Raw genomic sequence first — 144179 nt, 5'->3', positions numbered from 1 at the left:
GTACTTGTCCTAAAAAGCATTTCTGCATATGTGGGGTATTTTCCCTTCTACTAATTGCCCAGTTTAATGCTAATAGCGCATCCTAATGTTGTATAATATTATACAAAGAGCATAAATCAGCCGTTACCAGATAGGAGTTAGAAGTAGGATTTAGTTCGACTTTTAGTTGTAACAAGTCTGACGTATCTGACGTATCTTTAAAGAGGAGCTGCACCTAAAAAAAAAAATATTAAAAGCCAGCAGCTACTAATATTGCAGCTGCTGACTTTTAGTAAAATCATACTTACCTGTCCCAGGTTGAAGCGATGTCGGGGGCAGATGATGAGCGATCGCTCGTCTCTCTGCTGCCACCGCCACCATCCTCTGTCAGGGAATCGGGAAGTGAAGCATGACGGCTTCACTGCCCAGTTCCCTACTGCACATGCGCGAGTCACGCTGCGTGTCTCTTATGGTCCCCCGCTGTGTCTCTGGGAACTGTGTGTTTCCCAGAACACAACGGGGGGGGCGTCTGCGGGGGTTCTGCGGCGGTCTGGCCGGAAGTGTGTGCAGTTACCTGGATTATCCAGGTAACTGCAACCCCCTCCCCCCCGAAAGGTGCCGATTGTGGCACCGGAGGGGGGGAGGGATCAGAATAGCGGAACTTCCCCTTTAGGGTGAAGAACTGCTTTAAGGTATGCTTTGGTGATCTTAGCACTAGGTTGTAAGAACCTGTCTAACCTGTCTATTATATTTATTCAGAGTCCTACCGATCCCAATTCCTTCGTATTATTTGAGAATAGTACAGAAAAGGGTGACGACATTTATTTGGGGTTCCTCCAGATCACGTATACCCTTACACACATTGCACCTTCTTAAAATTAAGGGAGGCCTTGGGTTTCCCAATTTTGCAACCTACTATAAAGCTGCACATCTTTTCAGCCTTTCTAAATAACACGCAACTCCCATTATCAATTTCTAACTTGTTATGGCTTCAACCCAAAGACAGCTGGGGCTTACGTAACCCCATCACTAAACACTTTATATGCCTTTGGGATAAACTCAAATTTAAAAAACTGCATTTTTTTTTGGGAGCAGTGATTTCAATAATGCTTAAAGTGAAACAATAAAAGTGTAATATTCCTTTAAATTTTGTACCTGGGGGTTGTATATAGTATGCCTGTAAAGGAGCATATGTTTTACGTGCTTAGAACTGTCCCTGCACCAAGTGTTATTTCTGCAGGAAAAAAAGTAATTTAAAAGCACTCGCGGCTATAATGAATTGTTGGCTCCCCGTAACACAGATAACAGTCATTGAAAGTCATTGATAAAAATAAAAAAAGCGTGGGGTTCCCCCAAATTCAATTACCAGGCCCTTCAGGTCTGGTATGGATAATAAGGGGAACCCCGCTTCTAATCTAAAAAAAAATGATGTGGGGTTCCCCCCAAATATCCATACCAGACCCTTCAGGTCTGGTATGGATTTTAAGGGGAACTCCACAGCACATTTTAAAAAAAATGGCGTGGAGTTCCCCCCAAAAATCCATACCAGACCCTTTATTCGAGCACGCAACCTGTCAGGCCGCAGGAAAAGAGGGGGGGACGAGAGAGCACCCCCCTCCTGAATGGTACCAGGCCACATGCCCTCAACATTGGGAGGATGCTTTGGGGGTCTGTGACCGCTCAAAGCACCATGTCCCCATGTTGATGGGGACAAGGGCCTCATCCCCACAACCGTGGCCGGTGGTTCTGGGGGTCTGGGGGTGGGGGCTTATCAGAATCTGGAAGCCCCCTTTAACAAGGGGACCCCCAGATCCCTGCCCCCCGTTTGAAATGGTAAGGGGGTACAAAAGTACCCCTACCATTTCACAAAGAAAGTGTATTAAATGTTAAAACACACACAAACATCGTTGGGAAAAGTCCTTTATTAAAAATAAAAAAATTAAAAAAAAGATTCCAGCAGTGGTAATCCACTCTTGCTATCCAGCGATGGATGATCATCCCTCCGGGGTCCAGCGATGGCTGATCTGATCCAACGATGGGCGATCTCTCCCTCCAGCATAGTGCATCCATCCTCTGTCTCCACCTGAGACACTGCGGGAATCCCTGCAGCCTGACACTTCTTAGCTGAGGAGGACGGGGCCATCCATCACCTGACCACGCCCCCCTCTGATGCAAGGGGAAAGCCGGGCTTCCCCAGTGACGTTCAGGTGACCCTGCCCCCCTCTGATGTAACGGAAACCTGCGGACTTCTCCAACTCCTTGCTCATTTACCCTCCTCCTCTTCTACCTTTTCTCCCCTCTTTTCTCCCCTCTTATTCTAACTTTACAGCTCTCTTTTGAAATGCACATGACCTGTACCCTCAAAATCCATTAATGTATAATTACCATTGATACTGTTAATATTATAGAAGTGATTATATTGTGACATGACTTCTCACCAACTCCTCAGGTTGTGTATTTAAATACATTCCACTTGAAAGATACTTTTATACTTTTATTTAATTGTTAATGTTTGCATTACGTTGTATAGCAAAGAGTTTTTTTTTTTCTCTATTATTCTAAGTGTAATTGACATACCTGTTTATTGCTGTACATTTAATAAAATCTTTTGACAAGGAAACATAATGGAAATGCAATAGTTTGTTTTTAGATGTGTTTGCAAAGCTTAGCACAAGATTGACCTTGCTTATTATCAGAATCAGACTATGTTGTCAGACCCAACGTCATGGAATGTGGTGGATCCTCTGTGCTAAGGACAAACTTGCAGGCAAAATAAAACACAGCTTAGAATCATCAAGCAGGAACTTGGCCAGACATGCAAAATGTTGGGGCAAGTGTCAGACAAGTGTTGTTCTTTGGCTAAGGACCCTTTCACACTGGGGCAGTGCGGGCGTCGGCGGTAAAGCCACTATTTTTTTTAGCAGCGGTATGCGTCTGCTAGCGGGGTGGTTTTAACCCCCACTAGAGGCCAAAAAAGGGTTAAAACCGCCCGAAAAGGGCAGCTGCAGCGGCACTTTGCCGGCGGTGAATACACCGCTCCTTCACCACTCCAAAGATGCGGCTAGCAGGACTTTTTTCAACTGCCAGCGCACACTGGAGTGAAAGGGGCAGGTTTTTTATTTTTAGCGCTGTAGCGCCTGAAAACTGCCCCAGTGTGAAAGGGGCCTTAAAGTATGCAGGGGAATCTAATTGATGGGTAGCAAGAAAAAATGGAAAATCCCCAGGGTTCTTTTTTTTAGCAGCAAAAATAATATTTAAAAAAATGTCAATGTAAAAATGTTTTTATTATAGAAACAAATAAAAACTTTTATACATATACATTTATTGATATATGTTTTTCAATGCTAAAAAGCCCTCCCAGGATTTCCCAATTTTTCTTGCTATACTTTTTGGGGTTTTCACCATCCATAATTCTCTTTGTCCCCATCTACCCATTCTCTAAATAATGGGTAGATTGTCAAGAAAAAAGAAGGGACACTCTGAAGCTGCTAGCCATTTTGGCCCCTTTATACATTAATCAGACTTCATTAAGAGCTGTAATATGAGATTGGTCTTTTACTACTGATAACTTTACAATGCAAGTGGTATTAGTAATGACACTGAGATTTGAGATGACTCTGATAGTAAATGACAACAGGTGGTGCAAGACAAAATCAGCAACAATGCTTGTAGGCACAACTATCGTGATAAAATACTCTGGCCATGTTAAACCATGATAATATACATTTAAATGCTTGAAATTTCCAAGATCCTAGGGGGTTCTCAGGTTTCTCATGTACGTCATTGGAATTGAGCAACATTGACCCATATGTTTTAATGCAAATCCCCTTTTAACCCTTTCACTGCCAGGCCCTGTGCTCCATTTTTATACACTTAGGTGGCCAGACCATTTTTGCAATTTTTTCCTTTGCTTTTTTATTTTTCACTTATAGCTTTCAGAGTTTGTAAAAGACCCCCCCCCCCCCCCCCCCGCCAACCATATATTTTATGAAAGCACATGATCAGTAAAATAAAAATAGGGTGCTACTGATTTTTTAGACCCTGCGATATTTACACAAATGTTTACAAACCAATATATTTGCAAAAAATACACTAAAACCATTATTAACAGATAAAAACACAGCAAATTCGACAAAATTCCTACTAAATATAAAAGCCTAACCTGTATTGAGTTAATAAATAACAAGTATTTGTAACTTTTAAATTTTGCCTTTTTGCAAAATGGTGAAAATTGAACAGACCCAAAAGTGTAAATATCCAAATTTCTCAAAAAATCTGAAGGTTTTCATTTTTCCCTTACAGCTTTCAGAATTTGTGAAAGACCCCCAAAACCATATATTTTCTGAAAGCATATGACCTCTAGAATAAAAAGAAAGTACTACTGATTTTTTAGACCCCGAGGTATTTGCACAAATGTTTATCAAACCAATATATTCTCAAAAACTACACTAAAATCATTTTTAGCAGATAAAAAACACAGCTAATGGGCGCTGGGCTCATACCTTTGTATGAGTTTTTTTTTTCAAGTCACATGATTAGATTATGAGGCTGTAATTGGGATCGAAATTGCAAGGGGGTCAGATCGAGTGAAGGGGGTACTCAGTGCTGGGGGTGAAGAAGGGGGTGAAGGGTATAAGAAAGGAGAGTGAGGGGGGGCAGTTTTAGGTGGAAGAGAGCTGTGGGGGTGGAGAGACTGGGGACAGGGAAGTGGCAGCATGGAGGGGGGGGGGGGCGGTCAAATTTAGGGTTAATAACTCTGATCAGCGGATATTCGCTGATCAGAATTATGGAATTGTTCAGCAGAGTCTTCTAAACAATTCTGCTATAAGTTTATGGTCATTGAAGTGACTGTGAGCTTATAGGAGAGGGAGAAAAGATGTCTGTATGGCATACAGACTTGGCCATCTGGGGGCAGTGTTGTAGGTCCGTACGCTGGCACATACGAACCTGGCAGCGAAAGGGTTAAAATGAGGGCACAATGGAGACACAGCAATAAACACAGCAGTTGTGACCAATCAAAAAAGCTGGTTTGAGTTCAGCATTAACTTCGAATTTCCAACTAGCAAGCAAGTCGCTGGATTTGCATGTTTTATTCCAGTAATATGCTTTGTGCCAACATATAAAAAAAAATGCTCAGTGCCCAGGAAGATTTATATAAAGTTCCCAGATTCCTAGACTGTTTACCATGCTTCTAAACTTCCTTCCAAGCTTCTACAGGATGTGGGCCACCATTGAACCCTACTAATTAAACCCAGGGGTGTATATGTCTTTGCCATTTTTCTTTAAGCTACAATTTTTCTTTCCATGGAGACTGAATTAACTCTACTCTCATTAGCCAATGTAAAACAACTCGAACAAGTATTATATTTCTAAATCATTTATTTTTTAGTTTATAATTGATTTAATAGTTACTGTATTTATTGGCGTATAAAACACACAGGCGTATAACACGCACATTCATTTTAAGAGGGAAGTTTCAGGAAAAAAAACGTACATTTTAAATATGGAAATTTGAAGCAAAATAAGGGTCAGTGCCCAACTGCAGCCTCACCATTGCCACCAGTACAACCTGATCAAGGCCCATCTGCAGCCTCACAAGTGCCATCAATGCAGCCTCAACAGTCCACATCAATGCAGCTTCACAAGTACCATCAATGGAGCAGCCTCACCATCACCATCAATGCAGCAGCCTCACCATTGCCATCCAAGCAGCAGCCTCACTATTGCCATCAATGCACCAGCCTCACCATTGTCTTCAATGCACCAGCCTCACTATTGCCATCAGTGTAGCCTGATCTGCAGCATAGAGAGGACATGGAGGGGGGCGAGACGAGCGCCGACAGATGACATACAGTGAGAATCTCCTATGATAGACAGAACAGTGATCCATTGGTGGCCCAGGAGAGGGGACTTCCTATTACAGAGGCTGTCAAATAAACAGGAGAATCTCACTGTATGTTATCTGACGGCGCTCATCCCGCCCCCCTCCCTGTGCCCTCCATGGCAGCTAAAACTGAAATATTGGCATATAACACACGCTATTTGCACCCGATTTTCAGGGTGAAAAGGTGCGTATTATATGCCAATAAATACAGTATTTAATACTTTAATATTAAATTAACTGTTTACTGTTATGGTTATGCAATAGAGTTTGTCTGTCAGCTTACCTGTCTCCATGTGTTTATCTATAAAGACCAGCCGACTCTCACCTGACTGCTTTTATAATCTCTCCTCTGGCTCCACCCCAGCTCCTATCAGAGAACTCTATATTAACCTGTTCACTGCTGGCCAACCCTGCTAATCAACCTTTGTGTGTTTGTTTCTGTTAACGACCTTGGCGTGTTCTCAACTATTCTTGTCTGCTCGTGACCCTGACCTTTTGGTGTATTCCCGACTATCCCTGTTTGCCGGTGACTCTGAACCTTTGGCATGAACTCCATTTTCCTTGTCTGCTTATGGCCCCAGACCTTGCCTGTTGCCTACTGCTACTGTGGGTGTGAGCTGGGGGACCCTGGGGTTTGTGACCTGGTGCCAGTTGCAGCCCAGTCCATCCTCACCACTAGAGGCTCTAGTGAACACCTGCTGGCTATTAGACTCCGCGCCCTAGGAAATCATATGCTTTAACCCCGGTGGGTTCCGTCTTGGTGTTCCAGCGGCCCTGCCCTCCATACCACCTTGACTCCCATCCGCAGCTGTCAGCCGTAGGGTCCACTACCTTGTGGTGCACTCCTGATCCCAGTGGTGTGCATCTGTCACCTAGCTCAAGGTGACATTTACATAATATCTTCTCTCCTCTATGTTGATGTTGTGCTCATTATGTAAATTGACGCTGTATATTTTTACATAACACATCTCTTTCTAATGAAGAAATGTTTAACGCTAAAAGGGTTAACATTTGGATTGTCTTTATTACTTGTATATTAATTATAGTTAATCCGCTTAAGCTACTCTTTGCTCATTAAAGCATCCTGAAAAAGCAAAACTCGTTCTGATCATAAAATCTCAGAGGACCTGTCACATTTCTACATCTACCTGGCCTTATATCATAACACAATGTTCTCTATTGGCAACATGTTGAGGAATTGGAACACACTTGAATTTTGCTAAGCTTAAGGCTGGGTTCACACTGGAGCGATGCGGGAACGCCGCGAATCTGCAGCGTTTTCCCGCATCACATGCCTCCCGCCGGCAGTTCACACTGCCCTATGCGGACTGCTGGGAGTGTCAGTGAAATGTTAATGACACCCCCAAATCAGTTTGCATATAGCAGTGCGATCTGCAAACTCGGACAGGAATCGGATCGCATGGTGTGAACACCCATGCGATCCGATTCTGCTGCGGACCAAAAAAAGGGTCCCGTGCGAGTTTGCGGTGAGTGCGATGCGAATTCAGCCATACTATCTGTATGGCTGAACTTGCATCTCACAGAGATCGGATGTGATTTGGACTGCAGTGCGGTGCGAATCACATCCGGTTCTCGCTGCCGCAGCGGTGTGAACCCCATCTTAAAAATGTCTTTTCTCTTCTGTGTATAAGAGATTATCTAATTTGAATTGTTGATCAATCTGAAGTGCTTCTGTGCCTAATTTTTAAGACAAAAAAAAAAGATCTGTACTGTGTTCTGTAAGTGGCATATGTTCAAATAATGCAGTGAACAACACATCCCTTACGAAGGTACCAAAGTGCATTTTTTACATCTTGATTACATATATAATAGCTCCGGCACCCAACATTTACCATGTGGCTTATTGATTGTATACATATGCTTAAAATTATATGATATGTATACATATGTTTAAAATTATTGTAAACTCTCACCTTGTAAAATAACCTATTCAGTTTAAAATAGAAATGAAAGGCATACATGTGTTTGTAGATTAAAAAAACATTGTATACATATTTTTTCCCTTTTTCTCTGTTATCAGCTGCATTAGCCCTTGTACACACGGTCGGACATTCCAACGGAAAATGTTCGATCGCACCATGTTGTCAGATAATCCGACTGTGTGTGGGCTCCATCTGACTGTTTCCGTCGGAATATCCTTATATATATTTAGAGCTGGGCTATAAAACTTTCCGACAACATGATCCGATCGGACATACTCTTATCGTGTGTAGAGAATTCTGATCGGACAAAGTGCCACGCATGCTCAGATCAAATTCCTAGACCAAAGCTATTGGCTACTAGCCTGAAGGAGTCCCGTCGTAACGAAATAACGTCGCCACGTTACGTACGATCGGATTTTCCAACAATTTTGTCCGACTGTGTGTATGCAACACAAGTTTCGGACAAAATCCGTCTGACAAAATCCAACGGATTTTGTTGTCGGAATGTCCAACCGTGTGTACAAGGGCTAAGAGCTAGGGGAGGAGAAACAGCAGCACACTGATTTTCCCAGTAAAAGGCTGTGCGGGGGGACTGCGATATTGCAGAGGGCAAATCGGACACTGACACTTTTTGGGGACCAGTGACACTAATACAGTGATCAGTTTTGGTCTTCCTTAGCGATTTTAAGGTTTTGTACAAATGCATGTAGAGATGAGAATCGAATCCTGTATTAAGGTCTGTGCAACCGGCAAACTAATGCAGGAATTTGACACAGTAACCATAATACACTTCCAGGTCCTGAAACGTAGATCAGGACGGACTATAAGAGAGATTTTGGCTAAGCCAGACCCCTCACTGTAAAGGGTGAAGTCAACCTATCCAATCAGGAGGGGGGACCCCGTGCAGAGTAGACATGTGCGATTAGTTTCATACGAAACAAAAATTTGTAAGAATTTCCAAAAATGAGTACATTCGTACGAATCCGAAATACGAATTTTTATGCATACGAATTCCGTACGAAATACAAAATTTAGTTTACAAATTTCGGATCCAAATTCATAACGAAAATGTGTAATTGTTACGAAAAGTTAATGAACCTAAAAGTTAAAACCCCAGGAAGTCAGCACAGCACAGGGATGGTGGGAGCCCCTCATAATGAGCACAGCACAGTGATGGTGGGAGCCCCTCATAATGAGCACAGCACAGGGATGGTGGGAGCCCCTCATAATGAGCACAGCACAGGGATGGTGGGAGCCCCTCATAATGAGCACAGCACAGGGATGGTTGGGACCCCTCATAATGATAAATTCATCATAACAAAAATTCGTAATTGTTACAAAAAGTTAATAAAACTAAAAGTTAAAACCCCAGGAAGTCAGCTACAGAGATGGAGGAAACCCTATGGGGAATTTCTATGCTTACAAATTTTATATGAAATTTCGTTAACGAATTTCGGAATTTCAGATCCAAATGAACAGAATTGTGACTGGTGTTTTGTTCACCAATCAGAGGAAGTCAGCATAGCACAGGGATAGTGGGAACCCCTCATAATGGACACACAGCAGGTGTACAGACCCGGGAAGTCAGCACAGGGATGGTGGGAACCCTATGGGAACTTCTATACTTACGTATTTTATACGAAATATGAAATTTCGTTAACGAATTTCGGATCCAAATTAACAAAAACATGACTGGTGTTTTGTTCACCAATCAGAGGAAGTCAACACAGCACAGGGATGGTGGGAACCCCTCATAATGATAAATTCATCATAACAAAAATTCGTAATTGTTTCGAAAAGTTAACGAACCTAAAAGTTAAAACCCCAGGAAGTCAGCACAGGGATGGTGGGAACCCTATAGGGAATTTCTATGCTTACGAATTTCATACGAAATTTCTTTAATGAATTTCGGATCCAAATTAACAGAAACATGACTGGTGTTTGGTTCACCAATCAGAGGAAGTCAGCACAGCACAGGGATAGTGGGAACCCCTCATAATGGACACACAGCAGGTGTACAGACCCGGGAAGTCAGCACAGGGATGGTGGGAACCCCTCATAATGAGCACAGCACAGGGATGGTTGGGACCCCTCATAGTGATAAATTCATCATAACAAAAATTTGTAATTGTTACAAAAAGTTAATAAAACTAAAAGTTAAAACCCCAGGAAGTCAGCTACAGAGATGGAGGGAACCCTATGGGGAATTTCTATGCTTACGAATTTTATATGAAATTTCGTTAACGAATTTCGGAATTTCAGATCCAAATTAACAGAATTGTGACTGGTGTTTTGTTCACCAGAGGAAGTCAGCATAGCACAGGGATAGTGGGAACCCCTCATAATGGACACACAGCAGGTGTACAGACCCGGGAAGTCAGCACAGGGATGGTGGGAACCCTATGGGAACTTCTATACTTACGTATTTTATACGAAATATGAAATTTCGTTAACGAATTTCGGATCCAAATTAACGAAAACATGACTGGTGTTTTGTTCACCAATCAGAGGAAGTCAACACAGCACAGGGATGGTGGGAACCCCTCATAATGATAAATTCATCATAACAAAAATTCGTAATTGTTTCGAAAAGTTAACGAACCTAAAAGTTAAAACCCCAGGAAGTCAGGACAGGGATGGTGGGAACCCTATAGGGAATTTCTATGCTTACGAATTTCATACGAAATTTCTTTAACGAATTTCGGATCCAAATTAACAGAAACATGACTGGTGTTTTGTTCACCAATCAGAGGAAGTCAGCACAGCACAGGGATGGTGGGAACCCCTCATAATGATAAATTCATCATAACGAACTTTCGTTATTTTAACGAAAAGTTTACGGATCTAACGGAAATGTGTATTTCGCACGAATCTGAATTGAATTTCGTACAATAAATATGTTTTTTTTTTTTTCGTACGGAATGAAACGGAACACAACAAAACAAATTTTTTGACAGTGCCCGTGTCTAGTGCAGAGAGGGGAAGCACATCTCCACCGAGGGAATTATGGGGCTAAGATAAGTAAAATGGGGGGGGGGGCTGGGGGGCCAGTCACTGCCAGAAGTTTTTTCACCGTAACCCCTTTAAGTTCAGGTTTAGTGGATATTAGGCGGGATTCTATTAACCCCTTCTGGCAATTCAAACCTGGGTAGTTTCACTCATAAAAGGAGCCATCATTTTCAGTATGGTTTTTATAAAGTTTATCACCCCGTTTTGAAGCTAAAATTGCTTTAAATGCTTTGAGAAAGCTGCTGGAAGCTTGATTAAAAACTTTGAAAATGCTTTGTAGAAGCTTGCCGTACACACTGATCTTATGCGTGCTCATGGGTAGACAGCTTTAAAGTGCTATGAGCTCATCTTCTGGTAAGTTATATTTCCCTGCAAGGTATAATAATGCATTTACCTTTTGCTAAGAAATGAAGCTAGGACTCTGCCCACTGGTACTGCCAATTAGAATAGGATAGGCTTTAATACGTTTCCTGGTGTTGAACCTCCTGGGTTTTGTTTGTAGAAGCCCCTCCCCTAATGCTGCGTACACAAAAGGTAATCAGGGCCGTCTTTAATATTGATTGGACCCTGGGCAAAAAAATTCTTAGGGCCCCCCTCCCCCCCATGCAATTTCACTCTCCACCTTCTCTGAGCCCTTGTACACACGGTCGGAGAATCTGTCGGAATGAGTCTTATCGGACCGTGTCATCAGATAATCCGACTGTGTGTGGTATGCATCGGACTGATTCCGTCCGAATCTCCGTCCGACCCAATTTTCCAACATGTTGGAAAGATTTCCCGACCAACTGGGCCGGTCGGACCTAATCCGATCATGTGTAGAGCATTTTCATCGGACCAAGTGCCACGCATGCTCAGAACAAATTCCTACATCAAAGCTATTGGCTACTAGCCTGAATGTAGTCCCATCGTAACGAAATTACGTCATCACGTTCTGAAAGATCGGATTTTTCGTCAACTTGGCCCGACCGTGTGTATGCAACAGTTTCAGACACAATCCGTCGGACTAAATCCGACGGGAAAAATCTGACGGATTTGGTTGGCAAAATCTCCGACCGTGTGTACAGGGACTTAGACATACAATAAATAGCAGCTAGACTTAAAATCAGTTTACTGTATCAGATCAGGCAGCGATTGCTATTGGTTGCCAGAGGTTACAGCATATCATTACTGCTTACTGACTGGTTGCTAGAGGTTACAGCACTCCTTAGCCCCTGTACACACGGTCGGAGATTTGCCAACCAAATCCGTCGGATTTTGCCCATCGGATTTAGTCCGACGGATTGTGTCCGAAACTGTTGCATACACGCGGTCGGGCCAAGTTGGCGAAAAATCCGATCTTTCAGAACGTGATGACGTAATTTAGTTACGATGGGACTACATTCAGGCTAGTAGCCAATAGCTTTGATGTAGGAATTTGATCTGAGCATGCGTGGCACTTGATCCGATCAAAATGCTATACACATGATCGGATTAGGTCCGACCGACCCAGTTGGTCGGGAAATATTTCCAACATGTTGGAAAATTGGGTCGGACAGAGATTAAGACGGAATCAGTCCGATGCATACCACACACAGTCGGATTATCTGACGACACGGTCCGATAAGACGCATTCCGACAGATTCTCCGACCGTGTGTACAGGGGCTTAAGGCTCACTGATTAGTTGGTAGAGGTTACAGCATATTTTTGCTTGTTGATTGGCTGCTAGAGATTGCTGTACAGTAATACTGCTCACTGGTTGCTATAGGTTACAGCACATCTTCTCCTCACTGCAGGGGGGCATGATATACCTATGAATGCTGCCTTTATTTACATATCAATACAGTTGGCCTCAGCTATTTACATATGCATGCCACTGCTATTTACATATGAATGCCAGTATTTACATGTAAACAGAGGTCTGCAGGTGAGTCATCTGTACACAACAATAGGGCAGAGCTGGGTAGCATTAGTAGTAGCACAGGACTAAAACTTCAAGGGACAAGGGAATGTAAACTGGGATAGTTGGCAAGTATGAGGCAGCTGCTTTGGGCCCCACAACAATGACAGGGCCCAGGGCAGCTTCCCCTTTTGCCCGGCCTTAAAGACGGCCCTGAAGGTAATAGCTGTGGTGGATGAGCTGATGGTGGAAGTAAAACAGTGTTAGTTAGAAGCAGGATAGGCTTCTTTGAAGAGAAGGGTTTTCAGGGATCGTCTAAAGATGGATAGATTAGGGGACAGTTGGACAGATTGGGGTAGGGAGTTTCAAAGGATGGGAGAAGCTCTGGAGAAATCCTGGAGGCGAGCTTGCTAAAAAAATGTATAATACTCTTTGACCTCATTCCAATCATTTTTGTCCAGGCAACATAACTATTTACACATAACCTTTTTTTCTATGTAGTGTTTGTACAAATTAAGTTCAAATCATGTATAAATAAATGTTGTTTATCAATAATTTTGCTCTTTCTGTAAGAAAAAGTATATTACATTTTTCAGGTCAAGTCACCTCAGAAGGAGTAATAACTTGCAAAGTTTCACGATTTCTCCTCTCAGTATTTTCAGCTCATTAACTTTCCGTAGAGTTAAAAAACCAAACCACTACCGTGCTCAGGGTTAAAAACCAGAAGCCTCAAGCACACATTTGTGACAGCAAATTAACAAACCAAGATATATATATATATATATATATATAAATATATATATATATATATATATATATATATATATATATATATATATATTGTGCTGCATTAATCGAAAACACATATAAAAAATATGTGATACAATTATCGCAGGACTAAGTATAATAAAAAATATGCTAAGTCCAAAATAATCAAAGGGGTGTCCAACAAAGGAATAAAGTGTAAATCTTCTTGATAATCTCTCCAAAGTGCTGCAAAAACAAATCGTGCTCCCCAAACCGCTGTGATCAAGCTGCTTACCGGATGTGTATGAGCACAAATTCTAATCATAATTTCTAATAATAAGTATAATCCTCACACAGGCATGTCGTCCCACTAAGGGTTAATGGCTACGCAGGCCAGATAAATCTGCGGGAACGCTGCTCAGATTCCACATCAATATCTTCAAATAATCTCACACCGTGATCAGTTACATGAAAGAAGAACGTAAGCTCTATAGTGTAAAACCCTACAGGGTATAGTAATTAAAAAACGAAATGTAAACTCACATAGATGTTCTTACATGACAGCATGTAAAACCCTCAAGTGCTCCTGTGTACTGATCACTCTACATATTATCAATAGAATTAACCTTCCTTCCTTCTGTCTTTCCTTCCTTCCTTTGTTCCTTCCTTTGTTCCTTCCTTTCGTCCTTCCTTCCTTCCCTTCTTCCTTCCCTCCTTTCTTCCTTCCTTCTGTCCTTCCTTCCTTCCTTCCTTTCTTCCTTCCTTCTGTCCTTCCTTCCTTTCATCCTTCCTTTCATCCTTCCTTCCTTTCGTCCTTCCTTCCTTCCCTTCTTCCTTCCCTCCTTTCTTCCTTCCTTCTGTCCTTCCTTCATTCCTTCCCTCCTTTCTTCCTTCCTTCTGTCCTTCCTTCCTTTCATCCTTCCTTCCTTCCTTCTTTCCCTCCTTCCTTCTGTCCTTCCTTCCTTCCTTTAGTCCGTCCTTCCTTCCTTCCTTCCTTCCTTCCTTCCTTCCTTCCTTCCTTCCTTCCTTCTTTCCCTCCTTCCTTCTGTCCTTCCTTCCTTCCTTCCTTCCTTCCTTCCTTCCTTCCTTCCTTCCTTCCGTCCTTCCTTCCTTCCTTCCTTCCTTCCTTTCATCCTTCTTTTCGTCCTTCCCTCCTTCCTTTCTTTCCTTTCTTCCGCCCTTCCTTACTTCCTTCCTTCCTTCAGTCCTTCCTTCCTTCTTTCCTTCCATCCTTCCTTAATTCCTTCCTTCCTTTCTTCCTTCCTTCCTTCCTTCCATCCTTCCTTCCGTTCTTCCCTCCTTCCTTCCCTCTGTCCTTCCTTCCCTCCTTCCTTCCCTCCTTCCGTCCTTCCTTACTTTCTTCCTTCCTTCAGTTCTTCCTTTCTTATTTCCTTCCATCCTTTCTTGCTTCCGTCCTTCCTTCCTTCCTTCCATCCTTCCTTCCTTCCATGTTTTTTGTTCTTTTAACCCTGATGTACTCATTGGCTACTGCCAAAGATTATATTTTAGACAAATTCCTAAATGTGTTAACCGCTTCAGGACCGCCATCTGCATATATACTGCGGCAGGGCTGTGTAAAATCATGTGTCTGTATGTGATTTTGTGTACGCGATCTAGGGGGCATGCGCGTGACGCTTCTGCTGTGATTGGACACAGCAGGAGTCCATCAGCAGGTCCGGCGACCGCGATGGTCGCCGGGACCCTGACGCTCATTCGGAGGAAAGGCAGACCGCTGTTCTGTAAGGGAGTAAAAGAGAGATCTTGTGTTTTAGCTAGGCTGAAACACTGATCTCTCTTTTCGCCCAGTGCATCCACTCCCCCCACAGTTAAAAAGCATTCCCTAGGAAACAGGTAATCCCTTGATTGCCCCTGCTGTTAACCCCTTCATTGACAGTGTCATTTATACAGTGACAGTGCATTTTTTTATTGGGTATATTTTATAGCAGAAAGTAAAAAATATTGTGTTTTTTTTTTCAAAATTGTTGGTCTTTTTTTGTTTATAGCGCAAAAAATAAAAACCGCAGAGGTGATCAAATACCACCAAAAGAAAGCTCTATTAGTGGGGGAAAAAAGGACATCCATTTTATCTGGAGAAACCTCAGAACATTATTTATACTATACTATACTATTTATACTATAACTAATGTCTCAGCCTACCCTGAGTGTCGTATTTCATATAAAGTCCCCTTGTCCTCTATGTCCCCTATTTTTTCCCTCTTGTGTATCATTTTATCTGGATACAGAGCTGCATGACAAAAAATGGCCTGGTCAGGAAGGGGGTAAAAGTGGTTCATTCGATTAATTAGCATATTACACAGACCAGGGCTGGACTTACCATTGGGCTTGACTGGGCTCAAGCCCATTGGCCCCACCCAATAGGCCCTGCCGAGATACATAGCCGAGTGTACTCGGCTCGGCTCACAGTCACGCCCAGTCCCGACCTATGATGGACATAATACAGGGACTGGGCGTGACTTTTTAGCCGAGCGAGTACACTTGGCTACTCTTGGCTCCGCTCGGGACTGCAAGAGGACCCGAGAGCCGCCGAGAGGACCCGAGAGCCACTGAAATACACAGGACTCTGTATCTCGGCTGCGCCATTTTTAAACTTCAAGACTGCAATGACAAGGCTGCAAATGACACTGGACAAGGCTGCAGATGGATGGGCAAGGCTGCAGATGGATGGGCAAGGCTGCAGATGGATGGGCAAGGCTGCAGATGAACACTGATAAGGCTGCATTGATAGGCATTTAAATGTAAGTTTTTTCCTTAAACTTCCTTAAACTTCCCTCCTAAAAGTTTCTTTCCTTAAAATTCCCTCTTAAACTTGGGGTGCGTGTTATACGCCGATAAATGCGGTAATGTATACAAGGTAGGGCCCGAAAGTGGATCAAGCCCAGGGGCCCTCACCACCCTGAGTCCTGCCCTGACACAGACTAATAATAAGCTTATGATTATTAGCTATAGTGGCAATTTAAGAGCACTCTGTAATTAACAAGCCAATTCGTTTTATGTGAACCACATGGCACATTGGTGCATCAGACTGAAACTTTATTCAAAAATAGAATTGGCGCAAAAAAAAAAAAATTGCAAGAAATCATTACCTACCTAATTTTTTTTTATACAGGATATCATTTATCCCACTTAGTATGTCAGTATTAACATTTTAATAGCCTAGGTCTACTAAACATTCACATATTAAAACTTTCTGAAGTGCTCTGTGACCAATAAAGGGGCCTCGTTTGGACATGTTTCTTTACAGTAAATGCTTTTAGTTTTTAAGCGCAGAGCTGAACCTAGACCAGGAATGGTCACACTGTATTTTTATTTGCATTGTAAGTTACCCATGTAGATTTATTGGCTGCTAATATCGTATAATGTGGCTATTTTGGCATTGGATTTGTATTTGAAAAAAGAACTTGAGAAAGCTCAAGCAGAATAATAAAAGTGGAACTGAATTTGTAACTAATTTGCTTTAAAGAAACCATTCCCTTCTATTATATATATCTTAACCACTTTCAGACCGGACCATTTTGCTGGTCAATGACCAGAGGTCTTTTTACAATTTGGCACTGCGCTGCTTTAACTGGTAATTGCGCGGTCATGCAATGTTGTACCCAAACAAAATTTGCGTCCTTTTATTCGCACAAATAGAGCTTTCTTTTGATGGTATTTGATTGCCTCTGCGATTTTTATTTTTTGCGATATAAACGTAAAAAGACCGCAAATTTTGAAAAAAAATGATATTTTCTACTTTTTTTTTTTTACACAAAGTTGTCACTAAATGATATATTGCTCACACATGCTATGGGCGTATGTGAAATGACACCCCAAAATAAATTCTGCTGCTTCTCCTGAGTACGGGGATACCACATATGTGGGACTTTTTGAGAGCCTAGCCGCGTACGGGGCCCCGAAACCAAGCACCGCCTTCAGGCTTTCTAAGGGCGTAAATTTTTGATTTCACTTCTCACTACCTATTACAGTTTTGAAGGCCATAAAATGCCAAGATGGCACAAAACCCCCACAAATGACCCCATTTTAGAAAGTAGACACCCCAAGCTATTTGCTGAGAGGCATGTTGAGTCCATGTAATATTTTATATTTTGCCACAAGTTGCGGGAAAATTACAAACTTTAATTTTTTTTAATTTTGTTTTCACAAAGTTGTCACTAAATGATATATTGCTCACGCATGCCATGGGCATATGTGAAATGACACCCCAAAATAAATTCTGCTGCTTCTCCTGAGTACGGGGATACCACATGTGTGGGATTTTTTGGGAGCCTAGCCGCATACGGGGCCCGAAAGCCAAGAACCACCTTCAGGTTTTCTAAGGGCGTAAATATTTGACTTCACTCCTCACTACCTATTACAGTTTTGAAGGCCATAAAATGCCAAGATGGCACAAAACCCCCACAAATGACCCCATTTTAGAAAGTAGACACCCCAAGCTATTTGCTGAGAGGCATGTTGAGTCCATGGAATATTTTATATTTTGCCACAAGCTGCGGGAAAATTACAAACTTTTTTTTTTTTTTTTTTTTCACAAAGTTGTCACTAAATGATATATTGCTCATGCATGCCATGGGCATATGTGAAATGACACCCCAAAATAAATTCTGCTGCTTCTCCTGAGTACGGGGATACCACATATGTGGGACTTTTTGGGAGCCTAGCCGCGTACGGGGCCCGAAAACCAAGCACCGCCTTCAGGCTTTCTAAGGGCGTTACAGTTTTGAAGGCCATAAAATGCCAAGATGGCACAAACCCCCCCAAATGACCCCATTTTGGAAAGTAGACACCCCTAAATTTAGGGGTACACTAGTGAGACTAGGTAATAAATCGCGGGTGCCCTGAAACTATAAAAAAATAACTAACCAACCAGCGTCACCTGTAACAGTTATATGGTGATCACTGGTGAAAGGGTTAACTAGGGGGCAATCAGGGGGTTTCATGCGGTAGTATATGGGGGTCCCTGGCGCTATAAAAAGCTGCGGCGAACCTAAATACCTACCTGCCTAACTAGCGTCACCTGTGACACTAATACAGCGATCAGAAAAACGATCGCTTATTAGGCTGGGTTCACACTGGATCGATGCAGGAACGCCACGAATCCGCGGCGGGTTCCCGCATCGCATGCCTCCCGGCGGCAGTTCACACTGCCCTATGCGAACTGCTGGGAGTGTCAGTGAAATGTTAATGACACCCCCAGATCAGTTCGCATATCGCAGTGCGATCTGCAAACTCAGATCGCATGGTGTGAACACCCATGCGATCCGATTCTGCTGCGGACCAAAAAAAGGGTCCCGTGCGAGTTTGCGGCGGGTGCGGCGTGTGCGACGCGAATTCAGCCATACTATCTGTATGGCTGAACTCGAATCGCACAGAGATCGGATGTGATTTGCACTGCAGTGCGGTGCGAATCACATCCGTTCTCATAAACTGCTGCAATGTGAACCCAGCCTTAGTGATACTGGCGACGGGGGGTGATCACGGGGTTAAACCTTTATTGGGGGGGTTAGGGGGGTACCTTAGAACTAAAGGGGGCTAACCCTAACTGCCCTAACAGTTATTACAGTCACAAATGACACCCGCCGGGTGATCAGGGGGTTAAACCTTTATTAGGTAATAAATGGCGGGTGCCCTGAAACTATAAAAAAATAACTAACCAACCAGCGTCACCTGTAACAGTTATATGGTGATCACTGGTGAAAGGGTTAACTAGGGGGCAATCAGGGGGCTTTATGCGGTAGTATATGGGGGTCCCTGGCGCTATAAAAAGCTGCGGCGAACCTAAATACCTACCTGCCTAACTAGCGTCACCTGTGACACTAATACAGCGATCAGAAAAATGATCGCTTATTAGGCTGGGTTCACACTGGAGCGATGCGGGAACGCCACGAATCCGCGGCGGGTTCCCGCATCGCATGCCTCCTGGCGGCAGTTCACACTGCCCTATGCGAACTGCTGGGAGTGTCAGTGAAATGTTAATGACACCCCCAGATCAGTTCGCATATCGCAGTGCGATCTGCAAACTCAGATCGCATGGTGTGAACACCCATGCGATCCGATTCTGCTGCGGACCAAAAAAAGGGTCCCGTGCGAATTTGCGGCGGGTGCGGCGGGTGCGACGCAAATTCAGCCATACTATCTGTATGGCTGAACTCGAATCGCACAGAGATCGGATGTGATTTGCACTGCAGTGCGGTGCGAATCACATCCGTTCTCATAAACCGCTGCAATGTGAACCCAGCCTTAGTGACAGGGGGTGATCACGGGGTAAACCTTTATTGGGGGGGTTAGGGGGGTACATTAGAACTAAAGGGGGCTAACCCTAACTGCCCTAACAGTTATTACAGTCACAAATGACACCAATGCAAAAAAAAAATAAAAAATGCAATTGGTGTCAATGTGACTGGGGGGGCAGGGGTAATTGGGGGGGTGATCGGGGGGTGAAGGGGGGGTGTGAGTGTGCCTGGCATGTTCTACTGTGAAGTGTCATGTTGGTGCAACTCACCGATCCTCTCTCCTCGGTGCCGGAACGAAAAATACCGACACAGAGGAGAGATTACATCACTTCCTCTCCTGTGTTTACATTACAGGAGAGGAAGTGATGTCACGGAGCATTTCCATTCGTCGGGAGCGATCGCGAGGGGTGGCCATGAATGAATGGCCGTCCCCTCATCCCGGATCGCTCCCGAATGAATACCGACCGCCGCAGGCACCGGGGGGGGGCCCGATCGGGCCCCCCACCCGCGGGAAGGCAGGGACGTACAGGTACGCCCATATGCCTGCCCGTGCCATTCTGTCGACGTACATCGTCGTGCTTCGGTCGGCAAGTGGTTAAATGCAAACCTGCAATGATTTTTTTTTTTTTTAGATGCAATGTGCTTTTGAGCTTGCGTACAAACACAGTTCACCCTCCCTCCTTCTACGTCACCTTTTATGGGGGGGGGGTATGAAGTGGAATGCTATCAGGTTTAACTTGAGTGATAACTCTGAATCTAATGGGGCTACTGACATCATATGATCCAACACTCCCAGAAACATTTTAAGGCCTTTGGAATTCTGCAAAAGTGAGACATTTTTGGGTAAATAACGTGCATAAAACGTGCATAAAATAGGTTACATGCACATATAACTTGTGTAAATCTTGTTATTGAAATTAATGTTCTTTTAAAAATAAACCTGTGTTTTCTTTATGCAGAGCAAAGTAGCGTGTTCACTTTATTTCCCCAATCCCCACAGCTTTTCTTACCTTCCTTTGCATTTTCTGCTGCTCCATTATCCATTCAAAGCCACAAAACAGCCCTGTGTAAGCTCAAATCAGATGTTTGAGTTAGTCCTGTAGTGTAGGGGGGCACATGGGCAATTAATGCTCTAAATGTGTCCATGAGCCAACATATGGTAAGCGCCAGATAGAGTGGCACACAGGAGGACTGAACTTCTTAAGAGACCCTAAGGCTAAATCAGGCATAGCCGGAGTACAGTATCTTTCCTTTCCTACATCTGCCCTTCCTGTGCCCCAATCACTGTTCCCTGCAAAGATTTATATTCAGCAGAGCAGACCTCTTGCTTACTGGGCACTTAAACCCCCCTCCTGTCCAGACCAAGCATCGGCTTTCAGCACTGATGCACTTTGATTGACAATTGCGTGGTCATGCTAAACTGTACCCAAATGATATGATTTCTTTTGGTGGTATTTGATCACCTCTGCGGTTTTTATTTTTTGTTAAAAAAATGCAAAAAGACCACATTTTTAAAACAATTTATATATATATATATATACATATATATATATATATATATATATATATATATATATATATATTGTGGCAACACGCAGGTAAAATCACCTGGTTGTATCCAGGATGGGAAATATGTGTGCCCTAGATTCAGGCTTTACGCAGACTTGTACAATTAGAGGGGAAGAGTTAATGAGCCCAGCTGAAGTAAGTGGGCTCATTAAGACCTCTACAAAAAACCCCAGCATGCTTAGGGAGATGCTCCATCCTGGAACCAGTTTTGTGTTGTATAGACTGGGGAGTGTGATATCTGTTCTGTGCGGTGAGTTAACGTCTGTGTGGCAAACCTCTACAACAGAGACAGGGACTGGTGCAGCACAAGGCTGCACTCAGTTGTTAGACAGGGAATCTAAGTGTGTAGTTAGAGGTCCAGCTGACCAGGATTTATTTTCATGTTTTATTTTTGTTTGGCTGTTATATGTATCACTGCATGTAGCATAAATAAACCGCATCTTTTGTTTTTTGCACCTACAACGCTGTCTGCTGTGCCTGATTTTGTGTTGTGAACCCATCCAGGGGGTCACACACACCCGCTGCCAAGCTAACCCCTCACAGTTGGTGGAGAATGCGGGCAGTTTTTTTTCAATTTTTTTAAAGGCCAGCATGGAGGAGATACTGAGACAGCTGGCTCTAGCAAATGCAAATCAGCAGCAAACAAATGCGGCTTTACAAAAGAGCCTTGCAGCCCAGCAGAAAGCTCACCTGCAGAGTCTGGAAGCTCAGCAACAAGCACAGCAGCAATCTGAAGCCCGCTTTATAGACCTGTTGCAGAAGCAAGAGCAGAGTTTTCAACAGAAAATAGAGACATTAATACAGCAACGTCCGCAGACCAATGAAGCAAGTGGTTACAATAATACCGCATCCTTTGGTGTGAGCCGTTTATTGACAAAAATGACTGGAGAGGATGATCCGGAGGTGTTTTTGACCACTTTTGAAAGGACTGCTGAAAGGGAAAAGTGGCCTAAGGAGCAATGGGCTGGACTGGTGGCCCCTCTGTTAACTGGGGAATCGCAGAAAGCTTATTATGACCTAGAGCCTGACCAAGCAAAAGACTATGTGGTGCTAAAAACAGAAATATTGGCACGGCTGGGTGTCACCCTGGCCGTCCGGGCTCAGCGTGTGCATAATTGGACTTTTCAGGTTGGAAAACCCCCCAGGTCTCAAATGTATGATCTCATTCACCTGAGCAGGAAGTGGCTGCAGCCAGAGACTTTGACCGCACCAAACATTGTGGAACGTGTTGTTATGGATCGTTTCCTGAGAGCTCTTCCTACTGCCATCCAAAAATGGGTAAGCCATGGAGACCCAGAAAATGCAGATAAACTTGTGGATCTGGTTGAGAGGTACTTGGCTACAGAGAACCTGACCACCTCTTCCAGGGACTCACGGACTTTCCACCCTAAGACCAGATCATTCCCAGTGGCGGGTAAGATGACTCCAAGGGGTGAGGGTGGAGAGAGTAAGAGGGTGGGAGTTCTACCTAAGGTCTGGCGGGAGCAGCCCAGGAAGCCCATGCTGCAAGAGACAGCGAAAAAGATTATTTGCTACCGCTGCCGGCAAGAGGGACATATTGCAGCCAATTGCCCCGTTGTGGATGAGCCTATGCAATGTGACTTTATAAGGGAGAGACGTCAGTCGCTGTTTGCGACAGTTGCATGCACTGCCATTCGGGGACCTGAGAAACATTTATGTAAAATGTGTATTAATGGTAGAAATGTTGATGTGTTTCTGGATTCAGGTAGCCTGGTAACATTGATAAAAGCTGAATTAGTTACTACAGAGGTCTCTGGGAAGAACAGGGTGGCTGTTATTTGTGTGCATGGGGACACCCGAGAGTATCCTGTAACTTCAGTGTTTTTTGAGACCCCCAAAGGTAACCTCTCTCATCAGGTGGGGTTAGTGTCTCACTTACCACATGATGCTATTGTGGGAAGGGATTTTCCAAAATTCTGGGAACTCTGGGATTGTCCTGAGCCCCCCACTGGTGCCCCTATAAACCAGAAAGATGACCAGAATTCCTCTGGGAGTGGTGAGGACTCTCCTGAATTTCCCTTGTCGGTATTGGCGGGGGAAACTCGAGAAACTGGGGAGGAGCCAACACCCTCAGATGAAAACATGCCGTCTGTGGAGTTTTCGGATCTTGAGGTTCACAGGGAAAATTTTGCCACAGAACAGTTAAAAGACCCCACCCTAATAAAGGCACGGGAAAATGTGGTGAAAATAGATGGCGAGTTAGTGAACCCAGATAAGAATTGCCCTTATCCTTACTTCACTATGGAAAGGGACCTGCTGTATCGAGTAGCTCAAAGGGCAGAAGAAACCATTGAGCAACTTGTAGTGCCCAAACCTTACAGGAAGTTGGTGTTAGAATTGGCTCATGGGCACATTCTGGGAGGTCATCTGGGGACAGAGAAAACCAGAGAGAGGGTATTGCAGAGATTCTATTGGCCTGGGGTCATGAAGGAAATAGAAAATTATTGTTCCTCCTGCCCTGTGTGTCAGAAGTCGGCACCTATGCCACATTTCCGTAACCCGCTGGTACCTCTTCCTATCATTGAGGTCCCCTTTGAAAGGATCGCAATGGATTTGGTAGGTCCGATAATGAAGTCCGCCAGGGGGCATCAGTACATTTTGGTTATATTGGACTATGCCACCCGTTATCCGGAAGCAATTCCTCTCCGAAACACCTCGGCCAAAACCATAGCCAAAGAGCTATCTCTTGTTTTTAGCCGTGTGGGTATTTGTAAGGAACTGCTTACGGACCAAGGTACACCCTTTATGTCCCGGGTTATGAAAGAATTATGCAAATTGTACAAAGTGACGCAATTGCGTACATCTGTGTATCACCCCCAAACAGATGGGTTGGTTGAAAGATTCAACAAAACCCTTAAACAAATGTTAAAGAAGGTGGTGGATAGAGATGGAAAGAATTGGGACTGTCTAATACCCTATCTAATGTTTGCCATTAGGGAGGTACCCCAATCCTCTACGGGTTTCTCACCCTTCGAGTTGCTCTATGGGAGACACCCAAGAGGGCTGCTGGATATCGCCAAGGAAACTTGGGAAAATGAGAGTTCTCCTCACAGGAGCGTGATTGAGCATGTCGCCCTGATGCAAGATAGAATTGCACAGGTAATGCCAATTGTAAAGGAACATTTAACCCAAGCGCAGTTAGCACAGCAGAGAGTGTACAACCGTGGGGCCAAGACCCATACTTTTTCCCAGGGGGATAGGGTCTTGGTGCTAGTCCCTACGGTTGAAAGCAAATTTCTGGCCAAATGGCAAGGTCCATATGAAGTAATTGAAAAAATTAGTGAGGTGAACTACAGGGTTAGACAGCCAGGAAGGCGAAAGCCGGAGCAGATCTATCACGTCAATCTGCTGAAAGCCTGGAGGGATAGGGAATCCCTAGTCGCAGAGACTTTGTCACAAGTACAGCCTGATTGCTTAGTTCCTGAGGTTGGAATAGCAGACACCTTATCGAAACCCCAACAACAGGAGGTTAAAGAGTTTGTACTTCGTGACAAAGAGATTTTCTCTGAGCTTCCAGGACAAACATCTGGCGTAGAGCATGACATTATCACCCCGCCAGGAGAAAGGGTAAAACTAAAACCTTATAGAATACCAGAGGCCCGACGGGAGGCAATACGTGGGGAGGTTCAAAGGATGTTGGAATTGGGTGTGATAGAGGAGTCCCAGAGTGACTGGTCCAGTCCTATTGTACTAGTGCCCAAACCTGATGGGAGCTGGCGGTTTTGTAACGATTTTTGACAATTAAATAAAGTTACAAAATTTGACACCTACCCCATGCCGCGTATAGATGAGTTGATTGACCGGCTGGGAACAGCCCGATATATGACAACTCTTGATCTCACCAAAGGCTATTGGCAAATTCCCCTGGCCGAGTCGGCCAAGGAGAAAACTGCGTTTGTAACCCCAGATGGGGCATTCCAATATAAGAGAATGCCGTTTGGGTTACAGAATGCACCGGCAACATTCCAGCGGAAAATGGATAAGATTCTGAGGCCCCATTAGAAGTATGCTGCAGCTTACTTGGATGATGTGATTATCCATAGCACAGACTGGGTCTCACATTTGCCAAAAGTACAAGCAGTCCTAGACTCTATCCGGGAAGCTGGATTTACGGCCAATCCAAAGAAGTGTACCATTGGACAGGAGGAGGCCAAATATCTTGGGTACACTATTGGGAGGGGGGTGATAAAACCCCAAGTCAATAAAGTCGAGGCCATACAGAGTTGGCCACGTCCCAACAGCAAGAAACAGGTACGAGCCTTTCTGGGAATCGCTGGCTATTATCGACGATTCATTCCCCATTTTGCTTCTCAGGCTGTGCCCCTCACCAACCTGACAAAAGGGAAAGAGTCAGTCATGGTTAAATGGTCCCCAGAGGCTGAAGAAGCATTTCAGTCCTTAAAAACAGCCTTATGTAGCCAGCCAGTGTTGTACTCACCAGACTTCTCTAAGGACTTCGTGGTACAAACTGATGCATCAGACGTTGGGTTAGGAGCAGTGTTATCCCAGGTCTGGAACGGGGAAGAGCACCCAGTCATTTACCTCAGCAGGAAGTTGAAGTCCCATGAGGTAAATTACTCCACGATTGAGAAGGAATGTTTAGCAGTGAAGTGGGCTCTAGATTCCCTTCGGTACTATCTGCTAGGTAGGCACTTTGACCTGATGACTGATCACGCTCCTTTAAAGTGGATGGCTCAGAACAATGAGACCAATAGAAGGGTAAATAGGTCGTTCCTGGCCCTACAGGAATTTAACTTTACAGTTAAGCATCGCCCTGGTGTTAAAATGGGGAATGTGGATGCTTTGTCTCGGATACATGCGTGTCTGACTGCTTGTGTTACAACCCCAAGGTTGAAACAAGAGGGGGGGGTATGTGGCAACACGCAGGTAAAATCACCTGGTTGTATCCAGGATGGGAAATATGTGTGCCCTAGATTCAGGCTTTATGCAGACTTGTACAATTAGAGGGGAAGAGTTAATGAGCCCAGCTGAAGTAAGTGGGCTCATTAAGACCTCTACAAAAAACCCCAGCATGCTTAGGGAGATGCTCCATCCTGGAACCAGTTTTGTGTTGTATAGACTGGGGAGTGTGATATCTGTTCTGTGCGGTGAGTTAACGCCTGTGTGGCAAACCTCTACAACAGAGACAGGGACTGGTGCAGCACAAGGCTGCACTCAGTTGTTAGACAGGGAATCTAAGTGTGTAGTTAGAGGTCAAGCTGACCAGGATTTATTTTCATGTTTTATTTTTGTTTGGCTGTTATATGTATCACTGCATGTAGCATAAATAAACCGCATCTTTTGTTTTTTGCACCTACAACGCTGTCTGCTGTGCCTGATTTTGTGTTGTGAACCCATCCAGGGGGTCACACACACCCGCTGCCGAGCTAACCCCTCATAATATATATATATATATATATATATATATATATATATATATATATATATATATAGTTATAAAATTTTAAAACAGGTAATTTTTTTTTATATTTTGATATAAAATTGTTATAAAATTTTAAAACAGGTCATTTTCCTTCTTTATTGAAGTACGCTGATGAGGCGGCACTGATGGGCACCGATAGGTGGCAATGATGGGCACTGATGGGTGGCAATAATGAGCACTGATCGATTACACTGATAGGCAGCACTGCTAGCTGGCACTGATTGGCACCACTGGTGGGCTTTGATAGGTGGCACTTGTGGGCATTGATAGGTGGCACTGGTGGGCACTAACAGGTGGCAATGGCAGATGGCATAGGGGTTAGTGGTGGGCATAGGCATAATTGCTTCTTTCTCTTCAGGACCAGTGTCCCTTTCAGCCAGTGATCAGCTTTTTTTTTTCCTCGTGCTGTCAGCGTGAGGATAAAAATAAAAGATTACTGAGCTTTTGTTTACATCATGTGATCATCTGTCATTGTGTGACTCGGTGATCACAGTTGGTGATCACATATGATGGCCTCCCGGGAAATTCAGGTCTGCGCTGTGGCCGTCATTTGGCTATAGCTCGGGCATCAATTGGTTAAAGTAGTTATAAAGGCAGGAGGTTTTTTATCTTAATGCATTCTATACATTAAAGGGGTTGTAAAGGTAAATGTTTTTTCACCTTAATGCATTCTATGCATTAAGGTGAAAAAACATCTGACAGTGCCGGCTCCCCCGCCCCCCCCCCCCGTTTTACTTACCTCACCCCTTGAAAGTCCCGTGCTCGTCCCCCGACATCCTTTCCACCGTTCAGCCTGGCCGCTGATTGGCTGGAGTGGAGGGATGGAAAGCAGCGCAACCATTAGCTTGCCCTGCTGTCAATCACATCCACTGGCGCGTGGGGCGGGGCCGTGTGATACAGTGAGCGGCTATAGCCGCCGGCTGTATCACGGGAGCGCGCCCGCAGATGCTTCTCACTATGCGAGGGAGTTTGCATGAACGTGAGAAGCACCTGTGGGAGGAAGCAGAGACAGACGCCGAGGGACCCCAGAAGAGCAGGTTCGGGGCCACTCTGTGCAAAACGAGCTGCACAGTGGAGGTAAGTATGACATGTTTGTTATTTTTTTTTTCACTTTACAATCCCTTTAAGATAAAAAAAAAATCCTGTGTGTAGCAGGGCCCCCCAATTACCTACCTGACCTCCTGCTTTTTCCAGCAATGTCCACGATCCCCTCAGCCATCCAGTACACTCCTCCTGATTGGCTGAGACAGAGCAGCGGCGCCATTGGCTCCTGCGGCTGTCAATCAAAGTCAGCCAGCCAGGCTGAGAGGGGAGTAGGGCTAGGTCGGCGCTCTGTGTCTGAATGGATAAACAGAACTCTGAGTCAGCTTGGGTGCCCCCTGTAGCAAGCTGTTGGCTGAGGGGCACTCAAAGGAGGGAGGAGCTAGGAGCAGCAAAGAGGGACCCGAGAAGAGGAGGATGCAGGCTGCTCTGTGCAAATCCAACTGCACAGAGGAGGTAAGTATAACATGTTTGCAATTTTTTTTTTAAAACAAGCCTTTTCAATCACTTTAAAGCGGAGGTCCACCCTAAAGTGGACCTTCCGCTCATCGGAACCCTCCCCCCCTCCGGCGCCACAATTGGCACCTTTCAGGGGGAGGGGGGTGCAGGTACCTGTACAGTACAGGTATCTGCACCCACTTCTGGGATAGCTCTCTGCGGAAAGGGGCGTAGATTACGCCCCTTTCCGAAAGTCCCCCGCTGCCTGCTGGGAAACACACAGATCCCAGAGGCAGCGGGTCCATCCTTATTGCGCAGCGCGACTCGCGCATGCGCAGTAGGGAACCAGGAAATGAAGCCGAAAGGCTCCACTTCCTGATTCCCATACCCAAGATGGCGGCGGCAGCACCCGAGAGACGATCGAGAGATAGGCTTCGGGTGCCGACATCGCGGGCGCGCTGGGCGGGTAAGTGTCACTATTTTAAAAGTCAGCAGCTGCAGTATTTGTAGCTGCTGGCTTTAAAAAAAAAAAAAAACGCGGACTCCCGGCGGACTCCCGCTTTAACTTACGTCTACACAGAGTAATGGTTTTTCTATTTTACTACTAGATGAAGTAACACAAACAGCTATCACGTATTTTGATACCTAGCTTGATAAAGATTACAAAAGTCCCTAAATAAAACAGTGAGTAGATAGAAGCAATGAATAGAGAAAGGAGCTGAGACCTGTACCCAGAGCCAGGGTGAAACCCTACCCCTCCAGAAGAATATTATGGTCTATATTCTCTTCAGGAAAATGCCCCCCCCCCCCCCAATTGGGAAAGCCCATATGTATTGTCCAGCTGATTATATCCTTCTCAGAGTCCTTACCCTGGAAAATGGTTTCCTTCACAGGGGACCATCTAGCAACTGCCCCAGTAGCCAGCTTCTGGCACCAAAATAGTTATACTGTGCATACTAATAACAGGCACTTTCCTACAGTCCTAACACTGATCTGACTTTTCCTGCCCCTATGTGTCAGTGGTAAACCAATAACCAAATAGATAACAAAACACCAAAGGACATATTTGTTATATATTCTGTTCTTCAAAAAAGCTGCAGATGGATACCGGTGGCAAGAAAGCGCCCTGAGGCGATTCAGTTCGCATAGGTAGCGCTATACAAGTCACTCATTCATTCATTCATTCATGTTTTCATTCAGTGTTTTGAAGGTAACTATGGTCAACAAAGCTGCCAATAACTACACTTATATTACAAGTCTAATGCTGCGTACACATGACCGGACTTTCCGGCAGACTAGGTCCAACAGAAACAATCCGTCTGACATTCCAATTGTGTGTGGGATAATCCGATCATTTTTCATTAAAAAAAAAATCTGGCAGACCTAGAAATAGAACATGTTTCAAATCTGTCCGACGGGAAAACTGTTCGTCTGTATGCTGGTCCGACGGACCAAATACGACGCAAGGGAAGCTATTGGCTACTGGCTATTGAACTTCCTTTTCTAGTCCCTTCTTACGTCATCACATTCAAAACAAACGGACTTTCGAACGGACTTAGTCCTTTTCGTGTGTGGACAAGTTTGTTCAGAAGTCCATCGAAACTCAGTCGAAAATCCTTTGGGAAGACCGTCGGACCTTTTCTGCAGGAAAGTCCGGTCGTGTGTAGGCGGCATTAAACATTAAATATCAATGCTTTATTCAGCTCCAGTGCCACTCACAACTCAACCTGTAAATTACCAAACACCAGTGTTGTCACCTTCTTGGACAAACCCATAGGTTATTTTTTAAGGTTTCCTCACCCTCCCTAAGCCAATTCAGAACAAAATATCTCAGATCAAATCTCCCTTTGTAATTTTGAGACCAGCTGGATCAGATATATATGGGGATGGATATCTAGTTGCTTACATCTTCTTGCCAGAGGGTTTTACAATACACTACATATTTACTAATCACTTCTACAAATCATAATTGGATTCCTGTAGATTTTCTTCCACATTGGCAGGGTGCATATTACATTGCATGCCCCACTTGCACCCATAGACTGATTAGATGGCTGTAAATCAGTATTAGTAGTAAGTAGTTATATACAGTTGTTAATGTTGCATATCTAGCTACATAAAAAAAGGTTCAAGATAAAAAAAAAAAACAATATTTGTTTTCTAAACTGAGTGCGGTTAATTGTTACTTGTTTTTGTGTGACAATTGCAGCTTATGAGTCACTGAATTACAGTGCTCAGTAATGAAAATAAATCAAACAAAGGACCTGTCAATATATATAGTCTTTCAAGTTTTCCTTGTCACTCTTTTCTAATGATGTCACAATAACAAAATTGTTAAATCTTTGTTTTAATACATCAACTGGACCTCTAATTAAATGAGAGTAAAAAGCTGTAGAGTGGTTTCTTTATTTTGTTTCATTATATAAAGTGAAAATGGCAATTTTAAAAGGAGCTTTTATACATGTTTACCAAAGAATGATGGATATAAGGAAATATTTATAAAGCAATTTCACATACTAACTTGAAAAACATGTTACGATGAAAACATGGTAAGCAGTACGTAATGTAATAAAATTGCTCTTGTTTAAGTCAATCAGCTGAATATGTATATAAAAAATGAGCCCTCGCGCCACTAGGTAATAAAGTGACTAAAGTGAATATATATCTAAATTAGTGTTCAACGAATAAATAGAAAATATGCAAAAAAATATATAACATGTGAACCATAGAGTGATAAAAAGTGCAAGTGCTAATCAATAGTGCAAAAAATGCAGCGAGACAAAATAGTGAACACAAACTATCAAGTGAGATAAATAAAACAAAAAGTCCTGCGCAAATCGTGCCACTCTTATAAAAATAAAAATATGTATATATATATAAATATATAAAAAATTTGCGCAGGACTTTTTGTTTTATTTAGCTGAATATTTATGTTACTGAAGTCTCCAATACTTATCTCTCCTTCAAGGGTATGATATCCCTCACCAGAGTTGGTCTTTTTTATCCAGCTTCTTCATGGTGCTGGGTTGTAGCCATCTTCATTGGCTTGTATAGCTCAGTATACATTTAAAAAAAACTAGATTGAACCTTCAGAGCTAAACTCCGGGTAGTTCCAAATGTAAAACTGACCCCACCCAGCTAAAGAATGATCTATTGCTTATTTTTTTCATAGTCCTGTACTGTACAAAGCGGGACCAGCAGTGGCTGTGGGTCCTGAATTGTATGTGATGATGTCGGTCAGCAAGAAGACTGGTTATTATAAGTGGAAGAAGTAAATCTGTAATACTTTTGCCTTCCCAACTCCTAGAAAACAATTCATCTTGAGCACACCCGGTTCTAGGAAAGACTATGAAATGCTAGGGTGGGCCGTACCCCTTCCCTCTTCCATTTTAGCTGTGTTGTACAGGTCTCTGAGAGTGCATCCATTGACCCATGATGACCCAGTCTGATGTGGAGTATTGATGTGAGGGGTGGCTCTGATGATCCTATATACTAGCATTCTCTGTTCACTCCTGCAACACCTCTGCATCTGTCAGATGCTTACAAACGAACTGACTTTCTGGCAGACTTGGTTCGGCAAACCGGATCCGTCAGACAATTCGATCGTGTGTGGGCTCCAGCAGACTTTTTTTCCCAAAAGTCAGAAGGACCTAGAAATAAAACATGTTTCAAATCTGTCCGATGGACTAGCCTGGTTCGGAGAAATATCATATTACAAGGTTAACGACACTAAATCGTATATACTAGATCTGGGAGTAAGTAAGGACACCAGTGATCGACTCAAACTAATCCTCCCTTACAGCTGGGCGAAGCTCAGTATAACGTACCTTGGCATCCAACTTACCCCTAGAACGAAGCTTCTATTTGAAGCAAATTATCTTCCACTTCGAACTAAACTTCACACAGACCTGACCAGGCTGGCATCGGTTGAATTCTCATGGTTGGGTAGACTAGCGGCATTTAAAATGCTTCATCTTCCCCAAATATTGTACTTGTTCAGGACTGTCCCGATTCCCATCCCCGCCAAGTATTTCCAATCTCTACAATCTCTCCTCTTAAAATTTGTTTGGCAAGGCAAAAGACCCCGCTGCGCAGGATCCCAACTGACTAAACATTGTACGGCGGGTGGACTAGGATATATTAATTTCCAAGATTATTACTGGGCTTCCATCCTAACACAAGCTAAAGCATGGTTTTCCAACGCACCACCCCCTACCCTATGGGAATCCATTGAACGATCCTCAGTCCCAGGCAAAGACCTGGTACCCTGGCTAATGGCCCTCCCTTTAGGAGGCAAACATACCCGAACCCTATCCCCCCCAATCCTTGCTACATGCCAAACCTGGTCCAAATTAATAAAACTTTCCTCTGATGACCCCGACTGCTCCACTGTACCTATCCCCATTGAAACACTTCAACATCTGATCGAAGAATCCGATTTTAAACGATGGAAAGGTTTAGGAATAAATCACCTAAATGATCTGGTTAGCGAGAATGACATTACACCTTTTCCTAATCTGTGCGCACAATACCAACTTCCCTGCTCTGATATATTTCTATACCTTCGCACTAAACATTGTATTAATTCCCTTAAAAAACGTACCATAACGATTCCCCGCCCAGCTTGGCAGTTCCTTACCTCTCCTCTAAACTTAGTAAGGGCATATCTCTGTTCTATAAACTGTTTAACCACAAATCGACATTTGTCAAATCGACTCCTCTAATCCGCTGGGAGAAAGATCTAGGCCACTCCTTCACTGCAGAAGAATGGGAAAAAGCAGGTAGATCCGTCTACAAAACCACCAGTTGCTCCACCCTCTGGGAGCTAGCATATAAAATAACGTATCGCTGGTACCTGACCCCGGTCAGGATATCCAAATTTGACTCTGCAATTTCTGACCTATGCTGGCGAAATTGTGGAATGAAAGGCAGCTTACTCCATATACTCTGGCACTGTCCAAAAATCTCAGAATACTGGAAAACAGTATACCAACTTATAACTGAGGTGACATTATCTGATGTACCAAAAAAACCTTCTCTTGCCATACTATCTTTATCGCTGAACGGGTTTCCCAACCCAATTAGACACATTATAGCTCACATTTTTCTGGCGGCGAGGCTTAACCTTACCAGGAAATGGAAAGATCCACTTCCCCCCACCCTACAAGAAGTACTACACACAATACAGACACATTTTACTCACGAATCCACTCTGGCACTAACCCATAAGAGCTCATCACAGACTCTCCTCATGTGGAAACCATGGATAAAATGGACCGAATCACCGAGGTTCTCACAAATCTTTGAATAAGGTCAATAGCATAGAGATATCTAGATTCATTAACGGAGCGGGGGGAGGGGGGAACCACCCTACAGGGACACAGAAGTGATCCCTATACGGGGTGTCCAGGGGGGGTGTTCCTCCTGCACTTCTCCCATAGAACAACTTCCAACACGTAATGAAAGTCTATGCTGAGCTTCACTGCGAAACTTGAACCGCATCACGTAATTACTAAGCTCCTTGACACAAGAAGGGTAACAAACAGGCGGTAGTCCTCTTTTTTTTTTTGTACTTCCTAGGGTAACACCATTAGACCCAGGTAACGGCAATATTGCATATGAGCCATGGTATCTGTTTCTTGGTTACCTACTGTTTGGATGTTATTTCTTTTTCTATTTTTATTTTTCTTTATATTTGAACAATGGAACTGTTTATGTTACATGTGCTATGAGACAATCATCTCTGTTCACCTTTTGTTTGTAATGAAAATCTTTAATAAAAATCTATTGAGAAAAAAAAATCTGTCCGATGGACTCAAGTCCGACAGACTAAAAATCGGCAAAACCGTTCGTCTGTGTACTAGTCCGACGGACCAAATACGATGTAAGGGCAGCTATTGGCTACTGGCTATTGAACTTCCTTGTTTAGACCCATTTATGTCATCACGTTCAAAATTAACGGACTTTGAAACGGACTTAGTCCGATCGTGTGCAGCCAAGTCCACTCATTCAGAAAGTCCGTCGGACCTCCGCCGAAAATGGCATCGGGAAGACTGTCAGACCTAGCCCGTTGAAAAGTCCGATCATGTATATGCGGCATAAATTGTAATTTGTGGTAGAGAAGTACACCATGTGAACATTGAATAAGGAATACTGATTGCTTGCATCTCTGTCACACTGCGTGATAAACCATTAGTGACTCATGCACAGTCTTGACATCATGCCCCTTGACTTTTTTGACCAGGCAGGCTAGATCTGGCCTTGCCCTTTGTCAGCTTGAGGGGGAGAAATTTTGATGATTTGGTAGCTACCTACATAGATCTCACGGTCTCCATAAATACAACTTTTAGTCTTAATCCTGTCATTGTGTCTGTTCACTAAGCCTTTCTGATCTGCAAACATCTTACTTCACCAGTCCTCCGAGACTTCTACTGAGATTGAGTGTTTTTAAAGCGGAGGGCCACCCTAAAATAAAAAACATTAACATTGCAAAAAAAAATAAAAAATTGTAAAAAAAAAAAAACATTTTTTTTACTTACCAGGAACCTCTGTTGCTAGGCAATCTTCCTAATCTGCCTCTTCCTATCCAGTGGCACTTCCTCCTCTTTGGTGAGCTGCCCCGTTGCCTTCTGGGACATGTGTGTATCCCAGAAAACAACAGGACCATTCACTCACAAAGAGCTGTGTGACTCGCGCATGCGCAGTAGGAAACAGGCAATGAAGCCGCAAGGCTCAACTGCCTGTTTCCCTTCGTTAAGATGGTGGCACTGGCACCCGATCCGATGGACGTATCGGCCTCAGGAGGCTGAAATCGTGGGCTCGCTGGACAGATGGTGCCCTTATTAAAAGTCAGCAGCTACAGTGTTTGTAGCTGCTGACTTTTAAAAAAACAATTGCGGCTGGAACACTGCTTGAACTCCTAAAAAAACTGAGGATTGAGGTCAAGCCTTAAAGGAAATGAATATGGGTATATATATATATATATATATATATATATATATATATATATATATGAAACCGTGGATTTATTTCTGACGGATGGTGGCTGAAAACCTGTCTTGCATACACATGGTCGCACAAATGTTTTCAGAAATTCCAATCGGCGCTGACGTACAATATGTATGATGGGACTAGAAAAAGGAAGTTCAAAAGCCAGGTCGCCACCCTTTGGGCTCCTTCTGCTAATCTTGTATTAGTAGGAGTTTGGTGAGAGATGATTTGCGATTATTAGCCTCATACTTTTCAGATCGTTACTCCTCTTCAGTTTGTGTTTGTGGGTTTGTATCTGTTTTTCAGTGCGTATAGTCAGTTCGTATCTGTTGCGTTCTTGTCCACTCGTTTCTGATTTTCAGGACGCTCTTCTCAGGCCTTTCTGATTTTCAGTGCATTCTGTTAGTTTGGTCTGACCATCTGGCCGTTTTCTAGCCATGTTGCGGGTACATACTCATCATAGAGTTCATGCTATCCAGGGGCTTGGTGTTGGGGTTTTTACTTTGACCCAGGTCCAGTCCATGAACAGGGCGGGGAGGAGTTCATGAACGAAGAATTGGTTACTCCAGCATGACCAATCCTCGCACATGCCTTTGTTGCGGGAGAGTCGTGAGAATAATCTCTCTACAATACAATCTTAATTGTGGGAGATACACTATATTGTCAAAAAGTATTGGAACACCTGCCTTTACATGCACTTAAACTTTAATGGCATTCCAGTCTTAGTCTGTAGGGTTCAGTATTGAGTTGGCCCACCCTTTGCAGCTATAACACCTTCAAAGCTCCTGGAAAGACTGTCCACAAGGTTTAGGAGTGTTTATGGGAATGTTTGACCATTCTTTTAGAAGCACATTTGTGAGGTCAGGCACTGACCCCACAACATAATCCCCCTCCACCAAATGATTTGGACCAGTGTACAACAGCATTGGTGAAGGGTTATCATTTTTTTTGTTCTCCTCTTTGTGATGTATTTAGTCAGTTTAGTGCAAATTATTCATATATCTTGCTAAATGTTGTTATATTTTTTGTGTGTAATACTTGAAGTAAATTCCTTTGGTGTTTCAGGTGCTTCCCGGGCCCTAGGGTCCCTCTCTTGTGGGGAGTGTCCATGGTCTGTTGGAAATGGTGAAGAGGCTTATTGTATTGGGCATTAGGTTTCATCTTCGCTCCCCCCCCTCCTTTTTCAGGGGAATCCTACTTACAATCTGTGTGTGGTATGTAGTATTTTCGGGTTTTACTTTCATATGTGTTTTGGTGTCATTTTTGTTTTCATGTATGAGGTTTTTTTTTTTATGTTAGGTGTTGGTCTTTCCCAAGTGGAAGGCTTGGTGCAGTTGGAGGTCCCCAGGTTCCGGATTCTAATATTGGTAGTAGTATATTAACGATATATGTTATTACTCAGCTAGATAATGGTATTCAAATGTGTAATTTTTTTAAATGAATATTGATTGATTTTTATAGTTTCACAGAACCTAAAGAATTTGGGACCCATGAAATGCATAGTGACAAATTGTTCATCTCCTCCCTGCCAAAGCCATTCTGGAGTTTTATACTATCAAGTTTAAACAAAGAAGCCAAGTGTTACTGTGTTTGTTAGACATGTGCAAAAGGAAAAAATTTGTTTAGTTTCGTTTAGTTTTAATTCGTTAATTCATTAATTTCGTTTAGTTATATTCGTTAACTTCCTTAAATTCGTTTTCGGATTTCGTTTAGTTTTCTACCGAATTCGAAAAATCGGCCACATTCAAAAATATTTCAACGAAATTCGAAAATATTCGAAATGATTTCAACATGATTCGACATTATTTCAACCACATTCGAAAATATTTCGTGACCCGAATTTAGGGCCATGTATCTCGGGGTCACTTAGTGCTAGAAACTCCAAATTTGGATATGTTGTAGTGCTAGCACTATTGTGTTTGTATACCAAATTTGGGGTTTCTAGCTATAAGTGACCCCGAGATATGTGGCCCCAAAATTGCGTCGCAAAATGTTATTAGTTAATAGAGCAGAGAATGACATTTTGCGACCCGATTTTGGGGCCACTTATCTCGGGGTCACTTATAGCTAGAAACCCCAAATTGCAAACACAATGGTACTAGCACTACGACATATCCAAATTTGAAGTGTCTAGCACCAAGTGACCCCGAGATACATGGCCCTAAAGTCGGGTCACAAAATATTTTCGAATGTGGTTGAAATAATGTTGAATCATGTTGAAATCATTTCGAATGCAGTTGAAATAATGTCGAATCATGTTGAAATAATTTCGAATGCATTCGAAATGATTTCAACATGATTCAACATTATTTCAACCGCATTCGAAAATATTTTGTGACCCGACTTTAGGGCCATGTATATCGGGGTCACTTGGTGCTAGACACTTCAAATTTGGATATGTTGTAGTGCTAGTACCATTGTGTTTGCATACCAAATTTGGGGTTTCTAGCTATAAGTGACCCCGAGATATGTGGCCCCAAAATCGGGTCGCAAAATGTTATTAGTTATTAGAGCAGAGAATGACATTTTGCAACCCGATTTTGGGGCCACATATCTCGGGGTCACTTATAGCTAGAAACCCCAAATTGCAAACACAATGGTACTAGCACTACAACATATCCAAATTTGAAGTGTCTAGCACTAAGTGACCCCGAGATACATGGCCCTAAAGTCGGGTCACAAAATATTTTCGAATGCGGTTGAAATAATGTTGAATCATGTCGAATTCATTCGAATTCATTCGTTATATTTCTTTCGTATAATTGATGCAAAATTCGGCCGAATTTCGATTCGTTACGAAACGAATTGCACAAGCCTAGTGTTTGTTGGGAAGGATAACGATATACTGGGAAACATATGTTGTATATACAGAATTACTATGTACAATTTGTAGAAAAAAAGAAGCTACTGTATATGAAGCATAGTACCTTATATATTTTAATATATTTAATGTAATAAACTGATCGAATTTTACCCATATTGTAAAGTACCATTAGGTGTCTTTAAAGTCTCAGATTCAAGGAACTTTTTTTTTTGTTTAAGGAACTTTTTGCTATTTATTCATAGCAGGTGTTAGTTACTCATAACAATAACTATGGTCTATCTCTATCATTACATTCTTTTTTAAAAAGCTCAGTGTTATCTTTTATTTGCACTATACGCACTGGCATTAATGCTATGGATTTCTTGCTGTGGAATATATTGTATATAAGAATCAACTTAATGAGACATCCAATAGGAATACCCATTAATATTTGTTGTATATCATTTTTTTTCTTGTTTTTTTATTTTTTGTTTTATTCTCTAAATCATTTTGTACAAGTGACATCATGCACACTATTCAGCCACCACAATTTGGATATTTTCAGGGTTGTTTTTTCCTCTATCAAAAATATTATAGAATTAAACAAACCTTTAATAACAATCTTCAATTTGGGTATCGCAAGCTGTTGCTTTTCCAGGCAGAGTGCATTTGGTATCACTCCGCCTGTGACAGGAAGTGACGCTATACAGGAAGCATTGTCTTATGTGGCTCTGCTACGCAACTGCTGGCTTCCTCTACCATCAACTTCATTCACAACACTGCTGCTCTGGGATGCCGGGTCAGGAACCTGTGATCTGGGCTTGCCAACCAGCCATCCCAGAGCAGGAGGTCGTGGGCCACATCAGAAGGCTCCGCGGGCCACTGGTTGGGCACCCCTGATCTAAATCATTCCATTGTAGCTCTGGCTGTTTGTTTAGAGTTGTTTTCCTGCTGGAAGGTGAACCTCTGCCCCAGTTTCAAGTCCTTTGCAGACTCTAACAGGTTTTCTTCTAAGATTGCCCTGTATTTGGCTCCATCGATCTTCCTCAACTCTGACCAGCTTCCCTGTTTCCGCTGAAGAAAAACATCCCCACAACATGACTTTTTTTGACCAAAAAGTAAAATATTGTTCTCATCTGACCAGAACACCTTCTTCTATGTGTTTGCTGTGTCCCCCCACATGGCTTCTCACAAACTGCAAATGGGACTTCTTATGGCTTTATTTCAACAAAGGCTTTCGTCTTTCAACTCTTCCATAAAGTTTAGATTTGTGGAGTATACAATAGTTGTCCTGTGGGCAGATTCTCCCACCTGAGCTGTGGGCCATTCTAACACACAAATATGCTTTGATTTAACCATTCCATTGTTGCTCTGGCTGTATGTTTAGGGTCAATATCCTGCTGGAAGGGGAACTTCTGCCCTAGTCTCAAGTCTTTTGCAGACTCTAAGCCCTTGTACACACGGTCGGAGATTCCGACAACCAAATCCGTTGGAGTAATTCCGACTGATTAATTCCGGAAGAGGTCCGGAAGTGATGTTGCATACACACGGTCGGACTAAGTTGTCGGAAAATCCGATTGTACATAACGTGATGACGTTATTTCGTTAGGACGGGACTACGTTCAGGCTAGTAGCCAATAGCCTTGGTCTAGGAATTTGATCTGAGCATGGGTGGCACTTTGTCCATCGGAGTAGGCTACAGATGATCGGAGTATGTCCGATCGGAGCATTTTGTCGGAAAATTTTACTGGCAAGTTGGAAAAGTTGGTCCGTCGGATATTCCGACGAAAACAGTCCGATGCATAGGAAACATTCCGTTGGAATCTCCAACCGTGTGTGCAAGGGCTAACAGGTTTTCTTTTAAGATTGCCCTGTATTTGGCTCCATACTTCTTCCCATCAACTCTGACCAGCAGGAAAGTTCCTACTAAAGAAAAGCATCCCCACAACATGATGCTGACACCACCATGTTTCACGTTGGGGATGGTGTGTTCAGGGTGATGTGTAGTGTTATTAAACAAAAGATGAAAAACAACGTAGTGTTAATCTACACAATCACAGTAGTGAAAAGAACAATAAAACATATTAAAAAGTGTCCATAATAAAAATCTAAAAAGTGTCCAGCATAAATAAATTCAAACGTCAAAAAATCTGTTGTGAAAATAGTGCAACTCTTCATAAAGTGAAACATTTGGACACCGTATATCCTTCACCAAAGTGCACAAGTGCCAATCCACACCCTTATAAAATGAGGCTCACCAGATTGTAGATTTCAATCACATGTGTGATTTAATCAATTTAAGCTTTATGCAGATGATCAATCCACTCAGATATCCTCAGATTCAAAAAGATGACAGCTCTCTCAACATGTAGAGATACAATCAACACAAAGCCTCCAATAGTGTAAAAACCTCTAGGGTACCAATTTTACTGAATAAGTAATGCGCTTACATCATAACTAAAAACAAGTCACCTTTGGTATATATTAGTTACATACCGGGTGCTCCAACCCTTCGTTGCTCGCACTCACAGATAACACTCTCAGTATCAAAATTCAGTTCCAGTGTAGCCACGCCCCTAACATGTTGCGTTACTTCTGCAGCAGGCAGTTTTTTTTACAACTCCTTTATTTAAAAAGAAATGTCTCATGATGTAAATCCATCTTAGATCACAGTGACGACAATCCGAGAAAAAAAATCTGGAAAAGCTCTGCCTCGATGGGAGGCATCTCGCCACTGCAGCTTTTTTGGGCTGACCCTGCCCCTTCTGACATCATGTGATGTCACATAACGTCAGAGGGGGTGGGGTCACCCATTTAGCAGAAAAGGCACATAGGAGTTTAGTTAAAGGAGTATACAAAATATTTCTAATACAAAAAATGATTTATTAACGATTAAACATAGTCACTAAAAATGTACATACATAGATGTGAAACGTTGGAATATCTAGACCAATGATGGCAAACCTTGGCACCCCAGATATTTTGGAACTACATTTCCCATGATGCTCATGCACTCTGCATTGTAGTTGAGCATCATGGGAAATGTAATTCCAAAGCATCTGGGGTGCCAAGGTTCGCCATCACTGATCTAGACAGTTTTTGATATTGTCACCATATTTGTAAACACATATGAAGTCCTCTTTGCAACCAGTGCATTTTCGGAGTACAATCTTTCTCCTTCTTCAGGGGTGTATGAAGAGGAAAATATATCTATAACATAGTTAAAGAACAGTAAATTTCTGGTAATAAAGAGTTATAATCAAGCAAGTGATTATATAGAGAATTTAACTCGTACAACTTACATAATACTTGGTGGCAAGAAGAATTTCGACATTCCATCATGTAACGTTTAAAAACAAGGGAAAAATATGAGTATGAGCTATGTCTGTAGACTCGCTATTTCAAAGCATATAGGCATCAAAAAACAGTCTCTAATGGACTGAGTGCTGTAAAAAATGACCACAGAGAAAGGGCTGAAAGCTCCTCTCACATTCCACAGCAAAAAAAGGTGGCTAAAGGGATACTGGGGCCCATATGAAAAACCTTGTAATGAAGAACAATTTAAAATGTTACCCCAGATGGGAACAAAGGTGTACTAATATAGACATTTATTTATATAAATATTTCCTCAATCTAATTGACGTGGTGTACCTGAGGGTGGCCAGTGCACACAGCCAAAACTCAAACCCACTGGGTGGCCCCCGCCCTCAGCTATATAACAATTGTCATTGCAAATACCCTGCAGTCGCAGGGTCACCTCCCATAGAGGCAGAGTTTTTCTTTTTTTTTCTCACTCTGTAGGCGCTGTGATGGAAGATGAATGGACATTGTGGGACTTTTTTTAACCACTTCAATACAGGGCACTTTCGCCCCCTTCCTTCCCAGCCCAATTTTCAGCTTTCATTGCTCTAGTGCTTTCAGTGACAATTGCGCGGTCATGCTACACTGTACCCAAATGAAATTTTTATCATTTTGTTCGCACAAATAGAGCTTTATTTTGGTGGTATTTATTCACGACTCCGTTTTTTTTTTTTTGCGATATAAGCGCAAAAAAAGTGGAAATTTGGAAAAAAAACAATATTTTCTTTTTTCTATTTTAAAAGAAATCCAATAACATCAAATTTTGTCATAAATTTAAGCCAATATGTATTCTGCTACATGTTTTTGGTAAAAAAAATTCCGTTAAGTGTATAATAATTGGTTTGTGTGATCACGGACATATGTACGCAAATGATCATGTACATATGTGTGCAGGTGATCACGTACATATGTGTGCAGATAATCATTGGGACATGTGATTTTAGGGGGACATGTTTTTATTATTAGGGACATGTGTTTTTATTATTTGGGGGACATGTATGTTTTGGGGACATGTGTGTTTTGGGGACATAGGTGGGGACATTGTGTTTATACTGTGTGGTGTGTTGTGTGTTTACACTAGACTGGTAATCAGTGAGTAAAAAGCTGTAAAAAACAGCTCATACTCACTGATCCTCAGCTGGCTGCAGCGATCTGCTCTCCTCTCCTCAGCGATGACTTCTGTGTGAGGAGAAGAGGAGCCGATTGCCTAGCAACCGGCTGTTTGTTTATATCACATGACGGCCGTGATTGGACACGGCAGTCATGTGATCAGGAGGGCCAATCACAGAGCCCTCCTACCGATCTGAGATGCGCCGTGTCCGGGTGACACGAGCACATCGGGATTGCGCCGCTGCGCGGGCACGCGCGCGCGCGCGCGATCCCGCTCCTTCTGAAGGACGTTCCTGAACGTCCTATCAGAAGTAGACAGCTCCCACCCTGCCGTATATGTGCATTGGCCGGGTGGGAAGTGGTTAATAAAGCACTTGTCCCAAACTGTCTCCTGTCATTTTTGCTTTTTTGACACATTTTTGGTGACTGTGTAGGTGTACCCCATACTCATTCACATGGGTGGGCAGGATCTGGGGGTCCCCTTGTTAAAGGGGGCTTCCAGATTCTGATAAGCCCCCTGTCCACAGACCCCCACAACCACCGGGCAAGGGTTGTGGGGATGGGGTCCTTGTCCCCATCAACATGAGGACAATGACCCCATCCCCACAACCCTTGCTCTCAGCCAAGTCTATGAGACAGGGGAGTGTGAAGAAGGCGCAGGTAAATATTTAAGGAGAGCTGGGGGTGTGCTACTTTTAAAAGTTTTTTTTTTTTTTACTTTAATGCAGAGAATTAACTTTTTACCTTTGCAACCATTTTACATTTCAACAAACAGACACTTCACAAAAGTCCTTTAATTGAAAACACACCCACACACAATCAAAAATGTACCACCCACTGATATGAGAAACATTCCTGCCACTACATAAATATACATATAACATATGGCATCCTACATAATGTAATATCATTACCCGTGTATGATCACTTCTATTGTTTTCAATTTAGGGTAATTGGATCATTATAAGCCAGGTAGAGTTGCTAATCAGATTCAAATGATGAGAAAATTTAATTTGGCAAACACCAGAAATCTATGCAGTCAAGCAGTGTGCTTTATTATGCCAATGAGAAAGAATCTGCAAAAGTGTATGCCAACACCAGTCGCTATGAAAAAAAAAAAAAACTGTGAATGCAGAAGATCTACAACTATCATGATATTTTTACATACTCAGTTATCTTTCTGGTGTCAAGCAACACTGAACAATTCTGTATCACACAAGTTGTGCTTTTAGGTTTAGTTTATTCAGTATGTGTTTCATATTGCATTTTTATCCCTTTCTCAATCATTTATATTATAAGCTGTAGAACAGTAAGCTTTTTTTCTATATGCCAAATACTTATATCATCGGTTAGCAAAATAGTTACATTCATTAAACCAAATAGGGTTAAGGGCATTTATACTGCATTTTCTTTTATGCAGCAGAAAGTCCATACTCAATCCATAATACGGGACATTGCCCCCATGACAGGTTGGTGGATAAAGATTTGGAGGATGAATGGTTCTCTTTTTTCAATCACACATAAAGAAAGTTATTGGAAATGTTAATAACAAGGAAAGAGAAAAAAATAAAACTCTTAGAGCCCAATATTAATGCAATTAAATACAAATTAGGTCCCTTAATAGCAACAGGTGAGCATAAAGATAAATTGAAAAAGTTCCAGGACTTTGTGGACAAATTAGCCGAAAAAAAATAAAAATGAATAAATGTTAGGAATACGAACGATTATAAATTCAACAAAGTCTATAGATGGCAGGAAGCCAATAATGCAAAAGAGGGGAAGGCACACTGACCTACTGCATTACCATAAAACAGCTTTATTTAAAAATAAATCAAATAGCAAAATGGCTACTCACAAACGAGTATTGATCAAAGTCAAAATCAATACAAATAGATCAATTGCACCAAACGTTTGGCGAATCCAGACCAGATGTCAGAGGAATTGGTAAATACCTCTACGGAAATGGCTGACGCATTTCGGGAGTGACCCCCTTTCTTCAGAGCCAAAGAGGGCAGTGGTCTCTTGCTGGAGGCTACCGGTATGTATATATGGAAGCCTCTACATTGGAGATTCTTGAAGACCTCCTCTGCTACTTCTTCCAGCAACGTCTCCTCTCAATGATGATCAGGGTGCCACTTCTAGAGCCTCACCTTAAGAAAGGGATATTCCGAATAACCCTTCGAAAGTAGGGACTATGAGAGAAGGGACCATTTTGGTGGTGAAAGAACTAGTTCTAAACCAGAGACACCTAAATATGTCCCCACTTATATCAGATTTGAACCCCTTAGGTATGATTATCCTCATCCACCCAATAGAGGGTTTAATAACCAGAGAGGTTATGATCATAGGGGAGGTTATGGTGGTCCTTCTTGGACCCCTAATCATTCCAGTTAATACCCACCCCCTAATAGGGGTCGAGGGTGGTATCCTAATAATTATCAAAGCGATTTTCAGAGGAGAGGTTCTGGGGGCCGCCCATGAGGGGAAGAGGGGGATCCAACCCCAGAGGACATGGGAAGGATTACAACCCACCAGACAGGAGAGAGGAGGAATGGAGACTGTGGTATCCCATGGCACCTCCTCAACCAGATGGGTAAAGAAGAGAAGGACAAGAGGATGCAAGGGAGGCAAAAGGCAAAAGAAAAAGAGAAACATAATGGAAGGAATTTCCAATTTGAGTGATGCTATTTTTGCAGCAGATGAGCTCAATGTTTTGGCATTGGGTCTTAAATATGCTTTAGACAGGAATTTAAATACATTTGATGTTTTTATTGATTTTCGAAAATGTGTACGAAAAATAAATATTAAAAAGTTTATTAGTGGATCAACCCATAGAGGAGTACCAGCATACCTCTCTCAAAAATAATTCTATTTTCAATCCTAAAATCAACAACAATCATTTTGTTGAGGTGTTCAAGTGTTTGGCTGAGCAAGATTCGGACAAAATGGATGTTTATCCAAGCAGACGCAAAAAGGACACAGAAAGAGGCCTAGAGCTGTTGGAAAAGAAAAAGGGCCCAGTGATCAGATCAGCTGATAATGGGGAGGGGGGGGTTGGTCATTTTAAAAAAACTGATTACTTTTAAGAATTGGACAGATTAGTGGGAGATAATGAGACATATGAAAAACTGAAAGAGAATCCTACAAACAACTTCAGAGCCAAACTGAAGAGGCTAATTAAAGGAGCACATAACAATGGCATATTAAATAAGAAAGAGGCAAGACACCTCATCACAGATGCACCTAAAGTTCCGGTTATTTACTAGCGGAGTTGACTCACTGTTCTCTAGACTGGGGGAATATTTGGAATGTTTTTTGCAACCGCTTACCCAAAAATGTCCAGCATATCTAAAAGACAGTAAATATTTTATTGAATTGATTAAACCCATGACAGTAGATGAGGATCACATTTTTCTGAATGTCGATGTGAATTCCCTTTATATCAACATTCATCAGCATCATACCTTGTAGGCTGTTGAGTTGGCATTGGGAAGCACTAATATTAAACAGAAACAGATAGAATTCCTTTTACATGCCTTTGATTTGGCAATGAGCCATAATTTTTTCTAGCATGAGAAAAAATATTATAGACAGAAAAGGGGTGTAGCCATGGGGGCTAAATATGCCCCATCAGTGGTAAACCTCTTTATGAATCAATGGGTGAAGAAAGCCATTTATGATAGAAATATACCAGCACTCAGATTCTACAAGAGATGCATAGACGATATTGTGATAGCATAGGCAGGATCACAGCAATCGTTCTGTAGCTTTCTTGAGGAAATAGGAAATAACTCCTATGGTATTTCCTTCTCAGAAACTTATAGTCATCAAATGGTGATTTTCCTGGATCTCACCCTATACAAAGAAACTGGAAAACTACTAACTAGGACTTTCTTCAAAGATGTTGATAAAAATGGCTACATCCCATTAGGTAATTGCAATCACCCTAGGTGGCTAGGTAGCATTCCTAAAAGCCAGATGCTAAGGGTAAGAAGGAATTGAAACAAAAAAGATTATGATATACAAGCAGAATTGATTTTGGAACAATTTCATGAAAAGGGATATAACTTAAAAGCTCTAAAAAGAACTAAGGAAACCATTGGAGAGATAGAATTTTTGTTTCAAAATAAAGTCAAAAAGAAGAAAGATTATGGTGTGACTGGCTGTAATTGTCAGTATAGACAGTTTGAAAAGATAATTAGAGAACAGTGGCCTCTGTTATTGAAAGATAGAGAGCTTAAAAGTATCTTGCCTGAACAACCTTGGTTTATTTATACTAAACCAACGACACTTAGGCTAAAATTGGCACATAGTATCATCAATCCCCCTAAGAAGCTATTCATGTTTTTGGATCAAACTGTTTTGTGGCAAATGTGTGATGTGTAATGCCGCATACGCACGATCGGACTGTCCGCTGGACTTTGCAGCGAAGGTCCACCGGACTTTCCGAAACGAGCGGACCTGCCCACACACGCCCAGACTTTTCTGTGACTCCAGGTAGATGGAACTAGCGAAGGAAGTCAATGTCGCCGCCTCCATCGGCAAGACTGACACCTTGCTAGCCCTGTCACCTGGTATGGATTGAAAGGGGAACCCCTACACCGTAAAAAACGGCGTGGGGTCCCCCGAAAGTCCATAGCAGACCCTTATCCAAGCACGCAGCCCGGCCGGTCAGGAAAGGGGTGGGGACACACGAGCACCCCCCTCCTGACCCATACCAGGCCCCATGCCCTCAACATGGGGGGTGCTTTGGGGAAGGGGGGCCCTGCGGCCACCGACCCCAAAGCCCCTTGTCCCCATGTTGATGAGGACAAGGGCCTGTGACATCATAAGGGACGGGGTCACCATGTGACATCACCCGGTGACCCCGCCCCTTGCCCCTATATAAGTCGCCACACAACACATCCCTGCCATTACAGTTAGAGAGAGCGTCGTGTCAACATCAGAAGAAGGAAGAAGAAGAAGAAGGCGGCGACGGCAACAGAAGACCGGGAAAACGCTAGTTAAAGAGCTGGAAGAAGAAAGCGGAGGCCCGGCAAGAAGAACCGAAGAGCAGGACAAGACCCCCGAAGTCAGAAGTAGACCCCTGGACGGCGGCGGCGATGAAGGAGAAAGCCAGGCTCCTCCGCTAGTAAAAGAGCTAGCAGAAGATAGCGGAGGAGTCCGGCAAGAAGACCCCTGAAGACGGAAGAAGAGAAGACCCCCGGAGCTGTCTAATAAAGTATTTTAAAAACCTGTGTTGTGTTTTTTTAATGTACACTTTTTTCCCCAGGTGATTGGGCAGGGGTACATGGTACATGGTACCCCATACTCATTACATAGGGAAGGGGGCCGGAATCTGGGGGCCCCCTTATTAAAGGGGGCTCCCGGATTCTGATAAGCCCCCTGCCCGCAGACCCTGACAACCAACGGCCAGGGTTGTCGGGAAAAGGCCCTTGTCCCCACCCCCCTGCGCTGCGTGCTCAGATAAGGGTCTGCTATGGACTTTGGGGGGATCCCCAAGCCGTTTTTTCGGCGTAGGGCTTCCCCTTTAAATCCATACCAGGTGACGGGGCTAGTGAGGTGTCAATCTCACCAATGGAGGTGCCGACATTGACTTCTTTTGCTAGTCCCGTCTACCTGGAGCCACGTTCAAAATGAACTGACTTTTCTCCGTGTGTGGGCAAGTTCGTTCATTTCAAATGTCCGACAGACTAGCGCACAGATGGGCGGATTGTCTGCTGGACTGACAAGTCCTGCGGACAATTTTGAGTCAAAACTTCTTTCTAAGTCTGCCGGACTTTAGGGAAGAAAAAGTCCACTGGAGCCTACATGTGGGCGGATTGTCCAGCGGACTCTAGTCCGCCAGATAATCTGATCATGTGTACGTGGCACAAGACTTCCAAACACAGGAAAAGGAAAACTGCCCACTTCAGTTCCTACTCCCAGGGTAGGTCATTTGAAATAAAGAAATGTATCACTTGTGGGACCACACGTTACCTATCTTTTGTCCTGTCCTTGTGGTCTTCAGTATGTGGGGAGGACCAGAAGGAATTTGGGGATAAGGCTTAGGGAGCATGTTAATGCAATCAAAAAGAGTTATAAGCATCACAGTCTGTCCAACTGTCCAACCACTTTAGATTGTTTCATAACAGAGATCCAAGGGGCCTCATATTCTGTGAGATAGATTTAGTGGAGGAGCATTGGAGAGGATCCAATCTCAAGATCTCAAGAGAGCCATCTCACAGAATGAGACCCAATGGATCCATAGGCTTCGTACTTTGAGTCCTCATGACCTCAACTTTGAGCTGAATCTCAATTTCTTTCTGTCTAATTGGTAATAACAGGGGTTTATTACCAAGGGGGTTAGGAGTTTATTTCAATTATATTGTTTATATTTATATCAATTATCAATGATATTGTTTTATTGTTTATATATATATATATATATATATATATATATATATATACAGTGGTGTGAAAAAGTGTTTGCCCCCTTCCTCATTTCCTGTTCCTTTGCATGTTTGTCACACTTAAGTGTTTCGGAACATCAAACCAATTTAAACAATAGTCAAGGACAACACAAGTAAACACAAAATTCAATTTGTAAATGAAGGTGTTTATTATTAAAGGTGAAAAAAAATCCAAACCATCATGGCCCTGTGTGAAAAAGTGATTGCCCCCCTTGTTAAAACATACTATAACTGTGGTTGTCCACACCTGAGTTCAATTTCTCTAGCCACACCCAGGCCTGATTATTGCCACACCTGTTCACAATCAAGGCATCACTTAAATAGGAGCTGCTTGACACAGTAAGGTCCACCAGAAGATCCTTAAAAGCTACACATCATGCCGAGACCCAAAGAAATTCAGGAACAATTGAGAAAGAAAGTAATTGAGATCTATCAGTCTGGAAAGGGTTATAAAGCCATTTCCAAAGCTATGGGAATCCAGCGAACCACAGTGAGAGCCATTATCCACAAATGGCGAAGACATGGAACAGTGGTGAACCTTCCCAGGAGTGGCCGGCCGCCCAAAATTACCCCAAGAGCGCAGCGACGACTCATCCAAGAGGTCACAAAAGACCCCACAACAACGTCCAAGGAACTGCAGGCCTCACTTGCCTCAGTTAAGGTCAGCGTTCATGCCTCCACCATCAGGAAAAGACTGGGCAAAAATGGCCTGCATGGCAGAGTTCCAAGGAGAAAACCACTGCTGAGCAAAAAGAACATCAAAGCTCGTCTCAATTTCTCCACAACACATCTTGATGATCCCCAAGACTTTTGGGACAACATTCTGTGGACCGATGAGACAAAAGTGGAACTCTTTGGAAGGTGTGTGTCCAAGTATATCTGGCGTAGAAGAAACACTGCATTTCATAAAAAGAACATTATACCAACAGTAAAATATGGTGGTGGTAGTGTGATGGTCTGGGGCTGTTTTGCTGCTTCAGGACCTGGAAGACTTGCCGTGATAAAAGGAACTATGAATTCTGCTGTCTACCAAGAGATCCTGAAGGAGAATGTCCGACCATCTGTTCGTGTACTCAAGCTGAAACGAACTTGGGTTCTGCAGCAGGACAATGATCCTAAACACACCAGCAAGTCCACCACCTAATGGCTGAAGAAAAACAAAATGAAGACTTTGGAGTGGCCTAGCCAAAGTCCTGACCTGAATCCTATTGAGATGTTGTGGTATGACCTTAAAAAGGCCGTTCATGCTCGAAAACCCTCTAATGTAACTGAATTAGGACAATTCTGCAAAGATGAGTGGGCCAAAATTCCTCCAGGACGCTGTAAAAGCCTCATTGCACGTTATCGCAAACGCTTGGTTGCAGTTGTTGCTGCTAAGGGTGGCCCAACCAGTTATTAGGTTTAGGGGGCAATCACTTTTTCACACAGGGTCATGATGGTTTGGATTTTTTTTCACCTTTAATAATAAACACCTTCATTTACAAATTGCATTTTGTGTTTACTTGTGTTGTCCTTGACTATTGTTTAAATTGGTTTGATGTTCCGAAACACTTAAGTGTGACAAACATGCAAAGAAACAGGAAATGAGGAAGGGGGCAAACACTTTTTCACACCACTGTAGATATATGTATATATATATATATATATATATATATATATATATATATATATATATATATATATATATATATATATATGTGTTAGTTTTGTTTATTTTTTTAGATTTTTTTATTTTATGTTATGTATCTGTTTATTTATTTTATTATTTTAATTTAGTTTTATCTCATTTTATTATATTTCTACGCAAGAAATTATGTATTGGAAATATTTTGTGATGTCTATAGCATTATATGATTCATTGTAGTATGAGAGCCAAATGACATGTTTGCTATTATGGCCTCTGTTTATTTTAAAGATTTTTTATATATCTGGCAACAGGAAATTATGTCATAGAGGAGGAAGTTGGTTTTTATTTACACTGATCGTAATTGGTCTCTATGTTCTTCCCAGAGGGAGGAGTGATCTCCCCTTGGGTATAAATTGATTGCAAGGAATCGGAAGTGATGTCCATTGACGATGGCCTGGCGGAGGGGCGAAGCGCGTTGATGCACTTCCAGTTCACGTTAACCATTGATGCAATTTCTGCCTCTGTGGAACGCACGCTATACAGGGGTGGACGCGGATGTTTTTACTGATGCCTGTTTTTGCCAGATATCCTGTGAGTGACACCTAGGTTGTGCTCTAAATTGTATTTTATCTGTATTTCACTATGAGCTTTTGCTTTGTTTCCCCATCTATGAAGTGTGGCAGATCCTTTCTGATATAAAGCAATCCCCTTGGAAGAGTTTTTTGTACAATCATTCTGCATATCCCAGATCAATAGATCACAGCCTTTTTGACCCCAGACTGGAAAGCTGAGGGTCCATTGTTTCTGGTGAGTGGGATCACCGAAAGTGGAGTGTGACACCTCACACTTTGCAAGTTTGGAACACCTTATTTCATTACTATATGAGCACCAAGCACTGTGTCTTTAAATAGATGCTTGTGCCAAGCTGGCCCAAACAAACTATTTCTTTTACTAACAGGTGCACCTTCTGGACGCTACAAACAGTATGCAGGACTGCATCCAGTAGAAGAATGGAGACTTCCCATCCCACTTCCAGGAAAAAATCAAGTTGGGATGAGAACTGCTCAACCATTCAGAGAAAGCTTTGTATTCTATGAATAAATACAGTTTCCTCTTATTAGTTGAGATGGAAACATGGGTGGATAACATCACAATCTCTGCCTTAGCCAATGCATAGAATATAAAGCTTCCTCTGAATGGCTGAGCAGTTTTCAGCCCAACTATATTAGTTAGACAGGAAGTGCTCACATCAAGCACACCTGTTAGTAAAGGAAAACATTTGAGCTTGGCCTTAACAAATGATTTAAAGGCACAGTAAACGTGGAGTTCGTCCACAAATCACTGCACCACTACATCACAGTATGTGGTCTTTTTTTAGCCCATAGAAATCTGTACCTATCATGAAAGAGTCAGTTAGTTGGGTCCACCAGCCCAAAGATTTTCAGTCCCACCCTGCATCTCACACAGTCATTGTGACATGATAAGATTGGGATGTTGACAATTATGGACCTAAATTTGTGCTTCGCTACTAAATTTGCTATTCAGTAAAAGCAACTTTTGCCAGTTTCATTGGCTAATGGCTATAAAATTGTGGTGGTTACACTATAGTTCGAGGCAGAGCAGCCAAGTCTTACAGTACAAAGTCAGCTTCTGCCTTTTAAGGTAATGTAATTTATGTATTGGTTGCACAATGCACAAGGAGAATCTTCCTTTGGTACAAGAGCTGCATCCCCATCCATAAAGTCAGTGCAAGGTCCTTGCTGAAACATAGCATAATAATTTTTTTTAAATACCTATAGGAAGGAGGGGGGGATATAGATAATATATTTACATTTCCATCAGCTTGTGTAGCTCAGGTGATGACATCTTCTTCCAGTCAAAAGAACCCTAGGAATGGGATGCACTCCAAATCGTGAGAAAAGCCACTGCATCACAATGCTGAGAGTGTCTTCTCAGTTTGATTTGGACTACTCTATAGTCCCCAGATCTTGCAGGAAAGAGAATGACCTCACAGATAGAAGCCTTGGAAAGGTTAGTATACTATAAACCCTTTTTATCCCAACTGGTGTTTTTTTTTAAGGTTTATGTTGTGTTTCAGCAAGATGGGAAACTTAAGCTCTCTGGCAATTTCGGTCCCTATGATAATGAAAGCATCTAGACTCTGCACACTCTTCCCAGCCTTTCAGTCTACCTAGAGCGACAAGTGCAGCATCCAACTCAGTTGCATGCAGCCTGTCAAAGTATATGGCAGGCTGCAGCTGTACAGGGCTGATCTCTATACAAAATGGTACTCACATTTAGGTCCTATGTGTTTAACCACTTGCAGACCGGACCATTTTGTTGGTCAAAGACCAGACCACTTTTTGCGATTCGGCACTGCGTCGCTTTAACTGACAATTGCGCGGTCGTGCGATGAGGTTCCCAAACAAAATTGACGTCCTTTTTTTCCCACAAATAGAGCTTTCTTTTGGTGGTATTTGATCACCCCTGCGGTTTTTATTTTTTTTGCGCTATAAACAAAAATAAAGCGACAATTTTGAAAAAAACGCATTATTTTTTACTTTTTGTTATAATAAATATCCCCCAAAAATATATAAAAAACATTTTTTTCCCTCAGTTTAGGCCGATACGTATTCTTCTACATATTTTTGGTAAAAAAAATCGCAATAAGCGATTATTGATTGGTTTGCGCAAAAGTTATAGCGTTTACAAAATAGGGATAGTTTTATAGCATTTTTATTAATAATTTTTTATTATTTTTTTTTTTTACTAGTAATGGCGGCGATCAGCGATTTTTATTGTGACTGCAACATTGTGGGGGACCCATCGGACATTTTTGACACATTTTTTGGGACCATTGTCATTTATACAGTAATCACTGCTATATAAATGCAGTGATTCCTGTGTAAATGACACTGGCAGTGAAAGGGTTAACCAGTGGGTGGCAGTGTAGGGGTTAAATGTTCCAAGGGGTGTGTTACTAACTGTGTGGGGGCTGGGCTTTCATTTAGTGAACACTGATCTCTGCTCCAATCACATGGAGCAGAGATCAGCGTCACTAGTTGCTAGGCAGAATGGAAAAATGCTGTTTACACTGCATTTCCTCCATTTGGCCTCCCCGTTAGATGATCGCGGGGATGCCCGCGGCGATCGAGTCCGCGGGTCCCGCGACCGGACTCACGGGGGCAGGGCGGCATTGAATATTGGACGTACCTGTACGCCAATATGCCTGCCCGTGCCATTCTGTCGACGTACATCGTAGTGCGCTGGTCGGGAAGTGGTTAAGGACAGATGCCCGAAATATAGAGGACCTGCATTATTGTCATTCATCCTCTAAACACATAGTGCTTTAAATACATGTACCACTCAGTACAGCATTTAACCCTGTTCAGCCTCAGTATTATTCCCCCATGAGCAATGGGCCTCAATCCCTTGTTCAAGCACAAGGGATATTGTGAGATAAAATTGTGGGTCACTATAAAAAGCACAGAAACATAATGCAAAGTTTTATGTATAAGTCATAGGGTCATAATTATGTGATTGTTGAGATATCCTCTTGTATTTGAACCTGAATGAGCATGGGAACGAAGGCTTAGATGAAGCCTAGTACTTAATGTGATTGTAGCCGTATTAGTGCAATTGTGACAGAGAAAATTGAGTACTGTCCGTGATACTTCTTTTATTTGCACTAACATACAATTTTTCAGGACAAGCTTTCGGGGTATGTCCCCTTCTTCAAGGTTCAAGCAGTACTGCTTGGACCTTGAAGAAGGGGACATACCCCGAAAGCTTGTCCTGAAAAATTGTATGTTAGTGCAAATAAAAAAAGTGTCACGGACAGTACTCAATTTTCTCTACGAAGCCTAGTAAAAGGGTATCAGACTACTGCAAATCTGTATACATAGGCAGTATTTGCTAGGCAAAACTCCAACAGTATGATTTCTGTTACTTACAACTGGAGCACAACTAGTACAGTTTAATTAGATGCTTTAGATTAAGAATGACTATCCTTAGGGTATTATAACAGTCTGCAAGAACATTCAGGCACTTAAGCTTTTTGACAAATAACTACAGCTGAAAAACTGCCAGCTGAAACTTGGACATTATTAAATTGTGCATCCCTTCAGTAGAAAATTGGCAAGATTTTCAATAAATAACACAAACTTCATTCCAAAAACTTGGGGAGGGTTGACATGATGCTGACACAAAGCTGTGTATTCTAAAAGAAAAAAAAGTATCAGGTATGTTTTCTGTTTGATGATGTGTTTTTTTGTTGTTCTTTTTTTTTTAAGTTACCGTTTTCGATGAGTGCCAGACTTTGACTGATGTGTTTGGTTTTATCTTATTTTATGTGAATACATAAATAGACATCAAAGCTGACTTTATTTTTTTTGTCCTTTTCGTAGGCATATTATTGGTGTTCGTGCTGCTATTATATTTTTATATATCAGACAGTGCTTGTCGGAATGCCAAACTATGAATGGCTAGAAGGGAGATATGTGCATTTCATGTAACATAAATAGAGTATGCAGGCAGGCAGCCTTAGCACTTAAAGCAATGCTCTTTCAGCCTAATTGTCCTCACATAGACTGTTTCTTTAGCTTTATTCTCTTAAAGTAACCATGGTTAGGCTGTGGAAACACAAATATTTACATATTCTTACTAAACTTTAAATATGCCTTAAAACAAGCCCTCATCAATCTCTCTAGAGGCAGGCACTACGGAGCTATTCATCCTCAAAAAATACAACTGAAACTTCTGACTAATTCTTTTAAGGGGCATGGTTTATTCATAGTCTGTTAAGCAACTATGAAAGGTTGAATAGTGCACTACGATGCTCAAATAAAACAAGGGACATAAAGCTTTAATGGGAAGCAAAAGTACTGGTACTGTCCGGTGGCCAATCAGAAAAAAAAATAAAAATTAGAAGCACACCCAGTCTATCGAACAAGAGATATCTGTGATGCTTACATACAAACAAAAGTAAAAAAAGAAATTGAAAATAACACCTAGCCACTCTGGCTATGAAAACATCTCTGATGCCACCTGTTCCTTAACAGTTACCCTCCCCCAACACATGCCAAGTATGTTATAGTGCAATGTGTGTGGCCACTAATGTACAGTACATTGCGGTGTCGGTGAATGGCACTTTAACACACTATACCACAGAGCATGCATTGCCATGTCTTTTGTTAAAATCCATTTTATCATGTGTTACTGTAATGTAACTATCTGAATGGGTCTTAAAGGTAAGGCCGCAGTATTACACCAATTCAGATTAATAAAAATGCTTAGTGGTTACTGGTTCTCATAAGAAGTAATCAATAAGCAACATGCTGTGCTAAAACATGTTATTATAAATTAATATGAAACATAACAACCATAAAAACCATGAAAGCATAAAAAAAAAAAGTTCATATAGATGATGTGAAAAGTCCACAATCATGTAGGTACTCAGGTACTCAGATGGACTGTGACAGGTACTCAGGTACTCAGTACTCAGATGGACTGTGACAGGTACTCAGGTACTTAGATGGACTGTGACAGTTACTCAGATGGACTGTGACAGGTACTCAGGTACTCAGTACTCAGATGGACTGTGACAGGTAATAGGTTACTCTGATGGCCTGGTGATAGGTACTCAGGTACTCTAATGGACTGGTGACAGGTACTCAAGTACTCTGATGGGCTGGTGACTGATACACGGGTACTTTGATGGGTGGTGACAGGTACTCTGAAGGGCGGTCACAAGTACTCAGATGGGCTGGGACAAGTACTCGGGGACTCGGTACTCAGATGAACTGTGACAGGTACTCAGGTACTCAGATGGACTGTGACAGGTGCTCTGGGTATTCAGATGAACTATGACAGGTACTCAGGTACTTGGTACTCAGATGAACTGTGACAGGTGCTCAGATGGACTGTGACAGGTACTCGGGTACTCAGATGAACTGTGAAAGGTACTCAGGTACTCGGGTACTCAGATGAACTATGACAGGTACTCAGATGGACTGTGACAGGTACTTTGATGGCTGGTGACAGGTACTCTGATGGGTGGTGACAGGTCCTCTTTATGAGGGGGGGCGCGATCAGTGTGTGAGGAGGAGAACCCGGTAACATGTTGTTACTGTGGTTTGTTAACATTCTGTGACTGGCTGTGATTGGACACAGCTGGTCACGTGGTAAAGAGCCAATTTCATTGGCTCTTTACTGAGATCGGGGTTGGGCTGTGTCAGGGTGACAAGCCTTGTCCCTGATTGTCACTCTGCGCGAGCCCTAGGGGGCGCACGAGCACCGGGCACGTGGACAGTACATGTGACCGGATATGATTGGACACAGCCAAGCACATGGTAAAGAAACATTTTTTTATTGGCTCTTTACACGGATCTGGGATGGTCTGTGTCCGAGAGACATGCCTCATCCCCGATCACTGTGCTGCGGGCCCAGGGGCCTGCAGGAGCAGTCAGAAGCCGAAGGACATCATATGACGCCCACTTAGTATCCCATCTGCGGACGTCATTTGACTGTGGCCCAGTATTGAAGTGATTCATTTTTATGTATGTTATCCTATAAATATTTGATGCCATGTGGCAACAGGTTCAGTTGGCCTCTGGAGACATAGCAGCATACTAACAAAGTTTTACGGTATTTCACATAGGCCTCAATCACTTCAGGATGTCACATCAGTGAGGTCAAAGATTGATGAACACAGCAGTACACAATCACAAGCACTTTTTTTATTAGTGAGCCAGTGTAGGGATTGGAGGAGAGAGTTGGCAGACACTGAGCGGTTGGTAAGGTGGATAAGTCTGGCAGCAGCATTCATGATAGACTGAAGATGGGATAGCCTATGGAGAGGTAGGCCAATGAGAAGGGAGTTGCAATATTCAAGGCGAGATATTACAAGGGAGTGAGTGAGCTTGGTGATTTCATTTGTTAAAAAGGGGCGAATTTTAGCAATGTTATGGAGGTGAATTCTACAAGCTTTTATATAAATAAGAATGGGGACCCTGGCGCTACCTCAAGAATGTATAAATAAAGGGTACGCCCTTATCACATGAGGCAATATAAGCAGGGCTCGAGTCCTGCGGGAACGCATGGGAACGGCGTCCCTGCACTATTTTCACAGCGGGAACGCCGTTCCCTTTGCAGGACTCGAGTCGCCCGAATGAGATGTATGCAGAGTAGCGCAGGAAGCGTATAGCTGTAGTAAGTTCTCCCTCACTTCACACAGTGCTGTTCACTCTCCGGGGGCCCCTCCTCTCTTCTCGTCTATGGTCTATCCCAGATGATGTCACAAGCCAATGGGGATAGACGAGAAGAGGGGAGGGGCCGCCGGGGAGCGAACAGCACTGTGGGAAGTGAGGGAGAACTTACTACAGCCAAACGCTTCCTGCGCTACTCTGCATACTGGCTAGTAAGATGACGATGTGCCCTATAATGTGCCCCCTGGTGTGCTATGTGCCCCATGCCCTAATGTGCCCCTTGCCCTGATTTCCTATGTGCCCCATTATGTGCCCCATGCCAGACTGTGCCCCTGCCCTGATGTCCTATGTGCCCCATGCCCTAATGTGCCCCCTGCCCTGATGTCCTATATGCCCCATTATGTGCCCCATGCCATAATGTGCCCCCTGCCCTGATGTCCTATATGCCCCACTGTGCCCCATTATGTGCCCTGATGTGCCCCATGCCGTAATGTGCCCCGCTGTGCCCCATTATGTGCCCCATGCCGTAATGTGCCCCCTGCCCTGATGTCCTATGTGCCCCACTGTGCCCCATGCCGTAATTTGCCCCATGCCCTGATGTCCTATGTGCCCCACTGTTCCCCATTATGTGCCCCATGCCGTAATGTGCCCCCTGCCCTGATGTCCTATGTGCCCCACTGTGCCCCATAATGTGCCCCATGCCCTGATGTGCCCCATGCCCTGATGTGCCATGTGGCCTGATGTGCCCCGCAACCTTATGTGCTATGTGCCCTGATGTGCTATGTGCCCCATAATGTGCCATGATGTGCCATAATGTGCCCTGATGTGCCATAATGTGCCAACGTTTCCCCCATACCCTGATACTTATATAGCGCACAATGCGAACTGAATTGCCTCTAGGCCTCTGATGTGCCATGTGGCCTGATGTGCCCCATACCCTTATGTGCTATGTGCCCTGATGTGCTATGTGCCCCATTATGTGCCCTGATGTGACCCATGCCGTAATCTGCCCCCTGCCCTGATGTCCTATGTGCCCCACTGTGCCCCATTATGTGCCCTGATGTGCCCCATGCCGTAATGTGCCACCTGCTCTGATGTCCTATGTGCCCCACTGTGCCCCATAATGTGCCCTGATGTGCCCCATGCCCTGATGTTCCATGTGGCCTGATGTGCCCCGCGCCCTTATGTGCTATGTGCCTTGATGTGCCATAATGTGCCCTGATGTGTTATGTGTCCCATAATGTGCCCTGATGTGCCATAATGTGCCCTGATGTGCTATGTGACCCATAATGTGCCCTGATGTGCCATAATGTGCCAACATTTCCCCATGCCCTGATGTGCCATGTGGCCTGATGTGCCCCATGCCCCGATGTGCCCCGTGCCCTTATGTGCTATGTGCCCTGATGTGCTATGTGCCCCATAATATGCCCTTATGTGCTATGTGCCCCATAATGTGCCATAATGTTCCCTGATGTGCCCCATGCCCCGATGTGCCCTGTGCCCTGATGTGCTATGTGGCCTGATGTGCTCCGCACCCTTGTGTGCTATGTGCCCCATAATGTGCCATGATGTGCCATAATGTGCCCTGATGTGCCATAATGTGCCAATGTTTCCCCCATACCCTGATGTGCCATGTGGCCTGATGTGCCCCATGCCCTGATGTGTCCCATGCCCTTATGTGCTATGTGCCCTGATGTGCTATGTGCCCCATAATGTGCCCTGATGTGCTATGTGCCCCAATGTGCCACATAATGTGCCCTGATGTGCCCCATAATGTGCCATAATGTGCCCAATGCCCTGATGTGCTATGTTTCCCCCATGCCCAGATGTGCCCCATGCCCTGATGTGCCCCGTGCCCTGATGTGCCATGTGCCCCATATTGTGCCCTGATGTGCCCCATAATGTGCCCTGATGTTTTATAATGTGCCCCGTGCCCTGATGTGTCCCATGCCCTGATATGCCCCGTGCCTTGATGTGCCCCGATGTCCTATTTTTTTTATTTTTTTTTGGTGGGGGAGTGGATCTTGGGTGGGAGTTCCCACACTTTTTTCCCCAGGACTTGGCCCTGGATATAAGATCTATCAACTATATTAGTCCTATATCCCGTAAGTAATAGGAGAAAAATCCCAATGTAGACAACAAAAAGGAAAAAGACCAGACTATATAATATTCCAAAACCAAAATAACACAAAATATATAGTCCAGACTACCTGAAGAAATTCTCTATGCTTAGGTGTATAATAGAAGGCACACAAACTTTTGACAACGATTGGACTTGGGGCTGAAATGACAAGTCGGAGTCTAGGATTACACCGAGTATCCTGGCGTGAGGAGAGGGACTGATAGTTGCATTGTTGATTTTGATGGAAAAGTCATGGAGGGGGGCATGTGCAGGGGGGAATACTAACAGCTCAGTTTTAGAGAGATTTAGTTTAAGGAAGTGGTGTGAAATCCACGCTGTTATGTCAGTTATGCCGGCCATACACGGTTCGAATTTCGAAAGAATTTTCTTTCGAAAATCTTATCTAAGAATTTTCGTATGAATTTCGCACCATTAATGGGCTGCAGCAACAGCCAATTTTCGTGCGGAAATAAAATTTGAAGAATCGTACATGTTGGAAATTTTTAGAAAAACGAACGATTTTCTAAACAATGATGGGAGAATCGTGCGAGAAACGTAATGAAAATGGTGGGAGGGGCAAGAATTGTCCCCACCCACCATGTATGGGATGCTGGCAGACCAATTGTCGTTAAACAGTTAAAATGCTTACCTATGATTGGTGGTATCAAACAGCAACGGTCCTGGCACGAGTTGCTACCTATAAAAATAAAAAAAATTGCGTCACAAGTAGCAGTTACCGGGACAAGAAGAGAAGAAGACGTTGCTCTCCGGTGCTAGCGTTATGGAGTCGTTGCTGCGGCAAGTGCTTGAGCGGGCTGGCACCGAGGATGGCGAGCAATGGTTGCGGTCTTGTTTGGCTGTACCTAGAAGCGATTCCCCGGTTTCCTGCCATCTTCCTAACATAGTTTCTGACGGTCCTCCGGTGTTCACTGCAGCTCCTGCCGTTGTGCCTCCGGATGTTCCGCCGCCTGTGACTTCCTTTTCCTCCCGATGGGCTCCTCCTATTGACCCCGTGATGCAAGGTTCGTCATTCGGAGATTTCCGCGCTGAATCGGCGTATTCTCCGATCTCGGAAGACGGCGCATGCGCAGTGGATCCGGCTATTAAAAAAAAAAGGACAAGAAGACTGCCGCGAAGATTTGAATCTTCTGACATACAGATTCGTTCGGAAACAGGTACAGATGCTGTTTCTTTGAAAAAGACGAAAAAAATGAAACATTTAAATAGCAATGTGCGGGACAAAAGTGTTTCAGGGACTAGCAACTCTGTGATGGCACATAATCCTATTATGGCTACTGCAGTTGATGTTGTTAAGGATGTTGCTATGGTTACTATTCCACATCAATCTGCTACAGCTGCTGAACAGGCTGTCCCTTTGGATATTGTCCGTGCTGCTGACACTGCTATAGATCATACCCCTGCTACTGTATCGAGAGGTGAGTCTTTGGATGCCTCTGTTCTATGTGAATTTGTTTTTAATATGTCAGCTTTATCTTAAAAAAATTTAAATGACCCGGCTTCTTCTGCATCTGACGATCAGTCTCAATTGGCGTCAGTGTGGAAGGATAATGTGCATGCGGTTAAAGATGCTACTGTATTACATAATGTCAATTTGTCGTCTGTTGATTTGTCTGTGTCTCCTTCCAATGTTCCTGTATGTTCGGTTCCTGAACCGTATTTAAAAGAGGTGCTTTCTTATGAGCTGTCACCGTTGGGTTTTCATTTACCTATGGCTCTTAAAGAGAAAATATGGAGATGTGAATATATTGATTTAATGACGCTTTTGCCGTCCTTTAAAGAGCATCGTTCTGATAAAAAATAATTTGACAAATTGGATATTGAGAGACATCGGTCGAGCCCTCGCAATTTTCATAATTGGTTGCAAGCTTTTTGTATATATGCAAGTGTGATGGGTGAAAGACGTTCGGATTTGTGCTGCCGTATGTTCCAGCACGTTGACATTATTTTGGAGGCCTATAAAAATTTTACGGGTTTGTCTTGGTTTTTTTATGACGAAGCATTTAGACAAAAACTTTCTATTCATACCTCTTTGAAATGGGGTATGAAGGATGTGGGTCTTTGGCTTAATCTTTTGTTACCCCAAAAACCTGCGGCTAAACCTTTGCTACCTGTAATTGGACCATTTCGAAAAGGTTTATGTTTTAATTTTAATGAAGGTCATTGTAAATGGCTCCAAAATTGTAAATACAAGCATGAATGTGCTCATTGTGCTGGTTTACACCCTGCGGTCCGTTGTTTCAAGAAACAAGTTCAGAATGCACCTTCCAATGTGAAGGATTCCTTTCTTAAAAGCGGTAACGCCGGTGATTTTGGAAAGAATGCTCCCGTGGCTGCTTCGGTATCCAGATCGCAGGAAGGCGGACATTTTGCTTGATGGTTTTAGTTTGGGCTTCCTTTTGCCTGTTTTTTCTGGGGAAGGTTGTACTATTCATAGGAATTTAGCTTCTGTTTCTACTTATGCAGAGATTGTTCGGAACAAGATTTATAAAGAAATTGCGGCCGGGAGGGTTTCTGGTCCATTTTCAACGCCTCCGTTCTCCTTTGGGAATTATTCCTAAAAAAGAGAAAGGTACTTTCCGACTTATTCATCATTTATCTTACCCTGAAGGTTTGTCATTAAATGATGATATTGACCCTGAATTATGTGCGGTATCTTATTCTTCTTTTGATGATGCTTTGATCTTGATCAGGGGTGTTGGTCAATCGGCTTTGTTGGCGAAAGCTGATATAAAGTCAGCTTTTAGGCTTCTGCCTATTCGTCCTGCTGCCTTTAATTCTCTTGGTTTTGTGTTTGATGATTTGTTCTTTTTTGATAAATGTTTGCCTATGGGCTGTTCAATTTCTTGTTTTTATTTTGAACTTTTTTCTTCTTTTTTAGAATGGGTACTTCGTTTCAGCTCTCATTCTAGTAATTGCTTGCATTACCTTGATGATTTTTTGTTTGTTGGGAGTGCGAATAGTTGTGATTGTCTGAATCTTTTTAATCAATTCCGATTTATTTGTGACCTTTTTGGAGTACCGTTGGCTAATGAAAAATCGGTGCTGCCATGTACGTGTTTGGAATTTTTGGGTGTTCAAATAGATACGGTACGTATGGAGTTCCGACTTCCTCTGGACAAAATTCTTAAAACTAGATTTTTGTTAGATTTTATTTTGTCTAAGCGGAAAGTACAGTTAAAGACTATTCAATCTTTATTAGGTTTGTTGGCCTTTTCTGCTAGGGTTATTCCTATAGGGAGGGTTTTCTCTAGACGACTTTATCGGGCTATTTCTGGTGTTTCCTCGCCAAAACACTATATTCGAATAACTCATGATATTCGGGAGGATTTGTTAGTTTGGCAAGAGTTCCTGGTTTCTTTAAATGGATGTTCCCTTTGGCAATCGTCATTTTGTGAGGCTTCTGCACTTGATCTTTATACTGATGCTTCGGGTGGTATTGGATATGGTGCCTTTTGGTGTGGTAAGTGGTCGGCTGAAATGTGGCACCCTTCTTGGTCTGAGCAAGGTTTTCTTCAGAATATCGTTCTTCTTGAGCTTTTTCCTGTTGTTGTTGCTTTGGAATTGTGGGGCTCTCATTTTCGGGACAAACGCATACTTTTGCATTCTGATAATAAAGGGGTTGTTTTTGCCATTAATTGTTTAGTATCTAAATTTTTACCTGTTATTTCTCTTTTACGTTATTTAGTTTTGCAATGTCTACGATTAAATATTTGGTTGAAAGCAAAATATGTGCGTGGTGTTCACAATGTTGTGGCTGATGCTTTATCTCGCCTACAGATCGGCAAATTTCGAGAGTTGGTTCCGGATGCGGAGGCGATTGGGGAACCTTGTGCTCCTCAATTGTGGACGTTGGTCTGATGCAAGTACAATCTGCTATTAAACAATCTTTGGCCCCTTCCACGTGGGCATGTTACGAAGCCGCGTGGGGGTTTTGGTGTTCTTTTTTGTCCATTTATGGTCTTGATTGTGCTTATATTTCAGAGGGTATAGTTTTAGCTTTTGTTAATTCTTTAATGTTAAAAAATTACTCATATTCTTATATTGTTAAGACTCTAGCTGGTGTCTCCTTTTTTCGCAAATTACATGGCGGTTCTTCATGCACTTCGTATTTGTCTGTTCAATTGGCTCTTAAAGGGTATCGTAAACGATTTAAGGTGCCTGATAGAAGATTGCCTATATCTGTTGATGTTTTGGGTAAGCTTTGCGCTGCCACTGACATAGTGTGTTCTTCTTCTTTCGAAGCTTTATTGTTTAAAGTGTCTTTTTGTTTGTGTTTTTATGGGGCTTTGAGAATATCTGAGCTTCTTCCTCTGAATAAGTCTTCTAGTTTAGGCATGGCAATGTCTTCGGTTCACCTTGATGCTGGGGTTCTTCGTTTATTTTTGACCAAGAGTAAATCTGATCAATTGGGTCGTGGTCATTGGATCACTATTCGCTGTCATGAGAATGTAGAGATTTGTGCAGTTTCTCTAGCATTTTCTTATTTGACCTTGAGGCCCTCTTTTAACAAGCAGTTCTTGATCCATTCCGATGGTTCCCCATTGACTGTTTTTCAATTTAATGCTGTTTTCAAACGATGTTTGGTTTATCTGAAATTGGATCATCTGGCCTTTTCTTCCCATTCCTTTCGTATTGGCGCAGCTACTGCTGCGGCTAAATTGGGTCTGTCTGCCGGTGATATTAAATGTATTGGTAGATGGCGATCTCAATGTTTTCGTACTTATGTTCGTCTTAATAATTCTGTTTAAATTTCAGATTCTCAATACATCGTGTGGATCATCGGCCATTCCTTTGTCTATTGGGCCCATGAAAGAGCGGCTTCCAGATGCTATGGTGTTAATTTGGATTTCTCTTCGTCAAAATTTTTGTTACATTGGTATGGACAAAGGGGTATGAGATGGCATCATTTGAAAGGGGTATTTTCTTTCTTGCGTTCCAGATGGCCTATTCCGCATATTGTGGTGTTCCATTTGGCTGGGAATGACCTCGGTTGTATTAGAACTTTGGATTTACTAGCTAATATGAAGGCTGATTTACTTTGCTTTCATAATATTATGCCTGGTTGCGTTTTTGTTTTTTCCGAGGTCATTCCCCGCTTACAATGGTTTTCGCCTCCTTGTAGGCATTTCGAGAAAATGAGAAAGAAAATTAATCGATCTCTTGCTAAGTTCATGCCTGTTATTAATGGTTTTGCTTACCGACACGTGGAGCTGGAGGGTGGTGTGCTGGGCTTTTACCGCTCTGACGGCATTCACCTGTCGGATATTACTCTGGATATTCTTAATATGAATGTCCAATCTAGTGTGGAGTTGGCCGTGGGCCGGGTGGGGTGCCTTACTTATGTTTCATAAGCTCGGCTTATGGGACTGTTTATTCTGTGTGCTTAAATGGCTTGAGCTTTAACAGCTAAGCTATGTTAATGTTGTTGAAATATTAATTTGTGTTTTTTGACAATTTTATGCTGAATAAAATAGATATATATTGATTTATATTTAAACCTATAATAAAAAGGCTGCGGCCGTTTAACTCCACACATATTGGTTTATTGTTTATTTATTATTAATGTTTGATATATTAAAATTGGCTAAATATAAGTTCTGCCTAGCATACCATAAGAAAAGAAAATGTACGGAGATAAAAGAAAATGTATGGAGATAAAAGAAAATGTACGGAGATAAAAGAAAATTTACGGAGAGAAAAGAAGATTCCCAGCCAAGAAAATTCTTTTCTGTAGCAACATGAGGTGAAATTGAAGGCTTGGTCGGCCGAATTTCGAAAATCAATGGTGACATCATCGGATCACAAAAAAAACAAATTTTCTGATTTTGAAAAAGAAAATTTGTTCGAAATTCGACTGTGTATGGCCTGCATTAGTAAGTTAGTAAAGTGAGAGGAGACTGAAGGAGTGAGGTGAGGAGTAGACAGATAGATTTGTGTGTCATCAGCGTACAAGTGGTTTTGGAAGCTGTGGGCGGTTATCAAGTGACCAAGGGAGGAGGTGTAGATAGAGAAGAGAAGGGGTCGAAGAACAGAGCCTTGGGGGACCCCCACAGAAAGGGGCAATGGAGAGGAGGAGACAGAGTTGTAGGTGACACCGAAGGAGCGCTGTGATAGATAGGCAGAGAACCAGGATAAAGCAGAATCTTGGAGGCCAAGGGAATGTAGTTTATTGAGGAGGAGCGGGTGGTCAACAGTATCAAAGACCACAGAGAGGTCAAGTAGTAGGAGTATGGAGTACTGGCTGTTGGTTTTAGCAGTTAGTAAATCGTTAGTGAGTTTTAGTAGGGCATATTCCGTGGAGTGCTGCGAGAGAAATCCGGACTGTAATGGGTCAATAAGGTTATTTTCACTGAGGTAGGAGCTAAGACGGTTGTACACTAAGCGTTCTAGAAGTTTAGATGTGAATGGGAGCAATGAGATGGGTCTTAAGTTGTTTAGATTGGTGGGGTTCAGTGAGGGCTTTTTAAGTATGGGAGTGATCTGTGCATGTTTTAGAGGGGAGGGGAAGGTGCCACTAGAGAGGGAGAGGTTGAAGATGTGAGTGAGGGAGCATAGGATAGAAGAAGAGGGTGACTGTAGTAGTTGTGAGGGAACAGGATCCCAGGGGCAATTGGTTAGGTGGGCATCTGAGAAAAGTTTTGTACCCTCTGTGCTGTTGTGCTGTTAGGCAAGGTATGCTGGGTGGGGAAGATGTACACACAGTGGTGGTGTCCTTACTTTCTTTTGTTTTCTGAGTGACATCATTCCAGCAGCAATCCCATACAACTTTAAGGGTCTTGGGGAGACCGATTTCCCTGTGCTAGGTGAGACTGCTTTCTGGCAGTCATGGATAGCTGGTAAGCAGGCCATTTTTCTCACTTGGGTGTGGAGCTGGATGCACATTTCATTTGAAGATTCTGCACAATTTTTCATTATTTGTAACCATTATCACACATGTATGGAGATTTTTGTTTTTATTTATTGATTTTGCCCTTTGACTCTGTTATAAACAATTTTCATTAATTCACATTTTTTTATTTAGTTTATATTTTTTATTTTTCTAGTGCAAGTTTGAAAAATTATTTCTGCACTGGACACTTATTATATTGACAAATTCACATCATCTGTATTTTGCCTAACACCATATATTTGGAAATAATTTTTCTTACTGGGACTTTGCCTTAGTTTTCCCTTTCACATATGTTTTCTCTTGTCATATTGCAAAGATTGTTTCATTTTTTGTTTATTTAGCGCTTCACTCTTTTCTATACCTATTTACTTGGAGTTTTTGTATTAGACTTTTTAGTGCTGGCAGCTTGCTGTATTTTATTACACTTTATATTCATTTTCATCTTTAAATTTACGATTTTCTAGCGCAGTGTTAACCCATCTGGGTTCCCCGTAGAATTATCCTATAAATATCCTTGCTGCAGCTCATTTAAGGTGTTTCACGGTCTCACTGGGATTGAGACACTCTCATTGTAATCATTGTCATGGTCTTTTCTGACCACTTCTGTGGAACTCATAAATGCAATGGAACAGTAGTCCCCAAACATTATAAACAAAGGGATAGTTTACAGTCCAACATATTTTAGGAAGGTAAGACAGTGAAAAATAACAGTCAGTGGTCAGCAAGAATAAACCATGCCTTAGGCTACTCTCACACTGAGGGGCTTTGCAGGCGCTATAGTGATAAAAATAGCGCCTACAAAGTGCCCTGAAAGAGCCGCTCAATTCACTCCAATGTGAAAGCCCCCGAGGGCTTTCACACTGGAGCGGTGCGCCCCTTCCCAATGAAAACAATGGGGCAGCACTGCAAACCCGCTGGCAAAGCATCGCTGGGAGGTTTTAACCCTTTTTGGGTACTAGCGGGGGGTCAAAACCACCCCCGCTAGCAGCTGAATAGTGCCGCTAAAACAACGGTAAAGTGACGCTATTTATAGCACCGCTTTACCGCCAGCGCGCGCGCCCACCCCAGTGTGAGAGTAGCCTAATGCCACGTACACACGATCAGACTATCCGGCAGACAACCCACCAGACTTTGCAGCGGAGGTCCGCCGGACTTTCCAAACGGGTGGACCTGTCCACACACGCCCACACACGACCAGACTTTTGAAATGAACAGACTTTCCCACACATGGACTAAAGTCCCTTCATTTTGAACGTGGCTCCAGGTAGATGGAACTAGAGAAGGAAGTCAATGTCGCCTCCATCAGCGAGATTGACACCTCACTAGCCCGTCACCTGGTATGGATTTAAAGGGGAACCCTTACACTGAAAAAATGGCGTGGGGGATCCCCCAAAGTCCATAGCAGACCCTTTTCTGAGCACGCAGCCCAGCCGGTCAGGAAAGGGGGTGGGGACGAGTGAGCGCCCCCCTCCTGAGTCGTACAACGCCACATGCCCTCAACATGGAGGAGTGCTTTGGGGAAGGGGGGCCCTTCGGCTCCCCCACCCCAAAGCACCTTGTCCCCGTGTTGATGAGGACAAGGGCCTCTTCCCGACAACCCTGGCCATTGGTTGTCGGGGTCTGCGGGCGGGGGGCTTATTAGAATCCGGGAGCAGCTTTAATAAGAGGCCCCCCATACAATGTACCCCTGCCCATTCACCTGGGGAAAAAAGTGTACATAAAAAAACACAACACAGGTTTTTAAAATACTTTATTAGGCAGCTCTGGTGGTCTTCTTTCGTCTTCGGGGGTCTTCTCACTGGACTCCTCCGCTATCTTCTGCTCTTTTGCTAGGTCTTTTACTAGCGGAGGAGCCTGGCTTTCTCCTTATCGTTGCCGCCTGGGGGTCTTTTTCTGACTTCGGGGGTCTTCTTCCGACTTTGGGGGTCTTGTCCCGCTCTTCGTTTCTTCTTGCTGGCCCTCCGCTTTCTTCTTCCAGCTCTTTTACTAGCGTTGGCCCGGTCTTCTGTCGATGTCGCTGCCGCCTTCTGCTTCTCCTGCTGCTTCTTCTGCTTCTTCTTATTATTATTCTTCTTCCTTCTTCTTCTCTTCTTCCGATTCCGGGCCAATGCTAGTAAAAGAGCTGGAAGAAGAAAGTGGAGGCCCAGCAAGAAGAAGCGAAGAGCGGGACAAGACTCCCGAAGTTGGAAGAAGACCCCTGATTGGCAGCGGCGACGAAGGAGAAAGCCGGGCTCATCCGCTAGTAAAAGAGCTAGCAAAAGAGCAGAAGATAGTGGAGGAGTCCGGCGAGAAGACCTCCAAAGACGGAAGAAGACCACTGGAGCTGTCTAATAAAGTACTTTAAAAACCTGTGTTGTGTTTTTTTTATGTACACTTTTTTCCCCAGGTGAATGGGTAGGGGTACATCGTACCCCATATTCATTCACATAGGGCAGGGGGCCGGAATCTGGGGGCCCTCTTATTAAAGGGGGCTCCTGGATTTTGATAAGCCCCCCGCCCACAGACCCCGACAACCAACGGCCACAGGGCCCCCCCTTTCCCAAAGCACCCCCCATGTTGAGGGCATGCGGCCTTGTATGGCTCAGGAGGGTGGGGCCGCTCGCTTGTTCCCACCCCCTTTCCTGACCACCGCCTTTCCTGACCGGCCAGACTGTGTGCCCGGCCGGGTCTGCTATGGACTTTGGGGGGACCCTGCGCCGTTTTTTCGGCTTAGGGGTTCCCCTTTAAATCCATACCAGGTGACGGGGCTAGAGAGGTGTCAATCTCACCGATGGAGGCGGTGCCATTGACTTCCTTCGCTAGTTCTGTCTACCTGGAGCCACGTTCAAAATGAACGGACTTTACTCCGTGTGTGGGCAAGTCCGTTCATTTCAAAAGTCCGGCAGACTAGCACACAGACGGGTAGATTGACCGCCGGACTGCCGAGTGCAGCGGACAATTTTGAGTCAAGACTTCTTTCTAAGTCCGCCAGAGCCCACACACGGGCGGATTGTTCCGCCTGACCAAATCTGCCAGATAATCCGATCGTGTGTACGCAGTATAAGGCTTCATTGTAAGTAAGAGTACAAATGTTCCAGGGTTGGTAGTCAGTAAGAGTAAAAACTGAACAAATAAAATGTATTTTCCAACACACTTGCCAGATAGGCAGCAATAAATAAATATATAAATAAATACAGTGTCTAACTATGTGCGGTAAAAACAGAGGTTTTAGTTGTACATTTGCAAACATATGTAATATATATAATTCATCAAGGTCCTTCTTCATAGTGCAGCCCTAACTCTAGTCCATGTGAGCCTCCAAGTTGGAGCATAAATTACAATGGATAAATTAAGGGTATATATGCCTGTTAGGTTTACCATGCCAGTCTATTCAACCTTAAAAGGGCATTGACAAACCAGAAGCCCAGCAGAGCAAAATTGCAGCTGAAGGTATCTTCTGTGTGCCTGGCCCAAATTCAGCAAGCTAAACAAATATGGTAACTATTCCAAGTCATAGCTAGCTTTTAGAGTAGGGTTCACATGCCTGGGCTTTCCAGTGAAAAAACAACAACAAAATACATTTCTCAGCAAAGTTACCAGCAGGGCCAGTGCTACCACTAGGCAGAGTAGGCAGCCGCCTAAAGCCCCGTACACACGAGGGGACTTTTCGACATCCAAAGTCTGACGGAATGATTCCGTCAGACTTTTCGATCGTGTGTGGGCTGCAACGGACTTTTGATTCGCAAAAGTCTGACAGACTTTAGAAAATGGAACATGCTTCAATTTTTTCCGACGGAACTCCGCCGGACCCAGTTCCTACCGAAAAATTCACTCGTGTGTATGCTATTCCGACGGACTAAAACCGACGCTAGGGCAGCTATTGGCTACTGGCTATGAACTTCCTTATTCGAGTCCAGTCGTACGTCATCACGTTCGAATCCGTCTGAGTTTGGTGTGATTGTGTGTGGCCAAGTCCGCTCATTCGAAAAGTCCGTCAGAACTCTGTCGGAACTCCGGCAGAACTCCTTCGGAAGTCTGTCGGACATAAGTCCGCTCGTGTGTACAGGGCTTAAGGCACACTACCACCTAGGGTGCCACCATAACCTCTGTCCCAGTGACGCTCCAGACATGTGTGAGCTCAGTGCTGGGCCGGCTGTCCCCAGGAACACATCCGCTGCGTACCGACAATCCTCCAATTTGTCCTGCTGAGCGCCCTGCTGTCACAACTCCTCACACAGGTATATCTCACAGTGCCGCTCCAGGACTCTCTCTATGGTGCAGTGCTGTGTGTCTGTGTGAGTGCAGCAGAGGGGCAGGGTTCGTGAAGAGGGGAGCATTGAGAGCCTTGATGTAATGGTCAATCAAGCCACAAAGAGCTGAGGTAAGGTGGATGGATCCTCCCCGACTTACATCGAGCTGTGTGTGGGTGATGGGGGTTGAATAGTGAAGGAAGTAGGAGTCAGTGTATAGGTCAGGTAGGTGGGTCAGATGGGTCAGGTAAGTCAGTGTAGGGGTCAGGTAAGTGGGTCAGTGTATGTTTCAGGTAGGTGGGTCAGTGTAGGGGTCAGGTAGGTTAGTGTAGGGGTCAGTTAGGTGGGTCAGTGTAGTGGTCAGGTAGGTCACTGTAGTGGTCAGGTAGGTGGGCCACTGTATGTGTCTGGTAGGTTGGTCAATGTATAAGTCAGGTAGGTAGGTCAATGTATAGGTCAGGTAGGTGGGTCAGTGTATGTGTCAAGTAGGTCAGTGTAATGGTCAGGTAGATTACAAGGGTAGGGTAAAGGGGGTGGAGTCAGGAGTGGAGCCAAGGGGGTGGCAAAATGAGGTTTCGCCTAGGGTGTCAAAAATCCTTGCACCAGCCCTGGGTAAAGGAAAATACACCGTCTTACAATGTGCATTGAAAACAGAGGTTTTAGGGACCTTGTAAAAGCCTTGATGAGGCAGTGTGGCTTCCACATATATTTTCAAGTATTATGAACCGTAAACCTTGTTGGTGTCAGTGATAGCAATAGCGTCCTCTGTTGTTGGTATCAGTGAGAGGAATTGTGCTCCATCAGTGGTGTCAGTTTGGAGAAACTGTGCCCATTTTTGGTGTCATGAGGAGGAAGTATGCTCCATCACTGTTGCCACTGGAAGAAATTTTGCCCAATCATTAGACAAACATAAAACACCTTGTTTCTTTGTGTAACTAACCATAGATATTCATGTTTTCTTTTCATTTCATTACAGTCTTATGGAAAAAGCCTTCCATAGTGTCTCTGCAACCAAAGGCTTTAGAGACAATGCTTTATATTGTCTCTCCTTCATCATGTTCATCTGTTATTGATGTTTTTTTCGGATCATAGGCTTTTTTATTATGTATGCCAAGTGCAGGTTCTTGGGAAATTATGAGTACTTATTGAACTAGCCTCCAGGGTTTTAGAAGGAACTCCTCATTCAGATAGACTTCAACTATTCTTTAGGTAAACCTGAAGTAAGGCTTGAAGTATATATTTAGTTGTCTATTTCTCATGAGATGTCTTGAGTTTGAAGTAGTTTGGCATATTTCAACAAAGCAGTACAATACAAGAGAAATTTTAAAATGAAATGAAAGCTACGTTTCTTCTACACGTAGCCTACCCTTTCTTTGAAAAGCTGACAATCAATGATATCCGTTTTAGCCTTGAAAACATTTTCTAAAGCTTGTTAGAAAAAAGTTTTTGAGAGAACAGGAGTCAAATCAGCACGGATACCACGTCCCAATAATTAATAAGGAGAAAAGGAATGGGGGGGGACAAAAAAAGAAGCTGGGGAGTCACCAACCCCTGGGACTTTTAGGGTATCAAGTCACACAATTAACAAAAAAGTAGATAAAATCTTATAATTTTATTCATATTGTACAAAGCAATAATATAATTCAAACATTCATAAAAACAAATTTGCCCATTCAGGCGTAGAGAGGCATTTCAGGGTTACCCGACGTAATCATACAAAAGGAAGGAATCTGCGATTTCAACATGTTTTGTCCAGTTGGGGCTTCTTCAGGAAAATATGGAGCAGCCAATACATTAACACTAAAGTAATAGAAGTATAACATGAATGTTAGAATCAATCAAAAAATGAAATGAAAAAATATGTACAGAAAACTTAAATTAATCAGAAGAGGGGGAATTAACATAGTATGATATCAACATTTGGTGAATACATATATAAAGTTCACTCATGAAATAATAAGAATATTATCGGGTTAATTGGCGCTACCTAGAAAACAGGTCTCCATTACAAGAAGGGTCTTATGGAGAATCAATGAATGGGGAGCCAGGGTACGGTCTTTGCAAAAAGCACAGTATTCCCTCTCACCCTATTTATAATGACACTGTATACTGCCGACCCCAGAATCACATAAAGAGCTAAGGACACCAAGAAAAGCCCCAGCTCCGCCCAAAGGAAGATTTGAATCAAACACTAAATGTAATAAATCTGTGGGCCATCATAGAAAAAAGGGGTCCCAAAACATTAATTACTAATGACGGGAATTACCAATCAGACTCATTAAAATAATACTACAAAACAGTAGAAAATCAGGAACTAATGATGTTAGAACAGGCTAGGATCCTTCCCTAAAGAATATCTATTCAAACACACATTCTCAAGTATGTTAAAAATACAGGCCAAAAGATCATATGTGCCAAACTACATATGCAACCTGATGAAATTAAAATTAAAAGTCAAATCGCCTGAGATGCGACAAATTACATTCAGTGGCAGGCCTATTAGCAACAATGAAGGAACCCTTTATCAGTATAAGTGAAAAAAGATATATATGTATATTTAAAGTACCGTGTGCTAATGGGCAAACTGGGGCCACATAAGTGTACCCACCAGTGTGTAGTGCCGAAAGGTGACAGGCCTATTAGCAAACAGTAATGAAAAACCCTTTAACAGTATAAAGTGAAAAATATATATATATATATATTTAAAATGCCGTGCGCTAATGAACAAACTGGGGCCACATAGGTGTACCCACCAGTGTGTAATGCCGGAAAGAATATATATTTGTGTATATAACCTCAAACAGTATTAATATTAAATCTGTGTAAAGTGAAAACCAAAAGGAAATTGAATGTGTAAACAAATAACTGAAAATGTGAGCTTTTCACACCCCAGAACCCAAATGGTTAAAAAATATATATATGTGTGTGTATGTGTTAGTGCATAAAAAATGAAAATGCAATAATGCAAAAATTTTTGGCGATAAAGGCTAAAAAACACATGTGCGAAGTGCAATAACACCTAAAATGAAAAAGGTGAAATAGATGAAAAAAATGAAAAAATAAAAATAAAAATAAAAATAACAATAAAAATAAAATCTGAGGATGAGTAACAAAAACTATATATAGAACATAAGCAAAATGGCAAATATATATATGTGAAAAATAAGTCCCAAAAAAATGAAAGTTCAATGGTATTAGTCCAAGGGATCCTAGAAAAATCCTTATAGTGACTTTTGTGCTTCCTATTCAGTCTTCACTGTGACTTCTGTGCTCCCCCACCAGGAATCCTACTCACCAGAAGTAGATACCCCTACAGGGGTTAAAAGCCTTAAGAATCAATCTCCAGATATCCCGTTCTTGGTTTAGTGATAGATGCCCGAGCCTGTGTCAGCTTGGATTCCTCAAGTCCTCATGGGGAAAAAAATGGAAGCCTCCATAGTGTAATCCGTAAAAAAGGTTTATTGGCACAATAAAAAATATGTATATAAGAGGCAAAAACAGCAAAAAATCAAAAATAATAAAAAATAAACAACCAAAAAAATATAAAAAGTATACAAAATACCCACAATTCTCATAAAGTGGGCTATTGTATAGAACCACAGTTGATCAGGGGATTAAAATGAGAAACTCCCCCAAAAAATTCCAGATTAACCCCAAAAACTACCATGGGCCATATGTAATAGCATTAAGAACACAAGCGGAAAATGGAAACACTAGTTCATATACCAGGACAAACCTCCCTATAGAGGTGGTAGATCACGGCTGTGTTCCCCCTAGGATAGGGCCCTTTCCGTAGTGTTCAAAAGCGCAAACAAATCCTTCCTTCGGGGGCCGTGTGATAGATACGCGGTTTGCGTTCCACCTGCGTACCAGAACAACAACGGCAACCCGGAAGTGACGTAACAGCGTGGTTCCGTCGGACGCGTTTCGTCATAGACGTCTTCAGCGGCGGTACCACGCTACCACGTCGCATACGTTATATAGAAAAAGATTTTTTATTTAGGTGATCTGATTGGCCATTACTCTCAGTGCGAGATTCATTCATACACCAACGGGGATGACCTAATGTATAAGCGGGCGGGCATCAGCCGACGCAAAAGTTAGTCAGCTACTACGAAAGAACACTTTATACCCTGGGGATCGAACAGGCTCAATACATAGTCCCGCTACGCTCGAGTAGAACGTTCGCTCCTACGTTTTTGGAGGAATATTAGAGACTATTCGGTACACTCCAAAATACATATAAAAAATAAAGATAAAAATATATATAATAAAATTAAAATATTTTTAACCGACTCATATATGGTAATGAGTAAAAAATTTTTTGTATCAAGATCAAGTCTAATTTCACATATTAGAATCCCACTCAGGACTGTCCGCTCAAAGGGTGATCTATCCCAAGAGAGAATACAGTCCCAATGTAGTAATACCTTGAATTGTGTACTCTAACGACCATAGAGAAAATTTTTTTTTTAAAAATAGGTAATATAATTAAGTAAATTACTGACCATTAAAAAATAATAATAACAACAGAAAAAGGGGGATTACAGTTTTCCAAGAATATTTCAGAAGGAAAGCTTGTATTCATCCAATTAGAGTTAACTCATTGTGTAATGAAGATGTTAGTGCATCTTACACAAAAATCTACTAGAAAAAATTAATTTTACCTTGCGACTAGGGGGGATTTTCTAAAAAATGTTGGTTATTTGAAAAAGTAAACCAAAAGCAACACAAGTGATTAACAGAAAAGAGGAATATATGCGGTACATTATAGATCAGCTCATTAGGCAACAGTCCTCACCATCTACGGGTTGGTGAGCATTAACGTCATATTGTAAAAAACACTGCTAAATTCTACACAGTGGACATTTTCTTCACATCGTGCAAAAACTCCATCAAAAACTTGCTATAAATGTGCAAGAAATTGTTATCTATATACAGATTGGCATTTCCTCTCCCTCCTGTGGACTTTAAATTGCAGATGAAACAAAATAAAAATAGTGGTAATAATACTAAAAATCTAGCGTTTAATACCCAAAAGATATATAATTTATAAAATACGAAAAACCCGGGGTTTGAAATCCAGAGATATAATCAGCAAAGCTTATCTCTGTAAGGTTATGCATTAGGAGGTGTATATGAAGATACACATGGGTATACCTATATAGATGTGCATGGGAAAAATACCTCATATGCAACACACAGGGGACAGAAGAAGAAATGCCCCAGAGATATAGATACCAGAACCTTATTATAGAGGAAACAAAGTAAACAAAATGCGTGTGTTCTAGAACATGATAATCCAAAAAACTCCATACCTACACCCCCAAAAATCATAATGTCAGGGTTTACAGGTTAAAGAATAATAGTAAAGAATATATAGACTGGTTAAAGGGCGTGACTAGCGCAAATGTGGGAACCCCCATACAAAAAAGAAACCAGAGCAAATTAAGGGTTGGCTATGAAACAATTGAGGTCTATGTCTAGGTTGAGGCCCCGTGGCACCAAAGAACCCAACCTATATATCCACGCGGTTTCATTCTGCGAAATGAGGGTGGTTTTATTCCCTCCCCTCCAATTGCCTTTCACGCAATCTATGCCGTAGAATATTAAACCAGACGGATCTCTTTTATGGAATTCATCAAAGTGACGGGAAAGGTTATGATTTGGAAACCCTTTCTTGATATTATTAATATGTTCCCTAATCCTGATGAAAAGGGGGCGTGTGGTCCTGCCCACATACTGCAAATTACAAGGGCATTCTATAACATATGTTACATGTGTGCTCCGGCAAGTAATTAATTCTTTTATTTTATACTCCTTAAAGTCTGTCTTCGCTTTAAAAGTTTCTTTCCTTCTTGGCTGTTTCTTGCTAACTTTACATGGAAGACATCTCTGGCATCTATAAAAACCTTTCAGATCATTCGATATTTTTATTTGTCTTGGTGGGTCAATAGCATTATGTACTAAGAAGGAGCGTAAGGTCGGGGCCCTTTTGTATACAAACAAGGGCTTTTTGGGAAGAACCTTAGATAATACTTTGTCTTCTTGAAGTATAGGCCAGTATTTTTTAATAATTTTTTCTACATCTCGATATTGGGTATTAAACCCAGTAATAAATGCTAGTTCCCTCTTTACCTCTTTCTTTTTTTGTTTCTCTAGTAATGAATTCCTCTCTAGACATCCAATGTTGTTCTTTAGTTGTAATAGAGGTTCCGACTTGTATCCTTTTTCCTGGAATCTTTCTATAATCAAGTCTGCTTGGTGATAGTAATCTTCCTTAGAGTGGCAATTTCTTCTTAATCTCAACAGCTGACCCTTCGGAATATTGTTTTTCCATTTAGGGTGATGACAGCTGGTAACCGGGATATAACTATTTCTATCCGTAGTTTTGAAGAACGTCTTAGTGTAAAAGATTCCGTCCTTCTTTGAAATTTGAAGGTCCAGGTAATCGACACTATGCTCACTATATTTACCAGTAAAAGTCAAGCCATAGATATTGTTGTCAAGATTATTCATGAATACATCGAGATCTGTTGGGGTGCCATCCCATAATATGATGAGGTCGTCTATATATCTACGGTAGAACCTCAACTGAGGTATATCCCTACCGTAGATATACTCCTCCTCCCACATGTTCATCATGAGGTTCGCCACACTAGGAGCATAACGGGCCCCCATGGCAACCCCCTTTGTTTGAACATAGTATCTTTGATTGTACCAAAAATAATTGCAACTCATTGCCAACTCTAAACCTTCGACGATGTATTCAACCTGTTCTTGTCGCATATCTGTATTTTCATATAAAGCCTTTTCAACGCCCAATAGGCCATCCTGCTGTACGATGTTCGTATACAGCGAATTAACATCAATGGTCACCATCAAGAGCCTTTCAACATCTCCCAAATCTTGGAGTTCTCTTAACAATTGGGTACTGTCCTTCAGATAGGATCTACCTTCTTGGACCAAAGGTTTTAGGAATTTGTCCAGATATTCCCCTAAACGTGAAAAAATGGAATTTATTCCACTAATTATAGGCCTCCCTGGTGGTTTAATAATTCTCTTGTGGATTTTTGGCATGTAATATATTACCGGGGTTTTCGTTGAATTCGAGATTAGATACTCGGCCTCATCATCATTGAGAATTCCCATTTCTTTCCCCTTCTTCACGAACATGGCTAGTTTTTTCTCGTACTCGTGCTTAGGGTTGCCTTTCAACTTCTTATATGTATTTTCGATATTTAACAGCCTTTCCATTTCATCTAAATAATCTGATTTATTCAGGATAACCAGACCACCCCCTTTATCGGCTGGTCTGATGACCACATTTTTCTTTTTCCCTAATGTTCTGATGGTTTTCCAGATATTCACAGATTTTCTATAGTTAGTCTTATCTAATTTTCTTAGGTCAGCCTCCACCATTTTGCTAAAGGCCCCCATGCATTGATTGCCTGGGGTGTTTGGATTGAATGTAGATTTATTTTTAAGGTTAGTTTGGACGTATATGGATTCTTTCTTGTTGTTCCCTCCTATATTAATGGCAAAATGTTTCTTAATATTCAGTTTCCTCATGAACTTTTTCAGATCAATGAATGCTTCAAACTTGTCTAATGTCTTATCTGGGGCAAATTTTAGTCCTAAATCCAAAATCTTTATCTCTTCATCGTCAAAAGTTGTATCGCTTAGATTATAGATGCCCTTCCCAATTAAGTTCTTCTTCTTTTGTTTCTTCTTTCCTCCTCTACTTCCCCTGGTCCGTTTTCTCCTTCCCTGTGTCTCCACATAGTTGTTCCCGGGTTGACTTCCCATGGTGTCCCTAAGGGATATGTCTCCGGGCGATCTAGAGGTGGTCCTTCTCTGTTCATTGTACCATAAGGGACACCTTGGGGTTCCCTGTACTCTGTTTGTTTTCTCCATCTTGGATTCCTGTACGATGGTTTGGCAGTCCATCTCCCTGGAGGTCTGTCTCGTTGTCCATTCCTGGGAAAATCCCCATAGTCCCTATAATTTCTTGATTGGGGGTAACTATTCCCTCTGTGATTTCCTCGGTTTTGCCTAAATGCATAATGTAAATCTCCTCTTGAAGGGGTGTACCTGCCTCTATGGTCCTGCGAGTAAGAATAATCTCTCAGGGGGGTGTACCTGTTTCTAGTGGGTACATTATACCTAGGTGTGATTGGACTATCCCCTCTGTATAACTCTTGTTGGTGGCTTCTCTGATCATCTATTTGAACATTCCTACGTCCATATTGTCTATTTTGTGGTCTATCTCTTGATATTCGATTTGTTCTCATAATTGGTTGTGGTGTACTTGTTGGCTGTTCTGGATTCATAATTTCCATTGAACCGTCTGGACTCTCATTATCATGGATTAATTCGATCTCATCTGCGAGCTCTTGAAGGCCTGTCTGCCATTTATAAACTTTAAAATCGTTATAATCAATTACATCTCTCTTGAACTTCTTTAGTTTTTTGGCCTGTATTTCCGAATCATATTTTTTAATCGATTCCTGTAATTCTTTTTCTTTTTCTTCGTAATCTTTATGTTTGCTAAAGGGTATTAGAGATTGTTTTATTTCAGAAATAATCATTTCGATCCCCTTAAGTTTATGTTGTCTTCTTTTTACAATCAGTTGCAATAGATCATTTTCAGTTCTATTGAAAAAAGAATACCATTCGTTCATGAGTTCAGTATCTTCAAGATTATCATTTGGATTGAGATCCCATCTCAGACTTCTGGGTGTCATTTTGGCATTTATATACATCTCAAGACTAGCTATGTCCCACCATACTCTCAGCTGCTTTTCCATTGTATGTCTAAGTTGTTTTATTAACCCGCATAGGTCTTGTGTATTTGTAACACCTTCCTGATTAAAGATACTCTTAATGTCAATATTCCTACTCCCCATATATCCGAAGATATCCATAGCTGCAGTTTAAAAAACTCCACTAAACAATAGTACAGTCTTAAAGTAATAATGAGAAATAAAAATCTATATAAAAAACCGCGCTAATCAGCACCAGGGGAGGCTTAAGCCAAATCAAAAATAAAAAGCTCTGTATGAATCTAAAGTACCTGCATGTAAAAACACTACATAGGCTGCTGCCCCCCGGACGAAAGGAAACCCCTTAGAGGGTTCCTTTTAAAAGTGAAATAATAAGAATATTATCGGGTTAATTGGCGCTACCTAGAAAACAGGTCTCCATTACAAGAAGGGTCTTATGGAGAATCAATGAATGGGGAGCCAGGGTACGGTCTTTGCAAAAAGCACAGTATTCCCTCTCACCCTATTTATAATGACACTGTATACTGCCGACCCCAGAATCACATAAAGAGCTAAGGACACCAAGAAAAGCCCCAGCTCCGCCCAAAGGAAGATTTGAATCAAACACTAAATGTAATAAATCTGTGGGCCATCATAGAAAAAAGGGGTCCCAAAACATTAATTACTAATGACGGGAATTACCAATCAGACTCATTAAAATAATACTACAAAACAGTAGAAAATCAGGAACTAATGATGTTAGAACAGGCTAGGATCCTTCCCTAAAGAATATCTATTCAAACACACATTCTCAAGTATGTTAAAAATACAGGCCAAAAGATCATATGTGCCAAACTACATATGCAACCTGATGAAATTAAAATTAAAAGTCAAATCGCCTGAGATGCGACAAATTACATTCAGTGGCAGGCCTATTAGCAACAATGAAGGAACCCTTTATCAGTATAAGTGAAAAAAGATATATATGTATATTTAAAGTACCGTGTGCTAATGGGCAAACTGGGGCCACATAAGTGTACCCACCAGTGTGTAGTGCCGAAAGGTGACAGGCCTATTAGCAAACAGTAATGAAAAACCCTTTAACAGTATAAAGTGAAAAATATATATATATATATATTTAAAATGCCGTGCGCTAATGAACAAACTGGGGCCACATAGGTGTACCCACCAGTGTGTAATGCCGGAAAGAATATATATTTGTGTATATAACCTCAAACAGTATTAATATTAAATCTGTGTAAAGTGAAAACCAAAAGGAAATTGAATGTGTAAACAAATAACTGAAAATGTGAGCTTTTCACACCCCAGAACCCAAATGGTTAAAAAATATATATATGTGTGTGTATGTGTTAGTGCATAAAAAATGAAAATGCAATAATGCAAAAATTTTTGGCGATAAAGGCTAAAAAACACATGTGCGAAGTGCAATAACACCTAAAATGAAAAAGGTGAAATAGATGAAAAAAATGAAAAAATAAAAATAAAAATAAAAATAACAATAAAAATAAAATCTGAGGATGAGTAACAAAAACTATATATAGAACATAAGCAAAATGGCAAATATATATATGTGAAAAATAAGTCCCAAAAAAATGAAAGTTCAATGGTATTAGTCCAAGGGATCCTAGAAAAATCCTTATAGTGACTTTTGTGCTTCCTATTCAGTCTTCACTGTGACTTCTGTGCTCCCCCACCAGGAATCCTACTCACCAGAAGTAGATACCCCTACAGGGGTTAAAAGCCTTAAGAATCAATCTCCAGATATCCCGTTCTTGGTTTAGTGATAGATGCCCGAGCCTGTGTCAGCTTGGATTCCTCAAGTCCTCATGGGGAAAAAAATGGAAGCCTCCATAGTGTAATCCGTAAAAAAGGTTTATTGGCACAATAAAAAATATGTATATAAGAGGCAAAAACAGCAAAAAATCAAAAATAATAAAAAATAAACAACCAAAAAAATATAAAAAGTATACAAAATACCCACAATTCTCATAAAGTGGGCTATTGTATAGAACCACAGTTGATCAGGGGATTAAAATGAGAAACTCCCCCAAAAAATTCCAGATTAACCCCAAAAACTACCATGGGCCATATGTAATAGCATTAAGAACACAAGCGGAAAATGGAAACACTAGTTCATATACCAGGACAAACCTCCCTATAGAGGTGGTAGATCACGGCTGTGTTCCCCCTAGGATAGGGCCCTTTCCGTAGTGTTCAAAAGCGCAAACAAATCCTTCCTTCGGGGGCCGTGTGATAGATACGCGGTTTGCGTTCCACCTGCGTACCAGAACAACAACGGCAACCCGGAAGTGACGTAACAGCGTGGTTCCGTCGGACGCGTTTCGTCATAGACGTCTTCAGCGGCGGTACCACGCTACCACGTCGCATACGTTATATAGAAAAAGATTTTTTATTTAGGTGATCTGATTGGCCATTACTCTCAGTGCGAGATTCATTCATACACCAACGGGGATGACCTAATGTATAAGCGGGCGGGCATCAGCCGACGCAAAAGTTAGTCAGCTACTACGAAAGAACACTTTATACCCTGGGGATCGAACAGGCTCAATACATAGTCCCGCTACGCTCGAGTAGAACGTTCGCTCCTACGTTTTTGGAGGAATATTAGAGACTATTCGGTACACTCCAAAATACATATAAAAAATAAAGATAAAAATATATATAATAAAATTAAAATATTTTTAACCGACTCATATATGGTAATGAGTAAAAATTTTTTTGTATCAAGATCAAGTCTAATTTCACATATTAGAATCCCACTCAGGACTGTCCGCTCAAAGGGTGATCTATCCCAAGAGAGAATACAGTCCCAATGTAGTAATACCTTGAATTGTGTACTCTAACGACCATAGAGAAATTTTTTTTTTTAAAAATAGGTAATATAATTAAGTAAATTACTGACCATTAAAAAATAATAATAACAACAGAAAAAGGAGGATTACAGTTTTCCAAGAATATTTCAGAAGGAAAGCTTGTATTCATCCAATTAGAGTTAACTCATTGTGTAATGAAGATGTTAGTGCATCTTACACAAAAATCTACTAGAAAAAATTAATTTTACCTTGCGACTAGGGGGGATTTTCTAAAAAATGTTGGTTATTTGAAAAAGTAAACCAAAAGCAACACAAGTGATTAACAGAAAAGAGGAATATATGCGGTACATTATAGATCAGCTCATTAGGCAACAGTCCTCACCATCTACGGGTTGGTGAGCATTAACGTCATATTGTAAAAAACACTGCTAAATTCTACACAGTGGACATTTTCTTCACATCGTGCAAAAACTCCATCAAAAACTTGCTATAAATGTGCAAGAAATTGTTATCTATATACAGATTGGCATTTCCTCTCCCTCCTGTGGACTTTAAATTGCAGATGAAACAAAATAAAAATAGTGGTAATAATACTAAAAATCTAGCGTTTAATACCCAAAAGATATATAATTTATAAAATACGAAAAACCCGGGGTTTGAAATCCAGAGATATAATCAGCAAAGCTTATCTCTGTAAGGTTATGCATTAGGAGGTGTATATGAAGATACACATGGGTATACCTATATAGATGTGCATGGGAAAAATACCTCATATGCAACACACAGGGGACAGAAGAAGAAATGCCCCAGAGATATAGATACCAGAACCTTATTATAGAGGAAACAAAGTAAACAAAATGCGTGTGTTCTAGAACATGATAATCCAAAAAACTCCATACCTACACCCCCAAAAATCATAATGTCAGGGTTTACAGGTTAAAGAATAATAGTAAAGAATATATAGACTGGTTAAAGGGCGTGACTAGCGCAAATGTGGGAACCCCCATACAAAAAAGAAACCAGAGCAAATTAAGGGTTGGCTATGAAACAATTGAGGTCTATGTCTAGGTTGAGGCCCCGTGGCACCAAAGAACCCAACCTATATATCCACGCGGTTTCATTCTGCGAAATGAGGGTGGTTTTATTCCCTCCCCTCCAATTGCCTTTCACGCAATCTATGCCGTAGAATATTAAACCAGACGGATCTCTTTTATGGAATTCATCAAAGTGACGGGAAAGGTTATGATTTGGAAACCCTTTCTTGATATTATTAATATGTTCCCTAATCCTGATGAAAAGGGGGCGTGTGGTCCTGCCCACATACTGCAAATTACAAGGGCATTCTATAACATATGTTACATGTGTGCTCCGGCAAGTAATTAATTCTTTTATTTTATACTCCTTAAAGTCTGTCTTCGCTTTAAAAGTTTCTTTCCTTCTTGGCTGTTTCTTGCTAACTTTACATGGAAGACATCTCTGGCATCTATAAAAACCTTTCAGATCATTCGATATTTTTATTTGTCTTGGTGGGTCAATAGCTTTATGTACTAAGAAGGAGCGTAAGGTCGGGGCCCTTTTGTATACAAACAAGGGCTTTTTGGGAAGAACCTTAGATAATACTTTGTCTTCTTGAAGTATAGGCCAGTATTTTTTAATAATTTTTTCTACATCTCGATATTGGGTATTAAACCCAGTAATAAATGCTAGTTCCCTCTTTACCTCTTTCTTTTTTTGTTTCTCTAGTAATGAATTCCTCTCTAGACATCCAATGTTGTTCTTTAGTTGTAATAGAGGTTCCGACTAGTTTTTTCTCGTACTCGTGCTTAGGGTTGCCTTTCAACTTCTTATATGTATTTTCGATATTTAACAGCCTTTCCATTTCATCTAAATAATCTGATTTATTCAGGATAACCAGACCACCCCCTTTATCGGCTGGTCTGATGACCACATTTTTCTTTTTCCCTAATGTTCTGATGGTTTTCCAGATATTCACAGATTTTCTATAGTTAGTCTTATCTAATTTTCTTAGGTCAGCCTCCACCATTTTGCTAAAGGCCCCCATGCATTGATTGCCTGGGGTGTTTGGATTGAATGTAGATTTATTTTTAAGGTTAGTTTGGACGTATATGGATTCTTTCTTGTTGTTCCCTCCTATATTAATGGCAAAATGTTTCTTAATATTCAGTTTCCTCATGAACTTTTTCAGATCAATGAATGCTTCAAACTTGTCTAATGTCTTATCTGGGGCAAATTTTAGTCCTAAATCCAAAATCTTTATCTCTTCATCGTCAAAAGTTGTATCGCTTAGATTATAGATGCCCTTCCCAATTAAGTTCTTCTTCTTTTGTTTCTTCTTTCCTCCTCTACTTCCCCTGGTCCGTTTTCTCCTTCCCTGTGTCTCCACATAGTTGTTCCCGGGTTGACTTCCCATGGTGTCCCTAAGGGATATGTCTCCGGGCGATCTAAAGGTGGTCCTTCTCTGTTCATTGTACCATAAGGGACACCTTGGGGTTCCCTGTACTCTGTTTGTTTTCTCCATCTTGGATTCCTGTACGATGGTTTGGCAGTCCATCTCCCTGGAGGTCTGTCTCGTTGTCCATTCCTGGGAAAATCCCCATAGTCCCTATAATTTCTTGATTGGGGGTAAGGTATTTGTAACACCTTCCTGATTAAAGATACTCTTAATGTCAATATTCCTACTCCCCATATATCCGAAGATATCCATAGCTGCAGTTTAAAAAACTCCACTAAACAATAGTACAGTCTTAAAGTAATAATGAGAAATAAAAATCTATATAAAAAACCGCGCTAATCAGCACCAGGGGAGGCTTAAGCCTCATGATTGTAAATCAAAATTAAATACAAAGTACATGGTACTAGTGCAGATAGTACAATGGAACATGATAGTATCTTACCAAAGTCACCAAAGACTAATTAATTTTGATTTACAATCATGAGTGAACTTTATATATGTATTCACAAAATGTTGATATCATACTATGTTAATTCCCCCTCTTCTGATTAATTTAAGTTTTCTGTACATATTTTTTCATTTCATTTTTTGATTGATTCTAACATTCATGTTATACTTCTATTACTTTAGTGTTAATATATTGGCTGCTCCATATTTTCCTGAAGAAGCCCCAACTGGGCGAAACATGTTGAAATCACAGCTTCCTTCCTTTTGTATGATTAAGTCGGGTAACCCTGAAATGCCTCTCTACGCCTGAATGGGCAAATTTGTTTTTATGAATGTTTGAATTATATTATTGCTTTGTACAATATGAATACAATTATAAGATTTTATCTACTTTTTTGTTAATTGTGTGACTTGATACCCTAAAAGTCCCAGGGGTTGTTGACTCCCCAGCTCCTTTTTTTGGCCCCCCCATTCCTTTTCTCATTTTCTAAAGCTTATTTTAATACTTGAAAGCATCCTCTTAATAATCTGTCCTTAAGTGTTGCAGGTGCACTGCAGAGATTATTGAAGCCCAAAACCGCCTCTTAGGTCACTCATATGCCGCGTACACACGTAGCCGTCTATCCGGCGGACTTAGTCCGGCGGACTTGAGTTTGCCGGACTTTTCCACCCGATTGTTTGATCGTGTGTACGCGGCATAAGAATGCCTATAGATGTGAGATGGATGCAAATTTAACCAAGGCAGCTGTTCTGTGCCGAATTATATACATTGCCTTGAAAAAGTATTCATACCCCTTGAAATGTTCCACATTTTGTCATGTTACAACCAAAAACATAAATGTATTTTATTGGGATTTTATGTGATAGACCAATACAAAGTGGCACATCATTGTGAAGTGGAAGGAAAATTATAAAACGTTTTCAAATTTAAAATAAATAAATATATGAAAAGTGTGGTGTGCATTTCTATTCAGCTCCCCTGAGTCAATACTTTGTAGAACCACCTTTTTCTGCAATTACAGCTGCAAGTCTTTTTGGGCATGTCTCTACCAGCTTTGCACGTCTAGAGAGTGACATTTTTTCACATTCTTCTTTGCAAAATAGCTAATGAAGAGCGTCTGTGAACAGCAATTTTTAATTCTTGCCACAGATTCTCATTTGGATTTAGGTCTGGACTTTGACTGGGCCGTCTGGACTTTGATGATCATCTCTCCGGGGTCCAGCGATGGTTGATCTGATCAAGCGACGGGTGATTTTCAGTCCAGCTCAGTCCATCCATGCATCCATCTTCTGTCTCCACTGAGGAGACACTGCGGGGATCCCAGCACTGACGTTTCTTATATTAGGAGGGTGGGGCCACCCGTCACCTGACCCCGCCCCCTCTGACGCTAGTGAGGGAAGCCAGGGGTTCCCCAATGACGTATGGGGGACCCCGCCCCCCTCTGATGTAATGCAGGTTTCCCCTGGCTTCCCTCACAAGCGTCAGAGGGGGCGGGGTCAGGTGACGGGTGACCCCGCCCTCCTAATATAAGAAATGTCACGCCCCGGGCTCCCCGCAGCGGACTGCGCTGGACTGAAAATCACCCATCGCTGGATCAGATCAGCCATCGCTGGACCTCGGAGAGATGATCATCCATCGCTGGATAGCAAGAGTGGATTAGCACCGCTGGAATCTTGTTTGTCTTATTTAACCATTTTTTACACTTTCTTTGTGAAATGGTAGGGGTACTTTTGTACCCCCTTACCATTTCAAATGGGGGGGGCTGGGTTCTGGGGGTCCCCTTGTTAAAAGGGGCTTCCAGATTCTGATAAGCCCCCCGCCCGCAGACCCCCACAACCACCGACCAGGGTTGTGAGGATGAGGCCCTTGTCCCCATCAACATGGGGACATGGTGCTTTGAGGGGTCACAGACCCCCAAAGCATCCTCCAAATGTTGAGAGCATGTGGCCTGGTACGGTTCAGGAGGGGGAGCCACTCTCTCGTCCCCCCCTCTTTTCCTGCGGCCTGTCAGGTTGCGTGCTCGGATAAAGGGTCTGGTATGGATATTTAGGGGGACCCCAGGTCAATTTTTTTTTTATTTGACACGGGGGTTCCCCTTAATATCCATACCAGACCTGAAGGGTCTGGTAATTGGATTTAGGGGAACCCCACGCTTTTTTTATTTTTTTATCAATGAATGAATTGTCGGCTACCATAATACAGAGAACACTCATTGAGTGTTCTCTGTATTATGGGAGCCGACAATTCATTATAGCTGCAAGTGATTTTAAAAGACTTTTTTTCCTGCAGAAATGACACTTTGTGCAGGGACAGTTCTAAGCACGGGAAACATGCGCCCCTTCACAGGCATACTATAGACACCCCCAGGTACGAAATTTAAAGGAATATTACGCTTTTATTGTTTCACTTTAATCATTATTAAAATCACTGCTCCTGAAAAAACTGCCATTTTAAAGCTTTTTTTTGCATTGATCCATGTCCCCTGGGGCAGGACCTGGGTCCCCAAACACTTTTTAGGACAGTAACTTGCATATTAGCCTTTAAAATTAGCACTTTAGATTTCTCCCATAGACTTGTACAGGGTGTTTCCGGCTTTTCGAATTTGCCGCTAACAGCCCAAATTATTCACTGTTGTGTGAACAGGCGAACAGGCAATGTTTGAGTCGAACATGAGTTCAACTCGAACTCGAAGCTCATCCCTAGCCAGTAGCCAATAGCTGCCCTAGCGTCAGTTTCCATCCATCGGACTAGCATACAGACGAAAGGATTTTTCGACCAGACTCAAGTCCATCGAAAAGATTTAAAACATGCTTTATTTCTAGGTCCATTGGACTTCTGGGGGGAAAAAAAGTCAGCCGGAGCTCATACACGATCGTAATATCCTACGGATTCATTCCATCGGAACTTGTCTGTTGAAAAGTCTGGTCGTGTGTATGCAGCATTATATTGCCCTGTATTTGGCTCCATCCATCTTCCCATCAACTCTGACCAACTTCCCTGTTCCCGCTGAAGAAAAACATCCCCACAACATTACTTTTTTTAGGCCAAAAAGTAAAATTTTGGTCTCATCTGACCAGAACACCTTCTTCCACATGTTTGCTGTGTCCCCCACATGGCTTCTCATAAACTGTAAATGGGACTTCTCATGGCTTTCTTTCAAGAAAGGCTTTAGTCTTTCCACTCTTCCATAACGTTTAGATTTGTGGAGAGCAACAACTAATAGTTGTCCTGTGGACAGATTCTCCCACCTGCAGCTCTTCCAGAGTTACCATGGGCCTCTTGGCGGCTTCTCTGATTAATGCTCTCCTTGTCCAGTCTGTCAGGTGGATGGCCATCTCTTAGTAGATTTGCAGTTGTGCCATACTCCTTTCATTTCTGGATGATGGATTGAACAGAGCTCTGTAATATGTTCAAAGCTTGGGATATTTTTTATTACCTAACCCTGCTTTAAACTTCTCCACAACTTTATCCCTGACCTGTCTGGTGTGTTCTTTGGCCTTCATGATACTGTTCACTAAGATTCTCTAAAAAAAACATCTGAGGGCTTCACAGAACAACTGTATTTATACTGAGATTAAATTACATACTCTATTTACTAAGGACTCTATTTACTAATTAGGTGACTTCTTAGAGCCCTTTCACACTGGCAGCACCCAAACCTCTGCGGTAAATCGCTGCTAGTTTTAACGGGTCTTTACCGTTGTTTTTGCGGCACTTTTTGAGCACTAGTGGGGAGCTTTTAACCCCCACTAGCCGTCGAATGAAGGGTTAAAAGGACCCACAAAGCGTTGCTGCCGAGGCGCTTTGCAGGTGCTTCTTGGTGCTTCCCAATGATTTAAATGGGCAGGGGCGCTTTAGGAGCGGTGTGTTCACCCTTCCTAAAGCGCTGCAAAAAAGCTACTTGCAGGACTTTTTTTGATATCCTGCCAGCGCAGGGCCCCAGTGTGAAAGCACTCAAGCTTTCACACTATTGCAGATAAGGCTTTCTTAAGGCGCTTTACAGGTGCTATTTTTTGGGCTACAGCACCTTAAAAACACCTCCAGCGTGAAAGGGTTCTAAAGGCAATTGGTTTCACTAGATATTAGTAAGGGGTATCAGAGTAAAAGGGCCTGAATACAAATGCATGCCACACTTTTCAGATAAAAAATTTTGAAAACCATTTTATCATTTTCCTTCCACTTCACAATTATGTGCCACTTTGTGTTGGTCTATCACATAAAATCCCAATAAAATACATTTGCATTTTTGGTTGTAACACGACAAAATGTGGAAAATTTCAAGGAGAATGAATACTTTTTCAAGGCAATGTATATAATTCTGCACAGAACAGCTGTACATGTGATTCTGCTCTTCCACCTACTGAACACACTGCGCACAACCAGCAGGCCGCTTCTGCTCTGAATGCTCACAGCAGAAGCCAATCTGTGGGTGCCAGGCAATGGATGTCTGTCGGCACCCATGATCGTCGGGCAGAGACACAGAATAGAGCTCTATGTAAAGAAGGCTTTATGTAAGACTTATGATAAACTTTGCATTTTTTCAAACAAAAATGCCTTGATGAAAATGACCTATGAACGTGAAATTGCATGTCTTAGCCCTTGTACACACGGTCGGACATTCCGACAGAAAATGTGCCGATCGGACCGTGTTGTCGGATAATCCGACTGTGTGTGGGCTACATCGGACTGTTTCCATCAGAATATCTGACCGGCAAAGTTTTAGAGCTGGGCTATGAAATTTTCCAACAACATGATCCGATCAGACTTTGTCTGATCATTTGTAGAGAATTCCGATCGGACAAAGTGCCACGCATGCTCAGGTCAAATTCCTAGACCAAAGCTATTGGCTACTAGCCTGAATGTAGTCCCGTCATAACGAAATAACGTCATCACATAACTTTGTCCAACCGTGTGTATGCAAAACCAGTTTCGGACAAAATCCTTCGGACAAAATCTGACGGATTTTGTTGTCGGAATGTCTGACCGTGTGTACAAGGGCTTAAGTGCAATTTTTATAGGACAATCTGTATAGTACACATTAAAAAAATACATATGTAGTGTCCACATTAACTGCTGCCTAGAGTAGCAGTGTTTGGTATTGGGTGTTCTGTGTCCCAAGCCCACACAATGCAATAAAAATTCAAAGCAAATTATAATTACATACACTTGAGAAGAAAAGGAAAATCTAGACAGGTATAGCGCAAATAAATATATCTAGGTATACCTAGGTAGGTATAAAGCAAAACGGTATAACTTTTTCAGTAATAAAAAAGAAAATACATGGAAAAAGGAAATGGGACAAATAGAATTATAGGAACAGATCAGCACATCCAATCTGAATATTAATAATTTTAAATATGATTATTATAATAATAGCAATAATAATAATATTTTGCAGCTAGCGCAACTCACAGGGATCTGTTCAATTTATTTTCATTACTTACAGGAAACAATTGTACTTTATTTCGTCTTTAGGGTAGTTGTCCATGGCAGTGTCGTAGTAATGTCAGCTAGCTTACAGTAATAAACATTGATCGACAATGTACAGTTTTCAGTTGTTTTGCTCTATCTGGTGCTGTTAAAGTAAATCAGATTGACTTGTGGTGATTAGGATTAGGCTGTCACACTTTTAGAGGAAACAATCAAAACGTTACTTTCTTTGGCCTTGTACAAAGGTAGGACTGTTTTAAAATGTAATTTTCCTTTTCATAGTTACTGAACTCCAAATGCATACTTACAGTAGACCTGTGTGTCATTTAAACAATAAATGATGTTGATATCTGATCATATAGAAAATAGATGTTTCTTGCATTTGTTAAAGCCTTTAAAAGTTCAATGAAAAGAGTAGTATTCTATTCCCTCATACTTAAATATAAATACTTATAAAGCAAAGTAGAAAGCATCTGAATTGATCTTATGTCAAAGAGTGAATCCTCTCCACCCAGAGTAGGCCCACATTTTTTGATGAAAGAACCTCAGAACTTTATTTATTTCAACAATACAGTTTAACCTCCTACACTTTCAACTTACTGTACAAGATTTAGGTGGTGTCCTATAGGTCCTGCTCCTCCTCAATGTAGATGTTGATCAGTGCAATCATAGTTAGTAAGGTTGAATAAAGACACCAGTCCATCCAGTTCAATCTGATTAAGGTGCGTGTCTACAATTGTCTCTATCCCTGTACATTGCATCTCATTAAGATGCTCATCTATTATATTATTATTTATTTAAGGTACCCATATAGCACCATTAATTTAAACAGTGCTCCACACATATATCACACACTCACAAGAGGCCCACAATTCAAGGTCTCCAACTCATATTCATATACTAGGGCCAATTTTGGACAGAAGCCAATTAACCTACTAGCATGTCTTTGGAGTGTGGGAGGAAACCAGAATACCCAGAGGAAACCCACGCAGGCACAGGGAGAAAATGCAAAACTCCAGGCATGTAGTGTCCTGATTGGGATTTAAACCAGCGACCCTTTTTACTGCTAGGCAAGCGTGCTACCCACTACACCATTGTGCCACCCAAATCAATCACCTTAGAACAATACATAGATCAGCTTTCCTTCGGTTTTTATTAAATCAGAGGTAGCAAGTAGAATGATCCATTAGTCCAGGTAGGGAGATATCCAAATGAATCTCAAAATAGCACAATTTTCTCATTGAATAGTATGAGATCAAAGTCATAGTCTGGATCTAGCAAAGAAGAAAACTTATAGATAGTAACTTGTTTATGCAACCGCCTAAAATAGTAATAAAGAATAGGCCTCAAACACATGTTAGCTTACTAACATGTCACTAAAACGTTATTTTTAATGGAACATTCATTTTTATAGCTTCCATTAAAACCTGGAGTGGTAGTATATGTAAATAACTGTCCAATAAAGGTTCCTTTATTCCTTTAAAAAATGATAGTTACATAATATTTCTAAAATCACTGTGTCACGTACCTTACTAGAGGCTGAGGTGAAGACAGGGCCTACCTTGTGGCTGAGTGCAAAATACCCCTGAAGGTGGTGACAGAGGGTGCTATGCCTAAAGAAGCATGGGTTGCCAATGATGAAGCTGCCTGATGGTTCCAGATGAGAGGACACTCGAGAGCAGAGAAGATAGATACAGCAGATGATTCTCTGGAAGAGCTGGCAGATCTCCACAATAGTATCGTGCAGGAAGTGAAGTCAGAAGCCAGTGCCGGGGGTCAAACACAGAAAGTCAATCAGGAACAGAGGCAGGAGCAAGTCCATGGAATTACCTGGGGACAGATACAGGAGAGAAGCCAAAACCAGTCAGAGGAGGCCGAGTTGGAAACGGGTAATCAAGAAGAAGAACAGGGCACAGGAACACAGGATGCAAAGGCTAATGATAATCCAGCAACTGATGAGAGGAACTGCCGTCCTTATATAGGCCACTGGATGCTGACAATTATTGCAATTTTCATGCACCGATACGCCATAACGCATGCAGATTCACCACTGCGTGCCACGCACCTATGTGCATGTGCAAATTAGCACATCCATACTGGGCATTGGTTTATTTGCAAAGTCTTTTCCGAATCCTTCCCTGACACGCTGCCTCACAGCTATGTTGGTTTTGTCTTAAAATATATTCTTATATATTAATACAAATACCAGCAGTTGAATGTAATCGTATTTATAACTTCTTAAAATAAAATGGAAACCTAACCTGATTTCTTGAAGGGACCTTTACCTATCTAAACCAACATAATTCATATTCTGAAATGATTGGTGACAGTACATGCAAAACCTTGTCGGTTATACTTTATCAATCATAGAAAACATGAAATAGACAGGTGCATAATAACTAACAAAAGCAAAATGGGTAAAGTTCAAAATCATTTATCTTTATATTTTCAAATAATATTATTACTGCTTTATATTCTTTAAAAGTCACATTATGTGAATCTGTGGCTTTGCTTCTGAAAAGGTCTAAGACAGGCTTATAAGTGGTATTAATAAGATGCTACCAAAGCGGCATCTTAGCACCTTATTATACAGCTGTCATTAACAGATAAGAAGCTAAGTTAAAGAAACTTACTGGTAAATCTGTTCTTTTGATGTACTTATCATTTGATTACAGCTATAGTCCATAGCCAATAGACATCGTATCTTATCCATAAGATTTTTATCAAAGACAAAGGCATATTTCACTGTTTCACTGGAAATCAGAAGTTCCTATATTTCCATAAAAGGTCAAAACATATACAACTTCAGAGGTATATCTGAAATCAGCATTACCACATAACAATTTTCTTTCTGTCATTCTGCTGACTATAACAACTAGTAGTTCTACACTTCACATCAAGTGGCTCCAAGTGCAGTATCTCTTAGTCACTGACAACAGCAAATCGAATTCTCCACATATAACATAAAGACTGTATTTAGAATGGGCGTGTATCCTGTAAATAAAAAAGTTACTGAGTTCAGTACTTTACATCTAGTGTCACAATTTAGCCTGCAATTTTCCTGCCTGTGTAATTCTTGCTGCAGTGCTTCTCCTAGTCCTCTGACTCCTTTCACATATGTTGTTTAGCTTCTGCACTCAACTATGAGCATCGCCTGCTATTCCGTGGGCTTATATTTCCTTTTTTTCCATCACTTCCTGGCTTGCTTCCCAGTTTGCTTTCCTATTTATCTCACGTTGCCTGAGCAACTTCACAATTCTCTGAGCTCCTGTTCCCTTACTATTACGTGTATGCTTTGTCTGACTTTCTGTGTACCTACCCTGGCTTTGTCTACCATCTGTGCTTGCTTTCTGCCCGCCCTGACCCTGGCTTGTTTCCTGGATTTTCCTTCTGTAACCTGAAGTTGCACTCTGCATACACTAGTGATCTCTGCATCCTCTGCTGGGCCTAACCAGGGGCCATGTCCCAGTTTCAGCTTGATGCAAGTCCATCCCCACCATCAGAGGCCCTGATAAAGAAGCAGACTGGGGCTTAGACTCTACTCCCTGGAGAACCCCTGAGTTGGCAATCTAGAAGGGCTCCCTATCACAGATGTCTGACAAATAGTAAGTTGAGTAAGTCTGAAAAAAGATAACTAGTTATAACTCAACATATACAGCTTATAAAATCGTTGATGCTTGTGCTGCAATGTACACACACAATGTTGCTCTGCTGATCACACAGCACAAATTACTAGGGATGAGGTTTGGGTTTGCTGCTACATGGGCTCAAGACAAACCAAGGAAAATTTGATGTCTGCAGTCCCAGCAAATGAGTGCAGGAATTTGACTGACCAGATTTCTGGTCAGTAACAATAAAAAACAGACTAGCCTTTGGACTTAGGTCAGTTAACTTAGAAGGGCTGATAATAAAGACGTGGTTATGCAGCAGACCCTATACTATAGGAAAAGGTGGGAAGCAGTAATTTGTCAACATGTTGGAGTAGTGTAGGAAAAGCTGAAAGTCTGTGTAGGGAGAGTTAAAATGGAAGTAAAACCATGGATTTAAACAGTTAAAAAAAAAAGGCATGCCGGGAATGCTAACTGCACATTGGCTGTGCTCTCAGCCAAACTATCAAACCATCCAATGGCTGGTGTCATAACGAATCACATGTGCAGCACCATAGCAGTTGAAGATTAAACAGAGGCAAAGATGGCAGCTTCCTTGGCTGAAAACGATAGGGGAGTTTACTTCCACTGTATTTGCTAATACTGTGCTATTTTGCACTAAATTACTATGGATTGCAGTGTTGGCGATTAAATATGCTACTGTGTACAGTATATTGCCTGTGTTCACATTCCAAAGACCCATCATTCCTTTTCAGGTCACCTTTTGGTATGAGTCAGTAACAATTGTAGTTGCTGTTTAGCTGCCGCTCCCCTACCCATTGCATTATATCACCACATACTTTTGCGATAAGGTAGTCTGGCCTCCCTAAAGTCTGAAGAACAATCAACCAGCCCTTTGTTTACAAAATTTGGGGACCTGTGCTCTACAGACTAGACTCTCCAAACTTCAAAGCAAATAGATGACCAACAGCCTACAACAGATTAGTAAATTTATTTTATGCATATAGGAGCAATAGCTTAAATTTAGATCCAGCAAATTCAGAGCAGAAACTATGCCTACACTGAGCTTTAGAAAATGTTTAACACTCAACTTGTGAAGGGTTCTGCCACAATGATATTATTTCCACAAAGTTTTATTAGGGTTTTTAAAAGTAACAAGTTAAATAACAAAACAAGAAATATAGGCAAATCCTCATGAGAGTAAACTGGGGTAAATCAAGAGTGTTACAAATAAAATGGGTAGCCATCTACTTGAGTACAATGAATCATTCAATACCATGCATATTAAGTATTAAGTAAGAGGGAGTACATCTGATCAGCCATGGGAATGTGTAAGATCAGAATAATCTGAACAGCCATTGTAGGGGGCTATAGTGGGTTAGTGACTGTCAAAATTATATTAGTGAATCTGCGGTCACCAGAAAAATAGAGAGACGTACAAAGTACTTATAATTGGCCTGTTTAAGTTTCTTAAGATGGGTTACTTATTGAAACACAGCCAGTAGAATGAATGAGAGGGATGGCATGAGCTTTCTTTAAAAGTTTGTCTGCAACTCATGGTTCTCCATCCCATTACACCAAAACTGACGAAAAGAGATTAGAGGTAAATAAAGGTCAATATTAGAAAGGATAAAGCAGTCATTTAACTCTATGTGCGGCAGGGCAAATTATGATATCCTGTGTTGCGCTAAAATGTATGTCTGCATCATTACATAGCGCCACACACCAACACAGAAAACACATGGAACTGCTGATTGCCAATTACTGCAATGCAAAAAGTGTGAGACCAACCTCCAGATTTTTGGCTCAAGTTGCTTATTTACAGTTTTTCATACATTCAATTTTAAATATTTTGCAAAACGGCATACTTTAACATTTGCAATTATTTGTTATTTATTAACCTAAAATATTGTATCTTTGAGATTTAGCTGGAAATGTGTAAGATATGTTATGTGCTAATAATGTTTTTTTTGCATTTTAAGCAAAAATATCACTTAAAGCGGGAGTCCGCCGGGAGTCCGCCGGGAGTCCGCCGGGAGTCCGCGTTTTTTTTTTTTTTTTTTTTAAAGCCAGCAGCTACAAATACTGCAGCTGCTGACTTTTAAAATAGTGACACTTACCTGTCCAGCGCGCCCGCGATGTCGGCACCCGAAGCCGATCTCTCGATCGTCTCTCGGGTGCTGCCGCCGCCATCTTGGGTATGGGAGTCAGGAAGTGGAGCCTTTCGGCTTCATTTCCCGGTTCCCTACTGTGCATGCACGAGTCGCGCTGCGCAATAAGGATGGACCCGCTGCCTCTGGGATCTGTGTGTTTCCCAGCAGGCAGCGGGGGACTTTCAGAAAGGGGCGTAATCTACACCCCTTTCCGCAGAGAGCTATCCCGAAAGTGGGTGCAGATACCTGTACTGTACAGGTACCTGCACCCCCCTCCCCCCTGAAAGGTGCCAATTGTGGCGCCGGAGGGGGGGAGGATTCCAATGAGCGGAAGGTCCACTTTAGGGCGGACCTCCGCTTTAAATAGACATTTACAGAACTATCACAAGAACTACAAACTTAGTAGTATGATCTTTTAATTATGTAATTCCTCTGCTTTCAGAAAATGCATGGCTTTGGTAGTCTTTTATAAACTCTGAAAGTTGTAAGTAAAAAAAAAAAGAAAAAAAAAAGAAAAAAATGGTCTGGCAATCTAAGATAAGTGAGGCACAGGACCTGACAGTGAAAATGTTAATAGATATGTGCAATTTAAATTGATGCACACTTATCCTTTTTGCCAATATGTCCTTATCTAACCAATCTCACCCCCCCCCCCCCCATCCCCCAGTCCCCCCTCCAGGTTTGGATCAAACTTTGGCATACCGCTGTTATGAACACCAACTATTGTTTTTGTAAAGAAGAATGACTTAAACATGAACACTGCATACAGATGTAAGCCTTGTCTCAAATGAAATGGAAAACATTAGAAATGAATCACTTTAATCTTCAAGTCATTTTAGCAAATGGTCTGTTTCCTCCAAATAGCAAATTTGATAATTAATCTGCCCTCTGTTGCCCATATGTATTTTTTTTCTCTATGATTTCTAATCGATCTGACAATATCATATATATATATGCCCTCATTGAACGAGAGATTATCTAGGCACCCATTTGGTCCAATAAGTGAGCATGGATATGATATTGCAACCCAGCTTAGCCCAGCATTTCTTTGCAATGTGCATTTTGAAAATCCTTCATTAAAAATCATCACAGAAAGAACAGTGTACTTATATCAAAGTTTTATTTCCCTTAAAGCAATTCCTGTCTGACATTGTTTTTAGAACCAAGAACAAAGTCTTTTATTTTCAAATATTCAAAACATAAGACTTTTATACAATTTTTACACATTTTCACATTGTAAGTAATATTTACAAAGGTTTTAGAAACACATTTGAAGGCAACAATTAGTCTTGAATACTTTTTACCAACTAGTCATTAAACAGGGATCTATTTCTAAAGCAGTGAATGTGACTTTCACCAAACATTATCTTGTGGAGAAAAAACAAATCACTACCTTTTAAAACACATCCAACTGCTAAGAATGTTTGCCTAATGTCAGCCCCTTTACTTTATAAATATGACCCGTGTACGTATTCTGTTTGTGATGTTGTTGCCATCATCATAACATCTACTTTGAAGGTAATACTTATTTGTATGCACAGAGAAATAAATAATGATGGAAACCATCATCCTCTTCAGCTCCTAAATAAATACTGTAACTATAAAACTGATTCTATATTATGCTATAGTTTGTTAGGTTTTGGTAGTATTTAATCTCAGATTTCTGTTATTATATATATTATAGCATATGCTCAATAGATTGTATCTATCTTGAAATAATTACAATTTGAAAAAATAATCTACATAGGTCCTACATCTCCAAAGAGCATCAAAGAGCCTAGCTAAGGGCATGGTAAAATTGTATTTTTTTTATACATAATATATAATATATATTATGTATAACCTAATGCATAATTTCAAACAAAGAATTAAAGGGTGACTTTACTTTTATGAAAAAAAACAACATATATATATATATATATATATATATATATATATATATATATTCACATGGCTTTTTTTCTCAGAGAAAAGGTGCAGGAACTCCCCTAGGCCACGTCTATCTGCATCCCCTACTCACCCATAGAACCAACCCCTTGTCTCCACCCCTCCACATCTCCTAGCACCGCCCGTTTTACAGAACAGGTATCATTTGGAGAGCGACACAAGTAATTTGTACGAAATGTTTTAATAAAAAGCAATGTAGTAAAATTCACGAAACATTAGAACAATTCAGCCCCTACCAAAGTAAACTCAGAGGCACTTCCAAGTGATTTCAACCAGCCCATATCCAGCAAAGAGAGACCCTCATAACACTTAAGAGACAGCTCCATAGCCAGAAAATACACATCCTCATATCCAAAAAACAGACAGCCCCATATCCACCAGAGACAGGTCCATGTCCAGAAAAGAGACAGTCCCATAACTAGCAAAGAGACTGCCCCATATCTAGCAATCCAGCTCAGAGACAGCACAGTCCAGCTATAATACAGCCAATTCCAGCTCAGAGACAGCTAAGTTGGAAGGCTGGCCGCAGGCTAGCCTGAATTTGTAGGAGGAGTCTGAGGGCTTTAAAATCCCTCCTCCTCCATCAGAGCCTTCGTGGGCTCTTTTCTGGGTTAGCTGACACGTCACTTCCGGTTAGCCGAGCAGCAGCATGGTTGCCTGCTGGAGTTCCTCTCCCAGTGATTGCAGTTCCGGTAGGTGCGGGCGGGTGGCATCAAAGGGGGCCCATATCGGATGCCACCCGTCCCGCTCAGGTGCCGGCCCGAGTCAGCGCGGGGTGGTGGTCAGCCCAATCGCGGTAATACGTCCGCTTTGGGGGGGGTTATTTCACGCCAGGTGCAGCCCCATTTTCTCCCCTCCTTGTGCTGCTGCTGATGTGGTGGGCACGCAGGTAGCAACTTTTACCTTTATGGGGCCACTCACTAGTACATTGACACTGCATGTATTGGCACACACTTCGCCCACTGCCTGCGGGAGGGGGGGGAGTGTATGTTTGGCCATCAGCCTGTTCCTCTCCTCCCCAAGTACATGTACTGCGAGCTCCACGGGGAGGGGGGGGGATGGGCGGCCGCCTGCTCCTCTCTCCCTGCATTGACTTGCCAGAGGCAGTAGTTCCCTTCCATGCTCACGCGGGGTGCCATCCATCCTCACCTTCAGAGCACCATCGAGGGGTCCGCCCGCCCGTTTCTCTAGGTTCTTTCTGGCCTCAGGGGGGGGGGCCGCTGCCGCCTGCCTGCTCTTCCCGGTGGTCACGCTGTTCACACATGTCACGCTGTAATGGTGGGAGGTGGGGGTTGGGCGGGCGGTTTCCCACATGGTGCTGCGAGGCTTTTTGGTGCACGGGTCAGTTCCGGACACGTTCGGGCAGCCGAGCCCCCCCTCCATTCATTCCAACCGGCATGTCACTTCAGTCTTAAGCTGCCCTGGCTCTGCTTCCTCCGCTGTCATCATAGAACCAGGATTTCAGTTCACTTTGTGTGGCCAGTCACGTCAGCATACATGAAAGTGACATTTACATTGCTCTGATACAGTATATAGGACATATGGTTGTAATACTTTGGAAACACGATTGGGAACATATTTAAAGTGTCACTTTCCATTAGTACTAAGTTATCTCTCCTGCTCCTTGCTAGATACAATCAAGTTTAGCTTGTTACTGAATTACAATTGGGCAGGTAAATAATGTGGTTCAGACTCATCAGCTGTGAAGGTCTTTTGCACATAGAATTTCACATTGGGAGGGTCCAGCGGATATCACACCCTCTGCTACTATTAGTAGTACTGTGCCTGGTTCCTTTTGAGGGGGCGCCCTGTGTCCTTTGGCTTTCGGCTGGGGGCGGAGCTCCGGCCCTGCAGCCGTCTGTACTCCAGCTCCTCCCAGTCTCCGCCCCTCCTGTTCTCCCTTGGCATCTTGTCAGTCTCCTGCACTAATCACTAATATACGTTATCATGTCAGGACTCAAGAGGACAGTATAATTACTCTAAGACCTTCAAATGTTTTTTCATGGCCCCTCGCATAATATAGATCAGGGTCTTTGATGTCACATTCTATTAAGTTCAAATAGGATTTGGGCAGTTTGTATGTCGGGGCCCTACCACAGAAGGCATGTTACAGACAGCATAATTTGTTGGCTTCATGTGGAACCCACAAGTTTTCATCCACCCATCTTCCCAGCTGCCGATTACAGGGGGGGGGGGGTCTGTCAGCCCTTGCGCAGGGTAAGCTCTGCTGAAGGGGGGTATCCGTACGGTCACAGGGGAGTCCATCTGCCCTTAGCATGCCCCCATTCATCTTATATGATAACTCAGTGTCCACAGGAGTTGCGGTATGTGCATAGCAGGGGTAGTTGGGTGGTAGCTACCATATTTGGATTGTTTCATGGCAATAATGTCATCTTTCCACTTGTCGCTTGCCGGCCGGTTCACCTCCCGGGAACTCTCGCCATGCGATATGGAAGGGATGCCCACACGCTTCCCGGTTTTTCATGGGGGGGCACTCACCCACCTGTTCACCTCCCGGCACTCTCGCACCCCCCCCCCCTGCACGTCCAGGCAACCATTTCAGTCACAGGGGTTTATCACGGCACTCAGCCCCAGGTTTCTGTCTCTGCGTTCTTCTGTCATCACGTTCTGTCCAGAGGTTTCCGTCATATCGTTCGGTCCAGCTTTTTTCCGGCATAGTGTTTCCGTCCTGCGTTTCCGTCCTGCGTTCCGTCCTGCGTTTCCATCCTGCGTTTCCGTCATAGCGTTTCTGTCCTGCATTTACGTCATAGCGTTTTCTTTCCATCGTAGCATTTCTGTCCTGCACTTCCGTCATAGCGTTTCTGTCCAGCATTTCAGTCATAGCGTTTCTGTCCTGCATTTCCATCATAGCATTTCTGTCCAGTGTTTCCGTCATAGCGTTTCTGTCCTGCAGTTCCGTCTTAGCGTTTTTCTTTCCATCGTAGCATTTCTGTCCAGCATTTCCGTCATAGCGTTTCTGTCCTACATTTCCGTCATAGCGTTTTCTTTCCGTCGTAGCATTTCTGTCCAGCATTTCTGTCATTGTGTTTCTGTCCTGCATTTCTGTCAGATCCGTACGGGCTGAGGTTGTTTCTTTTTGGTTTGTCGTCCCTTTATTTTCTCTCCCGTATAACACACATCATACGGTGCACGCTCATTTCTTTGCACGTCTACCCACCACGGTTTGTGGGTATACTAGGCCGGAGGGTTGTTGCTACCTGTCTGCTTTCTGTCATGGCGTTTTGTACGTAGCTTTTCTGTTAGCCAGGGCTCATTTCCTGGTCTGTCACGCCTACGGACCATACGGGCTGAGGTTTCGTTTCAATTGATTGCCGTTCCGCAATCTTCTCGCCCGCATACCATACGTTATACGTTGCATGCTTTTCCATCTCACTTGTACATCTACTCACCACGGTCTGTGGGTACACTAGCCCTGAGGGTTGTTTGCTAGCTGTCGCTGTTGTGCTGTCATAGCTTTTCCATTCGTAGCATTGTCGTTCATAGTGTTTGTTAGCTGGGGCTCACATCCAGGGTCTGTCACGTCTACGGACTCATACGGGCTGAGGTTTCGTTATTAATTGATTGTCGTCCAACAATCTTCTCGCCCGTATACTGTACGTCATACGTTGCACGGTTATTTCTTCACTCTTGTTCATCTACCCACCACGGTCTGTGGGTACACCAGCTCGGAGGGTTTGTTTGCTATCTGTCTCTGTTGTTCTGTCATAGCATTTCGTTTGTAACTTTCATGTCATAGCTTGATGTTCGTAGTATGTCGGTTAGCTAGGGCTCACATCCAGGGTCCGTCACGTCTACGGACCCATACGGGCTGAGGTTTCATTTTTAATTGATTGTCGTCCCACAATCTTCTCGCCCGTATACCATACGTCATACGTTGCACGCTTATTTCTTCACTCTTGTTCATCTACCCACCACGGTCTGTGGGTACACCAGCCCGGAGGGTTTGTTGGCTATCTGTCTCTGTTTTTCTGTCATAGCTTTTCGTTTGTAAACTTTATGTCATAGCTTGATGTTCGTAGTATGTCTGTTAGCTAGGGCTCACATCCAGGGTCCGTCACGTCTACGGACCCATACGGGCTGAGGTTTCGTTTTTAATTGATTGTCGTCCCACAATCTTCTCGCCCGTATACCATACGTCATACGTGCACGTTCACCATACCTTTACTACTACCCACCACGGTCTGTGGGTACCTCAGCCCTGAGTGTTCATTTTTTAATTACCTGTCTGGCGCTGCAGGTTGCTCGGGCTCACTCACTACATACACTAGGTTTGTGTCAGCATTAGGTTCATATTCACGCGCTGTTGGTCTTGTCATTTCTGCACTTACATCCTCATACTTGTCAGGTACGTAGGGGTATTTGTTTCGTGTGTTGGTTGTCTGTTCTCTTTTCGCTTGTTGTGTTTTTCTTGTTTCAGGGTTTGGGGTGGGTTGCGGAGGAGGCCGGTGCACATTCATCCCTCCACCATGGCATGGGGGTTCAGTGCTTGGTAGCACCCCATTTTTAGGGGTGGGACCAACTCTTAGCTCAGTTATCGCCGGGGTACCCCTTTCCCGGCCTCAGCTGGGGGGGCAGTATTCAGTGGGTTATTCCCCACTCTGTTCAAACCTCTTACATCCACCAGTGCAGCGCATGTTTCGGGCAGGATTCTTCAACCCAGTTCGTGAAGTTTCTCTATGCGCTCTTATTTGTTAGTCAGGATGGTGGGGTTCATAGACCGTTAGGCTTGCACTGAGGTCTCATCTGCGGCTCCTGTTCTTTTCAGTGCGCCTTCAGGTGTGGTTGGAATTTCTCACAGTGGCTTGTAGAACTGGGGGCAGTGTGGTCTCGCATAATCAATCTGGCCATTGGTTCTTATCCAGAGTTTGCAGTGGGCTTTTCACAAGGGGGGATGGTCATAGGTTCATGTTCATGGCTTTCGCTGGGTATTGCATCAGCAATTTGGCCTCATCTGCCAATTCCATGAAGTTTCTAGCAGGTGACCAGTTTTCAGGACATACAAACTCCTGTCAAGCTGTCCATTTTTGCGGCTCACCCTCTCTAACCATCAAGGGAGGAGAGTCAGGGATGTTTCTCTTTGGCACGGCGACCAGTTAACGGACAGGTCTTCGTGGTGTTTCAGACTTCCTGTCTCCCTCCTTGGCAGTTCCCAGTTAGTGCTCTAGGCAGTTCTCTCTTACCACTTACCCATCTATACCAATGAAGGGGATGTTGTAAGCTAGGGGTTTGTGGTCATATTTCGGTACCTTAGCCTTGGTGTCGGGCAAGCAAGTTGGCCTTCTCTGCATCATTCCGTGGGTCTGCGCTTTCTCCATCCTCTCACTACCAACAGTTGTTCTCACGCCCAGGTTACTTGCCAAACCTGGCTGGAATCCTAAACCCCCTTTTCTGGTTATTCATCTGGTTCCTGGGCAATTTTGGTAGGTCTCGCAGGGGGTCCTTTCTTTACATCAGGTTCATGGGGCGCTGGAGATCCTCCATGTTAGCAGCTACATACGTAACCCCCCCTTTCCTGTAGTCAGCCGGGCATTCGCATTTTCCGGACTAAAACGATTGTTGCGGGCCTTCTTTGTAGCTTTCACATCACACCTACTTTGTGTCTTTTTGCCCTCTTTTAGGCATACTGTCCAGCCAGGCCAAGGCACACCTCAGGCCTTGGCAGTTAGGGTCATCGTATTTCCGTATGAAGACTCTGACTACAAGTTGGAAGGCTGGCAGCAGGCTAGCCTGAATTTGTAGGAGGAGTCTGAGGGCTTTAAAATCCCTCCTCCTCCATCAGAGCCTTCGTCGGCTCTTTTCTGGGTTCCCACCCACCCGTTCCCCCATATTTTCATCATTTCATTTACATTTCATACATTCATTCAGGGTATGCCCTCTTTTAGGCATACTGTCCAGCCAGGCCAAGGCACACCTCAGGCCTTGGCAGTTAGGGTCATCGTATTTCCGTATGAAGACTCTGACTACAATTCCAGTTTAGAGACAGCCAATTCCAGTTCAGAGACAGCCAATTCCAGTTCAGAGACACTCACAGGCCACACCCAAGCAGCATTAACAAACCCCCATCCTGCATGAATAATTTACCAAGAAAGACTGCACAGCTTCTCTCATTCTACCCTGTTTCCCCTAAAATAAGACCTAGTGTGATTGTCGGTGATAGCTGCAATAAAAGCCCTACCCCCCAAATAAGCCCTAGTTAAAGTCCTCGTAGGTCTTCTTTTCAGGGTAGGGCTTATTTTTGAGGAAACAGGGTAGGGCTTATTTGGGGGGTAGGGCTTATATTGCAGCCAACACCGACAATCAGGCTAGGTCTTATTTTAGGGGAAACAGGGTACACGTGTCCTATGCAAGCTATATATTTTTTATATATATATATACACAGTATATACAATTGCTAGGCAGCCACCGTAATTTTCTATAACATTCAATGCAATATGTTGGTGTACAGAATGCCCCATAGAAATGTAATTAATAAGGATTCTCAATCCCCTTAGTAGATTATACTAAATTGGGATAATTTACTAAAAGCAAATAGGCTGCTCACTTTGCAAGGTCAATTTTCACTAGCTTAATAAATGTAGTGAAATTTTACTTTGCAAAAGAATATCTAATCACATGCAAGTACATTTTTGTAAAGTATTTTTTCTTGCAGATGATTGAATGATAGCAGTCAGCAGAGATTCATCACATTCAATAAGCTTATTCACTTGCAAAGTGAAAATCTCTTTGCAAAGTGAAAAGCCTACTTTTCTTTAATAAATAAACCCCAGTGTCTCTCTGGCTCAGTCCTATATCGTGCATTGCTAATTTTTCTGTTGGTTAGCAGTATAGTGACTGCTTAGCAGTCAACAGCAGTTGTCTGCTAGCAAATGTATCTTCAGTTTTACAGTAGAAAGATAAAATATAATTAGTTTATAATTAAAGAGATAGATAGATAGATAGATAGATAGATAGATAGATAGATAGATAGATAGATAGATAGATAGATAGATAGATAGATAGATAGATAGATAGATACTGTAGATAGATAGATAGATCGATCTTGGAATTATATTTCTTGGAAACTTAAAAGTAGAATTTCTTTCCTTCTTATTTCACATGAATGATAATGATGACGATGATGATGATGATAATAGAGGATGATGATAAGGGATGGCTGATTACAGAAATTATGGTGATGATGGATAGTTAAAGGAAAACATGATGATGAGAGTAGGATGAGGAATATAATGATGATGATTACAATGATCACAAACATGTTGATATTTTAACGATAATTTAGAAAATCAACAAATAAAAGTTTAAATGAAACACATTCCTTTCTTGATAGTCCTGTTTACATAAAACATAACCACTTTGGTAATACCCCTAAAATACAGGCTACACATCCTGCAAACTTTCAATACAGGAGATAGAATGAAAGATAAACATTTCTGTGAAATGAGCCAATTTACTGATTTTATGTTATTGTTGCCAATATAAAGAGTAATAATGCTTATCCTTAAATGAAAATGTGCAAAAGATTATACCACTTGAAATTTCCATTTACAAAATAGCTTGGGTCTCAAAGGTTTTTTTTTTTTTTATAAACTGTATTAAGAATAACATCTTGTCTACATATGCACAGTTTATTTTTTTTATAAGTGGTCATAACCTGGTATGACTTTTGTTATCATACAGATAGAGATTTGTTGTAAAGCCCACCCATCACTTTGCAAGTTCTACCTTATCAAACGGGGCTGTGCTACATGTCAAACTAGAATGTTTCCGAACCATAGAGCATACTTCATGACTGTAACACACTTGCTGAATGAAAATGTTAGATTTTACCGCTATTTCTTGTAAGTTATGCATTTACCATTAGGTGATGTATGTGCAAAATGTCAACATAGCAGAGTGTACTGGGTAGCTCAGTAAATCACTATGGTAAAAAGTAAAAGAAAGAAAAAATGGGTTCTTACACAAGGAATCAATGTAAAATGTTTAACAGCATGTTGATTCTTAAGCCAATTGTCCAGTTGATTTTGCTTCTATATCCATAAGCTCTGACCAATGTCAGTCTGATAATTTTTTGCTTATTTTTTGCTGACCATAAAAACATGCATCCTCATGGTTTCTCTGTTTTGTGAACACTCTCTTAAAATCAAAAAAGCCTTCAGTTAGGGGGTGAGCCAAATGTACCCAGGTTCAGTTTAACGCAGGTTTGGTGAACATGACTGAAGTTCAGGTCCTTCATTTGAACCTCATTAAAGTCAATAGAAGCTGTTTCATAGAAATCAGTAATGACCATTTGCTTAGCTAATAGGCAAGGGATTGTCAAAGAAAATTGGAACCTGGGTAGTGACTGGGGCGCATGTAATAATAAAATATAAAAATAGTAAAATTATCTTTGATTGGAGAGAGGGTATTTTTGGGCAGCTTAAAGAGCAACATTAAAAATACAGAAATCCTTCCAATTACATGCTTAGAGGATGCCTTAAAACTGTATTTGTTTCAAAGAATATTATGATTCTCTGTGACCCAGTATTGTGGCATAAAATAAATTGCATGTGTAATAATTTTGTGTATTTTCCATTATCTATTGGCTTACATACAACAGCAGAAACTTATAGTTTCTTCCAAAGGAAAAGGGATTTATTAGGTAGTTCAAAGACAATGGTGTAGCAATGATAGCCCATACTTGAGTACTGGAAGTTGTAGAGACAAGCTAGAATCTAAATTTTACAGTTTAGCACCACAGATATTAAGCTTATTGTCAGGAACCATGAAACAGACAGAGACAGAAGTACAATCTAATCACACTTGTTTATTAACCACTTCCCGACCGCCGCATGACGATGTACGTCGACAGAATGGCACGGGCAGGCATAAGGGCTTACATGTACGTCCTTGCCTGCCCGCGGGTCGGGGGCCCGATCGGACCCCCGCCCGGTGCCTGCGGCGGTCGGTATTCGTTCGGGAGCGATCCCGGACGAGGGGACGGCCATTCATTCATGGCCACCCCCTCGCGATCGCTCCCGACGAATGAAAATGCTCCGTGACATCACTTCCTCTCCTGTAATGTAAACACAGGAGAGGAAGTGATGTATTCTCTCCTCCGTGTCGGTATTTTTCGTTCCGACACCGAGGAGAGAGGATCGGTGAGTTGCACCAACACGACACTACACAGTAGAACATGCCAGGCACACTCACACCCCCCCGATCACCCCCCCAATTACCCCTGCCCCCCAGTCACAGTGACACCAATGTCATTTTTTTTTTTTGCATTGGTGTCATTTGTGACTGTAATAACTGTTAGGGCAGTTAGGGTTAGCCCCCTTTAGTTCTAATGTACCCCCCTAACCCCCCCAATAAAGGTTTAACCCCGTGATCACCCCCCGTCGCCAGTGTCACTAAGGCTGGGTTCACATTGCAGCGGTTTATGAGAACGAATGTGATTCGCACCGCACTGCAGTGCAAATCACATCCGATCTCTGTGCGATTCGAGTTCAGCCATACAGATAGTATGGCTGAATTCGCATCGCACCCGCCGCAAATTCGCACGGGACCCTTTTTTTGGCCCGCAGCAGAATCGGATCGCATGGGTGTTCACACCATGCGATCCGAGTTTGCAGATCGCACTGCGATATGCGAACTGATCTGGGGGTGTCATTAACATTTCACTGACACTCCCAGCAGTTCGCATAGGGCAGTGTGAACTGCCGCCGGGAGGCATGCGATGCGGGAACCCGCCGCGGATTCGTGGCGTTCCTGCATCGCTCCAGTGTGAACCCAGCCTAATAAGCGATCGTTTTTCTGATCGCTGTATTAGTGTCACAGGTGACGCTAGTTAGGCAGGTAGGTATTTAGGTTCGCCGCAGCTTTTTATAGCGCCAGGGACCCCCATATACTACCGCATAAAGCCCCCTGATTGCCCCCTAGTTAACCCTTTCACCAGTGATCACCATATAACTGTTACAGGTGACGCTGGTTGGTTAGTTATTTTTTTATAGTTTCAGGGCACCCGCCATTTATTACCTAATAAAGGTTTAACCCCCTGATCACCCGGCGGGTGTCATTTGTGACTGTAATAACTGTTAGGGCAGTTAGGGTTAGCCCCCTTTAGTTCTAAGGTACCCCCCTAACCCCCCCAATAAAGGTTTAACCCCGTGATCACCCCCCGTCGCCAGTGTCACTAAGGCTGGGTTCACATTGCAGCGGTTTATGAGAACGGATGTGATTCGCACTGCAGTGCAAATCACATCCGATCTCTGTGCGATTCGAGTTCAGCCATACAGATAGTATGGCTGAATTCGTGTCGCACCCGCCGCACCCACCGCAAACTCGCACGGGACCCTTTTTTTGGTCCGCAGCAGAATCGGATCGCATGGGTGTTCACACCATGCGATCCGAGTTTGCAGATCGCACTGCGATATGCGAACTGATCTGGGGGTGTCATTAACATTTCACTGATGCTCCCAGCAGTTCGCATAGGGCAGTGTGAACTGCCGCCGGGAGGCATGTGATGCGGGAACCCGCCGCGGATTCGTGGCGTTCCCGCATCGCTCCAGTGTGAACCCAGCCTAATAAGCGATCGTTTTTCTGATCGCTGTATTAGTGTCACAGGTGACTCTAGTTAGGCAGGTAGGTATTTAGGTTCGCCGCAGCTTTTTATAGCGCCAGGGACCCCCATATACTACCGCATAAAGCCCCCTGATTGCCCCCTAGTTAACCCTTTCACCAGTGATCACCATATAACTGTTACAGGTGACGCTGGTTGGTTAGTTATTTTTTTATAGTTTCAGGGCACCCGCCATTTATTACCTAGTCTCACTAGTGTACCCCTAAATTTAGGGGTGTCTACTTTCCAAAATGGGGTCATTTGGGGGGGGGTTTGTGCCATCTTGGCATTTTATGGCCTTCAAAACTGTAATGCCCTTAGAAAGCCTGAAGGCGGTGCTTGGTTTTCAGGGCCCCGTACGTGGCTAGGCTCCCAAAAAGTCCCACATATGTGGTATCCCCGTACTCAGGAGAAGCAGCAGAATTTATTTTGGGGTGTCATTTCACATATGCCCATGGCATGCGTGAGCAATATATAATTTAGTGACAACTTTGTGAAAAAAAAAAAAAAATTAAAGTTTGTAATTTTCCCGCAACTTGTGGCAAAATATAAAATATTCCATGGACTCAAAATGCCTCTCAGCAAATAGCTTGGGGTGTCTACTTTCTAAAATGGGGTCATTTGTGGGGGTTTTGTGCCATCTTGGCATTTTATGGCCTTCAAAACTGTAATAGGTAGTGAGGAGTGAAGTCAAATATTTACGCCCTTAGAAAACCTGAAGGCGGTTCTTGGTTTTCGGGGCCCCGTACGCAGCTAGGCTCCCAAAAAGTCCCACATATGTGGTATCCCCGTATTTAGGAGAAGCAGCAGAATTTATTTTGGGGTGTCATTTCACATATGCCCATAGCATGTGTGAGCAATATATCATTTAGTGACAACTTTGTGTAAAAAAAAAAAAAAAAAATTTTTTTTTGTCATTATTCAATCGCTTGAGGCAAAAAAATAAAATATTCAATGGGCTCAACATGCCACTTATCAATTTCCTTAGGGTGTCTACTTTCCAAAATGGGGTCATTTGGGGGGGTTTTGTACTGCCCTGCCATTTTAGCACCTCAAGAAATGAGATAGGCAGTCATAAACTAAAAGCTGCGTAAATTCCAGAAAACGTACCTTAGTTTGTAGATGTGACAACTTTTGCGCAAACCAATAAATATACAATTATTGACTTTTTTTTTTACCAAAGACATGTGGCTGAATACATTTTGGCCTAAATGTATGACTAAAATTGAGTTTATTGGATTTTTCTAATAACAAAAAGTAGAAAAAATAATTTTTTTTCAAAATTTGCGGTCTTTTTACGTTTATATCGCAAAAAATAAAAATCGCAGAGGCAATCAAATACCATCAAAAGAAAGCTCTATTTGTGGGAAGAAAAGGACGCCACTTTTGTTTGGGTACAACATTGCATGACCGCGCAATTACCAGTTAAAGCAGCGCAGTGCCAAATTGTAAAAAGACCTCTGGTCATTTACCAGCAAAATGGTCCGGTCTGAAAGTGGTTAATACAAATAAAAGATAAATAGGAAAAAGCATAGTCAAGCATAGCCAGAGTCCAGTAGCCAGATCGGGCAGTCAGCCAGTCCAAAGTTCCTAAACCAGATCGGGTAATCAGCCAGTCCAGACGTCAGGGATCCACAGAGAGCAACGGCAAGCAGGATGGAAGTCAGGAGGGATGTTAGCAAGCCAGTGTTGAAATAACAGCAGGAGATGGTTCCTAGTGATGTGACCAAACGTGAAGGCAAAGGAGAAATGAGCTGGAAGACTTTATATAGGCAGACCAGACGAGCATCATCGGAAACAGCTGGTAACTGAAGAGAGAGAAGAGAGCTGGCAATTAGCCGACAGCTGAGCGGCCGGCCCAGAGGAGGAAGGACTAAGCCAGCCCTGACACTTATATAGACAGGCAGTGGCTCAGCAGACATATTGCATCCAGAGATAAAAGAAATGTGGCTTGATTCAGAGACTGAAGAAGGAAATAATTACAGTATAGCACCACAGCTATTAAACTTTTTAGACATCTGCTATTTATTGAGAATTAAGCAGAGATATTGCATCTGGAAATCAAAAAAATATGTGCACGTTTTTGAATATAAAAGAAAAATTGATTTGTAGCACACCTTTTAATCCTTTATTGGATAGGCTGCTGTCTCGGAGGGAGAGAGCAAGCACATTACAACTGGAAATAAAAAAATATATATTTTTAGGGCACTGCAGATGGAAAAAATGTTACAGGCTTCTGCTACAGAACTTTGTGGACAGGCTGAAATTTCTGATAAGCTGAGTGGGCATGGGCATATTGTATATAGAATAAAAAAACTGTGTCTTCATTCATAGACAATGAAGGAAACATTTGACAGTTTTCACCACTTCTAATGAGCCTTTGTGGACAGGCCATAATGTCTTATGGATTGAACGGGCATATTGCATCTGAAACAATAAAAATAATGTAGATTTGTTTCAAAAAGAAAAACGTTGCACAAATATGCAGCACACCTTTGAAGCCTTTATTGAATAGGCCACAATTTCTGAGGGAGAGAGCAAGCACATACATGTAGAATAAAAAATTAGTGAAGATGGAAAAAGCTTAAAGATTTGCACCACATAATTAAAAGGTGCATTGCAAAACGAAAATGAAAAAAAAAAAAAAAGTTTTTGTGTTAAATTGAAAATAAAAAACATGAGCCACTTTACTGTCTGACAGCTTTGACAGACCTTTGAGACAGCAACAGCATGTCAGCTAAAGACAACAAGAAAGAGAAGGATGTTGACAAAACTGCCAAAGATGACGATCCAGTCAAAAGGTCCAGAGGCGAAGCCAAAAACAAGAAGTGGTCAAAAGAAAAAGTGAGGGACAAGCAGAACAACCTAGTGCTCTTTCAGAAGGTGATTTATGAGGTGCTGTGTAAAGAAGTTCCCAACGACATGCTTATTACTCCAGCTATGGTGTCTGAGAGGCAGAATATTAGAGGTTGATTGGTCAGGGCTGCCCTCCTGGAACTGCTTGAGAAATGTCTAATTAAGTTGGTGTGAAAGCACAGAGTGTTATTTGCCAGTGACATTTACACAGTAATCAGTGAATTTTTATAGCACTGATCGCTGTATAGTTGTCAGTGGTCCCAAAAATTTGTCAAAAGTGTCTGATCTGTCCATCAAAATACCACTAAAAATCACAGATCACCACCATTACTAGTAAAAAATAATAATAATAATAAAAATGCCATAAATCTTTCCCATAGTTTGAAGACGCTATAATTTTTGCACAAACCAATCAATATATGCTTATTGCGATTTTTTTACCAAAAATATGTAGAATACATATTGGCCTACACTGATGAAGATTTTTTATTTTTTTGTAATTGTGGGATATTTAGTATAGCAAAAAGGAAAAAAAAAATATTTTTTTTTCAAAATTGGCATTCTTTTTTTGGTTATAGCGCAAAACAATAAAAACCGCAGAGGTGATCAAATACCACCAAAAGAAAGAAAAAAAAGGACACAAGTTTTGTTTGGGTACAGCATTACAATTGTCAGTTAAAGCAATGCAGTGCCAAATTGTAAAATGTGCTCTGGTCAGGAAGGGGATAAATTCTTCCGGGGCTGAAGTGGTTAATTAGAGTTTCACCACACTTAGCAAACCTTCATTGAAATAGACCATAATTTCTGAGGGGATCAGTGCGCAGGTTGCATCCACAACCTAACCTTTTTGCATGGTAAATAATTTTGGAGGCAGGCATGTTTTGGCCAAAAATATTAAATGGATTTGTAATATTCTTTAACTACTTAAGAACTGGAAGGATTTGCCCCCCTTAAAGCATAACTCCAGCCAAAATGTTTTTCTCATGTCCTTGTTGCTGATCTGTTACCTTCACCAAGTTTGCCATCCATGTTCTTCTGTTTGTAAGACCGCTGGCTTCATACCCTCTCCTCAGCTCAGCCAGGAGTCTGGCATGCCCCCTTGTATTCTTCTGAAAGCCAAGCAGGGAGGAAGCAGTGATGTAGTGGGTGGAAGGGGTTCCACAGCCCCCGGTCTGTGCTGCCCATGGAGGAGGTATCCTCCTTCTCCTCGCTCCTCCCTCCTCCTCCTCCCTGCCAGCAATCTGCCCTTCCACTCTGCCCCCACAGCACTGCAGCCACCCCCCCGCTGCCTGCCCTCTGCCTGCTATCTCTATGCAGGGCGGGATTATTATTAGAAATCAGTAGTATGACACAGCTGGGATGTCCTGCTGTGTCAGGTATAGTATATTATAACACCGAGCGCTGATGTCACGCCTCCCGACCTTATAGAAACAGAGCGCTGTCAATCATAATACTGGAGGGGGGCAGAACATCAGTGCTCTGTGTTCTTATCTACTATATTTGACAACGCCGGACATTCCTGCAGTGTCATACAACTGATTGCTAATAATAATCGCCACTCTACACTGGTAATGGTCCCTGACAAGCTGCACTGGTGATGGCCCCTGACAAGCTGCACTGGTGGGATAGACATGCTGCACTTGTGGTCCCTGACATTGGGCTCCGGTGGTCCCTGACATATGGCTCCAGTGGTCCCTGACATTTGGTCTGGTGGTCCCTGACATTCAGCTCTGGTGGTCCCTGATATTCGCCATTGGTGGTGGCCCCTGACATTTGGCTCTGGTGGTCCCTGACATTTGGTACTGGTGGTCTCTGACATTTGGCACTGGTGGTGGTCCCTGACATTTGGCTCTGGTGGTCCCTGACATTCAGCTCTGGTGGTCCCTGACATTTGGCACTGGTGGTGATCCCTGACATTTCGCTCTGTGGTCCCTGACATTAGACACTGGTGGTGGTCCCTGACATTTGGCTCTGGTGGTTCCTAATATTTGGCACTGGTGGTGGTCCCTGACATTCGGCTCTGGTGGTCCCTAACATACGGCACTGGTGGACACTGACACATTGCACTGGTTTGCATTTATAAGGCTGTAACCTATCATATTGTGTGTTATGTATGGCTTGCTGGCTGCAGAATGAGGAGTGTAATTTATGTTGAATTGGCGAGTTCACATTTACATGTACAAGCCTAGTGTACCTCCCACATTCACTCCCATCCCCAGGATTTATGGGAAAAGTAGGCTGATTACAGTTAGAGAGAGAGAAGAGGATATGATGCAATCACTTTTCTAATAACTCCTACCTGCCAGAATAGATGCTGCATTTTTGAATCACAAAACTGACTTCCTGAAAATTAAATCAGTCATATCTCTTAAACAGTAAGACATTTCACAAATGTGATAACTGTCTAGTGTTTTGTGTGGCGGTGTACTAATGGAGGATTTTTTGAAAATCCTGGAGTTCTACCTTAATGAACAGGCCATTTTTTGCGATACGACACTGTGTCACTTTAACTCACAAATTGTGTGGTCATGCAATGCTGTACCTAAATAAAATTGATGTCCTTTTTTTTCCCACAAATAGGTTGTTCAAAACATCTGGTGGGAGTTTGAGGCATAGATATTTATAAGGGTGTACATTACTTGTTTAATGGTACAAACTAGAATTATATAGCGACCTTCAGGGTCCAGTAGTACATTGGACGGGTGGAAATCCACAGTGCCTCTGATTGCTATCATGACTCCTTTATATTTGGTGGAGTGGGAGGCATTGAAGATGTGTGGAAAATGGTGGTTGCTGCATAGGGATGAGTCCGTTGGAAGTAAGTGGGTCTCCAGAACACAGAGAATGTCACTGTGAAGAGCCTTGGCAGTTTTCCAAAGTAGTGAGTGTCATTTAGCCAGGTGGTTTAGCCCGTTGGCATTTAGTCAAAATACTTTATTTGTGGATGCCATCCAAGAGAAATAAAGTTCTCTTGGATGGCATATTTTATGTATATCCTACCTGGAAAGGCTTTTTATTGGAGGATTGTTTGACATGATATTCTGTTTTGCTATTACAGTGTATGTGCTGCATTCACCCTTTTGTTAAACCTACCCATCAATAAAATACAGTACAGTATAAAGATACATTTTAAAAATTGATGACATAGAAAATGTGCAGTTATAGTTGAGACCATTCAATTTCTTCTGTTAAAATACTAGCTAATGTCTGCTCTGTGAAGAAAAAAGCATAAGCAGAAATTAAAGTTATATTACATTTGAGAGGTCAATAAAAAGGTTCACTGTTCACTGTGAACAGTGAACAGTGTTTTCAGATGATGACCCAAGGACAATGGCGTCACCAGGGAGGAGGAGTGACGTTACCAGCAGTGTTTTGTGTGCACTGTCAGCGTATGAGGAGATCCCAGCATTATGCCGTATGCAACTGATCATTTCATATGTGATCTATCCTGCGGGGAAGCGTGAGTGAGGTTCACGCTAACTAAATAGGGATCACTTTGTTATACTATATGCAATGGTCTTGTTTGTTCTTTGTTTTTCATGTTATGGAAGCCTGCTGAAAGTTGGAAGTTCAAACATGGGAATTAGCAGTGAAATTTCTGAATGAACCCTCTGTTACTCAGAAGACGCATTAAGGCTTGATTATCTAGTCCAACATATGTGAAGATTATTGCCTTTGGTAATAATTTGAGGCTTTGATTTGTACACAGTGGAATGTGATATTCTTTTACCTGTGGCAAAAGTTTGCTCTATTGTTACCACTACACAGAAGGAATTTTATATATTTTATGTATTTCTTATATGTTGTTTGGTTTACTATATATTCATAATTATTCACTTATATTTGGCGGTACACTGTGCAAAATTAGTAGGTTAATATTAGCACAATTATTCATTTAAAACAATTTATTTTTGTGTATCAGTTCACATATATCATTGTAGCTATATTATTTAGTTATCTGTTAATATTTAGTTCTCACATACTTTAATATTTATTCACATCAGTGCTTTAGTATATTTTTATACATCACCTGGGTCATATCCTGATTGGCAACAGAGAACAACAGAGAAGGTTATACAGCACTACTGCTGCTAGATGACCAGCTGGGGGCTCAGCTCTCTACAACCAACAGTGCCAGCCTTTCCCTGCATGCACCCATAATGCCACCAGCACTAGGTCCTAATAGACTGCTGCAGCTGCCAAAGAGACAGGCACCAGACCAGCGCTGTCCATAGCAGGGGCAGGACAGCAAGAGGACGCTAAGGAACCGCACAGTGGCAGAACACCAAGGCCCGGTCACAAGTGCAACCTTTGCAACCCTGGTAGTTTTCCCACTGCTTTGGACCCTTATATTTTTATGGTGTGCTGGTCACATACCTCTTGTTTTCTGCTACCCTGGGAGGCCCCAATACAGTAGGAAGGAAGCTCACTGCAAAACATGTGAATGAGTCTCGTTTCCGGATCCTAATAAAGGGCCCCACGACAAAAGTAAAGGTTCCCAGGATATATATATATATATATATATATATATATATATATATATATATATAGTCAGGTCCATAAATATTGGGACATCAATGCAATACACACATACACCTACCTCCTGGAGAGTGTTCTTGATCTGGCCAACTGTTGTGAAGGGTGTTTTCTTCACCAGGGAAGGAATTCTTTGGTCATCCACCACAGTTGTTTTCTGTGGTCTTCCAGGTCCTTTGGTGTTGCTGAGCTCACCGGTGCGTTCTTTCTTTTTAAGGATGTTCCAAACAATTGAATTGGCCACACCTAATGTTTTTGTTATCTTTCCAATGGTTTTTTTTTGTTTTTTTCAGCCTAATGATGGCTTGCTTCACTGATAGTGACCGCTCTTTGGATCTCATATTGAGAGTTGAAAGCAACAGATTCCAAATACAAATAGCACACTTGAAATGAACTCTCGACCTTTTATCTACTCTTTGTACATGAGATAATGAGGGAATAACACACACCTGGTCATGGAACAGCTGAGCAGCCAATTGTCCCATTACTTTTGGTCCCTTAAAAAGTGGGAGGTGCATGTACAAACTGTTGTAATTCCTACATCCTTCACCTGATTTGGATGTAAATACCCTCAAATTAAAGCTGAAAGCCTGAAGTTAAGGCGCGTCGTGTTTGTTTCATTTTAAATCCATTGTGGTGGTGTATAGAACCAAAAAGATTAGAATTGTGTCAATGTCCCAATATTTATGGACCTGACTATTGCATTTTATAGTTGGCCCCCCTACTTTTGTCCCTGTGCCCCCATGTACCCCCCTAAATATGAAAGCTGGAGACACCACTGTCCAAAAAGGATATACCAGCTGCAAAAAGAAAATATTGCTTTGATGATGGCATCCTCTCTTATACAACAGGCTCAATTTGAAGTATGCTGCACAAAACAAATATTCACTTGTGACTGACTCTTGCAATAATCTACAAAGCAAACCAAAATGGAAAGCTCCGAAATTTGCATTTATTTTCAATCATAACTTTTTTTTTTTTACTCTTACTGTTTCTTGTTTTGTTCTGTGATTTAATGTGATTTTACTCCCCCAGAACAGATTCTAAAACATTTTGGTAATGCCATGCTGGGTCATGCTAAGCCATCAATAATAGCAATAGAACAGCTATTACGGCATCACATGCATTGACATTTTCTGCAAAACAAAAAAAGTTCAAATGAAATAAAGGGCTTTTGCAAGTAGAATAAAAAAAAAACGTTTTATACAAGTAAAACTAAGGAATGTTCGATGTATTGTCATTTTAAGACAAAAACATCTCAAATGTAAATAGTAATGACATTCAAAACACATTTTTTAATTTTTAGCATCTAAAAGTCTAATGTACTCGCTGTAATGGCAAGAAATAAAAGGTTCAGTCACAAGGTTCGGTCATGAGGTTCAGTTACAAACCTTGTATTTTTTTTCTATTTTTGTTAGTGTTTGAAATTCTAAAGTGCCCATTGTACTGGCAAAAACATAAAGGTTCAATTACACATATTTTTGACATTCCAGATTTTTACTTGATTTGTTAATGTTAATATGAAGTATAATTTTCAAAAGTTGCAGCTCTCTGCTTCTTTTTACAAATTGCTGTTGTCCATCATTGTTATACATATGTGTACATTATGCATTTCATTAACATCAGTCATACAGGCATACCCCACTTTTAAGTACACAATGGGGTTTATTTACTAAAGCTGGAACGTGCAAAATCAGGCTCACTTCTGCATAGAAAACAATGAGCTTCTAACCCCAGCTTGTTCAATTAAGCTTTGATAATAAAACCTGGAAGCTCATTCGTTTCTATGCAGCAGTGGGCCTGATTTTGGACTTTCCAGCTTTAGTAAATAAACCCCATTGTGTACTTAAAAGTGGGGTATGCCTGTATATATTCGATTTCTCAGAGGCTTCAAAACATTTACTAAGTTCCAAGAAACCAGCAGCCAGATGTCTTCTAAGCATGTCCTTTTACCTGTTTTATTTGGAAATCATTCCAATACAAATCAATGTGTACAGTATGCTTTGTATTTATTGAAGAAGAGTTTCAAAGTTGTATCTGTGATGTTTATTTATGTAGCACCCACCACATTTAGGTGGGTACTAAATAGGTTTAAGTAGGGTAATTGTTAGGTAAATTTAACCAGGACCTTGCACTTTAAAGCCTGGTCCTCTGTTTGGGAGAAGGGAGTGACAGAGTAGAGAGAGGAGGGTGTGGCCACCTGCATTCTGACCCTGAAAGACCTCCCTTACCTTCCATTGGAAATGTTCTGGAAGGAAGGCGGCTGGGGACTGGGGTGCAGGAAGTTTGTATGGAGAGCCCTGGACCAATCATTAAATTGTATTGGCAGGGGCAGGACTCGCATATAAGCTGGGGGGTCACATGCTCGGAGGGAGGATGGGAAGAGTCTGGAGCAGAGAAGGAGCAAAAATGTAACCAACAAGGAGCAGGCTTGAAGGCCTGGGGGTTCAGAGACCTCAGTGCTGGATAGCAGGAAGGGGCTTGAAGGCCTGAAGGTTCAGAGACCTCAGCGCCGCATAGTCACAACAACATCCACAATGTAATCTGCAGGAGTGGACTAAACATCCCAGCCTGGGATGTATCCAACCATGCGGAGCGGGAAGTAGCTACAAAGAGTATGGAGTAAACTGGGATCGACTTTCGGTGGCAATCATGGACTGTCGATGGGAGAGAGCAAAGGGGTTGCAATGCAGATTCTTAACTGTCAGATTCTTTTCCTGAACTGACCCCGGAGGATTGCAGGAGTCAAGATAAGCAGGTGAAGCCTGGGGCTTCCAACATCCATTTACCACAATGTCTTTCAGAGGGGCATTGGTCAGTTCCCTATAGGAAAGGACATGGGAACAGAAATGGGAACCAGAGTTTAGAGGCAACCCATATCCTCTAACAGCAATGTCACATTCACCAAGTAAGAAATAAAAGTTTTCAAAGTTTAATGGACTGTTGGCTGTTTAATGGAATTCGTGCAGGGGTGGAAAAATGGAAGCAGTTAACAGAAAGGTATGAATACAACCAGCAGCTCCCAAGGGAGTAGTGCGCTACATTTACTAAAGCTGGGGAGTTCAAAATCAGGCACACCTCTGCATAGAAACAGCTTCCAGGATTTATCACCAAAGCTTATTTGAACAAGCTGAGGTTAGAAGGTGACTGGGTACCATTCACAGCTGTACCAGATTTTTAGTGCACCAGCTTTAGTAAATCTACCCCTGTGTTCCCATTATGAGGTCCTCCCTTATGCCCCGTACACACGAGAGGACTTATGTCCGACAGACTTCCAAAGGAGTTCCGCCGGAGTTCCGCCGGAGTTCCGACGGAGTTCTGACAGACTTTTCGGCCGAACGGACTTGGCCACACACGATCACACTAAACTCCGACGGATTCGAACGTGATGACGTACGACCTGACTCGAATAAGGAAGTTCATAGCCAGTAGCCAATAGCTGCCCTAGCGTCAGTTTTAGTCCGTCGGAGTAGCATACACACGAGCGGAGTTTTCGAAGGGGACCGGGTCCGGCGGAGTTCCTTCGGGAAAATTTGAAGCATGCTTCATTTCTAAAGTCCGTCAGACTTTGGCGAATCAAAAGTCCGTTGCAGCCCACACACGATCGGATAGTCTGACGGACTCGGTCCTTCGGACTTTGGATGTTGAAAAGTCCGCTCGTGTGTACGGGGCATTACTTCCTATTGCATCGGCATTGCTTAACAGGACATATATTGTAAACCCCGACACAAACCAATCCATGTTAGCTTTGAGAACATTATTCTCCATTTTCACACAGCGACCCTGTCTAATTGGAGAGGCAATGCAGTTAAATAACTCCAACTGGTATGAGGCCCGTATTGTCCTCGTTCCTAAGCCCAGTTAAGAAAAAATACAATTTGACTTCTACTGCCCTATTTCCTTGCTAAATAATGATATTAAGATATTACCAAACTCCTATCCCTTTGCCTCTCTAAAATATATCTGCATCATATTTATTCAAGTGTCCCCATCAGAGTGTCCCTGTATGTTAGGTTTCCCCATCAAAGTACCCCTGTATATCAGGTGTCCTCATCAGAGTGCCTCCTTGTGTCAGGTGTCCCTGTCTAGAGTGCCCCTGTACATCAGGTGCCCCCATCAGAGTGCCCCTTTGTGCCAGTTGCCTTTATCAGAGTGCCCCCTTATCTCAGGTGTGCCCATCAGAGTGCTCAAGCACAATTGACCAATATGCCACCCTTTTCTGAGTTTCTTTCATCATTTTTTGCTCTTGTAAAATCAGTTGTCTGTGCATTCTCTATGTAGGGGATGAGGCAGGGGGTGATCAGGTTTGACTGATGTGTGTGTGTGTGTGTGTGTGTGTGTGTGTGTGTGTGTGTGTGTGTATGAGTGTGTAGTTCCTGTTATATTTTTTCATTTTTACTTGGGTCCTACGTGACTCCAGCTGATCCATGACAAAGGGTTCTGTGCCTTAGCTGTTAGTTGGTAAGTCTGTGTAAAATCCGGAAATAAACACCTTTCAAAAATTAAAGATAATTAACCCCAACCCAAATGGACAAGGCAGCAAGGCAAGACCGTAATAAAAGAAAATATTTTCTTCTTGTACTGTAGATTTTATTTGAAAACTGATCACAGAATATCTGCTTTTCAGTAAATTATTTGTTAAACCTAGGGATGAGCTGGACACCAGAACATGTGAACAGGCAAAAAATTCAGAAGAACGCACGAACACCGTTAAAGTCTATGAGACATGAACATGAAAAATGAAAAGTGCTTATTTTAAAGGCTTATGTACAAGTTATTATCATAAAAAGTGTTTGGGGACCTGGGTCCTGCCCCAGGGGACATGTATCAATGCAATTTTTTTATTTTAAAACGTACGTTTTTTCAGGAGCAGTGATTTTTTTTAATGCTTAAAGTGAAAAAATAAAAATGTAATTTCTTGTTTTTAGAACAGTACCACACCAAAATTACATTTCTAAAGGAAAAACTGTCATTTATAACTGATCGAGGCTGTAATGAATTATCGGGTTCTCGGCAATACAGATAAAACTCATTGAAAAAAGAACATGGGTCCCCCCCTCAGTCCATTACCAGGCCCTTCAGGTCTGGTATGAATATTAAGGGGAACCCCAAACTAAGATAAAAAAAATTGCATGGGGGTCCCCCTAAAATCCATACCAGGCCCTTCAGGTCTGGTATCGATCCCTACAGCAGGTGTAGGTACATCAGGTGAGTCAACTGATATTGCTATATTGTGTAATTTGGGAAATATATTTTCTGCAATTGTAGAAAAAATTAAAACTCCTGCCTTTGTAGATGTTAATGGTATTGCAAATACTGATGACTGTTTGTATCTATTTACTGAGTTAAGAATGTTTGCGAAAACATTGGTGTTCCATTGGCACTGGAAAAATCAGTACCTCCTAAGCATTGCCTGGAATTTTTAGGTGTCACTATAGACACAATAAAAATGGAATTCCACCTCCCTATGGCTAAGGGGATTAAAATGTGTTTATTGTTGGATTTTATTTCAAAAAAGAAAGTTTGTTTGGAAACAATTCAATCTTTATTAGGCCTTTTGGCATTTATGTCTAGGGTTATTCTGATGGGTAGAGTTTTTTCTAAGAGATTGTATTTAGCTATTGCTGGTGTTACCTCTCTGTGGCATTTTGTTCACTTAACTACATCTGTTAGAGATGATTTGATTGTTTGGAAAAGTTTTTTGGATTTTTTTAATGGATGTTCTTTATGGCAGGCACCCTTTTGCTTATGTACGACAATAAATTTACATACAGATGTTTCTAGGGTAATTGGTTATGGTGCCTATTGGCAAGGACACTGGTCAGCAGATAAATGGCCAGCGGTTCTATTGGAGCTGTTCCCTGTGATAGTAGCACTGGAATTATGGGGTGTGGCTTTTAGGAATCGTCGCATTTTGCTTTATTCAGACAACAAAGTTGTAGTCTATGTCATTGTTTGTCATCAAAGTCTTTATCTGTCATTGCTGTGTTACGTCACTTGGTCTTTAAATGTTTAACCACTTCCCACCCGGCCAATGTGCATATACGGCCGGGTGGGAGCTCTCTACTTCTGATAGGACGTTTGGGAACATCCTTCAGAAGGAGGGGGATCGCGCGCGCGGGCCCGCGCAGCGGCGCGATCCTGATGTGCTTGTGTCACCCGGACACGGCACATCTCGGATCGGCAGGAGGGCTCTGTGATTGGCCCTCCTGATCACATGACGGCCGTGTCCAATCACGGCCGTCATGTGATGTAAACAAACAGCCGGTTGCTAGGCAATTGGCTCATCCTCTCCTCACACAGAAGTCATCGCTGAGGAGAGGAGAGCAGATCGCTGAAGCCGTCTGGTGATCAGTGAGTATGAGCTGTTTTTACAGCTTTTTAATAACTGATCACCAGTCTAGTGTAAACACACATCACCACACAGTGTAAACACACATGTCACCACAATACACATGTCCCCAAATAATAAAAAGACATGTCCCCAAATAAAAAAACACATGTCCCCCACATATGTCCCACTAAAATCACATGTTCCAATGATTATCTGCACACATATGTACGTGATCACCTGCACACATCTGTACATGATCATTTGCGTACATATGTCCGTGATCACACAAACCAATTATTATACACTTAACAGATTTTTTTTTTTACCAAAAACATGTAGCAGAATACATTTTGGCTTAAATTTATGACAAAATTTGATTTTATTGGATTTCTTTTAAAATAGAAAAAAAGAAAATATTGTTTTTTTTCCAAATTTTCACTTTTTTTGCGCTTATATCGGAAAAAAATAAAAAACGCAGTCGTGAATAAATACCACCAAAATAAAGCTCTATTTGTGCGAACAAAATGATAAAAATTTCCTTTGGGTACAGTGTAGCATGACCGCGCAATTGTCATTGAAAGTGCGAGAGCGATGAAAGCTGAAAATTGAGCTGGGAAGGAAGGGGGCGAAAGTGCCCTGTATTGTAGTGGTTATGGTTAACATTGAACGTATGGTTAAAAGCAAAATATGTTCCTGGTGCTTTAAACACTGTGGCTGATGCTTTATCATGTTTACAGTTAGATCGGTTTCGTGCGTTGGTGCTGGAGGCAGACCAGGATGGTATCCCTTGCCCGAATTTCTTATGGAACCTAACTCAATGTTCATAAGTTCAGCTATTCGATATTTAATTGCACCCAACAAGTAGGCAGGTTATGAAGCTGCGTGGTCGCTGTGGTAATGTTTTTTGGAATATCCTAACAATTTATTTGCCAAATTTTGGATTTCTTATTGTCACAGAATTATTCTTATTAACATATTCAAAAAACTTTATCTGGTGCTACTTTTTATTTTAAATTGAGAGGTATTCCTTCTTGCCAGAGTTTTTTTTTTAGTTCAACAAACGTTGAAAGGTTATCGCAAAGGTAATTTTGTAGCAGATAGTAGACTGCATATTACCTCTGATCTTTTGAGCCATATCTGCTTAGCAACAGAGTCGATTTGTTATTTTCAGTACGAATCGATGATGTTTCAAAGCTGCATTTAGCCTTTGCTTTTTGGGGGCCTTCAGGGTGTCAGAATTAGTTCCGCGTAATGCTTTCGATAAGGCGGGATTATTTCCAGGGTCCTGATAATATCCAGCTCTTACTTCTGCGCAGTAAAATGGATCAATTGGGTAAAGGTAGGTGGATTAGAGTGGGAAAAATTAATAATCCAATTATATGTGCTGTTTCTTTACTGCGGCAATTTTTGTCGGTTGGGGCTTTGTCTTCGGGACACCTATTTTTACACCATTCTGGTTTGCCTTTGACTAGGTATCAGTTTCAATCTATACTGAATAAATGTTTCTTTTTTCTTGGATTTGGTCCCCTTCGTATTTCGTCACACTCATTTTGCACTGAAGGTGTGTGTGTGTGTGTGTGTGTGTGGGGGGGGGGGGGGGGTTGGGTGGTGCCAGGCTCATGAATAAGCCTTGCGTCTGGATGAAAAAAAATATATTTGTACAAAGTAGAAATTAAACTACTAAATAAAAAAGGGGATTTTTTTATTTTTTATAAATGTTTATTAATGTATAAAAAAAGAGAATATAAAGATATAAGTGACACAGTAGTCAAAAATTGAACTCCACTGGACAGTTAAAAAACATAATATAAGAATTGGATGTACATATATAGACAAAATTGTTATATCACATGAGCACTGTACACCTGTATACACAGTGAAGATGTGACACTGACGCGTTTCGACCCTCACAAACGATGTCCTCTTTAGAGAGGAGGCTGCTAAACTACAAGCGAGATTATTAGCACGTGGGTATAGTCGGTCATGTCTGCGAAGAGCATATAACAGGACGGCAGTACAATCTCGCCGCAACCTGTTGCTCCCTAAAGGGGCGAAGGACGGTTCTGGTTCTCAGGTAACGAGGATCGTCCTCCACTTTTCCAAACTACATACCACTATCCGCAATATTATCCAGAAACACTGGCCAATCCTAAGGGATGACCAAAAAATTGGAAGTTTCATTTCAACACATCCCTCAATCACCTATAGACGTGCCACATAATTTTATGACAAACTGGTCCAAAGCGAGTATAAAAATGAAGCAAAACGAGCCGGAAATTGCTCGGTCCTTGGCTCTTTTCCCTGTGGTCATTGCTCCTCCTGTAGGTACATTCGACAAGACAGAAACTTTCGCCTACCTAATGGTGCGATGTTTCGTCCTGTACATTTTGCCAACTGTCAAACACGGAGGTCGTATATTTTATGGAATGTGAATGCGGTGCATACTACGTTGGGAAAACCAAATTGGAATTTCATAGAAGAATAGCCAAGCACTTCTACAGTATGGAGATTGGCAATTACTATCTGCCTATAGGACGACATGTGGTCGCCATACACAATTACAAGATGCCTAAGGTATCTTTTGCCATACTCGACCGCATACACATTCCTAATCGGGGCGGGGACTGGAATAAGACCCTCCTCCAACACGAACAGAGATGGATATTCAAACGAAATGCTATCATCTACCCTGGGTTGAACGAAGCAATTTCCTTCGCCCCATTTTTAAAGGGATTCATCTCCGGCAAGACACAATAGGGATCTCTTTGATATATTTATTTTATATATATATATGATATATATTTTTGATATATGGCTTTTATTTTACTTGTCAAGCCATTATACTCATGCGTTTATCTTTGGCTGTTTGTCACAAAAATAACTCTTTGTAACCATCTTGGTATTATTTTAATATTTACAATTTGTTGTGTTCATGTGCATACTTTATCTGTACAATACAAGTACCAATTGGGTGAATTTTTATGAAGTTTGGTACACTTGTAACTAACCACGTGCATATTTCTCTCTCCCTGCACTATTGGCACTATTGGCCTTTACTGCCGCTGTTCCAGGAGGGGCGGACTCCTCTAGGTGTGGCTTCCTGGCCAGGGGAGGGGACGAGCCCTTGCGCGCGGGCTCCTCCCCTATGTCCCCATGGGTAGAGTGGGTAGGTACCGCCCTCTCAGTTGGGGAATGTCTCCTGGCCAGCAGCATTCCGGACAGCTCCAGACGCTGCGCCTCACTGCACATGCGTGGATTCCACGGACGTGCGTGACGCGCTGACGTCACGCTGGTGTGACGGAGCCGACGCTATTTCGTCACTTCCGGAATACCATTTCCGGAACACCGGGGGACCACATGCGGCCGGCCGCCATGGTGACCATACAGCGCTAATCAGCATTAGGCGGAGGGATGGGCGGGGCCCACCTGTGGCTGTTTTTGGGCGCAGATGCAATTAGGTGGGGGATATACATACTATATATACCCCATCCTTATGGAGTGAGATTCATTCCTCCCTCCATAGGAGACCAGTTTTGCTGACTGTTCACTGCACAGGGGGTAAGTCACTTTTTGATCTGATATGTACTTGTGATACATCTGAGGTTTAGATGTTCATTATTTACATCTATTCACAGATTAGGGCTTCTTGGGTGCCCCGGTGGATCGCATATGGGCGCAGGGTGGGTGTCCACAGGACCCCTGCGGCTTGGACTATAGACATCACTTCCCTGATTTTATGTTTTTCCTCGGTTTACCTTCCAAGGAATCCTTATTCACTGAATGACCTATACAGGTAATAAACAACATTCACTTCTAGTATCTCCAGTCACGTTCGGGTGACCTCACATTTCGATCCTTTCTTCACTATTTACTTTTTTCTATTGACAGCGTGTTTTGTTTATTCACTTTCATTGTATTCATGTTATTTCATTTTACTTATTTTATTTTACTCTGCTCGACACTTTCACGTTTCTGTGGGATGGGAGGTAGCGGGTAGTTCCCTCCTTCTCTTTTCCCTTATTATTTACAAGCACACTATTGGACCCGGTGGCACAACCCCCCCTATGTCAGCTGTTAGGCTCTAATTATATATATATATATATATATATATATATATATATATATTTCTGAGCTGTGGGGCCCTCTCCATTAGTTATGGAGTGGGCTAGCACTCATTTGGTTGCTTTGCGTCTAATCCTGCTGCAGGTGCATCCTTTCAATATCTCGGCCGCTGACGCCTGTATTCCCCCCTGTGGACCACACTGGGGGTAGATCAGTGTATGTGATCTCTCGCAAGCCGCACCTTTGGACTCCGTTTCCCTTCCCTTCCTGTTTTGGTTCGGTTACAGCGACAGGTGACAACTTTATGTTCTCTGGCACATATATGCAGGGGGAGAGAAAAGTGGTTCGTACTACTCGTGTCCTGTAAAAAAGGATCTCCACTGTGGATATTATACTTTTATCGCCTGTGATGTACATCAATTGACAAATCCTCTGAAGAAGAAGAAGACAAATCCTCTGTGAGGGTCGAAACGCGTCAGTGTCACATCTTCACTGTGTATACAGGTGTACAGTGCTCATGTGATATAACAATTGTGTCTATATATGTACATCCAATTCTTATATTATGTTTTTTAACTGTCCAGTGGAGTTCAATTTTTGACTACTGTGTCACTTATATCTTTATATTCTCTTTTTTTATACATTAATAAACATTTATAAAAAATAAAAAATTCCCCTTTTTTATTTAGTAGTTTAATTTCTACTTTGTACAAATATTTTTTTTTACCCCATTACAGATACTGAGTTGCTGCCAAAAAAACCCACCATAGGGGATATTTTTTCCTTTTTCTTTTTCAATCATAATTTAGGGGTGAGCAGCACTCTCTAACCTTCCAGTAGTGTGTTACTTTTTTGCCTTTTTAATATGCAAGTTACTGTCCTAAAAAGTGTTTGGGGACCCGGGTCCTGCCCCAGGGGACATGTATCAATGCAAAGAAAAGTTTTAAAAACTGACGTTTTTTTGGGAGCAGTGATTTTAATAATGATTAAAGTGAAACAATAAAAGTATAATATTCCTTTAAATTTTGTACCTGGGGGGTGTCTATAGTATGCCTGTGAAGGGCGCATGTTTCCAATGCTTTGAACTGTCCCTGCACAAAGTGTCATTTCTGCAGGAAAAAAAGTAATTTAAAATCACTCGCGGCTATAATGAATTGTCGGCTCCCGTAATACAGAGAACACTCATTGAAAGTCATTGATAAAAAATAAAAAGCGTGGGGGTTCCCCCAAATTCAATTACCAGGCCCTTCAGGTCTGGTATTAATATTAAGGGGAACCCTGCATCAAATTAAAAAAAAAAAATTTATATGAGAGGAGAGAACAGAATTGGGACTTTAAATGAAGCACACATCAGTAAGAGAATAAGTCAAGTGACTGCAATGAATATTTATTTTGTATAGTCCATGATAAGTCATACAAACATTTTGGGCATCAACCTCAAAAATGCTCTGGGCATACAGCCTCCATACAATGAGTCATGGACTAATATTTCACAATAATTTACAATCCAAAAAGCATTTTCATAAAACACAAAAAAAAAAAAAAAAAAACACAGTATGCATGTATATACATTATTTTGCTGTGGTTGAACCCAAAATGGCCAAGATAACCATGGTAACTGAATAATAAATAAGTCAATTAAAAATGCCTGAATAATAATTAATGAATCAAAAAAGATCATATGAATCTTGATTTTCCATGATTGGGGTAGATGATAATGGCTAAAAGCTCTACGCGTTTCGCGGTATTGCAACCGTTCATCAGGAGCATACATCATGGCATAATTCTACAAAATGTATGAAAAGAAAAAAATGTATTTAATATATAAATTAGGTAAAAATTAGCAAAATAATTTAATAATTATAATTAATTTGAAGGCTAGGCGTCCAACTCACGTCTGCATCAGCGGGCCAGTAAAACGGCATCAAGAGCCGCAGTGCATAGCTGCCAAGCACCGAGGCAGCCTGCAGAACAGGTAACCACCAAAATGGGCACTCCCAGGGTGGGTAGAGCGTGCAGGGTCTGTGGAATGAATGAAGATATCTATGTGAAAGATCTATGAGAAACAGACCACATATGGATCTGTATATGTGTTGTGTGTAAGATATATGTGTTGGAAATAAATGTGGTGAAGTGACAAAGGGGCAAAAAGGAAAACCGTGATAAAACTATCAAACTAACAAAGAACAAAGACCACCATAACAAAAGAAAAAAAGGGGGGAAAACAGAATGGGGAGCGAGAGCTTAGGGGGAACCTAATGTGATAGGGTAAGGGAAGTTTGTGTGAAAATTATATGTGAATGTGCTGGGAGGGGGAAGGAAAGGTGTATAGCCCAACCTGTGAAGTGCCCACAATGGAGAACCATCCTGGTTCCAGACACGGACGCCACGCTGGCGACCATACTGCCGGAGAGTAGGACCGCCTTCACCTGGGCGGCTCAGCCGTCTGGCGATTAGCGCCGGTCCATCTCCCCAGTGTGTTCGCTAAGGGATGGCAATCCGATGGCACCAGCGCGCCACGAGGACGCCTAGTGCCCGGCACATATAGCATGACGTCCATGAAAAGAGACCAAGTATCCGCCCCCTCCACGTGACCAACAGGCGGGGAGAGGGGAGGAAATGCACAAAGCATACCTCCGCACGTAGAGGCCGGCAATGACGGACAGGTCTACGAGACCCGAGTCACCGCCAAGGGCCCGCGGATGCAGTCCAAGCGGGACGCATTTGCCTAGTTAAAACTAAATAAATAGTAACAATAGGACCATTTATAACAACAGCCCATACATACTAGTAAAAATAATGTGCAAACTACTGATGTGTGCTTCCATCCCGGGTATTTGATAAAAAATAGAAGGAGGATTTTTGGGACTTTAAATGAGGCTGGCACTAAAGGAATGCCTGCCTCCACCCCTATCAATGTTATTTGAGAGGAGAGAACAGAATTGGGACTTTAAATGAAGCACACATCAGTAAGAGAATAAGTCAAGTGACTGCAATGAATATTTATTTTGTATAGTCCATGATAAGTCATACAAACATTTTGGGCATCAACCTCTAAAATGCTCTGGGCATACAGCCTCCATACAATGAGTCATGGACTAATATTTCACAATAATTTACAATCCAAAAAGCATTCTCATAAAACACAAAAAAAAAAAAAAACACAGTATGCATGTATATACATTATTTTGCTGTGGTTGAACCCAAAATGGCCAAGATAACCATGGTAACTGAATAATAAATAAATCAATTAAAAATGCCTGAATAATAATTAATGAATCAAAAAAGATCATATGAATCTTGATTTTCCATGATTGGGGTAGATGATAATGGCTAAAAGCTCTACGCGTTTCGCGGTATTCCAACCGCTCATCAGGAGCATACATCATGGCATAATTCTACAAAATGTATGAAAAGAAAAAAATGTATTTAATATATAAATTAGGTAAAAATTAGCAAAATAATTTAATAATTATAATTAATTTGAAGGCTAGGCGTCCAACTCACGTCTGCATCAGCGGGCCAGTAAAACGGCATCAGGGTCCGCAGAAAGAGCCGCAGTGCATAGCTGCCAAGCACCGAGGCAGCCTGCAGAACAGGTAACCACCAAAATGGGCACTCCCAGGGTGGGTAGAGGGTGCAGGGTCTGTGGAATGAATGAAGATATCTATGTGAAAGATCTATGAGAAACAGACCACATATGGATCTGTATATGTGTTGTGTGTAAGATATATGTGTTGGAAATAAATGTGGTGAAGTGACAAAGGGGCAAAAAGGAAAACCGTGATAAAACTATCAAACTAACAAAGAACAAAGACCACCATAACAAAAGAAAAAAAGGGGGGAAAACAGAATGGGGAGTGAGAGCTTAGGGGGAACCTAATGTGATAGGGTAAGGGAAGTTTGTGTGAAAATTATATGTGAATGTGCTGGGAAGGGGAAGGAAAGGTGTTAGCCCAACCTGTGAAGTGCCCACAATGGAGAACCATCCTGGTTCCAGACACGGACGCCACGCTGGCGACCATACTGCCGGAGAGTAGGACCGCCTTCACCTGGGCGGCTCAGCCGTCTGGCGATTAGCGCCGGTCCATCTCCCCAGTGTGTTCACTAAGGGATGGCAATCCGACGGCACCAGCGCACCACGAGGACGCCTAGTGCCCGGCACATATAGCATGACGTCCATGAAAAGAGACCAAGTATCCGCCCCCTCCACGTGACCAACAGGCGGGAAGAGGGGAGGAAATGCACAAAGCATACCTCCGCACGTAGAGGCCGGCAATGACGGACAGGTCTACGAGACCCGAGTCACCGCCAAGGGCCCGCGGATGCAGTCCAAGCGGGACGCATTTGCCTAGTTAAAACTAAATAAATAGTAACAATAGGACCATTTATAACAACAGCCCATACATACTAGTAAAAATAATGTGCAAACTACTGATGTGTGCTTCCATCCCGGGTATTTGATAAAAAATAGAAGGAGGATTTTTGGGACTTTAAATGAGGCTGGCACTAAAGGAATGCCTGCCTCCATCCCTATCAATGTTATATGAGAGGAGAGAACAGAATTGGGACTTTAAATGAAGCACACATCAGTAAGAGAATAAGTCAAGTGACTGCAATGAATATTTATTTTGTATAGTCCATGATAAGTCATACAAACATTTTGGGCATCAACCTCTAAAATGCTCTGGGCATACAGCCTCCATACAATGAGTCATGGACTAATATTTCACAATAATTTACAATCCAAAAAGCATTCTCATAAAACAAAACAAAAAAAAAAAACACAGTATGCACGTATATACATTATTTTGCTGTGGTTGAACCCAAAATGGCCAAGATAACCATGGTAACTGAATAATAAATAAATCAATTAAAAATGCCTGAATAATAATTAATGAATCAAAAAAGATCATATGAATCTTGATTTTCCATGATTGGGGTAGATGATAATGGCTAAAAGCTCTAAGCGTTTCGCGGTATTCCAACCGCTCATCAGGAGCATACATCATGGCATAATTCTACAAAATGTATGAAAAGAAAAAAATGTATTTAATATATAAATTAGGTAAAAATTAGCAAAATAATTTAATAATTATAATTAATTTGAAGGCTAGGCGTCCAACTCACGTCTGCATCAGCGGGCCAGTAAAACGGCATCAGGGTCCGCAGAAAGAGCCGCAGTGCATAGCTGCCAAGCACCGAGGCAGCCTGCAGAACAGGTAACCACCAAAATGGGCACTCCCAGGGTGGGTAGAGGGTGCAGGGTCTGTGGAATGAATGAAGATATCTATGTGAAAGATCTATGAGAAACAGACCACATATGGATCTGTATATGTGTTGTGTGTAAGATATATGTGTTGGAAATAAATGTGGTGAAGTGACAAAGGGGCAAAAAGGAAAACCGTGATAAAACTATCAAACTAACAAAGAACAAAGACCACCATAACAAAAGAAAAAAAGGGGGGAAAACAGAATGGGGAGTGAGAGCTTAGGGGGAACCTAATGTGATAGGGTAAGGGAAGTTTGTGTGAAAATTATATGTGAATGTGCTGGGAAGGGGAAGGAAAGGTGTATAGCCCAACCTGTGAAGTGCCCACAATGGAGAACCATCCTGGTTCCAGACACGGACGCCACGCTGGCGACCATACTGCCGGAGAGTAGGACCGCCTTCACCTGGGCGGCTCAGCCATCTGGCGATTAGCGCCGGTCCATCTCCCCAGTGTGTTCGCTAAGGGATGGCAATCCGACGGCACCAGCGCGCCACGAGGACGCCTAGTGCCCGGCACATATAGCATGACGTCCATGAAAAGAGACCAAGTATCCGCCCCCTCCACGTGACCAACAGGCGGGGAGAGGGGAGGAAATGCACAAAGCATACCTCCGCACGTAGAGGCCGGCAATGACGGACAGGTCTACGAGACCCGAGTCACCGCCAAGGGCCCGCGGATGCAGTCCAAGCGGGACGCATTTGCCTAGTTAAAACTAAATTTAATAGTAACAATAGGACCATTTATAACAACAGCCCATACATACTAGTAAAAATAATGTGCAAACTACTGATGTGTGCTTCCATCCCGGGTATTTGATAAAAAATAGAAGGAGGATTTTTGGGACTTTAAATGAGGCTGGCACTAAAGGAATGCCTGCCTCCATCCCTATCAATGTTATATGAGAGGAGAGAACAGAATTGGGACTTTAAATGAAGCACACATCAGTAAGAGAATAAGTCAAGTGACTGCAATGAATATTTATTTTGTATAGTCCATGATAAGTCATACAAACATTTTGGGCATCAACCTCTAAAATGCTCTGGGCATACAGCCTCCATACAATGAGTCATGGACTAATATTTCACAATAATTTACAATCCAAAAAGCATTCTCATAAAACAAAACAAAAAAAAAAAACACAGTATGCACGTATATACATTATTTTGCTGTGGTTGAACCCAAAATGGCCAAGATAACCATGGTAACTGAATAATAAATAAATCAATTAAAAATGCCTGAATAATAATTAATGAATCAAAAAAGATCATATGAATCTTGATTTTCCATGATTGGGGTAGATGATAATGGCTAAAAGCTCTAAGCGTTTCGCGGTATTCCAACCGCTCATCAGGAGCATACATCATGGCATAATTCTACAAAATGTATGAAAAGAAAAAAATGTATTTAATATATAAATTAGGTAAAAATTAGCAAAATAATTTAATAATTATAATTAATTTGAAGGCTAGGCGTCCAACTCACGTCTGCATCAGCGGGCCAGTAAAACGGCATCAGGGTCCGCAGAAAGAGCCGCAGTGCATAGCTGCCAAGCACCGAGGCAGCCTGCAGAACAGGTAACCACCAAAATGGGCACTCCCAGGGTGGGTAGAGGGTGCAGGGTCTGTGGAATGAATGAAGATATCTATGTGAAAGATCTATGAGAAACAGACCACATATGGATCTGTATATGTGTTGTGTGTAAGATATATGTGTTGGAAATAAATGTGGTGAAGTGACAAAGGGGCAAAAAGGAAAACCGTGATAAAACTATCAAACTAACAAAGAACAAAGACCACCATAACAAAAGAAAAAAAGGGGGGAAAACAGAATGGGGAGTGAGAGCTTAGGGGGAACCTAATGTGATAGGGTAAGGGAAGTTTGTGTGAAAATTATATGTGAATGTGCTGGGAAGGGGAAGGAAAGGTGTATAGCCCAACCTGTGAAGTGCCCACAATGGAGAACCATCCTGGTTCCAGACACAGACGCCACGCTGGCGACCATACTGCCGGAGAGTAGGACCGCCTTCACCTGGGCGGCTCAGCCGTCTGGCGATTAGCGCCGGTCCATCTCCCCAGTGTGTTCGCTAAGGGATGGCAATCCGACGGCACCAGCGCCCCACGAGGACGCCTAGTGCCCGGCACATATAGCATGACGTCCATGAAAAGAGACCAAGTATCCGCCCCCTCCACGTGACCAACAGGCGGGGAGAGGGGAGGAAATGCACAAAGCATACCTCCGCACGTAGAGGCCGGCAATGACGGACAGGTCTACGAGACCCGAGTCACCGCCAAGGGCCCGCGGATGCAGTCCAAGCGGGACGCATTTGCCTAGTTAAAACTAAATAAATAGTAACAATAGGACCATTTATAACAACAGCCCATACATACTAGTAAAAATAATGTGCAAACTACTGATGTGTGCTTCCATCCCGGGTATTTGATAAAAAATAGAAGGAGGATTTTTGGGACTTTAAATGAGGCTGGCACTAAAGGAATGCCTGCCTCCATCCCTATCAATGTTATATGAGAGGAGAGAACAGAATTGGGACTTTAAATGAAGCACACATCAGTAAGAGAATAAGTCAAGTGACTGCAATGAATATTTATTTTGTATAGTCCATGATAAGTCATACAAACATTTTGGGCATCAACCTCTAAAATGCTCTGGGCATACAGCCTCCATACAATGAGTCATGGACTAATATTTCACAATAATTTACAATCCAAAAAGCATTCTCATAAAACACAAAAAAAAAAAAAAAAAAAAACACAGTATGCACGTATATACATTATTTTGCTGTGGTTGAACCCAAAATGGCCAAGATAACCATGGTAACTGAATAATAAATAAATCAATTAAAAATGCCTGAATAATAATTAATGAATCAAAAAAGATCATATGAATCTTGATTTTCCATGATTGGGGTAGATGATAATGGCTAAAAGCTCTAAGCGTTTCGCGGTATTCCAACCGCTCATCAGGAGCATACATCATGGCATAATTCTACAAAATGTATGAAAAGAAAAAAATGTATTTAATATATAAATTAGGTAAAAATTAGCAAAATAATTTAATAATTATAATTAATTTGAAGGCTAGGCGTCCAACTCACGTCTGCATCAGCGGGCCAGTAAAACGGCATCAGGGTCCGCAGAAAGAGCCGCAGTGCATAGCTGCCAAGCACCGAGGCAGCCTGCAGAACAGGTAACCACCAAAATGGGCACTCCCAGGGTGGGTAGAGGGTGCAGGGTCTGTGGAATGAATGAAGATATCTATGTGAAAGATCTATGAGAAACAGACCACATATGGATCTGTATATGTGTTGTGTGTAAGATATATGTGTTGGAAATAAATGTGGTGAAGTGACAAAGGGGCAAAAAGGAAAACCGTGATAAAACTATCAAACTAACAAAGAACAAAGACCACCATAACAAAAGAAAAAAAGGGGGGAAAACAGAATGGGGAGTGAGAGCTTAGGGGGAAAATAATGTGATAGGGTAAGGGAAGTTTGTGTGAAAATTATATGTGAATGTGCTGGGAAGGGGAAGGAAAGGTGTATAGTCCAACCTGTGAAGTGCCCACAATGGAGAACCATCCTGGTTCCAGACACGGACGCCACGCTGGCGACCATACTGCCGGAGAGTAGGACCGCCTTCACCTGGGCGGCTCAGCCGTCTGGCGATTAGCGCCGGTCCATCTCCCCAGTGTGTTCGCTAAGGGATGGCAATCCCTTAAAAAAAAAATGTATGTGGGGTTCCCCCTAAATATCCATACCAGACCCTTCAGGTCTGGTATGGATATTAAGGGGAACCCGCGTCAAATAAAAAAAATTGATGTGGGGGTCCCCCTAAAAATCCGTACCAGACCCTTTATCCGAGCATCCAACCTGGCAGGCCGCAGGAAAAGAGGGGGACGAGAGAGCCCCCCCTCCTGAACCATACCAGGCCACATGCCCTCAACATTGGGAGGATGCTTTGGGGTCCCCCCCAAAGCACCATGTCCCCATGTTGATGGGGACAAGGGCCTCATCCCCACAACCCTGGCCGGTGGTTGTGGGGGTCTGCGGGAGGGGAGCTTATCAGAATTTGGAAGCCCCCTTTCACAAGGGGACCCCCAGATCCCAGTCCCCCCTGTTTGAAATGGTAAGGGGGTACAAAAGTACCCCTACCATTTCACAAAGAAAGTGTAAAAAATAGTTAAATAAGACAAACACACTTTTGAAAAACTCCTTTATTAAAAATAAAAAAAAATAAAAAAAGAGGAGGAGACACTGCGGGATCCCGACGGCCTGACGTTTCTTATATGCGGAGGCGGGGCCACTCATCACCTGACCCCGCCCCTTCTGAGGCGAATGGGGAAGCTGGGCTTCCCCAATGACGTATAAGTGACCCCGCCCCCTCTGATGTAGCACAGGTTTCCGTTTTTTGTTTTTTTTAATCAATGACTTTCAATGAGTGTTCTCTGTATTATGGGAGCTGACAATTCATTATAGCCGCGAGTGATTTTAAAAGACTGTTTTTCCTGCATAAATGACACTTTGTGCAGGGACAGTTATAAGCACGGGAAATATGCGCCCCTTCACAGGCATACTATAGACACCCCCCAGGTACCAAATTTAAAGGAACATTACACTTTTATTGTTTCACTTTAATCATTATTAAAATCACTGCTCCCGATAAAATGGCCATTTTTAAAACTTTTTTTGCATTGATCCATGTCCCCTGGGGCAGGACCCAGGTCCCCAGACACTTTTTAGGACAGTAACTTGCATATTAGCCTTTAAAATTAGCACTTTAGAATCTTTTCTCTCTGTCAAATCTTTTCCCTTTATGTCGAATATTTTCTCTCTGTCTAATATTTTCTCTATATAATCTTGGACTTAGAGGTAAGGTTAGGCACATTCGACCACAGGTTCAATAGACACAGATTGTTATTGTCAGAGTCATGTCAAATCTCCTATTCTATATCGAACTGTTGTAACAACGAAAATGAAAATAAAGCATTTATTTATGTCGGATCTTTATTTTTTCTGATTCTGCACTTTCGTTGTTTGCCAAAACGAAAACGAAAATACCTGAAATTCGGACGAAAATGCATTCGGACGAAAACAAATGCACATGTCTATCAGCCAGTGCCTGCATCTGCTGATCAGTGTATTCTGACAGTAGAAGTGTCCCCACTGTCAGAATACAATAGCATAGTGGGGTGGATTCCTCTATACACTGTGCTTATGTGGATGGAGGAATCCATTCATTTACTTAGGGGTTTTGGGGGGGGGGGGGTTCGGCATGCTGGCTGAACAAAAAAAATGAATTATCTATGGGAAATTAAACACTAATTTTCTCTAATGCTATCAAAATCATTTTAACCAAACTAAGCCCTTGTACACACGGTCGGAGAATCCGTCGGAGTGTGTCCTATCTGACCGTTTTGTCGGATAATCCGACTGTGTGTGGTATGCATCGGACTGTTTCCGTCGGAATATCCATTGGACCAAATGTTCCAACTTGCTGGAAATATTTTCTGACAAACTGGTCCGATCAGACATACTCCGATCATGTGTAGAGAATTCCGATCGGACAAAGTGCCACGCATGCTCAGATCAAATTCCTACATCAAAGCTATTGGCTACTAGCCTGAACGTAGTCCCAATCGTAACGAAATTACGTTCTGAAAGATCGGATTTTCCGACAACTTTGTCCGACCGTGTGTATGCAACAGTTTCGGAAAAATCCGACGGATTTGGTTGTTGGAATGTCCGACCGTGTGTACAAGGGCTAATAGACAATTGTCATTTATCTTGCAAGAGCTTTGTGGATGAGATTTGTCACTCTATTGCCTAGGGCAGGTATATTATTGGGTTATAGCTTTATCACAATTATTAAATCATTTCCTTTTAATTTATTTGTCTATACCCACAATGTCAAAGTTTTCAATCACCTGCCTATTTCCCTTGTGTCCATTGCCTTCAAGTTAATGTTCAAAGTTTGTGTTGCATATGTAGATTCAAAACAGAGGAATTTTGCATTTACTAATTGAATCTCAAATGGCTTGGACAGCAGGGGCTGGGTTTCAGAAAACCCATTTGATAAACTTTTAATTTTTCTTTAACTTCAAACGATTGTATTTAAGTTGAAAATGAATTATCAAAGTCCCTACTATTGTAAAATAAAATTATCATTGTGGTAATGTTGGATTCAACGTGTCCCCAAATCCATCTCTTGTTTCAATAACTATTCTGAAATTAGTATAGAAAGCTGTAAAACTAGACGTTCTACTTCATTTACATTGAATTCATTTGTTTAATGTGTTGAAGCTCCCTGATAACATTTAGCTGCCTGTGGATTTAATTAATTTGCATTTATTATTATGATTTACATAATTATTTAGGATATCTTGCTATATATAGAATTAGGTAAGAGACTATACTCAACATGTTAATTCATTTCAAAGTGTAAACCTAATTAAAACCAATTATATTAAGGCAAAGAAAGTTTCTAATATTGTATCATTTTTACATCCAGATATGTTGTACTTTCCCTGACAGTTATTAAAGCCCAACTTCTGACTACATTTTTAATATTGAAAGCTGTCCCCAATTAGTTAAAAAATATATAAAAAGCAGGTCAGGCTGCAATCAAAACAGCAGAAAGGGCAGCAGGTAAGCATGAGTAAAAAAAAAAAAAATGAAAATGTTATTCCATATCCACGTACATCAAAGATTCTTGTATACCGCATACAGCATAGGCCTCCTTCTTCAGGCCCGGAAACGCGTTGCAGCCCACCCCCTCCCTATCATGTCTGACGGCTCTTGGTAATCTGACAGCAGCGTGTGAGAGCTACCAATGTTGACTTCCCTCTACAGTGGGCATCCACTCCATCAAGATAGCTACCTGTTTGTTCTGCACATCACACCAGCCCTGTGTGCAGTATGCTAGAATCTTTGATGTAAGTGGATATGGAGTAAAATGTTTGTTGGTTTTTACTCATACTCATACCTGGTGCCCTTTCTGCTCTTTTGTTTGCTCTTGAGGGAATCCCATACCCGGTTGAGGAGCTGCCAGTGATTGTGTGTGTCTCCCCTCTGTCCACCTGTGGATCTGTCCATCTGGCCATCTCTTCTTCATTCTTCAAACTAACACGTAATCCTATTCCTCTCTGTTACCTAATTCCTAGCCTATACAATTAACCCCATCTTAACCTACCCCTAACAAATTTGACCATTTATTCTAACACTTGAGTGTATGTTTGTAAAGCAGTGAATATGATATTCACCAAACATGTACCTTCCTGGTGCATGGGTTTTATATTTTAGTGATGAATTCACCTGCAATGAATGTCTTGTGAATGTTATAAATACAGCATGCCACTGAACGTTTACCCCTAATGCTTAACCTGAAACAAACACTTAACCTTTAAACTAACCTTAAAAGATAACATATCATCATAGGTGTGCGCAGCCTATTGCATCAGGGTGTGCACCTCAAGCTCCAACACATATGCATTTGTGACATATAAACCAGCCTCTTCCTCACTCGTCATCTTGAAAAAATGGGGGGGGGGGGCACACAGGGGGACTTAGGCAGCAGAAAGAAGAGGAACTGAGAAGGGTTGCATATATTGGCACCCTGTATTTTTCTCTTGTGGCAGCTTAATTTTGGTGAGCGGGAGAGGAGCAGAAGCCTACTTTCAGCTGCTGCAGAAGAAAATACAGATCAATTCCACCAATTTTCACCCCCACCACCTATCCTGCCCAGGTTCTGGGGGCGGGAAATAAGGATCGCAGTTTACCTGTCACCAATGGGCATTGGTCATGGCCCGTATAACACATGCTCTGGCATGCATTTTGTAGGCACAGAGTTATTACAGGGCATCATAGCCTTTACTCTTTTCTTCTATTGGTGTCATTTTTCTTCTAATAATATCATTGAAATGTCATAAAATCACATTTCATCCAACTCTGAGCATAGCATATTGACAAGCATTGTTGAGCTTATGCTGCATACATGTATGAGTTGAGCTTGCATTGATCAATGCTGAACAAATGAAGCTCAGCACACAGACTGGATTCTAGTCTTATCTTTCGTTTTGCACAGTGGTACAGGCTTCTCTTCTGCACTGCTGGTCATACGAAGCCTGTCTCGTTTACTGTCTGGGAGTGGGGACATACAGAACCATCTAGCTCTTTCCTCCCCAGGCTAACTATTCCTGGCCTATCCCTTTCATTTACTGGACAGTTCTGTCAAGCATGAAGACTCAACATCACATGTGGGCATTACCTAGACTAGTTTGGATGTAAATGCAGCCTACCTAGAAAATCCCATTCCATCAGACTGACACCTGCCCAATGACAGCATTTTGATATTTGCATAATTTTTCCCAAGAGTCAGCCTATTGCTTGCACCAGGGTTCAAGACTCTGGGGAAGAGTTCTGAGGCAGGGTGCTGTGATGTTTTCAGGAAGGTAAAATCCTAAAATCTAAGGTTTTTTCACACTTTTTTTTATAGTAGTAGGTATTAGTTTTTGAGACTGCTAAAGGATTACAAACTCTGTCAGGTTTTTGTTGCTGTTTGTGTCCCCACTGGGTAGATTCCCTGTCCCAATTTGCTTTGGTGACCACGATCACGGTACTGAAACTATGGGAAAATCTAAACGTTTGAGCTAGTAAGGGGGGGGGGGGGAGTTTTTTGGGACTTTAAATGAGGCGTGGATACATGCCTCCATCCCTGTAATTTGATATGTATAGAAAGGGAGGTTTGGGACTTTAAATGAAGCACTTGGATAGTGGAGGTGAGTTTTAATCATGATTGAATATTTATTGTTCAATGGAAAGCCATAATTTATAATAATAGAGCAAATTCATAATATATATAAATATCAATACATTAAAACACAATATATGGTATCCACATAACAATACTCGACAAAAATGATGTACATAATATAAATGAAGTGGCATATTAATGCCTATGACAGCAAGCCCGGCATCGATAGGTATACCCACATGGTAGATTCACATCCAATAAGAATAATTGATATATATTTAAGTTCATCAACTCATGGCACAATAAACATGATTCCATATAACAAATAACTGGGACATATAATCAATAAATCTCAACGCGTTTCGTGGGTATCTCCCCACTCATCAGGAGCTGATGTTGTTACAAACAGCGCTTACCGCCGGAACTGGTGAGTCTGCTCTGGCCAAAACCATCTACATGTATCAAATCTTCACCATCAGGCTTGGTACATTATTTTTATTTTTTGATTTTTTATTTCACAGGAATTTTGTAACAACATCAGCTCCTGATGAGTGGGGAGATACCCACGAAATGCGTCGAGCTTTATTGATTATATGTCCCAGTTATTTGTTATATGGAATCATGTTTATTGTGCCATGAGTTGATGAACTTAAATATATATCAATTATTCTTATTGGATGTGAATCTACCATGTGGGTATACCTATCGATGCCGGGCTTGCTGTCATAGGCATTAATATGCCACTTCATTTATATTATGTGCATCATTTTTGTTGAGTATTGTTATGTGGATACCATATATTGTGTTTTAATGTATTGATATTTATATATATTATGAATTTGCTCTATTATTATAAATTATGGCTTTCCATTGAAGAATAAATATTCAATCATGATTAAAACTCACCTCCACTATCCAAGTGCTTCATTTAAAGTCCCAAACCTCCCTTTCTATACATAAAAGTTTGAGCTGTCACTGAAACAGTGAGAAATATTCCAATGGGAACACATGTTCAAGGGACAGCTGTCTGTGTTTTCCCTTTAATTTGGACAGATCTCTTTTCATTTCCTGCTGTGTGTCAAGATTGGAAGTGAAAGGGAAATCTCCCTAATGGAGATAAAGCGAAAACAGGGTTGTTATACCATATTTAAGAAATTGTTAGACTCCGCGCTTAGGAAAAGAACGGGTTGCTGCCCCCCCCCACCCCACTAAGTTCCAAATAGGAACTTACAAGTGTCATAAAAAAAAGGAGAGATGGGGTGAGTGGCGCTACCCTAATATAATGAGGGGTGATAATACTCTATGCCCTTGTACACACGGTCGGAGATTCCGACAACCAAATCCGTCGGATTTTGTCCGAAACTGTTGCATACGCAAGGTCGGACAAAGTTGTCAGAAAATCCGACGTGATGACATTATTTCGTTACGACGGGACGACGTTCACGCTAGTAGCCAATAGCTTTGGTGTAGGAATTTGATCTGAGCATGCGTGGCACTTTGTCCGATCGGAATTCTCTACACATGATCGGAGTATGTCCAATCGGAGCATTTTGTCTGAAAATTTTACCGGCAAGTTGGAAAAGTTGATCCGTAAGATATTCCGACAGAAACAGTCCGATGGAGACCACACACAGTCAGAATATCCGACAAAACGGTCCGATCGGAAACATTCCGTCAGAATCTCCGACTGTGTGTACAAGGGCTATGACCCGTAATCATATACTACCCTCACCTTAATTACACAAAAAATATATTAAATAATCATATGTGACATGCTAATGCCAACAATGTGACCTATATAACATGTCCAAAGGTGATAAACCATATGTGCTCTAAACTAAAATACCAATATATACCTACATCCCAAATGTAAGATGCAGCACCAAATAAATTTAAAACTAAAAAAGGAAAATTAATATATTGCTAGTGTAGCACTAACCTCAGAAGGAGCTGCTTGTTATTTTTGGGCTTACCGTTACCTTCCGTTCTCCTTGTTGCACATCTGGGGATGTCCCGTGGTAGATGGCCCAGTAACATGAGACTGACAATAGAGCCACTTGAATGGATTTTATTTGCAAACTCAGACAATTGAACAGTCTTTCAACTTGGGATCAGAGAGTTGGAAAAGGAAGTTCAGGTACTCTTAATGTCAAAGTCCAAAAACGTTAAAGAACTTGCTTACTTTGACTGCATCCACAGAATAGCCATTCGCAGCTGGATTATCACTCAGATTGGACAGTCCCTCTCTCACAAGGCCTAGCAGCCAACAAGATGCTTACTCAGGAACAAAGTCTTTGTCACAGATGTTGTTGCAGAACACGTAGGGAAACTAAGCTTTAGAACACTTGTAGGATACCTGGATCTTTCAGCCCGCTTGGCGATATCCCCAAGGACCGGATTCTCTCGGTTACTTCATCCCTTCCAGGCTCTTGTTAAGAAAACCCCCGTACGTGGTGTTCTTCTAAAGAGTCCTCTCCTGGAATGCTTGATGCACACTGTGTCTCTGCCGAACCGGAGACGGCACCCAACTACCTCGGAATCCTCCTTTAGTTTCCTTGCCTCGGGCTAGCCAGCCCTGAGACATTAAAGTCGGGTGGATCCGCACCCCAGGCCATAGCCTTCCTGGTGGCTGGCCAGGAGGACCAGGACCATGTAATCAGCCCATCATACTGGACCGGAACCCCGAACCACGTGACGTCCGCATCTTAAATACCCTCTCCCAGAGGGCACAGCGTGACGGCCACTCCCACTGACCTGGCTCCGAATGAGAATAACTTAAGCACCTAACCAGACCAGAGTTCCACGCCTGCCACAAGAGACAGCGCCCCCTGTGGCCAAGCTGAACATCTCACAGTCCAGTCAGACTGATGCAGAGGTCCAATTTGGACAAATAAACCCAAACCAAACTGCAGTTTAGGTAAAGTTTAACTTTGAAAAACGCATAGCGCGTATGGGAATTTTTTGTATATATATCACATTAAAAATCAACATATGTGTTAGTGACAACCATTATATATATATATATATATATATATATATATATATA

This window comes from Lithobates pipiens, unplaced genomic scaffold (assembly GCF_037356315.1).
Source record: "Lithobates pipiens isolate NorthernLeopardFrog02 unplaced genomic scaffold, aLitPip1_a1.2 Scaffold_27, whole genome shotgun sequence".
NCBI lineage: Eukaryota > Metazoa > Chordata > Amphibia > Anura > Ranidae > Lithobates > Lithobates pipiens.
This window is presented reverse-complemented; position numbering follows the sequence as displayed.